At 37.1% G+C, this 117,172-nt stretch overlaps 1 protein-coding gene and 2 pseudogenes across 2 annotated transcripts; 2 read left to right on the top strand and 1 right to left on the bottom strand.

Moving 5' to 3' along the window:
* Positions 1 to 12,615: 12,615 nt before the first annotated feature.
* Positions 12,616 to 78,385, top strand: LOC118897692 (cytohesin 1 interacting protein). 2 transcript variants are annotated; one of them, XM_036856928.1, is made up of 12 exons: positions 12,616 to 12,657; positions 13,149 to 13,259; positions 14,765 to 14,866; positions 41,130 to 41,242; positions 49,106 to 49,265; positions 56,186 to 56,235; positions 56,450 to 56,504; positions 61,322 to 61,424; positions 61,638 to 61,731; positions 64,504 to 64,573; positions 72,581 to 72,647; positions 75,089 to 78,385. In XM_036856928.1, exons 4-12 carry the CDS (start codon positions 41,238 to 41,240, stop codon positions 75,547 to 75,549), a joined length of 1,065 nt encoding a protein of 354 aa, XP_036712823.1. In that variant the 5' UTR covers positions 12,616 to 12,657; positions 13,149 to 13,259; positions 14,765 to 14,866; positions 41,130 to 41,237; the 3' UTR covers positions 75,550 to 78,385. The 2 variants fall into 2 exon arrangements, with proteins under 2 accessions (XP_036712823.1, XP_036712822.1); XM_036856927.1 differs by lacking the exons at positions 12,616 to 12,657; positions 13,149 to 13,259; positions 14,765 to 14,866; positions 41,130 to 41,242 and having other exon boundaries at positions 49,044 to 49,265.
* Positions 78,386 to 81,823: 3,438 nt separating this feature from the next.
* LOC118897837 lies at positions 81,824 to 83,569 on the top strand (annotated as a pseudogene).
* Positions 83,570 to 89,847: 6,278 nt separating this feature from the next.
* LOC118898585 lies at positions 89,848 to 90,057 on the bottom strand (annotated as a pseudogene).
* Positions 90,058 to 117,172: the final 27,115 nt, after the last annotated feature.

Here is a 117,172-nt window from a genome sequence, read left to right as displayed (position 1 = left end):
AATCTGCCACTTCCCCTAATCCTCAGAAAGTTTCTTCATGTCTCCTTCCCCTACCACAAACTTTTCTGCCTTGAATTTTAGCTAAAATAGGTTATTTATTTAATGACATTCAGGTGCAAGTGAGGCTTAACCCTGTAAGACCTTTGCACTTTAAAAGAACAGCTCATTAACTACTATGAGTCTCTACTTGGTAGAATTAGTGGGAGAGACAATTTTTGTTCCCAGAGTTCTTGGCCTACTCTCTCTTTCCTCCCACAATAAGCAAAAATATTCCTGAAAGTTACTTTGTAACCTCTCTGCACTCCTTTTGTAAAACACTCTATATCCCAACAGGGCCCAATAGAAATGAATTTGTTGCCAACAGGGCCCAATAGAAATAAATTTGTTGCCTGAGGAGAGAATCGAGGTTGGCAGTAAGAACACAAATGAACTTTATTTTAAAGTTACAATTTCTTTACTACCTTTCACTCTCCTCACATAGTGGATGGAGTTGGTTGGGGGAGGAGGCTACCATTTATTGACCACCTTGAAGTACTTGATGTAGCTCTCATTGTATTCCATTGTTTGCTTGTGTATTTACTGTCTGGATTAGCCAAACCTTATTTTCTTAAAAATATGTTCATTATTAGTGATTATTTGAATCCTATGGGGGGGGCAGGAGAAAGGGATATTTATGTTGTTCCTATGACTCTGGAAAGGTGACTTCACTCCATTTTGTTTGACACTGAGCACAAAGCACTACTCTATGCGATGCTGTAGAGGCTCATGAGGTAGACATTACAGAGAACAAAGTGTATAACTAGAAGGTCTTTGGAGCAGGCATTTGGTTCATTCTTTAGGAAATATGCGAGAGGTTTTTACAGTTCAGGCCAATGAGCGAGATGAAGAAAGAGAATAAAATAGATAGAGCTTGTGTTGTATCATACATATTTTTATCAATTCATACCCTCCCCAATATACATAAAATAAAACTTATAATTCATTATAATTTAATAAAGATATAAAAAAATTTGTCCTAAACAGTATTGAAAAGCCCCCATCCAAATCTCTAGCTTCATTTCTAGTCAATGTAAAGTTGTCCACTTCATTACATTCCCTTTGGATTTATTACTTTGAGGTTTCATTTTGTTCAAGTGCTCTGTCTTATAATAATTAAACCCACAATTTTATTATGGTAACCTTCCACTTTCTTTAGCATCAATCTTGTTCCCTTTGATCATGGATTCCTCTGTCCAGGGCTCTTTTGCTCCATTAATGCCACTATATGGTGCTGGTACCTCTTCTAGTCTCAAAGGCTGGCTGTGTATCAGACTTTCCTGAGGAGTTTTGAAAATTATAGATTTCTAAGGCCCATCCAGAGCTACTGCATCATAATGCTTTTCATATCTGTTCCTTCTTTTTCATTCTCATTACCACCCAAGTCCAAATCTTCATTTGCTGGGTTGTTGCAATTATTTATTAATTGTTGCCTCCAACTAGTCTCTTGTCTCCCCAAGAATGCCTTTGCCAGATTAATCTTCCTAAAATAGTGCATCACACATATTGTCTCAATGTTCAATAATTGTTAATGTATCCCTCAGGAATATAATCAATTATCTTTAGGGTGGCATTGAAAACTTCTACAATTTAGCTTCTACGTACCTTTTCAATGTACTCCAGTCCTTATCTGACTTGACTTCCCACCAGTACATGTCTGATGAATCTTTCTGTCTTAGTTTAGACTCCTATAACAAAATACCATAGGTGAATAGCTTCTTAAAAAACAAATATGTATTTTTCACAGTTCTGGATGCTGGGGAATCTAATATCAAGGTGCTGGCAGATTCAGTGTCTGGCGAGATCACTCTTCCTGGTTTGTAGATGGCTGCCTTCTTGCTGTATCCTCACATGGCAGAGAAGGGTTTACCCTCCTCTTCTTATAATGGTGCTGATCCCATCATTGGAGCTCTACCCTCATGACCTTATCTAAACCTTCCCAAAGGCCCCACCTCCTAAGACCATCACATTGGGTGTTAGGGCTTCAACATATGAATTTTGGGAACATAAAAAGATTCAGTCCAGGAATTCCCTGGTGGTCCAGTGGTTAGGACTCTGTGCTTTCACTGTCATGGCCCTAGGTTTGATTCTTGGTCAGGGAACTAAGACCTTGCAAGTCACGTGGCATGGCCAAAAAACATTCAGTCCATAGCACCTTCTTTCTTACTAAAAGACTTTCTTCCTATGATTTCTTTCATATCATAAATTCTTTCTTAAATTTTATGTTGAAATAATTTCAGACTTTCAGAAAAGTTGCTAGTATAAACACTTCCTTATTACCCTTCACTCAGATTCTCCGTGTTAACATTTTACTATATTTGCTATAACATTTTCTCTCTCTTTCATCCATATATATATAGCAGACATGATGCTTCTTTACCTCTACCTGCTTCAGTATGTATCTCCTAAACACAAGGACATTCTCTTAGATAACCACAGTAGTATAATGATCAAAATAGGAAATTAACATTGATACAATATTATTATCTGATCTACAGAAAATGTGGATTAAGCAAGGCACAAATGAAAGAACATATTTTCAAAATATATGTATATGAAAAAGCCTTACATTGAGAATATAAAAAGAACTCTTATAATTCAATTATAAAAAGATAAATGCTCCCTTCCCCACTGGGACAAAGACTGGGACACCTCCCAAAATACTGACAAAGACTGACAAATGGTCAAAAAGCACATGAGCCGGTGCTCAGTATTAGAAATGCAAGTTAAAACCACAACACGATACTACCACACACTGAGTAAAATGCCTAAAAACATAAAGACAATAGAAAACCCCAAATGTTGTGAAAACATGGAGCAACTGGAGCCATCATGCATTACTTATGGATATAAAATTATTCAATCACTTTGAAAAACTGTTTGGCAATTTCTTATAAAGGTAAATATAGGTTTTCCTTATGACTCAGCACTTCCACTCCTCTTTAATTATCTAAGAAAAATGAAAACATACGCCCACAAAAATATTGTAGAGGAATACTCATAATATCTTTATGTATAAAAACCAATAACTAGAAACCACTTAAATGTCTATGTCTAGAAGAAGAGATCATTAATAGTATATTTATACAATGGAATAACATTCACAGGAAAAGGAGACATACCACAGATAAAACTATGTGATGAATCTCATAGATGTGATATTGAGAGCAAAAAGCAAGAATAAAAACTATATAATTTAATTTACAGAAGTTCAAAATATATGGTGACAGAAATCAGAACAGTGCTTGCTGTGGCAGAGAGTGTACCGACTGGAAAGGGTCATGAGAAAACGTTCTGATGTGATGGAAATGTTCTATGTTTTAATTCGAATGTGGGATTTTTAGGTGTATACATTTGTCAAAGTTGATTGGCTCATGTACATTTCACTGTGTCATTTATATTTTAATAATAAATGTAAAACAAAAGTTGTGAGTGGGGTGCAGTCGAACTACAGGGATATGTTGGAACACAGGTCTACTAGCAGTGGAGCTACTAACATCTCTAGATGGAAGGCCTGGGTGAAAGCAGAGATTTCCAAAATTCAGAAGAAGCGTGAATTCCCTACAACAGGCCGGTGAACTGACTTCAGTTAGGGACATGGACAAACTTTGGTGAATTGCAGGGATGGAACCAGTGAAATAAATAATCAGAACTCTATTATCCTCTATCCCTTCTATTTCCTGCTAGGACTTTCCATTGGTTGTACATTTGAAAGCAGAGGGCATGAGAACACTGTAGATACAGTACTTGCAGGTCAGCTTCCCAAGAGATCAAGTGGGGAGGAGAAGGAAAGAGATTAGATCTTAAGGGAAAAACAGAAGATACCTGGCATATGCCTTATTTTTACACAACTTCAAAGGGCATCATTTAATTATCATAATGGTGGCTTGGCCAAGAGATTCTACAGATTGAGAGAGATCTGAGTGAGTTGAGAGTATATGAAAGAGAGTAATTGCAATAATTGATTCTGGAATTTAATCTTTTTTGTAATGAAAGTGAGCATATGATGGGATGAGGGACAGTGCAACCATGATAGAATCAATGGAATACAGGACCACATAGGGTAAAACAATTATTGGAGTTGTAGTACTAGGAGGAGTTTTTGCTAATGAGACTATGGAGGGATTTCAGTTAATAGTAGTGAAAGGTCAGGTATATGTCTATGGGAATCTGTGGCTAAGGTAACCGAACACAAAATGATTGAAGGAGAGGAAATCAAGGAACTAAGCAACCAGGAAAATGGAAGGATTTTCTGCACATATATTGAAATAATCAAGAATTATCACAGGATGGAGAAAACAACAGAGAAGTAAGAGCTAAAAGTTTAAAAAGAATGATGAGGAGGGCCATAGATGATTGCAGTAAGGAGGAGAAGTGGGTGGTATAGTCTGTTAGCTTGAGTCATCCTCAATGCTTTTCTCTCAGCCCCCATAGTCAACCAGTCATTAAATCCTGTCAGTCTATTGCTTTTCTCAATATTAGCACCACTCCAGTCACCCACTGGGTTTTAAAAAAAAATCATTTCTCCCTGTTTCAAAGCATTAGTTTTCTAAATGGGTTTCCACTAGCTACTTTTGCCAGTCTGTTTTCTTTGCTGCAATCAGTGAACTTTTCTTAGTAAATATTGTCATGTCATGCAATTCCCCCCTATCTTCCTCTAATCCAGCACTTATATTTTTTTCAGTGGGACTCCACTGCTTTTAAGATTAGGAGCAAATTCTTTCAGGCTTCTAATGAGCCCAGATGATCTGGCTTCAGGTCTATTTGTCTAGTCTTATCTAGCAACATATTCCCCCATCATCTCTCTGTGCACCAGTCACACTAGCCTTCCTGTTCTATCCTCCTGCAGGGTCTTTGCATATATATGCATCTTGTTTTGCCTGGGGTGTGTCCTCCTTCACCTCCCTGTGTTTCACCAGGTTAATTAGCAGTCTTCAGTTAAAGCTCTGTTCAAATATCACCTACCTAAGGAAACCATTTCAACATCTCCCAGACTGAGTCTGTAGCTACACCCTTTATATAAGGAACAGTATGAGTGCTTCTTAAGGGAGACATTCAAAGGAGTATCTCATATGGGAGACATATAAAATTTATGTTGGCTCCTCCTTTGTTAGGGTTGTACTCAGCTAGTTGCCGAGATAGAAGGAACCGATTGATATGAAAAAGAGAATATCCTTAAAGGAGTCACAAATGAAGTCTGGTTTAATGACATGGTTTCGGCATACGAGTCTAGTGGAGAACTGGTTTGGGCAAGTGTGTAACTTTTGCTGGACGCTCCCTCAAATGCAGCCTTTGTAGCTTAGGGATTTTGATTCCACTTTGAAGAATGAAAACGGATTTTGAGCTGCAGTTTGTTCAATGTGAAACGGATTCCACTGGATCTAAACCAGCAGGGGCACTGCAGTGTAGGAAAAGCCTGGTGCCTCCAAGTAACAGATGGGCCTTTAATAGCGACACTCTGTGGTAGCAAAAAGCACCAACAGTAGCGGGCCTGTTTAGTGGTCTTCAATTCTTGATTGTCATTAGAATCATTAGGAAGCTTTGAAAAGGTACCAACAGTGGTGATGTTCGAACAAATCTATAAATTTACTTTAAAAATTATTTAATTGTTCACTTAGAGTATGTGGATTTATAGTGTAAATTATGCCTTGATAAAGTGGTAGAAAGTATTAAAAAAATGATACTGTTGCTTGGCTGCACTCTTCAATTATACAAGAACCTCTGGGGGTAGGGCTTGGACATTAACAGGTATTAAAACTCCCCAGGAAAATTTAGCACTATTTATCAAAGGTACATATGCTTTTACTTTTTGACTCAGTTCTGTTTCTAGGAATTTATTTTGGAGACCTATCTCTAGCAATACAATGCACGATATTATTCATTTGAGCATTGTGTGTAAAGGCAAAATATGGGAAACCATCTAAATGTACTATGATACATCCACACAATAGAGAGCATTATGCAGCTATAAAAAAAGAATGAGGAACACCACTTCAAACCCCCATGTAGTGATATCCAGGATATGCTTTCATATGAAAAAAAGCAAAGTGCCAAAATATATCTATAGTATGATACCTTCAAGTAAAAATGAAGGAGACAGAAGAAATTATACATATATCTGCTCATTTGTGCAAAAAGGAATATGGCAAGGATAAATTAAAAACTTTAATGTGATTGGTTACCTACAGAGGTGACTGGGATTGGAGCAGGAAGAATGAGGGAGGGAATGGGTAGAAGGGATGAGTGGGGACACTTCTGTAAACACACCTTCTTGTACAGTTCTGACTTTGAGGACCAAGTAGTGGTTAACATATTAACAAACAGATAATTAATATTAACCAGGATGTGTGGGAATCCAAACAGAATACAAATGATTACTAGTAAATGTACTAGAAATGAATACCACAACCATAACAAATGGGATAAAAAAGAAAATAACAAACCTAAGTAATATTGAAAAACAGTATTTTGAATATAATCTACAAGGCCAAAGTCAAAAGTGCTACACGCAAATATTGTACTCTTTTTAGTAAATTTGTTTTTCACAGAGGTATATATATATTAGTAATTCTGAAATTATGTGTATTCTGAAAGTGAGTAAATAAGTAAATAAATTTTGTAGAATGAGAGCCGAATTATCACTGTCAGAGAAAGGGGTTACAACTGAGGAAAGGGAGAAGACTAGAGTGAACCTCAGGTATTAGCATTGTAGGTATCAGTTTCACTACTAGTTATATATATATACATAATATATTATGTAATATAGATATATTTATTTATAATAATTTTCTATAATAATTATGTATATATAATATATATGGGGGAGAGAGAGAGAGAGAAAAAGGGAGATATAAAAATAGATACAGATGTACATGTAATTGTATGTGTATACATGTATATATTTCCTTGCTCTGTTCACTTAGAAAACCTAGAAGCAATGACACCCCAGCAGTAATGAGTATACCTAGTACCCAGAACTTGGTTTTTAAGTGCCATTTTTCAATAAAATGACTGAATCCAGGGCTGAGTGCAGAAAGCATAAGGTAATCCTTGATCATCTTGTGGTACCAGAAAGTAAGTGTTCAATAAATGATGGGAGCATATTGAAAAGCTTGGACACCAACCTGAAGTAGCTCAGTTGCCAAAGCTGGGATAATTTGGGTAACAAAATAAATAATGATAATATTGGACTATAACACACTGAATAAAATAAATATCTGTGCATCTGTACTGATTAATACAAATGATTGACTACATAAATAAATACAGCAGAAAAGACTGCTCTTCATTGCAGTAAAATCCCCATCAGTAAATGTAGAAGGAATGGTGGAAATATAAAATCACCATTTTGCAAATGCCCAGTAATAGTTGTCATAGGGAAGACTCAATGGATGCTAAAATCAGTAGGCAGAAACATAATTAGAAACAAGATATTTGCATAATCTCAGAATATCTCTCTACAAGATACTAATTACAAAGATAAAGTAGTATCTCTACAATGGAGAAACTTGGCAGACACCAATGTAAGTGACCAAAGTTAACATCACCAGTAATGTGATACGTTGACATCATGGATTTCCTGATAGGAGGTACTGAAAAGTGCACAACATCTTTTCTTGGTGTTCTTCCAAAAACACATAACTTTCATGTAACTATGAGGAACCATCAGACAAACCCAAATTGAAGAACATTTTATGAACTGTTCTGTACTGACCAGTATTCTTCAAAAGTGTCAAGGTCATGAAAGACAAAGAAAATAAAAGGCTGAGGAACAGTCCCAGATTGGAGGAGACTGGGTGGGATCGTGGATTAGAGCCTGTCTTGGGGGTGGGGAAGCTCTCTGGAGAGCCAGGAAGGATTTTATGCTATTAGAATATAGGTGATTCCTTGCATAATTAAAGAGATGGGGTCAAATGAATAATCCAGGAAGTGGTGCTGGTCATAGAGTTTAAGAATGCTCTTGTAGCACCCTGTACTTCTCCAGTGCAGCATTTATCAAGTTGCAATCCTGTCTGTCTCCCCTATTAGAATGTAAGCTCCATGCACACAGAGAGGTGGCACGTCTATCTCATTCACCGCTCTGTCCCACACATTGCCTTACACATAGTCAGTGTTCAATAAATGTGCTGAAAAATATAACCTTAATCTTCTTTTGCTGGTCAAGCCCATGCAAACACATTTTGTCTTTCACTTTGCTCCGAGTAGCTGCACTGGTTGGAAGGCTCTATCCACTGGTGGCTGAGGGCTTCATTCCTTTATTTAATGCTTCCTCTTCCTTCAGGCTCAATGCAAGCCCCATCTTTTAGTGGAAAGCATCTTGGGCTTTATAATTTATTTATTTATTTAAAATGTGATATCTTAGTTCCCTGACCAGGGATCAAACATACACCCCCTGTACTGGAAGCGTGGAGTTTTAACCACTGGACCACCAGGGAAGTCCCCATCTTGGGCTTTAGAGACTTAAATATAAGGATTCAGGTCTTACCTCTCTCATCCTCCAGCCAGAAACCCACCTCTGTCTTTCTCCCTCTCCAGGTTTGTTTACTTCAAGAGTAAAGAAAGGTGTTTGGATTTTTAAGCAATGATTTTTCAAACTTTTTAAAATTTGTTTTGCTGTTGTGATTATTGATGAAGGGATTGTTTGTTTGCTTATTTTCAAAGGCCCCTTTTCTTTAAAGGAAATCTGTATGTAGTGTCCAGAGGTGTACATAAATAATAACGAGGAAAGATGGAATTGCTCCACTGGGGGACATGTGGAGAGAGGAGTGTGTGGGAGAGTGATGGAAAGCCTGCCGAAACAGCATCCCTTCCCCAGCCACCACCTGACTCTGGAAACCTTTGAGGTACCAACGACAAACTTCCAGTCCATAGTTTGAAAACTCTAGCAGATTGTTGCAATTTTTCTACCACCTTCAGAAGCCCTGGTTTATCCCTCCTGTGAGCTGTGGTTTTTATCCTTGCTCCCTTCCACTTTGCATTGACCATGCTACTGCCTGGGGTAGGAGGAACAGGCAATACATTTTTAGATCCAAGACCTGGTATAAAACCTTCACCTAGTATTTCATTTGGTGAAAATTTCTTGATGATGATCATTGGGGCTGGGATCTCCAGACACTTCTTAGAGGACGTGGCCCCTGAGTTGGGCCTGGGGAGAGAAAGAAAGGATTTGAATTAGCAAGCAGGGGGTCATTAGCCCCTATCAGTGGGGACTGTGAAGTAATGACGGTCAGAGGAGGGCAAACAGTGGGAAGTCATGAGAAGTTCTGAAAGACAGAGAGAGATGGTAGGTGCAGGGTGGGCTGAGGTGGGCGAACTGAGACAGGACATGTGAGGGTAATAGCCCAGCTGTGACCTCAGACAGCCTAAAACCAGAAACAGAAATTATCATGCCACATTTTAAATTAATTCCCTAGTGTAGCCTCTTCAGAAAGATATTTCAGGAAGATAATTGGAATTGGCTGGTTTCCAGGTATCTTAATTTCAAGTCCCAAACAAAACATGGGCAACCTCCAAGGCAAAACTTTTCCTGACATTTCCGAGGCCACATCCCACAGCCACTATTCGCAGCTCAAGCCTACACCCTTTATCAGATCCAGGTGAGAAAATGACGATTGCTCTAAAGGTAGAACACTCTCTACCAAGCAGTTGCTCTGGTTTGGCTGTTGGCACCAGCTAGCTGGCTGTTGGTGGAAGCATCCTGCCCTCTGCTGGATTTGGCAGGAAAAATGATTTTGCATTGCCTGCTAAAGAATTAATGAAGGTTGAAAGTTTGGGGTTTTATCTGAAAATAAATATTTGCTTGCATGTCGATGAGGTCTAATTAATCAAGGAGTGCATCCCCTGGATGACATGTGGCTTTCTTAGAAGACTTCCAGGTATCCAGGAAAAAAAATAAATCTTTGTGTATCATATGTATACATCTTGCTCAGTAAACAAGGGTGCAATGTTGGCATTTTTAAAGAAATGTAAAGAATCAAAGCTGCATCTCTAATAATTTTTAAAGTATTCACATGGTATATGACAGGAAGAACTTTGGGAGAACCGTCAGACTGCCCGTATTTATATATTAATTCTGCAAGTTACTAAATCTATCTGAGACTCAATTTCTTCATCTGTAAGGTACGTATCCACCTTAAAATGTTGCTGTGAGGATCAGATGAGCTAATAAGGAATGAGAAAGCACTTCACTGTACCCACTGAAAGTATGAGGTCTTAAATATACGTGCTATGCACAGGTTCACACAAGAGTACACACACACACACACACACACAAAGTAGAGGCACACCTCAGTGATATTGCAGGGTTGGTTCCAGACCACTGCAACAAAGCAAATATCACAATAAGTTGAGTCACACAGACTTTTTGGTTTCCCAGTGCATATAAAAGTTATGTTTATACTGTAGTCTATTAACTATGCAATAGCATTATGTCCCAAAAAAATGTGCATACCTAAATTATAAACTACTTTATTGCTAAAAAGTGCTAACCATTGTCTGAGCCTTCAGCGAGTCGTAATCTTTTTGCTGGTGGAGGGTCTTGCCTCGATGTTTATGGCTGCTGACTGATCAGGGGGTGGTGGCTGAAGGTTCTGGTGACTGTGTCAATCTCTTAAAATAGGACAACAATGAAGTTTGCTTCCTCGGTTGATTCTTCCTTCCATGAACGATTTCTCTGTAGCCTGCAACGCTGTTTAATAACATTTTACCCACAGTAGAACATTTCAAAATTAGAGTCAAGCCTCTCAAACCCTGCCACCGCTTTATGAACTAAGTTTATGTAAAACAGAACACACAAGAGTTCACACAAACGTATAAACCAACATTGTTCAATTATTGACTTCCTGAAATGTATTTGGGTAAAACTAGAAAACAGATCATCGATATTTCAAATCCAGAGAATGAAAAGAAAGCAGGATGCCCTGCAAATAATTTTTATAAAAAACTCTAGAGACAGAACTTTTTTACTAAGTAGTATTTATCTTCAACTGCCTATCACTATGTTCTGTACAACCTATAAGAACATCTGTTTTTCTCACTTTCATAAAGAGAAAAATGGCAAAAATGAATTTGAAGAATAATCTTTTACAGAAATATAATCCCTCCCTTTTCTCCTTTCCTCTTTTTTCTTGGGCCCTTCCCTATCCTTCTCTTCCATTCTTCTGTTTGATTTGAAACCAGAAATAAGTAGCTTCAGCTAGTATTGTCACTGCTGTCAATGGTTAGCTATTTCTCGTCCCCTGTAGCAATTCCATAAGTATGTCGTTTTCTCTTCAGTGTTATTATTATAATTGGAGTAGAGTATGGTCCTGGCTCATTTAAAGGGTAAAAAGCTGAATGACAATGGTGTTGATATTACTGTAGTAGCTTTTTAATAGAAAAATAATAGATTTTTTATTTCATTGATGTTATTCTCTTTATTAGCAGCTCTGCATAATAAAGGGTTTTTAAACATCCCATTCGTGCTTTCACTTGAAGAGTAAACCCAAATTTAATTGATCACCTTGCCAGCCTCAGTAAGTGGTATATTGATGTTTTGTAGGAAATTCTACTTCAACAACGATTTAGTGCTAGTTGCTGAACATATGAAGAAATATCTCTACATATGAGATATCCATGAGATATGCAGGCTTTAGTTACATACTTATATAAATAAATACGTGATAAGCTAGTGGTGTGGAAAATGGGTAAGAAATAACTAGAAGATATCATTGGATCTTAAAATTGAACAATTTTCCAGGTGGGCAGAGTGAATATATGCATGTGTTAGAGTGGGTGAAGAGCTGCCTTCAATAGAGAGGGTTCCAGGTAAGATATAGTGAAAATTATGAATATCTGTGCAAATAATGCGGAGATGAGGCTGAGGTTGGACTGGTACTTTGGGGCCCAATGCAGAGGCTATTAAACTAATAAGATATAGAGTTTGAATTCCACTGGGTATGTGTGTAAACTAATACACTTGAGTGACGAATTAATATTATACCTCTGTGATATTCTGTTTAGTCAGAGAAGTGTTTATGAGGGAGGGAAGTTGGGTTTTAAGTAGTGTTATAATTCCCTCTGCCTTTCAAAATATGTGTAAGTTGCTGCATGAGGACTGCAACAACCTCTAAGTTGGGTTAGTGAGTGAGTCTCAGAACAGACTAGAATCCTTATCTTGTTTAAAACACAACAGCTTAAATCCCTTTTGAATCACCAGAAAGTCACACATTTTTAAAAAGCAGCCTCTTTGGTCCAGTTAGTCTTAGATAACCATATACCTTAAAATATCTAGAGTCCACTGCCTAAGGAGAAGTATTTACAAATGTCATAAGTCACTTTCTACGTCTGACCGGCTGTTTTGTCACATAAAATAAAAAAGAGATCAGAAAAAGACCCGTGGATAAAGGCTCTCCACTGCACCAAATATGCTTGCTCATCTGCTTAATCATTTTTAAAAGTCAAATTATTTATATAAGCTGCTGGAATGATATTACTGATATTAACCTTTCTTGTCTGACTATAGTAATTCCACAAACTTGCAAGAGACATGTTGCTCACGGTAAAGCTTTGTTTATGGCATCTTAAAAGAAAGCACTTTGAACTGATATTCCCTAATCCCTATCATCATAATGAGATTTACATGTAAGTTACAAAAGTTTTCTTTTGTGTGTTTGCTCAGCACTTAGCACATTATAGGCATTCTGAAGGATGGAGCACATTCCATTAAACAATTTGGGCAAAAATAAAGTGTAAATAAGTGTGATAAGAAAAGTGTAGCCAGGTTCTTAGTGCCCTGATTGTGCAAACAAGAGGCCATAGACTAGCATAAGAGCCTGGAGGAGCACAGATCTTGGCTGCCTTGTTTCTCTACCGCCAGTGCCCTGCACATAGTAGGTACTCATTAAATATCTGTGGTCTAATGAAACAATGAATAGACTCCCTTTCCTCAAGACCTTGCTTGCAGTGGTTACCTTAAGGGCATAATAAAGTAGTAATTGCTCCATGACTACTTGGTCTTATGAGTTAATGTTTGCAAAGCACTTTGAACTTCTTGGGAAAAAGAATGGTGTTTTTTTTGGCACCATTTCATGTTTGCAGTGGCACCCAAATTGTTCCTCCTCCTCTTCCTCCAGCTGCCCACGCTGTGCCCTCCCCCAGCTCTGTGCTGCACCAGGATCTCCCAGAAGGCAGCCACACCGCTCTCACTGCCTTCTCCCAGCTGTACCTCCAGCCCTGCAGGACAGGTAGGGACAGAGCAAATGCCAGAAAGATTTCTTTAAGACCTTGCAAGAGACTGTGGACATATGGAATTTGGGTTGATTTTAATAACACTTAGAGCAATTGATGCGTAGAGGGATGCAGATTCTTGGTCAGCCATGGAAGAAGCTATTGGGACAGGCAGGTTGATCTGTGAGGATACATCAAACTAGATCCTGAAGGGGAGATAGAGGGTGTCAGAGAGGCAACTGGGAGCATGTGCCAAAGCAGCTGGTTTCTAAAGTGTATATGATTTTAGACACACAATACAGAACCTTGACTAGTAGCTGGCAGAAAATACTAGAGTTGTTTTTAGAAGGGACTCAATGAGACAAGATGTGTTTCTTTTACATGGGTAAAAATTTCAACTGTTACGATTACTTTCCCTATAATTTTAAAAAATATTTGATGATGAAAAACAGAGATTCTATCTCACAATAGATAATCATAGGCTGCAATGTTTTCCAATGTGTTTATTGCTATAAAAATTACCTTGATTTTTAGAAACTCAATAATTAAACAGTTCAAATGTGATCTGGGAAACAAAAGCTGTTTTCTATTAAGAATGGTTGTCCTTTATGAACAAATTCTAGAAGAAGAGTTTTTTTTTCTTTTTCAGTTTACAATATATGAGCTTTCAACTGATCACACACAATGCATATCTCAAGGTAATTCAGGGAAAGCCGGTTACAGGTGCAGAATAATTAGAATGACTATCAGGGGCAGATCTTGCCTTAAAGGCAGGAACAGATCCTATTTTCCACAACTTTAAAATGACTTGTTTTCCAAACCAAATCATGATGTTTTCTCTGTGTGTGGAAAATTTTCCATGATGCATATTTATATGTTAGTTGCTGTATGCGTGCAAATTTGCTCTCTCTAGAAATTGTTTCTAGGGACTGGAAATGAATGTTATGTGGATAAAAGCTAACATGGTTTTCTATTGAAAAGATAGACCGCGTAAATGATGCCTGCTTTGCTTTAAAGGGAAAACTCAGGTAAGCCTGGTTTAGTTGAACAGCATGAAGTCAACCAAAAGTCTCAAATTTTGTTCAGAATAAATTATGGAAGTTCCTTCCAATTAAATTGCAATCATTATTAATCTGAAAACAAAAGCAAGGGGAATAAAATTTGTAGTTAGTTTACAGTAAGTAGCATTTGAAACTCTGAAAGCTTAGCGTCCCCATAAAAGCCACATGTGAAACATTTAGATGGGAGTGACTCCAGATAAGAAATGGTTTCTTTCTCCACTTAATTCATTATAGAATGAACAACCCTGATTTTCCATTTGTACAGGGCTCAAGGATCACATAGGCATTACTGAATTTTTGTTGTTTCTCTTTGTCTTTGTAACATATTGGATACTAAACAGTTTGTCCATGTCCTGGAATAAATAGATGGGAACCCCCTTCAGGAAAGATGAGGAGGTTAGCATGAGTTAGGGTGAGATCGAATTTCGTTTTCAGAATGTCAGTGTCTTGTTGCATTGCAGGGGCTGTAAATTCATCTACAGCAGACTAGAGGACCCCTCATATGCTCTGGTGTGGAGACCAGGAGGGATATCTGACTGAGATTTGCCAACTAAGCTTCTATGGTAAGTTTGACTTTGAAATATGCGGTTGATTCTCATTATGTTCTTGTCTTTGATATGGGGGAGGGGAGGAAGCAAACGAGTTTTAATGAAGTGTTTTATAATAAGATAAATAAAATATTGACGGAATTATTATTGGGAATTCCTTATTCAAGTGTTTAATGAGTAAGCTGGTTGGCTCTTTCTGGTTTATTTCCTAAATATTTTGGACTTCTTGTTTTTACTAGGTCTCTCTTTTTTGTTGATATTCTCGTTACTGTGTCTCTGCTACTTTTTCTTATAGCATATGGTCAGCAGATTTGATGACAGGGATGTCTTCTATCAAGGCAAAGGTTGAATTTGTAATATCCAGACAACTTTTGGTAGTAGTTAGAAAGGTCCAATAAAAACTGGAGTGTGACGTTACTGCAAGAAGGGAAAAATAGAAGAGGCTGATTTAGAAAGTTGAAGGTTCTTATTAAGAGAATAGAAAAGAGGGAATTGGTAAGAAGCCAAGTTTAAATTGGCTGAGTGCTAGAGCTCAAACACAATATTCTAATGATGAAGACAGGGTAAGGCAGCTAATGGAAATTTACCCTGTGTGTGTGTGTGTGTGTGTGTGTGTGTGTTGTGTGTGTAAGAGACAGGGAGAGAAGACTTGCTTATTTTCTTATCTATATCCACACTAGCCTTTCTGAGGACAGGGACTCTCTTCTTAGCTCTGTACAATCTGCAAAGAATGACAATTAAAAAACATATATTGATCACGAAAGGTATTTCTTTTTGTAGCTGCTACAAAAAAAGGTCCACAAACTAGTTGCTTTTATGTGCTTTCTGTGAGACAGGCCTGAATAAGGTAATCAGAGATCAGACAGAGGCAGCTGGAACTTAATCAAATAAGTTGCAGCCAAAAGGCGAGCTGTGAGCAGGAGATCACAGAGTATTCCCTCAAAGCCCCGTCAGGGTAGTCACGCTTCTGGGTTAGACCACCAGGGGTCAGGACATTGTCTCCAAGAAAGCTTTGTTAAAGGACACTTTTGGTGTCAAAGAAGAAAGACACAGGGCAGTGGATCTCAAACTTTTAAGAATGAAAAGTGTTCAAGGACTAGTTCCAGGTTGTCACGTCTAGTGATTCGGATTCAGGAAGTCATCAGTTGGGGTGGGACGGATATCCCTGGGAATCTTTACTTTGTAAAAGATGTAGGTGTTGGAGGACGTCACTTTTGAGAAAAAAGTGTCAGGTTTCTCTAGCTTGTTGATCTCATCACAGGACTGTTGGTTCAGAACCCACCAGCCACCTGGCTCTGAGAGGGACTGAGCAACTTGGATGAAGAGGTAATCAATGCCTGTGCCACGCAGACCAGGGTTTGAATCCCCTGTGGCTTTGCGCAAAGTGTTTTCCTTCTCTGAAATTCAGGTTCCTCCTTTTAGAAAGAGGAGAACCCTATTGTCTACCTCGTGGATTTAAAGAAATAATGCCAAAAAGCACTTAGCAGAGTGACTGGCACATAACAAAGCAATTAGTAAACGTTACTTCTTGTGGTGGGGAGAGAAGGAAATGTCAATAAGTCCTCTGAGGCCAGGAAAATGGTGTGCAGCAGACAGAGCAAGGCAGGACCTACCAGGAGGCTAGTTCTAAAGATATTAGATCCTAGATCGGAAGATGAATAAACATGAGCTTGGGAGACAGAATTTCTCACCATTACAAATGTTTCCCAAGAATGGTAATGAACAACCCAGATGGCACAGTTAATTGGAATTATAATTGATCCCCAAAAAGTATTTAAGTCAATAGTTTAATTGATTGTCCTCGGGAAAACCATTATAAGAACATCTAAAAGGGAACAGAGTGAAATGCATCAAATTCAGTGATTTGTTCATCTCTGCCGCCCACCCTACATAGAAGGATTAATGAATGAAGAGAAAAATGGTCAAAGGGAGGAAGGAAACAGGGACCGCAAATCAAATAGACTGTCATTAAATGAAATCCTTTTCTGGTAATTCAGTGGGATGTCAGGTGGTACTGAACCGGCTGGCTTGCTTACATGTGGCTGCTTCCAGGTACTCTCCCAAGATGACGCATGAAGAGTAGAGGAAATGGGACTGATTACCTTTCTTAAAAGACAAAGATGAAATTTATCAGCACTGGAATGTATGCTACGGCTGAACCAGCCAACAAGTTAATAGATGAGGGATATGGACCGGTGGGGGTGAGGTAGGATCAGACTGTCTGCAGGCAAATCATTTAGCTCTTTGGGCCTTACTTTCCTCTCTAAATGCCCTTCTAGGCCTGATACACTGTGATAAGGCAGAGATGGTGGGTCAAATCCCAACACTTTAAACATTTTATTTTGCATTTTTCACACCTGGAAAGTAGTCCCTAACTAGGGTACCTAAGTTATCACCAAATGCTAGCTATTTTGAGGAATTTTGTTTATCCTGAACTATGAACTTTTTAGTGTTTTTTCCCCCATAAATCCAAATTTCAACTTAAATATGTTTTTACCAATGCTGTTAGTTCTCTGGATAAATAACTATGATAATAGAGAGTAATGATAAATAGTGAAGAAAAAAATAACAGAAGCCACTAGGTTTTGAACACCTATCATCTGACAGTTATTATGCTCATCACATTTCATCTCTCATCCTTATACTAACCTTGTTAAGTTGGCATTATTGTGGCCATCTTCCATGAGAATTCTGCGAGGTCACAGACACAGCAAATAGCAGAGTCAGGATTTGAATCTAGGTCTTTCTGATTCCAAAACCCATCATGTTTCTACTCCTTTAATATACCATAAATCTGCTGCACTGAGTGCATTCATAATAATCCTGTATAATTTCTCCTTGATTCAGAGTCTTCTAATTTTTATTCAGAAAGACACAGACATAGAGAATGGACTTGAGGACACGGGGAAGGTTAAGCTGGGACAAAGTGAGAGAGTGGCATGGACATATATACACTACCAAGTGTAAAATAGATAGCTAGTGGGAAGCAGCCGCATAGCACAGGGAGATCAGCTCAGTGCTTTGTTACCACCTAGAGGGGTGGGATAGGGAGGGTGGGAGGGAGGGAGATGCAAGAGGGAAGAGATATGGAGATTTATGTGTATGTATAGCTGATTCACTTTGTTATAAAGCAGAAACTAACAAAAAAAATCTGGAGACTTGGAAAAATTATATATGTATTTGAAATTAAAAAAAAAAAAAGAAATACAATGCAAAGTGTGTTAGTGTCCTACTCCTTCACTTCACTTATGATCACTTTAGTGGAGAGTTTCTGTTCTTAACGGCAATATTATATTATTTTGTTTACTTTGAGTAAAGAGTTTACTGATGAGTCTGAACTTGCCTGAGGAGTCTGCACTTGAAGGAGATAGTGGCTCCAGTCATTAGTTATCCAACTTCTTTATCCCAATATTGGGGCCTTACAGGCCATATCTAAGGTAAGAGAAAGACTTGCCCTCAATAGCCTGTTACATTTGTGCACTCTTGGGGGCAAAAATTAATTGGTATAAAATATAAGACTTCTTATCTGTGAAGGACATTATCAAGAGAATGAAGAGACAAGACACAGACTGGGAGAAAATACTTATAAAAGACATATCTGGTAAAAGACTGTTATCCAAAGTATACAAGGAACACTTAAAACTCAACAGTAAGAAAATGAACAATCTGATTAGTAAATGTGCAAAAGATCCGAAACAGACACCTCATCAAAGAAGGTATACAGATGGCAAATAAACATTTGTAAAGATGCCCAACATCATCTCATTAGGGAATTGCAAATTGAAACAACAGTGAGATACCACTACACACCTATTTGAATGGTGAAAATACAAAACACTGACAACACTAAATGCTGGCCAGGATGTGGAGCAACAGGAACTCTTATTCATTGCTAATGGGAATACAAAATGATACAGTCACTCTGGAAGACAGTTTGACAGTTTCTTACAAAATTGAATATATTCTTACCATAGGATCCAATTGCACTCCTTGGTATTTACCCAAATGAGTTGAAAAATTGTATCCGCATTATAACCTACACATGAATGTTTAAGCAGCTTTATTCATAATCACCAAAACTTGAAAGCAACCAAGATGTCCTTCAGTAAGTAAATAAAGTGTGATATGTCCAGACAATGGAATATTATTCAGTACTAAAAAAATGAGCTAGCTATCAAGCTATGAAAAGACACGGAAGAATCTTAACTATATATTACTACTAAGTGAAAGAAAGCAATCTGAAAAGGCTACAAAATGTATGATTCCAAATTTCAACTATATGATATCCTGGAAAAGGCAAAACTATGGAGACATTAAAAAGATCAGTGGTTGCCAAGGACTAGGGGGACAGAGATGAACCAGTGGAGAACAAAGGATTTTAGAGCAGTGAAATTTGTCTGTGTGATATTACAATGGTGAGTACATGTCATTGTATACTTACCAAAACCCATAGAATGTACAATACCCAAAGTGAACCCTAATGTGAACTCTGGACTTTGGGTGATAATGAGGTGTTAGTGTAGGTTCATCAGTGGTAACAAATACGCTGGTGTGGAATGTTGATGGGGGGGAGGCTGTGTGTGTATGAGGACAAGGGGTACATGAGAACTCTCTGCACTTTCTGTTCCATTTTGCTGTGAACCTAACACTACTGTAAAAGATAGTCTACTTAAACATTAATTTATATTAAAATATTATTATAAACAGTCATAGGTAGCCAAAGTAGAGAAGTCTGCTTTCTAAATGGATTACAGATTTTCCACTTTTGTGTGGGACTGAGGGATGCTTTGTTTTATGACTCCTTCCCTTGGACAGTGAATGTCTAGCAACTGATAGATGCATTCACTCTTCTGCCTCCTCTGTATTTTATGGTCATCGATACTGATCCTGAAATGACTAGGCAGCAGCACAGGTGGGTGAGTAGAGACCCTTCTTCCTGGAAGCCTTCTCTTTGATAGCGCAGCTACTTTCAAGGCCACAGAAAACTGCACCACACTTACTGTTCTGAATGATGTAACTCTACAGTGACTCATTATTACCTAAAAAAACCAGCAGTCCCCCAAATTTGGGATTCTGTTTTCCTAGAACATTCATTTCTGTGTTCACAATTTTAGTTGGTCTTTGAACCAGGTTAAAAGAAGCAGAGAAAGACAGAATTGAAGCTGGCAAATTTGACATGGTATAGCAGCTCTGAGAAATGTAGCCCCTTGGGCAAACTTCACATTTGCCTATTATGTTACTTTTTCACATTTAGCTATAGACACCGATTCTGTGCCTCAGTCTCTCAGACTACCTTCTATCAAAATAAGAGGTCGTGCCCAACTAATAAAGAGTTAATATTTGGAAATCTTCTAGCTAGGTGTTAAGAACATGTATTTCTTGGTGGTGGTATGATAGGTGATTTAAAATTATAGTTATGCATTTTCTGAAAAATGTTCTTATAATAGACATGCATTTTTTATTATCAGAAAAAATTAATCTATTTTCATTTGAAAATAAAGGTTATCTAAAAGAAAAACAGATAAAGGAGGTATGACAATTTTGAAAGATGAGGGTTACAAGAAGGACTTGCACTGCTGACATAGAACAATGACAACAGTAATAGCCAATACTTCTGTGGCACTTTCTACGTGCCAAGCACTGTTCTAAGTTCTTTATTCTATTAATCAATTTACTCTTCATGACAGTCTCATGATGGAAGTAATATTGGTATGCCTATTTTACAGATAAGGAAACTGAGTCACAGAGAAGCCATAACTAGTCTATTGTTAGATAGCTAGTAAGGGGTAGAGTTGAAATCTGAGAACAAGCACCAGTACCAGCTAAAGATCAGAGCTATTAATGTAATAAAGATAAATAAGAGAGAATAACGAAAAGCTTAATAGGATAAATGAAGCACCATATATCAGTGAGAGAGGGGATGGGTAATTTAAAATGCTATTTTGGGGAAACTGATTATTTAGATTAAATAAATTCAGTTTAGCGAATCCCCCTAAAATAATTACCCATTTTATTCTAAATAGATTAAAAAGTTAAGTCTAAATAGCTAAACCAAAATAACTTGGAAAAAATATACTTTAATATTTATCTGATCTTTAGATGGAAAAGGATTTTCTAAACTTAAAAGCAATTAAGGAAATCACAGAGGAAAAGATTGATGGATAAAATAAAAAAGTTTCTGAATGTTATAAACCAAATGAAAAGATAAACAACAACTAACACATTAAAGAAATTGCGGTTTTTCATACATATCTATAAGAAAATCACAAAAGAGGAAACAAATTGTTAACAAAATATGAAAAATACCTTCTTTTGTAATATAAGAAAGGCAAATTTTTCAGAAATTCAAATTAAAACAAAAATTAGGTAGCAGTTTTCACAGAGCACATTTTAGCAAATATTTTTAACTGATAATAATCAAGGTTATCAGGAGTTCTACAGGATGAATGGACGATTTCATGTTGAAGTTTTCTGACAATAATTTAGCAACATCCATCGAGAGCCTTAAAGACAGCCATATTTTTCAAACCAATATTTTTTCATATAAGAATTTGTCCTAAGAAAATGGTTATGTGGACAAAGATTTATGTTCACATTTTTATAACATCATTAATTTCTAATAGTGCAATATTAGAAACAATGTTTAATAAAATTGAATTTGTGGGTAATAAGTGGAAACTATGGTACAGCTATAGGATGGACCATCACACCACAATTAAAATCATGTTGTGAGTAGTTCTTAGTGAGAAAAGAAAACAGTTACTAGATAATGCTTTGTGTAATAAAAGAGGATATATAATTATTTATACATAATTGTCTCATCTAGTTAAAATTAATAACAATAAGAAAAGGACTAGAAAGGTCATGATAAATGTCCATGATGATAATTGGTGACAGAAAGGATTTTTTTTTTAAATTTATTTTATTTTTATTTTTGGCTGTGTTGGGTCTTTGTTGCTCTGCGCGGGCTTTCTTTAGTTGCGGAGAGCAGGGGCTACTCTTCATTGCGGTGCGCAGGCTTCTCATTGCGGTGGCTTCTCTTGTTGCGGAGCACAGGCTCTAGGTGCACGGGCTTCAGTAGTTGTGGCTCGCGGGCTCTAGAGCACAGGCCCACTAGTTGTGGCACAAGGGCTTAGTTGCTCTGCGGCATGTGGGATCTTCCCGGACCAGGGCTCGAACCCGTGTCCCCTGCATTGGCAGGCGGATTCTTAACCACTGAGCCACCAGGGAAGCCCCGGAAAGGATTTTTATATTTTACAAACTGCCTAAAACAAACAGACATAATAATGAGGAAAATAATTTTAAGTAAGAAAAAAGAAATACAGGGTGCAATACAGAGACAAAGGATAAAAGGGCAGATCATTGAAAATGGTGAAAGGCACATGGATATTATCTCAAATCTGATATCCTGGCAGAGCTGGAATGGAGCATAGAGCAAATAAATATATTGGAAAAATTAATGTTTTTGGCCAGCTCCTTCAGAGTACCGGAGTCAATAGAACAACCGCAAGGACAGACCTCTGCTTCTCGCTCAACCACTGGGAAGCCAATCCATCCCCTGGGATATGTTGATGAAAGTGTTTTCTTAAAACAAACTAGTTTTCTGCCCAAACTCATGTTTTTACAGATGTCATGTAGATTTTCAAATTTACCTCTAAAATGTCTGGTTAAGATGTTTTCAAAGAAATGAGTCTTGGAATTCAGTCTCTAGCATTTTCTCTATATTTTGTTTAAGTCCAGGAACATGCTTTCCAATTCATGCTATATTATAAATTTTGAGGAAGCAGCAGCAAACGTAGATGTAATTTGTCTATTAACTGTTGCTTTTATTTCTCTATAGTCTAAAAATACAGAAGTTTCCAACTTTTCCTACGCTCACATGAATTGGCCTCCTCTGTCTTGGAGGCATTTGAAGGTCTAAGTATATTCTTAAATGTTTTTCTCCCCTGAAGTTGGATGTGTTTATCTCTTGGCTGTAGGCTCTGCACCATGGCCAAGAGAATTTACTTCCCTGCATTTTCAGTTCTCAACTGAACCTCTTGGTTCTAATCAAACCCTTCCAGAGTCAGGCTCTTATGTGCTTGCTCTCAGCATATTGGATCCCTGATCCACACACTCAAGTTTATAAGTTCAGCTTCTGTCTCCTCAGATTACTCTGGGATCTCATCCTGTCCTCTCTTGCACTAACTAGCCTGCCCACCACCACCTAACCCCATATTCCAACAGTGAGTGACCATTTAGGTAGGCATGATAGAAAAGAATGTGTTTTTTTTTTTAATTCCTTTTTAAGAGGCATCAATGTTTCTTTGTTTAAAACATGAACATAATTATTTATGTCTAAAGAACTTGACTAGAAACAAAGTGTATTTAGAGTTGTGTTTTCCATTGAGTCATCGTTGAACTATATTATGTAGAGAGGAGAATTTTCTTTCCCCTCAGACTCAGTAAGATTCCACGGGGTTCTCCATCAACCCAGGATGTGACATTCTGGTTGTTGGATCTCCAAAGAGTGATGTCACCGAGTCCCAGGGCATTAATCATCAGAGCATATGTAATGTTTTGCTGCTTTGCTCTGCTGAGCCAAGGAGATGATGCCTGTGAATTCATACTCCTCCACCCTCACTTTGTTTCATCTCCTATCTCCTCCTTCTCTCTGAAGGCAGTTTTGCCTGCCACCAAATACTGTACCCCAACTGCCAAATTTTTAAACGCAAGTGGTGGTGTGCCTATTTACAGGAATATCTCATCACTTGAGCCAGTTCATCTTTCAGTGGGTACACACCTACTGGTAGTTCAGCTATGATTTTGGCTGCTGCTTTGTAAATATAAAAGTCGCAAACAATTGTAAAATGCTAATCTAAAGTTGGAATGTCTATAGGTAGGCTCAGATGCCTCTAGAGTCACTAAGTCTCTTTAGAAGTGTGGAGCTGTATTAGCCTGCGGTTTTACTCCATATCACATAAGTCCCTCTCTTCCCTCTTGGAATTCTTGTTGTTATTAACCTCTGATGTAAACCCTTCCACCATTGCTTCCACCTCTAGCATTCAATCATTCTTTTAGCAAATATAGAGAGAGCACCTACCATTGCCTAATTACCTCATCTTCAAATAACATCACATTGGGTATTAGGGTTTCAATATATGAATTTGGAGGGGACACAAACATGCAGTCCATAACACAAGGCAAGCAAAGGGTCTTCTTGAGGCCAAGTGGGCCCCATTGGTGGAGAAACAATGTCAGACTCCAGAGTCAGCAATCAGTGGGGAGGCCTGAATACTCCATCCTGGGGCAGAGGTGTCATTAGGCATTAATTTTCTGTTTTGTTTTGTTTTATTTTTTGTTTTCGTTTGTACTGTTTACTGAGTGTTGGTTGTTATGGGCTTAGAGTTGTTAATTCTTGGCCAGAAAAAATGATCTGAAGTATTGTAGTTGAAACCACCCTGGTTGGGGACAGGGAGACAGGTGCTTTGATTATCAGATCAACGCAATTTACATCAGCAGTTCCTATGTAACCCTGCAAATATACTGATGCTTTGGTGCTGCTATAAAAGTTTTATTAGTAAAAAAAGCATTTTTATGAAAATAATTTTTTACTTATTGTAAGAATACATAAAATAAGAAAGAACACAAAAACAAATTTAAATTTTTACTCTCTGTGCTATGTGGATAGATAAGAAAGATTATAGAGATTCCTTACTTCAAGGGGATAAAGTTAGAGCAAGTGTCAAATTGGTTCTAACCAGGTCACTGAAGAGGCACTTTCAGTGATGGAGGAAGAGGTATGGCCTGGGAAGCTACGAATAGAAGGTGTATTTAGCTATAGGCCATGGATTAATGGGGCTCTATTTCTTGTTTTGAAGTACTGTCAACCTCAATAGACTTCTCTTTTTTCCTTCAGCTTTACTGAGGTATAATTGACAAAGCTGTAAGATATTGAAATTGTAAAATGTGATGATTTGTTATATGTATAAATCATGAAAGGATTCTCCACATTGAGTTAATTCACATATCCATCACCTCACAAGTTTACCTTTTTTTTTTTTTGTGAGAACATTTAAGTTCTACACTCTTGCAAATTTCAATTGTACAATACAGTGTTATCAGCTATAGTCTCAATGTTATACATTAGATCCTCAGACCTTATTCATCTTATACTGAGTAGCCTTCTTGTTGAAGCACCACTGGTGCTAAAGGCGTGAGATAAAAGGGTACTTAGAAGATATCAAAGGGAATCACTTCTACTTCTTTTTTCAGAATGTTGCCATAGACGGAGACATGAAATAGAAGGGGAAATTGCCTGGAACAGGGCTGTGGCTGACTGTTGTATCCCATAAATCTTGTTTACATTTTTTTTTGTTCTTGGCTTGGACCAGCTTTCAGAAGTCCCAGCTAAGTGTTGTCACAAAATCTTTATAGGTAAATTTTTCCCCTTCAAGAACTTCACATAGAGCTAATTCGGGATGCTTCATGCCCCTATACAATTCTACCCAATGTATCAGCAAGAGTTTTGAGTATTCAATTTGTCCGGTCCACACTCCATATTCATTACAATTCACATACACACATTTGTTCATATGCACTACACAGTGATGGAATCAGCCAGATTTTGTTTGTTATTTAGCCAATCTCATGGTTTATTTAATCTCATCCCTGTTTATATCAAAAGGGATTTAAATGGCTAAATTTTAGTAAAATGCAACCATTTGGCTCTTGACATTTAGCATGGTTTCTCTTTTCTTTGGAAAGTTTTACTTTTTTGGGGAGAGGGTTAATTCATTGTGAGTATAGAGAATTTTCTTGCAGTTGAGAAGCTGGAATCATCTTTAAGTTAAAGAAAGGAAAATGGAGATAAAAAAATTTTTCTGAAATGCCAGTAATTTGAATGAGGTAAAACACCTAGTTCATAAGAAAAAACATTAAGTCCAGCCATCTTTAAGGAGCTGTAATAATATTTTATCGGTTTCTAAGATACTTAGATAAGTTAAACCAAACAGGAAACAACAGAAGTCCTTGAGTCAGAGAGGAACTGCTCATTAGTCATGTGACTTAGCAAGCAGAGCGATGATTCCACTACCCTGAAATCTACAAAACTTAAGACAACTCATTGCCGATTATGAAATACCATGGTTATGCTCTCACACCATGTAATCTCATGGACAACTTCACCTCCTCCATTTCCTTTAGACAACTCCAGCCCTTCAGAACTAGATCACATTTTCACAAACTTTTTAGAACATGGGACACTCTGGGGAGGAAGAAGATGACTTACAACACTCCATCTTTTGGGTGACCTACTCCATACTATGTATTGATAATTTGAATGGGAAAACTATATATGAGAACAAATGGAAAGATTGGTGTTCCTTTGCCATAGTTGAGATAATAACTGGTTTCTCAAAATACAGGGAGAAGCTAAACGTTAGATGCAAAATTACTGTAAACACCTAGTCTCCTTGGCCTCCTATGGAAGGCAGTCATCTGTAATATACAGACAGCTTGTCACACTCAATGAAAACCATGAAGGGGAAGAAGAATGGGGAAGTGGGGTGGAAAGTTTTAATTTAGTGGTCTTTTAACATGTTGGAAAATGTAAGTCAATGTGGCATTTGCAGAAGTTCTAACATTGTTATCAAAGTCATCTTATATTCTCTCTTGTAATGGCACCTAAGAATGCCGGTTCCTTTTTATCCTTTAATCTAAGGAGGAGAGAGAATGTCTTTCTTCCTAAAGCCACTGTCTGATTCTGCCACTTGTGACCCTGTGTCCACATGCCGAGCCAGTGCTCAGCCACTCAGGATATCTTATTTTCATTAATATTTATTGAGTGCTTGCTACTGTGTCAGGTACTTCTACAGCACTTTAATTTTCACAAAAACCATATGAGGTTGGTACTGTTTTTATATAGATGTGAAAACTGGGACACAGAGAGAAAATGCAGTGATTCCCAGCAGCTTGGTTGCCTCCTGTCCTCATGGGGTCCCTAGTACAGTCCTCATGGGGTACCAGCAGCACTTGTTTAGCTCTTTTCCTCTTTATTTCATCTTTATTTTACAAATTAAACTGTTTTTGAAGCTACAAAAGTTAAGTGCATGTATAAGGTAAGGACTAAAACATACAAAGAGATAGGGAAACAAAAAGAAGACTTCCATCCCTTACACCCAAGGGCTACTCCATAGAGGTAACTATTATTAATTTTTTATGTATTTCAAAATTGTCTATGCATAAATCAAGATATACACACATATGCATACATATTCATTTTAGTTTTTGGATCCCTTAAGGTACTTGTGTCATACCTTGACATATTATAGTTATTTGTGAACATATTTATTTCCCTGAATTGACTGTAAGCTCTTTGAGGTCATGCTAGGTGTGCTGTCCTGGTTATGTATTGTTAAGTAACAAATAATCCCAAGATTTAGTGGCTTAAACTAAAGAAAACATTTATTTTGCTCACAGATCTGCCATTTGGGCAGGGCTCACTGGGAAAATCTCACCTTTGCTGCACTCAGCATCAGCTGGGGTGGCTCAGAGTCTGGGGGCTACAATTACCTGAAGTCTCAATTGTTCACGTGTGTGGTGTTTGATGCTGGCTGTCAGTGAGACCTCAGATGAGGTGGCGGCTGGGACACCTACACATGGTTTTTCCATGTAGCTGCTTGGCTTCCTCGAGTGTGGTGGTTGGGTTCCAAGCATCCCAAGAGAACTATGCAGAAGCTGTATTTTCTTTTATAACTTACCCTTGGATGCCACATAACATCATTGTTGCAGTAGCCATGGGCTTACCCAGATTCAAGGGGAAAGAATGTATACCCAGCCTCTCAAAACTCACATTGTTAAGTAGATTGTGTGGGATAAGCTATATGGGTGAGGCCATCTTTGGAAAATACAACTTGTTACAAGTATCTTTTTATTTTAGATCCATCGCTCTATTGTCCAGACGTTTATTTCCTATATTTGTATACCGTAGGTGCTCAATTAATGTCTAGGAGATAGAATTGTTGAATCCAGATTGGGAGGAGGCAGCTCTTTGCACTGCTCTGGGCTAACAAGGGAGGGGAGGTGGTGGCTCATGCTTGCGAATATGCTGTCCATTATCTCAAAAGGGTATAAGATCTCACAAGGGACAATTGCTAGGGGTTACTAGGAAAGGTGCTTATGAAATGATTCCCTTGGGGTAGCTAGTAGATGCCTTTGAGCTGTCTTCTTTGTCCAGGAGGTTTCTGAGAAGTGCCATTTTGATTGTGAAGGGGAAAGAGGGGCCAGTGCTAGGCTCAGTTTCATGTGAACAGATGCACTGAAACTGTGCATCCTCTAGGAACCACGGTCAGCGCGTAAAGCCCTGCCCCTTTCTAGTGAAGCTCACCTGCACTGCTCAAAAGTTTTGCATGTTTGGCAGTGGTTAAATTAGTATGAAGGTGAAACTCTGGGTAGGAAAGATGAGAGCCAAGTGTGAAGGCTGTGTCTTATTTAGTCTTAGCCTTGGGGGGGATAAATATTATAGGTGACTATCAGAGCACTGACAGTATCTATGTTGGCCTTCTGGTACTGAAACTAGTCTGTAACACCAGCTGAGGTCTGGTTTTGAAAAACACGTTTCTTGACCAAGCCAAGCAAAGTAAGCTGTGCAAAAGAGAGAGGTGGAGATAGGATGGATGCCCTTGTTCACAGAATTTGTTTCAGAACCCATTCTTGTTACATGTTATTTTGTCTTTGTTTCTCCGTCATCTCCTCTGAACTACCCTTCATCTTCTCACACTTGGTTTCCTCACTCAGCTCTCAACCTCTCCTGCTCACTGGAAATTGACATATTAGTTCTCTCTTGGTGTCATTTGAACTGACACCTAGCTCAGACCAACTTGGCCCCTAGGAATAATCTCTGACCCCCACCACATGCACACGTACAACTGTAATGCACATACTTGTGGTCTTCCCTGAAAGGAGTCTTAACTGGGGCATGCAAGCTCCAAGGGCTCTGCTCTTCTTCCCATTTTGGCTTCGATAGAGTTGGAACAAGCAGTCATTAAGGTTCAGTGATGATGCAAGGGCTTAGAACCAGAGATACAATGGAAAAAAAGCTTGTTGTACTCACAATTAAGTGTATTTGGAAAACTATCAGACAGACAAGGTCAACGTCTTTGGCTAAATACGTCTGGCTACCTGTAGAAGCTTTCTGTCATGTTACCTACTGACATCTCCACCCAAGTGGATATCCTGAGTATTGCTTGACTCCATCCTCCCTTTAATTTAGTGTTAAGAGGGGAGGTCAGGTGGTGGCTTATGCTTTATTATTATTTTTAACATTTAAACTACTTTAAACCATTGCTTTTGAATAGGTCATTAAAGGCCAACCTCCAGCTGCCTACCTATCACTGACCAAGTTCTTCCCCTATTGATAAAATTCTTTGGTAGAGCATAACCTCTTGGTAACCACTGGGGGGTTGCCTGATATAGGAAGAGAAAGCAACTGAAACATGAATTTCACGACAGCCTCTTGATACTCAAGTCAGATTCTCTGATTGGACATTGGTCTAAAGGGATGGTCAGACAAAATTATCTAGTCGAGTTCAAGGTGTACATTTAGTGTGGCTTTCAGAATTACTGTTTTTGGAAAGCTACAGAATCTTGACACTTGTTGAGTTGCCATTGCAAATGGCTTCTGTAGTGTGGGCTAAAGAGAGAATTAGATTTCCCAGTGTGATTTTAATTTTTGGATGTCAGAGGTTGAGCACAGTTTGCTGGATCTTGACTGGAGTGGTGGCAGTGAAATTCAGATCAAAAGATGGAGCAAAATCATTAGGCTCCTCGTCATCACTGCCCATCATCCTTCCTGTTCCCCAGGATGGTTCAGTCATCATCTCCCTCTATTGCTCCTCATATCCAGGAGGCACAAAGTCCTATTGCTTATTCCTCTCCAGTGCTTCTGGCTTCTACTCTTTCGCGTTTTCCCCCACTGGCACTGATCTAGTTCAAGCCTTTATTGCCTGTTTCTAAGATTATGGCATTAACTGAACTAGTCTTTAGCTTTCTCCCTTCAATTCTCTTATAACCTAATGCCAAGTCAATTTTCCTAAAATTCCTATTTAGTTAACTTATGCCTCTCCTCAAAAAATGAGTGATTCCCTTCGGCGTTCCCTGGTGGTCCAGTGGTTAGGACTCGGCGCTTTCATTGCTGTGGCCCCGGGTTCAATCCCTGGTTGGAGAACTAAGATCCCACAAGCCACGTGGAGAGGCCAAAAAAAAAAGTGATTCCCCTTTGATTTTTTTTTAAAATTTTTATTTGAGTATAGTTGATTTATAATGTTGTGTTAGTTTCCGGTGCACAACAAAGCGAATCAGTCATACATATACATATATCTACTCTTTTTTAGGTTCTTTTCCCATATAGGCCATTACAGAGTATTGAGTAGAGTTCCCTGTGCTCTACAGTAGGTCCTTATTAGTTATCTATTTTATATATAGTAGTGTGTATATGTCAATCCCAATTTCCCAATTTATCCCTCCCCCTGCCCCCTTATCCCCTGGTAACCGTAAGTTTGTTTTCTACATCTGTAACTCTATTTCTTCCCCTTTGATTGTTGAATCAAGTTCAAATTATTTGGTATAATAGACAAGGGGCCTTACCCATCCAGCCCTAATAAAGTGCATGGTAGTTATCCCTTACTAAGCATCCCACAGTCCTGAAACACCAGTCTCATTACCAATCTCTGATCAGTTCTCTCTCTGTGTTTTCTCTTAATGGCTCTCCTTAATAAGCTCATTCACATGGGAAATGTTGATTCTTTCCTGGCCACCACATCTAACTATTGGAATTATACTGATTCTTTAAATTTCTCTTTGTCCTTCAATGGCAACTCCTATGCCACCTCAAGAAGAAATTACTCTTTCTCTTCTGTCTTCTTGAAGTGCTTTGTATCATTTTCTGTCTTGTAAGCTATGAAAGTGGGCATGTTGATTTCTTACCAGACTGTAGGCTCATGCAGGGCTGAGATGAGGTTTTAATAACTTCAGCATTGCTTTCCCTTAGCTTAGAGCCAGGTAGGTAGTAGACCTTTGCTAAAATTTGTTGTTTTGAATCGAATTTTCACAGATTCTCTCTGGGTAAAAGTTACATCTAATTCAGACCATTAACTCCAGTTTTTCTGTATGTAAAGAGTGTAAAGCAAGGGGTATGTAAAGAAATTGTATGATTGGTTTTGGTGTCTAATTACCATGATTATATTTTCTAAACCAAAAATTTTAAATGTGATTTATTAAAGGATATCAAAGAGATATACTTGCCCAAGGACAATAGGGTTGTTTCCTCAAAACTTGGATGTACAGTGGTTATTCTTATGTGTTAAAGCTTATCAACTCTAACAACTCTCGTAGACAGTAACTCCAATTATAAGTAATGCCAGTGGTTGTTTACCCAATATGCTGACATGGGGAGTCTTTAAATACTTTGCTATATATGCCTTATGCCTTTGTTTTCTTCATCTGTTTTTAGAGGTGAGCTCTGTCATGTGGTAGGTTTATGAGAAGAGAGAACCTCTAACGTGTCTTTCCATCTTCAACTATACTAACAAGAGCCAACTGATGTGTAGGCTAGTATGAGAATTAGGGTCACAGAAAATTGCATGTTAAAGTCTTAAAACTGCTATTTTTAAAGCAAAGCTCTTTCTTGTGATTTTTTGTTTCAAATCTTTTTTCTGTTATATTAAATGTTATAATGTTCAGAATTGATTCTCTTTGCACCTCAACAATATTTAGTTATCCTGTTTTCAGTTTTGAAGTGTGTCATTTTTCCACCATACCTTCAGGTAATACATACATATATATTTTGGTAATGTTATTCATAATGGATCTGATTTTCAGTCCCCACTACATATTCAACTATTTCTTTTTGGCACAGAGCTTCCTTTGAGGCCAGTCAGAGCTTTGTTCATAGATGAAATGTGTGGCAGGATGGGGGACGTTTCCCAACTTCCTTTCTCTCCGACTCTTTCATCATGTGTAACAATGTTTTCCATTCTTCTGTAGATAAGAATCTTTTTGTGAATTTTCTATATTTAACACCAACACCAAGTGCTGTTAAGCAACATCAGCAGTTCTCACCACACCCACTCAGATTAAAAGTGAGTTAAAGACAATTAGGTTAGTCTGGCAGGAAATGTGACCCCATAAACTGATAAATTTTGATAGTATCTTTCAGTCCTTGTAGATGCAAACAGCGTGTTCTCTTCTGCAAATGCTAGGAGACAGACTAAGGCAATTTCCTTTTTACCTCCTGATTTTGTTTATTTTTTTGTTGTTGTTTTATGGTGTTTTGTTTTTGTTTTTAGAGAATAGGATATATTTTCTTTTTTCCACATTCTTGGTCATTTGCTTGATTTCTTAGGGTTAGATGGGTGCTTGATGATACTCACTTCTTCCATGCTCAGTTCTTTTTTGTTTTGGCCATGCCACACAGCATGCAGAATCTTAATTTCCCCACCAGGGACTGAACCTGGGCCACGGCAGTGAAAGCACCGAATCCTAACCACTGGACCACGAGGGAAGTCCCACATGCTCAGTTCTTATATGTAGTCACAGGGTTTCATCCAACCCTCTTCCCCAGATGTCTTGCCTAACTTTGTAGTACTTAGGAAAAAGACACTTCACAAATTCCCTTGACAATACATGCTAATGTCAAATGGTCTTCTTTTCTGGAAAGTACCACCTCAAGTAATCATCTGAAGAGTAATGACCAGGTTGTTCTTACTGGGATATCTGAGGACGTCAGTCAAGTCCTCTTTTAGATAATCAAAAGACTGATATCAAGTCATTTATCTATCATGCTTTATCCAAACCCTGTCATTAAGGTCTTAGCTTCTTCCTGATTTCTTCTCTGAATCACCTCCCAGATATCCACAACCTATGAAAGACTAAAATTGGGGTTTTCTTTATTCTAAAGTTATTTTCCATATTGAAGTTTCTTCTACATGAAATAAACTCAGTGAAGGAAGTTTGCTTTTTCACCAACTAGTTCAGCTCCAACTCTTCTGGTTAAGAACCTCAAGGACCAGGAAGATATATTCCTGTGACAACTTTTAATAAAAGGTCATTCTGAGTCCTTCAACTTAAGTGTCTTCATATACATGGGATGGAACACTTGAGGACAGACAATATATCTTTTCTAAATATTCAGTTATAAATTTTTTGGTAAACTGATCTAAAGGACCATCCCACCACCTCCTGCCCAGAGTAATTCTGTTTTGGAATTAACTTATTTCTTCTAACTTATTTAGAATAAGTTTCTATGTGTTCTTGGGCAAACTGAATACCCTGTTTCTACCTAAGTTTCTTTGTCTATAAATGAAGCAGAGGAACGGGATTATGCCAAGGATGTTTCATACTCCAATCATACTTGTTGATTTTGAGATTGTAGGTGAACTTCATTGTGGATAGAAAGGTGATGTGAAGGGACAGTTGGACAAAAAGACATGAATTTTGAAGTTAAAAAAGAGTTTGGGAGTCAAATAGGATCATCTTTGTCCTGCTGAGAAAGTCTTCACCATAACTCAGGAAGAGTCTTCAACCTTCTCTTCCCCCTGCTGATTTTCTTTCTTCTTCTCCTTTTTTTCTCTCCTCCTTCCCCTATGCTTTTCTTTCTTCTTCTTTCTTCCCATTTTATTCTTCCAGAGGAAAAAAGGCATAGTTTTTCTAGGCAGCACACTTAGGATGTTTTCGCAATGACTACCCCAAATTCTTATTCTTACGTACACTGACATTCAACAAAAAGTCTGTGACAATGTCCACATGTATTTTAAAAACTTTATTATGTGTATATTAAATTAACTTTGCATCTCCTTAGCTTTCCACCTGAGACAGAAAGGGCTCAGTGGATAGAATATTTATTAGAGAGTGAGATTCCTTATATCCATGATATTCTTCCTTCCCATGAAAAAAGGTCATGCTAATTCAGGGTGCATATTTTAGTACAATGGATTTTTTTGCTTTAACATATTAATTTTATTTTCTAATGAAATTCCAGTTACCATGATTGAATCTGTATTCTATCTCCTTTTCTTTCTACCTTAAATAATCAAGGACAAAAAAAAGTCTTAGATGTATTTAATTTAGAAGAATAAGTAAAAAGAAAAGCAGTTTCATTTAGAGTTGTTTTATCTTGGACTTTTTTCCAGGTTTTTTTTTTTTTTTTTGCTTTCCTATAATTATGTTTTAGTATTGAGAGTTATTTTTTGTCAGAGTATATTTCTAGCAATTTAGTATAATGTTGTAAATCAGTAAGAGTCTTTAAAAAATTTGTCCTGCCAAGACTGTGAAATACATTCCTACATATTCATTTTTGAATTGATGGATGGATGACAGGCTGTAGGCAGCAGGATTGAGTACTAAACGATTCCTGTGTCAGGCTTCAGAAATCTTAGCAATCTGATCTGTAGCACATGAAAAAGAGTAGGAAAAGAGCAAAAACAGAAATATGTATGAGAATTTGGTCTAAAGTCAGAAAATAGCAGCAAAGAATTATTTTTACTAGGAGGAATAGAAAGATAGTAAGTTTAGAGAGCTGGAACTTTTGATACCATTACAACAAAATGAACTGATTATTTTGTATTTTATCGAAAAATTACTTGTGCCATGTTGAAATTTTACAGATTAGTTGAAAGACCATAAAAATGATTGAGAATTTGGATTTATGAAGAAAGGTGAGAAAACGGCAAAGTGGGTTCTAATGATGATCTTCCAGTAAAAGGTAGTGTGGTTTGGCAGGAAGAGCATTGCTCTTTGAGGTAGGAGACCTTTGCCTTGTTCGACAGCTGCTCCCAATGACCCAAGTCGGTTTACCTCTTTGCATCGAATTGTCCATATTAGTCAATGAGGGCATTGGTTAATTTTTAAGGTCTCTCCAGCTCAAACTTTATAATGGCTTCTCATCTACCAGATATGTGGAACAAGAAGAAATGTACAGAGTGTATGGTGTTAACCTTGGTAAGAAAAAAATACTGCACTTTTAAAGCTAGGGATGAAACGTTCATAGAATTGGGGGAAATTTTATTTAATCTATGATGTTGGCATTTGGGTTCAATGTTTATCTTCTTTCCTTCCCTTTGTAAAGCCCATTGTGTCTTGCTTATTCTTAGCAGTTCAAATACCAGCTGTAAAAAGAAAAAAAAGAATGTAAATAGAAAAATTAATGCCAAGTACAATTTCTTCTGGGGAGTCTACTTGTTTCCTCCCAGCCTGCCCTACTTTTTTTCAAACCTGGTTTGCATGCCAGTTTTGTGTGTGTCTTTGCAAACTGTGTTAGAGTTTCAGCAAAAAAAAAAAAAAAAGTGGGGCTAAAAAAGGAAATAAAAAGAAAGGCAATCACAAAATTAAATAAAACTAACAGACTTTCAGTACTTAAAAGCAAAATAGCAGAACTGCATTCCTCTCCACACCTAAAACCTTCACAAGCCCATGGAATCGAGTAAATAACTAACTACTTCTTCCTTGGAGAATGACAAAGAGGGGTTCAGGGTTTGTTGAGCAAGGACTAGACAATCTTCAAAGTCCCATGCAGTCTAAAGTTTCCATGACATGATTCCTGCCTCTAGGGAAATCGCATTCCAAAAGTGGAGGAAAGGGGAAGTCACACTAGGGCAAGGCGGTTCACTTGAAAATGACAAAGGCTGTTTTACTTCCTAGTGTGTCCCTACCCAACCCCCCTACCCAGCATTGCGGATAAGTATACTCTTTTTCCTGGAGAGTTCACTAATTTAGGGGGTTTTTGTTCCAGTTGCTTGAAAGAGTGAGCCATGTTTCAAAAGCCAAACCATTAAGCAAAGGATAGCAAACAGCAAGCAACGGGTTCAGTGGAGAGTGACAAATCAATATTGCTATGCACTTGTGAACTCTTTACTATTTAAGGGAATTTCTACCCTTTGAAAAATAAAGTCATCGGTTAGCAGTAATTGGAAAACGAATCAGTTAATCGTAGTGAACACCATTGCTCATGTTACCCCTGCATTTTATTTTATCTTTTTAAAGGTTCCTGGCTAATTCTTTTTAATTTAAAAAAAAAATTTATTTATTTTATTTTTATTTTTGGCTGCATTGGGTCTTCATTGCTGCTCGCGGGCTTTCTCTAGTTGCGGCGAGCGGGGGCTACTCTTCGTTGCGGTGCTTGGGCTTCTCATTGTCGTGGCTTCTCTTGTTGCAGAGCATGGGCTCTAGGCGCGTGGGCTTCAGTAGTTGTGGCACGTGGGCTCAGTAGTTGTGGCTTGCCAGCTCTAGAGCGCAGGCTCAGTAGTTGTGGCACACGGGCTTAGTTGCTCCACGGCATGTGGGATCATCCTGGACCAGGGCTCGAACCCGCGTCCCCTGCATTAGCAGGCAGATTCCTAACCACTGCACCACGAAGGAAGTCCCTATCCCTGCATTTTAGAAAGAATATTTCAAAAACATCTATTTTGAAAAATCTACTTTAAAAGCTAGTTAGTAAATTGACTCTCAAAGCCAGGGAAAGATGGGAGTCAGTAGCCTGGCAAAAAAACACCTTACAACCCTTGGTTCTGGGAGTGAAATCTTGGGTCTGTTTTCTGGAGTCAAGAGGGAAGGAAACATTCCCTACTTGGTTCTGTATCGGTATGTAATATGTACAGAATTTTTGCCAGGTGTGTAAGACAAAATATGTGACATAAACACACTTGGCCCTTATGATAGGTATTATTTAGGGAGACGAAATGCAGCAGCGTGAGAAAGACTAGGAAATGTTAACAATCTTCTTACCAGGGAGGGGAAGTAGATCTTATACACGTATGGTGGAGTTGAATATCACATCATGGATAGGAGTGACAGATCGATACAATCTGGCTTTTCCTTCATTCAGTTTTTTAGCTTGTAGCTGGAAGCCAGGGTTATATTTTCCTCTCTTTGTTCCTCCCTCCAAGCAGTTGCTATGCTTTCCTTCCGTTGCTCAGCCATGTTCACTGTGTTTCTTTGAGGTCCTACCGAGAATTTTAAACAGTCCTGGCCAGTAATTACTGTCTCTCTCCAGATGCATCTCTTACACAGACTTCATTTTTATTCCTCTCCAGTCTTATGGAGAAGGGCGGTGCTGAAATTCTCTGTGTTACAGAGCTTATCTGCTGAAGTCATACCACTAGCGAGAAAGACATAAAGTGCTTCCTTTTCTCTTCCTGCAAAATGGCATTATTTTTCCTTGCTTCTCTCTTTCCTGTAAAATGGTGATGATACATTTTTCCTGACACCGCTAATGCAAAATACAGGTATTTTGTAGATTACTTACACCCTGCTTTCCCCCCTCTCTGACTCTGAAACTAACGTTTTATAATTTCCACTTTGCACTTGTTCTACTTGGTCTAAAAAACACAAATTGGTCGGGACAGTGGCTATTTCACCTTTTAGTGCATTCTAAACATGTCTGGTGTGTACCTCTACCACGCTTCTGAGTGTCCCACCGAGTGAGCGTGCGAAATAGCTTGAAATAAAATTCTTAATTTCAGTAATTTTTATTCGGTCTGACTCCCTCCGTGTCATCTCAGAAACCGCCATGTGACATCTAATCAACGAAATTACCTGTTCCAAAAATCTTACTTATTTGACATACGTTAATCCAATTTTTACTGAACCAAGATGTTCAAGTCTGTGAGGGTCACAAATAGATATAAATTGGGGTTCCTGTCCTAATAGGAGAATGGCCATGCAAGTAAATAACTGGGTTATATGGTGATGTACCAAGGGTTATGTGAATGGGGCAGATACTAAATTTTATGGGAGTTCAGTAGTGGTAATGAGATATTTTGGCTGCTGTCAAAAGGGAATACTTCACAGGGGAGGTGGAATTTGAACTCAGCTCTTAATAGCAGAGGGGATTTCAATGAATAGAAGGGAGTTTTAGGAAGAGGGAATAGTTTAAAAAAAGATGCAGAGGTATGACAATGCTAGGTATGTTCTCAGGAGGAAGGCTATTATATCTTGGCACCTCTAAGTCAATTTATTTAGATTAAAATTTAAGACTGGAACATTAGGTAAGAATTAGACTGTGGGTAACTTTTAATACAAGGCTAAGAAGTCTAAACTTAATTCAGTAGGCATGGGGTAGGACATGATTAGATAGTAATAGGTTTGGGAGACTCTATATTGGGAGACCCGTTGCCTGCTATTGTATGTGTTGAGGACTGAACCCAGGGCCTCAGCTTGGAAGCAGCAGGTGGTCATGGAAAGGAGGAGACAGATGTTAGACATTCTAGAGGCGGAAGGACAAAACGTGAGATCCAATCAATAGAAAAAGAAAAGTCTGAGATAAATGAGATGCTAGGCTGTGTTCTGCTCTACAGGGCTGACTGGGTGAGTCTAGTTTAATGTGTGTACATCTTGGGGTACGGAGGGGAATATGTATTCGGAGAAAAGAGCCCTGACTGCACTTCTTCATGATGTTGCACCTCTACTTTACCCTTTACATTTCTGAAATTAAGATGCTTCTTACCATCTATGGGCACATTTAATGTGAAAGTTTTCCTTGAAAGGTAGTTAGTAAATCAATGGTGAATACTGCAATTGATGGCAACTTATCATAATAGAAATAAAGTTTAAAAATATATATTATTACTGTATTGGATTTTTCCTTTCAAACTGCCAAATTACTTCATTCTCATTATAATTAAGCCAAACTACCCAGTAAATATAATTTACATTAAGTATTAAGCACACAGTAAATATTATTCATCAAATACCTACATTGCCCAAAGAAAAGAATCACTAGGAGAATAAATCAACTGCCAGAGCTTTGGGGAGATTATGGATGTATTCATCAAATGCGTACCGAGCGGCTCTTATGAGAAAGTCACTCTTCTAAGGGCAGGAGGGATACAAAGAGGAATGAGAAAGAAACTCTGTCTTGGGGTAGGACTGGGGGCTTACAAGTTATTACAAAAGAAAGGCAGGTGCACATAATTTTCACAGGGCAAAGTGTGATTTATCATAAGAGAGGTCCTTTAGATGTACTTCGGTTGTTCTGGGGAGGTGATGCTCATATCTGCTTGGGGATATCAGGCAAGGCTTCATGAAGGATGTAGCATTTAAACTTGGCCTGGGAGAATGGGTAGGATTTCTACAGATAGAGGTGAAATAAGTGAATCCAGGTGAACCATGTGTTATGAACAAAGGTTAAGTTGGAAAGAACCATACATATTCAGGGAGCACAGCAGCCCAGGGTAGTTGCAGGGAAAAGTGTGAATAATAATAATAACAATGATTACAGGAAACATTTATTGAGCAGTTACTATGTGCTAGGTCCTGTTATACTTTATTTGGTGATATGTAGAATGATTGATCCCATTTTATAGCTAAGGACAGTGAGACCAGGTCAGTTTATTAACTTGCCCAGGGGTCTAAGAGCTCAAGCTGAACCAGATGGCCTTATTCCTTTCATAAGCAGTGTGCTTGTAAGGGCACACACAGGAATATACAGCTGTGAAAGAATGCTGGACACGGGTTAGGGAAGGTACTGTAAACTATGTGATGGAGTCTGAAGTTTACTCTGTAGCTAATGTTATGGCATTCTCTGGATTTGGAACACTCTGCCACCTCCCTTTTGATGTGTGTAATAGAATCAGTGTGTGTAATAGAATCAATGTGTGTAATGGTCTTTAGAAATACGGTACCAGAGGAGGGTAGGTTGTGTGTCAAATTCGAGCAGCCTCCAGGGGACATTTAAAACCCTTAAATTGTTATAGGACTTTACATTCTCAAAGATCTTTTTCATTCCCTATGTCATTTATTTTGATCCTCAGATTGATGTGGCATTTCTCCCTGCATTGGGTATATGGGGAAATGTACCCCACATTGGTACTAACTTTGCCTAAGCAAGCCCCAGGGCTGATAGATGGTGGAGCTAGAGAAGGAAGCAAGATCTTCTGGAGCTTAGATCATTGCTACTGCCTTTTCCTCAGACCTCTTTTCCTTTTACTGGTTTTACATCAACAATCCCCTCTTTACATTCAGAGGTGTAAATGGGTCTACATACTGTAATTGATGGGTTTGCTCAACACTGGAAATAAGTACTCCTTATTAAGTAGAAGATAGTATCCTTGCCCATCAAGAAAAACGGACCAGTTTCTGGCTGACACAGGCAGGACAACATAGTCAGGTGCTTGGTCAGGAGACAGTAACTTCTGTACTTTTCCACTGATGAGGAGGGAGCTGTCCTAGCTGCTGCCTCTTGAAACAGTGTCAGGATTTCATGGAAAATTTCCCAGACTTCTCTTTTGGGAACTAGGCCAGCTGTCCAACTATCTTAGGTTAAATCATTCATTTCACAACCTTTCTGACCCCCCACTCTGCAGCTTATTAGTGAGATAGAATGTCCACAGTGCTTGGCTAAAGAGAAGGTGTCACTATTTCTGAATTCAGCACAATTCTTTGTCATATATTTGTATATTAAATTTCAATACTGGTTATTTCAAAGACCTTCCACTGTGTTTTGAGTTAATATCCTGGCCAATGAGGTGCTGAACAATCACCTATCTGTTCTTGAGATTGACAGCACATTGCACTTTTAATATTGTCATAATATCTCTAAATGTAAGGAAGAATAGAGAGTGTATGTGTTTCCTAGCGTATGAATTTCCTAGTTACCGTGACAAATTATCACAAGTTTAGTGCCTTAAAACAACAGAATTTTTTCCCTCACAGTTGCAGAGGCTAGAAGTCTGAAATCAAGCTGTCATGGGGCCATGTTCCATCTAAGACTCTGGGTAGAATACTTCCTTGCCTCTTGCCGGTTTCTGGTGGTGGCCGTTGATAGTTGGTGTTCCTTAGTTTACACCTGTAAAGCCTACAATCCAAACTCTGCCTCTGACATCACGTTGTGTTCTTCCTGTGTGTCTGTTTTTAACATGGCATTTTTCTCTTCTTATAAGGACACCAGTCATACCAGATTAGGGCCACCCTAAGACCCCATCTTAACCTGATGACATCTGCAGAGACCCTAGTTCTAAAATGAGTGACACTCACAGATACCAAGGGTTAGGACTTCAACATATCATTTGGGGAGATACAATTTAACCTATAAGATAGTAAGCAATAATTGGCACTTTTCCTTTCTATTATGGTTAATTCTATACAGACAATAACATTTTATCTAGATTGTAAAATTCTTAGGGGTATGAGTTGAACTATAGTAGAGGGAGTACTGTTTTGTTCTTTGGTAAATTCAGAGTGGTTGGTAGAATCACTGTTTTAATTGCTATCACACTGAGACATTTTTTTTCTCTATCTTTCCTACCAGATTCTGATCTCCATGAGGGCAGGGGTCGTACCTGGCTCATCCGTACAGTGTTAGCACAATCTGGGGAAGGCAGTTTTGCATAGTGGTTAACCCTGTCGTTGGAAATGGATGAGGTGGGTTCTAATCCCAGCTCTCCTATGTACCAGCTGTGTAATGTTAGGCAGGTGTTTTAGCCTCAGTATCCTCATCTGGAAAAGAATGAGAAATATAATACTATTCTCATTGTTTTATGGGATTAAACTCTTTAGCACATTGCCTACCTGTTACTATGACTATATTCTCAATAAATATTTGTAGAATTGAGTTGAAGGAGACCAAGTAGTCCAGCCATAGTTCTGCCATTAAATTACTGTGTCTCTTTGGCAAGACTTACATTTTCTAGGCATTATTTTTTTAATCTGAGAATTAAGGGAGTTCGATGAGATGGCTCTGAGGTTCCCTCCAGTCTAACATTCTGTAAGTTCAGCTGGTATCTTCTGATGACTTCCAGAATACATATATAGTTTCAGTTCTATATATAGTTGATTCTATTCTAACAAACACTGTGATTACCAAAGAAAGATGTATTGTTAGTGGTTTATCTCCTGTACTTACTACCTTGTGCTATATTTGTTTGGCTTTATTATTTTAACTCAGTAAAGTTAAGAAATACTTACTGATGCCCACTGTTAGTCTCTGTGCTACGTTATACATAGAAGTGACTACTATACTCTTCTTCCCTGTGTTACATTTGAATATCACAGAAATTGAGATTGCATATCGTTTTCTGAAATTGTAATTAGACAGGGATAGAAAGAAAGTAGGGGATTCTGATGTTCTAAGAAGTTACCTTATTGCTCTTCTGTACTTCCTTCTGGTGCACACACATTTCCCGCTACCCGCCCCTGCCACCTTTCTAGACTCTGAAAACAAAAATGGGGAAGGTGAGGAGCATTCCATTAAGCTGCTTCCTGCTGGCCCTTCTCTGCTGATTCTCTTGCTATTGTCAAAGGCAAGTCTCCAACAGGTGGCAGGGCCGATCCAGGCAGCTCTGGGGGGTGAGCAGATTGGAGGGGTGTCTACTTAGAGAACTCCAGGGTGAAAGCTCTCTTTGGAGCTGTTCCGTTTGGATGCAGCCTGTTTAACACCTTTATCCATTCAGTTAGGAATATTTGGGGCCTCTCTAGTAGATAGCATTTGAGCTGAGATTTGACGAGAGAGGCTGAGAAAGAGAGAGAGAAAACAAGACAAATGAAGACTGGTGGGGAGAGCAGTGATTCAGGCAGAAGGAAGAGTGAGTACAAAAGCCCTGAGGAGAAACTGCTTCTGTTGGAGGGTTAGAAGGAAGGCCAGTGTGACCAGGATGTGGTCTGATATGACGCCATAGGATCTACAAGAGCATACATGACCTTAAATGACAGGCTAAAAAGTTTGGATTTTATTCAAAGGCCAGGGGGAATTTACATACATCTCAAGTAAGTATTTTGTTGTTCCAAGTATTACACAAAATTCCAGTCCCAAACAGGTTTCTTGCCTTCTAAGAAGCTACTTTCTAAAGCACTAAAGCCCTTCTCAGTTCTGTGGGGTGGCTCTGCCCACTCCCATTGAGCAAGTTATGTAAAAGCTGAACCCTGAGTGTGACGCAGGGTGCTAGTTAAAGGAAGAGGAAGGAACACTGTCACCTCTTTACCCTGAATTTTGATAAAAGATTTAGATTTTGAAATGGAACTGTGTGTATGCAGTGGGGGAGGGTGGAGGTAATAATGACTAATGAGAACTCTTAGGCAGTTGATAACTGCCATTTGAGAACCACGGATTTCAATAGGACAAACCAATGCCCTTTGCTTCCATAAGAATTAGCGGCGTGATTGCATTACTCTCCTTTACTGTACTATTTCGTGGAGACTTCAGCAGTCCTTTCTGAGGAGGAATTTTGCTTGGCTGGAAGAAAATGATAAAGAAATATGAAAGAATTACCTAAAAAATCCCATTAAGCAAAATAAAATTTTAGCCTATAAACAAATGGCAAACATTCAGTAGATAGACCAATAATTCTTATCAGTAAGCATAAACGGTATGAAGACCTAGAAAATCATAAGGTATTATCGGCAAAATGTGATTGGCTTTTAAAATTTCTCTGTGAGTTATTAATATTTTAAAAGTTGACCAACTAGTATAAGAATGCATACTTATTTAAAAAGGTTCAAACCATATATATAATAGAACAAAATTTGAAAGTCTTCCTTCACAACCCTTCCCACTTTCTCCTTCAACTCGTTCTCCAGAGGTAACCACTGTTAACAGATTAGTATATACAGATCTTCCTCGACTTACAATGCGGTTACGTCCAGATAGACTGAAAATATTGTAAGTTGAAAATGCATTTGATACATCTAGCCTACCGGACATCATAGCTGAGCCCAGCCTACCTTAAATGTGCTCAGAACAGTTACATTAGCCTATAGTTGGACAAAATCATTTAACACAAAGTCTATTTTACAATAAAGTGCTGAATATCTCATGTAACTTATTGAATACTGTACTGAAAAACAGAATGGTTGTAAAGTGTATCGTTTGTTTACCCTCGTGATCAGGTGGTTGACTGGGAGGGGTTGCTCGCTGCCCAGCCCAGCATCATGAGTATCTTCCCCCATGTTGCTAGCCTGAAAAAAGATCAAAATTCATAATTCAAAGTATGGTTTCTACTGAATGCCACTTTCACACCAAGGTAAATTTGAAAAATCCTAAGTCAGACCATCTTATGTGGGGAACCATCCATATTATGTAGTCTTTTTTATGTCTGTATGTGTCACTGTACATATAGATACATGCTCTTTCTTTAAGAAAAAAGAATAAATGGGAACATATCGTGCACATTGTTCTATCTTTTCCCCTACTTTATCTGTCTTAAAAATCTTCATGCACGTAATTGTTGATTTTATACTTTCCAGTGGGTGCCGAGCATTCCATTGAATTAAAATATCATAAGTTATGTAGCAACTTCTCAACTGATATACATTTAAAACTTCAATTTTTCACAATTTCAAACAATGTCACAAGAAACACACTTGTTTTCTGCACATGTAAGAGTACCTCTGTCGGATAAATTCTTAAAAGTAGAATTCCTGGAATGCATTTTTAAATTTCAATACTGTCAAATTACCCCACTAATAAAGTTTTATTGATTTATATTCCTACAAAGTGCTAAAAGCCCATTTACTTGTAACTTCACCAGTACTGGATATCACCAGTTTTTATTTTTTGTTCATTTTTTGGTGGGCAACAGTTAGTTGCCAATCTAACTGTTGTTTCAAGTTTTACTTTCCTGATTACTAGTAAGTTTGAACATCCTGTAATAAGTACATTGATGATTTGAGCTTTCTCTGTAAATTATCTGTTCAGAGCCTTTAATCATCCAAAAATACTTTTCTTCAAAGAATAAAGTATTCCTTATGTATTATGGCCTTTAATCAATTATGTATCATAAATAATTTCTTGTTGTCATTTAGCTTTAACCTATGTATATTATAGCTTCCACTGAATGGAATTTTTTTTTTTTTTGAATGGAAGTTTTTAATATTTATGTTGCTAATGCTCTCTGGACTTTTCTGTGTTGTTAGGAAAACCATTCCCAATCTAATCTTACTAAAATACTCTATATTTTTGCTATTATTTTGAATATTTAAAATTATTTTTATACTTAACTCCTTAAGCCATCTGGAATTTATTATTATAATGTAATAAAAGACTATAACTTAATTGTTTCCACACGGATACCAACCCATTTATTGAAGGGGTTATTCTTTTCCTAATGAATTAAAATAAGTTAATGATATGGTAAATTTCTGAATATGCATGGATATGTTTTGGGATTCTCTATTCATTGACAATATTTGATTTGTCAGTATTCTTTTCATTGACCTATTCTATTTGACCGTACAGTCCTAACTCTTGTAATATTTTCTGATACCCAAGTAGGGTAATTTTCTCAATGCTCATCCTTACCTCTATCCCCTACCATTATTATTTTCAAATTTTTCTTAGCTCGTCTTGTGCACTTTCTCTTTCAGATGAGTGTAAGAATGTATGTCAAATTTTATAAACAAGCAAGCAAACAAACAAAACCTGTGTGGATTTTGAATTCAGTACATTGAATATTTTAGAAAGTTTGGGGACAATAGACATCTTTACAAGAAGGACTCTTCTCATACGGGAACATGGTATTTTTTCCCTTACTCTGGACTTTATAATATTCTTCATAAAATCTTAAAAATGCTTGCTAAGTTCATTCCTGTTTTATGAATTTTTGGCTATTTTGATAGTGTTTCTTTCCTCCGATATTACCAGTTCATATCATCCACTGCTGCTGTATGAGAAATTTATTTCTTTTTATATGTTACCCTTTGAATCTTACATCTAGGAAAACTATCTTATTAAGTCTGTTCTTCAGTGGATTGTCTTGGATATTCTAGTTATGCAACCATATCACCAACAAACCTTATAGTTTTGTCTCTTTCTTTACAAATTCTATACCTCCTATCTGTGATACGAACAACAGTGATCAGTGGTGAGGGCTATTGTCATCTCTGCTTTCCTTCTCACTGTAATGGAAACACATTTCAACATTGAAGATGATATTTTGTGGGTGTTTCTGGTAGATACCTTTCATTATGTTAAGAAAGTTTTCCTTCTATTCCTCATTTATTTAGGATTTTTCAAAGCAAAGATGAATCACGCTAGTGTCGGTGTCTATTGCATTGAATTTCTTCTTTCATCCAGAGATTTAGTGACTTCTGTTAGTATTTTATATCCTAAAGTTGAAGTATCCTTGTATTCCTGGGGTACATCCTACTTCGTTGAGAGGTATTATTTTTAATACACTATTGGACTCAATTTGATATTTTAATTGTATCAGAATTAATAAGTGAGATTAGCTTAATTAGCTTAATTTCTTCCCTCCCTTCTTTCCTTCCTTCCTTCCTTCCTTTCTTCACTCCTTCCTTCCTTCCTTTTTTCCCTCTATATATAGTTTAGGATCAGATTAATTAGCTTTAGAGAATGCATCTTGTTTTATGCTCTGGGACAATTAATATAAAATTTGTATTTATCTTGAAATTTTTGTATAGCACTGATAAAATAACCTGGATCTAATCTCATGATTTTTTGACTACTTTGACTGCTGTAAAAGATTCTGTCCACATCTTTCAGATCACTCTTATAGAAGACTATAGCACTTTGGAATATGGGTTAATAGCACAAAAATTTTCTGCCAGTTTAGTTTTTCTTCTTTGATGTTTTAGAACAATATTGTTGAATTCATTTTGTTAAATATCTACTGCTCTACCCTTTTCTTTTTCTTAACAAACATTTACTGAACACCTATAGATATAGGACATGAGTGTAAATTTAAAGATAAGAGATGGGCCTTGTGCTCAAGGTAATTAGAGGAAATTAGTGTAGAAACAGACTTGTGTACAATTAACTATAATCTAACAATAAAATATTAAGTCTTAAAAGAATGATCGAAAAAAGTGATATGAGAGCGAAGGCAGATACCACATCCTGCCCTCCGTCTGCAGCACACAGTGGGGTATTGCTCCAGGACCTTGCTTCAGACGTGTAAGATCCTCCATCCATTAAACCATTGATGTCTCTAAAAAAAGGGATATGACATTTCAGAGATGAATTTAGGTAAGAACTTGAAATTCTTTAATTTAATTTTACTTTTAATTTTATTTTATGGACAATGAGGGACTCCTGAAATCTTTTGAGCAGGTAGATAGCTTGATCTGGCTTCATTTTATTATAAAATAAAGGGGATGATGAAGGGGAAGACAGCTTCAGGCTATTATATTTGTCTTAAGGTAAATTCTATAGAAAAGAGAAGTTGTATATAGTAGAACACCTTTGTAAATCAAGGTTTGAGGGTTGAAGTCACATTTGTATGGAAAGATTAGTTTTTCCCCACATTTTGTCACAAAGGATACTTTTGATCAGGGATGTTATTAAAAATATTTAATAACTAGTATGACACAGGTCCTGACAATCAGAACAGGGATCTGACCAATCAAAATAGACCAAGTCATAAATATGTAATTAACAAGTGTGACCATACCAGTATGTACTGGCTGAATGTCAAACTTGCCTTTGACCCCAGTTTTACAGCCATGGATCTCATGATTTGAAATATTCTACTTGTTAAACACATTTCATAAATTAAGTAAAAAATAATTTATTTTCCAATTTCTTAATTTAATAATAGATTTCTATAATTTATATTAGCTTAAGATTAGTATCACACAACTAAATTGATACAATTTTAGCATCCATCTGTAAAACTTGGTTGTTGGTTGGCCTAGTGGCCTTATATCAGGCAAATACGTAATTTCCATTTGGTATTTTGAAATATTAAAATATTTCCCTAATTTTATAAAATTCCCAGAGGACAGGTAGACTGCTGTCCTCAAGTAACAGTGTTGATTTAAGTCATGTACCTTATAGCAGCCTGGAGATGTTTTTAAAATCAATCTCTCTCTCTCTCTCTCTCTCTCTCTCACACACACACACACACGCACACATTACATAAATGTCTTTATAACTGACCATATTTTTAGTTGCCAAAGTCTCTAGCACTCCCTTTTGTTTTACACATATATGTTATATTATTTTACCTACCTGAACCCAGACGGCATATGTGTTTGTAATCCCTGATTTAGATCTTTTTATGTCTTTGGAGACATCATTTTGTTCATGTCATTATCCAATTCCAATGGTAATGAGTCATGCTGTGATAGGGTTTTAAAAATTTCTGAGGTGGCTCCATCTCTTGAAGCACTGTTAACTCGGAAGATTTTACAATTTACATTTGGCAGGTTCTGCTTGAGCTGAATTCACATTGACTTCCATTTTAGTTCAAAGACTTTCTGTCTCTAAAATTCTACTATTGACTTTCCAAATGATTTTGAAAATGACAATTGAATTTTTATACTATGCAAAACTTCTCATTTTGATTTTTGTTTTGAATCTTCCTTCTACTTATATACACTGCTCCTTCTCTAAAATCAAGTCTCTTAAAACTGCATGTCCCCAATCCCCCCACCCCCCAGCCCATAAAAGCATCTGTGATCTTGAGTAATTCATGATGGTACCCTTGGCCCATATGCATAGGCAGGGACCAACTGGCAACATTCTTGTGCCACCTTGGTCTGCCTATTACTTTCATGCCCTCCTCATGCCTCCCCTGGGACCACTTGCTGATGCTGTGACAAAGTCCAGTCTAAGATATGGCCAACTTTGTGCTCTAAATGGGCTGGTCTTCCCCTCCCATTGTTCTTTGTAAAGGTGATGGATAATTTTAGTGAGGACAAAGTAGTGGAAGGGCAACCAGAAGAATGCTGAATGGTCACAGACCACGTGGCAGATATAATGTCTTTTTGATTACCATTAATGAGCTAAGATGTACATTGGGGAAAGTACATTCCAAGGACTTCGTGAGAGGACCTTATGACTGGATCCTGTAAGTCTTGCTTAAATTCACAAGAACTCAATGTCCGCACGTCCTGACTTTTACATTGTACTGACCATATTAAGTAGGCTAGTGGATGGCAAACAAATGACAGAATTTGGGGAAGTTTTTCTTTTTCCTTTGAAAAAAAAAGGCAGATGGTGTTTTGAACACAACTTGCCATAGAACATGAAAGCATAAGAGTTCTGGCTGTTTGAAGGAGAAAAAAAAATAAGTCGACTTATTTTAATGGTATAAGCTAGCTTTAGGTTTTCTCAGGGGCTTAAAGAAAAGAGCACTGAGAAACGGGAGTGAACTGCAAGATAGGGTTTGTGTAGCAAGTACCTCAAACCACAGAAGTCACATGGGCTCTTTCTGCTTTGCTACTTTTGATTACTTGTCAGAGGGTTATACTTTTAGCTTCCCCCAGCCTGCAAGGCCACTCAACCATGTGCTAGCTGGAGTAATCTTTATTCACAATGTCTTTACAAAGGCTCATGCAACAGAGCAGCAATGGCAATTTCGTGGAGTACTGCACTGGTCCAGCGTATAGCTCTTACCCCACACTCACAGGCAGCTTTCCCATGGATGATAATAGAAGGCTTCAAATGCTGGCAGATACTGTGGCTACTTTGCCTCGGGGAAGAAAGCAGGTATGATTGCTATTTTGTACCTTTTAGAGTGTTCATGTTCTCTTGAGAGCAGAGTGATATGTTTGTCTGACTGCATATTAAAAATGTTATTTTAGCTGCTTTGGAATTAGTGGCTCAGAGTATGGGTGAGGAAGGAGGTGAGGAGCCCAGACAGCTCCTGCACTAATCCTTAAATCTTAACTTAAGATTTAAGACTATAAGACAACATTTTTAAGGCAAAAGTTAAAAGAAGATTGTTTTTCTCACTGGAAGAGGTGTTCAGGTAAAATAAAAATCACTGAGCACATCAACTTGAAGAAGGTGTATGTAGACACAACCAGTTTGAGAGTTATTGTTCCTTTTTCCTTTTTCCAATGTCTCCCATTGATTCCTTCCCTCCCAGCCTCTCTCCCAGTCCTTGATAGTCATTTCAGTTCATAATCCAATGAGAATACTTTTTTTAGGGCAAATTTTATTGACTAAATTATCTTCAGTTCTGGGGCACTGGCACATACCTCACACTATTGGGAATTAAGACTCTTAACGGGATAAATGAGTGCAAGATCCACCACTTACTAGCTGTGGAATCTTGAGTAGAGTCGCTTTCTTCTCTAAGATTCAGTTTTGTTTTTTCTAAAATGAAGATAATAATAGAACCATCCAGTGGAGCTCTTCTGCGGCTTAAGTGAGGAAATGTGCAGGGCTTAACAGAGTGACTGACATGTAGTATGTGCTCAATAAATATGCTATTATTTTAATTTTTATTGAAAAGTATTTCCCTAGAGAGGAAAACTCATTTGGAAAAAATCCATGTACAACTGGATTTATTGTGAGTTTTTATTTCATTTTTCAATTTCCAGCTAGTAAAAAAAATTTAAACCAGAACACCTCTTCAGATTTTGGTTAAATAACTTGCTATAATGCACCACATACATATCTGAATACAGAAAATATTAAGAATTGCTTTAAAACATGAATTTTTGTCCTTAAATCTTGTATGCACATCATATGTTCCTCTTAAGCCTTCTAATTTCAGGATTAGAGATTTACAGCATAGTGGGAGAGTCGTGATCTTTTTTCAGTGATGTACATAGCTGATTCCTTGGTATTTTTCACAATGAAGATAAGGGAATAATTTGTCATGGTTTGGATGATTGATCCTTTTCAATCCAAAAGTGCGTTTATGACATTGTTTAACATAATAATGAATATTCCTATCAATTTACTGTCTGAAACTAAAGCAACTGTGGGAAGTACCAAAATCTCTATTCACTTTTCATATGTACAGCAGTGTAGGGTGTACAAAGATGAGAAGGACACTTTTTCCTGGCCTTATAGGGTTTACAATTGAGTAGGCAGAACCAATAGGCATTATACAACATAAAATAACATACCTGCTCTAATCCAAGTACATGTCTTTGAATACAACCTTGAGGGATAGCTATTCCAGATACTGAAGGGTATTCTAGAGCAAAGGAATAATTAAAATGCCACAGCACAGATCTTGGGGCTCTTAGGGCAGTTTAAGTAACAACACATTATTGTGTTAGGTGGACCTGATGAGAGTCTGTGTGGGAGGGGAGGGGAGACCTCAGAGCTGGGCTGCTTTACACAACACTTGGACACTTCCCCTGAGGAAGTAGTAATTCGACCAGCACAGGGAAACAACTGAGCATGATTGAGTAGAAGGTTTTAGGAACCTTAGTTGGGAAACGTGCTTGTCGGTAAGTGGGTAGAGACTGGCAGTGAGGGAGCAACTTGTGTAGTTGGAGAAAGAAGATTCAAAGGAATGGAGAAGAGACTCAAAGGCTTGGGTGTGAAGGCAGTGAAGAAGGAGGAGACACATCTGGTTTTAAGCCTGAGTGAAGGTAGCATGAACTAAAAAGAGGAATCAGTAGAAGGCTATTGGCAGAAGATAATGAGAGGGATGTAGGCATATGAGATGTACATGAGTGTGTGTGTGTGTGTGTGTGTGTGTGTGTGTATAATCTGTATAATATCTACACGTACACACACATTTCCACACCAGTTATTTTATTCATATGTTCTCATCTTTTTTAGTTCTTCTCTTTTCCCTTTTTTCATATTCTTTCCCATGGTAAGACTTTTCCTATTCAAACAGCTTTTCCTTACTGTTGTGAGTTTTACTTAAGAAAAAAAAAAGACAAAACAAAACATCTTGTATACGATACTTCTGATTCTGTACAATTATCATCAGTGAGGCTTGATGCAAGTTTATCCCAACAGTTCAGAATTTTCCGAATGGATGTTCATTTCCCTTAACTGGTTTTTTAGAGAATAATCACCTATTTGGCACTGACTGAACTGCAGGCAACAAGATCCCTGTGAGGCAATCCCACAAGCCGGTGTTTCTCTGCCCACTGTTATTTTCAACCCTTTCAGGGCTGACGTCAACAATTCATACTTCTTGTTATCATTGGCTTTGCTTTCCGCAAAGCCCTATCTGGTTAGCCAGGGTGTTTATACTCAACATTATTTAAAAACAGATTTCTGTGTGTTTATATGATCTCAATACCTTTATTTTTAGGAGGTGACACACTCTCAGTATGGCTCTTACTTCTGAACATGGTTTTAGAAAAAAAAATCTCTACAATGGAAAACGCTGTAGGAAGGAGACAGGACGAAGTAACGTCATCTTGATGAATGTGACAATGCTAAAGGAGTAGCCATTGGACCTTACACCCACTCTCCCAAGGGTAGTAGGTTGTCGTTGGAAAGTAGTTTTCACTGAATGCTATAGTGAAAACCTGACAAACAGAGGCAGAAGCCTGAATGTGCCTTAGTGGGACCATAGACAGACTCTCTGCCTGGTTTTCTTTTGGTTATCGAATTATTACTAAATAGACAACTTCTGGAAGGGTTATTTCACTTATAAGTTCAGGTACAGAATATTGTGCTAAACCTGGTAATGCATGTATTTCTGGGATGGGTTCTGCCCTTCAGGAGCTTTTATATTATTTCTGGCTACACACCCATCCGTTACCAAAACTCCCAAGTGTTCCTGACGGCAAGATATTTTGATCATTTAATGCATACTTTTAGTAGAAAACTGTTAATTTCACTACAAAAGAATTGGAGAAGTATTCTCTAATCCATACTGTGGTATGCTTAGAGACAATATCCAAAAATATTTTCTTGAAAAGGAGGTTCATGGGCCCACAATGAGACTTTCCCGAGAAGCCGCAACATTCTATTTGGGTTCCTTAAGGGCACTTAAAGTTAAAAACTTGAGTTCAGCTCTATTATTTTGCTAATCTTAGAATATTTCTGTGGAGCCCTGCTATCCTAAGGCTCCTGACTTAAAAAGGAAAAGAAAAAAAACGTTGTGTTCGTGGAAGAATTGGGGAGAATGAGGCAGGGGACTGGAAAGGGAGCAGAGCACATAATTTAGGGGCTTTTGAAACAAACAACAAAGACAAAAATACCTCGTCTGTGAATAGGTATCCTCCCCTCCCCGACCAGCAACAGTTTCAGGAAATGAGTACACAGTGGGGGCAGGAAGTAACAGGCTGTTACTTAGCAGCAGAAGTGGCTACAGTATGGAACTACAAGCTCCTCTGCAGGGCTGTCTGTCTGGCTCTGCGGCAGATTATTCCTAGTTTTTGCAAACTGACAGCTGAAGTATTTGGTCTTGGTTTTCCACTAAAGAGGGGCATTGTGAATCATTGCATAGCAGCAAAAATTACATTTTTAACCTTGATGTCTAATCTTTTAAGTCATCTGACTAAAACCAAAAGAGACAGATCCTCAGCCCTACCGCAGGCATCTTTATTTTAGAGGCTAGCAAGGGGTTAAGGAGCTTTGTCTACTCAGCAGATGTAATTGAATGTGTAGTTTGCAGCCCTGCCAAAAACTGCTAAACCTAGATTTCTCATATTAGATAATGTGTAATAAAAGACAGCTGTTGCCAGCATATGCTGTTCATTGCACACCAGTTCCTCATTCATGAGTTTTGGTGTCATCCCCACAGCCCTATGAAAAAGCTCAGGCTGGGAGGGCAGTCAAGGGAGCAGAGACTCCACTGGTCAGATTCTAGAAGAGGGCTGCTCAGTCCAGAGAAAGGGCTGCAGGGAAAACTTTTTCTAAAGTGTAAGACCTTTGGTAAGACCTCAGACGTACTTCTTGTCACTTAGGCAGATAGTTGGTTGAACCCTGAGAACATTCATTTCCACATCGCCTGAGTCTGACAGCCCAGATCAAAACCAAGTAAGCATTGTGTCAAGACGTGGAACGTGTCAAGAGAATTTGATGGTGCTTAATTTATTTAAATTGTTTTTTATTTAAACGTTAGGTGCCTATGACAGGCTCATTGCTGATCCAGAGTGGAAACTAATTCATAATTTGATTTAGTCCGAGTTTTTCCTTTGTGTCACTGATGACCCGGATCAGTCAGTCCACAAGAATTGAGTATCTGCTCTGCATCTCACCTTGTGCTAGGCAGATATTTCCATATTAATCTAGTCGATTAGCTAGACAGAAAGGTTAGACCGAGAGAGGTGGGGAAATTTCCTTCTCTATAGAAGTCTGGGATTTGTCATGTGGACTTTAACAATTTTATATTTGAATCTACCTAGAATAATTTTTGATTTAGAAGGCAGGTTAATGGTGGAAGAGATGAAATCTTGAAGTTCCCAGCAATGCTATGATTATTTGCTTAGCAAAAGGGTGTTTAAAATTGGTGAAGGAAGGCTCAAAATTGTAAGGATTCATTAATTTTTGCCACCATTCATTCATTTAGCAGTTGTGTATTACGGCATTACTGACTTACTTTGTTTTCTATTAGTCCTTTTTCTATGGTTCTTGTTGTTTTGCGATTCAGGTGTTTGGTTTTTATCATTGTTTGTTTTCTTTCATTTTAAATTTTACTTCATATTTTTAAATGTCTACCCTTGAGCTTTTCCTATGGATATTTAATTTAATTAAGGACAGAGTTGAAGACTCTTTTACTTTAGATCTCCCACCACCTCTTACTTGCTCGTATTGTAGTCTAGTAGTTTACTTCTGTTTGTCTGTTTAGCTGTTTTTACGGTTCCACTCGACTCCAGGCCCTGTGATGGGTGCTGGGGTAGAAAGTAAAACAAATACATTCCCCAAGAGACCCAAAGGATATGGGGAATTATGAACAGAAGTGAGGTATTTAATCCAATCTGCCCTTCACATAAATACACATCTATGCCTCCACATGAATGAATATGTGCATTATCTGATGAATATTGACAGCAAGAGTAATAATTTTAAATATAAACCCTAGTTATGATTTACAGATAGCATAATTAGGTATGACCTACCTAAGTGCTTTACAATCTGAAATAAGGATCAAAGCCAAGCAAATGGAAATAATGAAAGTAGATTAAGAAAATGTGAGTACAGTATAACAGAGAGATTGAGAATGCTTGGGCATATCAAATTTACTGCTCTCTTCCACAAGAAGGCAACCTACTGCATAGCTGAATGGTCCCCACCCTTGTTAATGGTACTTATCAGGACAAAATCAGGCTGAAACAAACCATACAAACTGTTATAGGTCTTCCACAGTTAGTCCTTATAAATTGAAAATAGATACTTTTTAGCAAATATAGAGAAGTTTGTTTTTTGTTTTTTTTTTGGTTCTGAGCCTTCCTATTGCAGTCTTCAAGATGATATAAATGATTTGAAGTCCAAAACTGACAAGAGAGGAAAATATAATTAATTTACATCAAATTGTTAAGAAGAGATCAGATCTTCATTACGTTAACATTACTGACCAGTGGCCAAATTCTGAACACTGAGCCATTCCAGAAAATTTGTGAGAATGCTGGCATTTTGTACTTGGTAATTCAAATTCCTTATAGTGATGTAAGCTTCTCCACTAACAAATGCCTTAATGAAGATTTAATTTGTGCATTAATTTCTTCTACTTGTTTTTCTCCTGGCTTTCATCCTCTATTTTACTTTTATTTGTTTGGACTCCTGCATTGATCTCCTGATATTTTCTGTAGTCATTGACATATGAGAAGCATAATAGGTTGCCAGTTAAATAAACACCATGGGTTAACTAGTAGCATGAGCTTATGTTTTGGAGCCCTGGACAAACACTTGAGAAAGAGCTAATTAACATTTGTTAATTCCTAAGCAAATAAACAAAACAAAAAACACAAAAACTCACTATAATTACCTTAAAAATAAGATGCCACTTTTTGTTAACTTTTACTTTGTTTATAATGGTAGACTGTATCCTGGAAGCTTATGTTTATATGATCTTTTCCCAAAGCATGCAGAGGAGTAAAGGTGATGTCATTTATACCATTTACACCATTCTGAGGTTCCTTTCCTTTCTTGGCTGGAAATCTCACTGTACTCTTTTAAAACTATTGCAAAAATAAATCATAAAAACAATTGAGGTTTTGAGTCTCTGATTTCACCCGAATTGTGTTTCTGGGTATTAGTTAGTTCTTTAGAGATGATTTTATCCTGCTAAAAACAGTAACATATTGAACTATTACAATAAACAGTAATTTCATCAGCATCTCCCCAAACTGTCAACTATTTGGGTTTTATATGCCATTCCATGGGTGTTACTTTTCTTTGGATTTCAGTGTGATTATAAATTGCTGTGGTTAACCTTTCAGAGGCTATTTTAAATACAGATTAGATATGAAGTTCTTTTTGGAAGCTTTGGAGCTTTGCCACATTACATTAACTCTTTTGCCATGGGGTATTATTATGGAAGCCTCATTTAATCTTTCAGGTGGACTGCCTGAATGGTCCCTTTCCCAGCTCTCCTTTGCTATCGCTAGAGAATGGAAATTACGGCCTTTCCATAACAATTTCCCAGGAGCTGGGCCAAAGAAGGTGATAAAGAACAAAGTCCTTTGTGATATAGAACATTTTGCAGATGTGTCTTAAGGACCTTTCAATAACTGTGTGCTTGTGTTTTTCAGCTTGCTCTGACGAGATCAAGTTCTTTAGGTGACTTTTCCTGGTCTCAAAGGTAAAGAAATTAATTTATTTTTTGGTTTCTCAGCAAGATATTTAGGAACACAGCTTTCCAGGCTGTTGATATCACACACACACACAGAGTCATATATACTTCAGTTTACATAAACATCAGCTATTTTTTATTGACAGTTATTTTTAGCGATAGGTATGTGCCAAATGTTATACTTTGATCTTCATGCCTAATTTTTTTGTTTTTTGTTTTACAGAAAGCTTGTTACTGTGGAAAAACAAGATAATGGAAAATTTGGGTTTGAAATTCAGGTGGGCAGTTTTCAGATTTTCCAGACTTTTAATGAAGAAAGTGGCACCGGTTATGTCATGATATTTGCAGACAAAGAATGAAGTTGGGCTTAGAGAACGATGGAGGCTGTGACTTGTTTTCAATGTTTTTGGTAGTTTTCCAGTGTGTTGGGTACCATCAAGGGAAGAAAACATTCAAGCGGATAAAAAACCCACCCTGAGACATAGTCTGCTTCTTGTTTGTAGTTGCTTTAGTCTTCTGGTAGGTTTGAGACTGATCAGAAATTCTTGATATCAGCCAGCTCATAAATAAGAGAGCGATATACTCTTTATAATGTGCTTTTTATATATTTGCATTAGTGATGTGTTTTTTTTAACATCTTTATTGGAGTATAATTGCTTTACAATGTTGCGTTAGTTTCTGCTGTATAACAAAGTGAATCAGCTATACGTATACATATATCCCCATATCCCCTCCCTCTTGCGTCTCCCTCCCACCCCTCTAGGTGGTCACAGAGCACCAAGCTGATCTCTCTGTGCTATGCGGCTGCTTCCCACTAGCTATCTGTTTTACATTTGGTAGTGTATATATGTCCACGCCACTCTCTTACTTCGTCACCCTTCCCCCTCCCCGTGTCCTCAAGTCCATTCTCTATGTCTGCGTCTTTATTCCTGTCCTGCCCCTAGTTTCATCCGAACCATTATTTTTAGATTCCATATATATGCGTTAGCATACGGTATTTGTTTTTCTCTTTCTGACTTACTTCACTCTGCAGGACAGACTCTAGGTCCATCCACCTCACTACAAGTAACTCAGTTTAGTTTCTTTTTATGGCTGAGTAATATTCCATTGTATATATGTGCCACATCTTCTTTATCCATTCATCTGTCGATGGACACTTAGGTTGCTTCCATGTCCTGGCTATTGTAAATAGTGCTGCAATGAACATTGTGGTACATGACTCTTCTGGAATTATGGTTTTCTCAGGGTATATGCCCAGTAGTGGGATTGCTGGGTCATATGGTAGTTCTATTTTTAGTTTTCTAAGGAACCTCCATACTGTTCTCCATAGTGGCTGTATCAATTTACATTCCCACCAACAGTGCAAGAGTGTTCCCTTTTCTCCACACCCTCTCCAGCATTTATTGTTTGTAGATTTTTTGACGATGGCCATTCTGACCAGTGTGAGGTGGTACCTCATTGTAGTTTTGATTTGCATTTCTCTAATGATTAGTGATGTTGAGCATCCTTTCATGTGTTTGTTGGCAATCTGTATATCTTCCTTGGAGAAGTGTCTATTTAGGGCTTCTGCCCATTTTTGGATTGGGTTGTTTGTTTTTTTGATATTGAGCTGCATGAGCTGCTTGTATATTTTGGAGATTAATCCTTTGTCAGTTGCTTCATTTGCAAGTATTTTCTCCCATTCTGAGGGTTGTCTTTTGGTCTTGTTTATGGTTTCCTTTGCTGTGCAAAAGCTAAGTTTCATTAGGTCCCATTTGTTTAGTTTTGTTTTTATTTCCATTTCTCTAGGAGGTGGGTCAAAAAGGATCTTGCTGTGATTTATGTCATGGAGTGTTCTGCCTATGTTTTCCTCTAAGAGTTTTATAGTGTCTGGCCTTACATTTAGGTCTTTAATCCATTTTGAGTTTATTTTTGTGTATGGTGTTAGGAAGTGTTCTAATTTCATTCTTTGACATGTAGCTGTCCAGTTTTCCTAGCACCACTTATTGAAGGGGCTGTCTTTTCTCCATTATATATTCTTGCCTCCTTTATCAAAGATAAGGTGACCATATGTGTGTGGGTTTATCCTGTTCTGGGCTTTCTATCCTATTCCATTGATCTATATTTCTGTTTTTGTGCCAGTACCATATTGTCTTGATTACAGTAGCTTTGTAGTATAGTCTGAAGTCAGGTAGCCTGATTCCTCCAGCTCCATTTTTCTTTCTCAAGATTGCTTTGGCTATGGCAACATTTTTAAACTATTATTTGAAACACTTAAGAACATTTGGCTCTACGTGCATATTGTCTCATGCTCTAGGAGAATTTTAACTTCTTTATGGATTTCTATTTAATAGCCTAAGAATTTCATTTCTTATTTGCTGTCTGCTTTTCATGGCCATATTTGCTAAGGTGGTGAGTTAGGTCAAATGAAGTCTAGTCTAATTAAGTGCAAGAGAAGTAGTTTAAGTATTACTGTGTTCTTTTTCCATTACACTTTTGCATTTCTTTTAGAGGCATTTTGCATAACCATATCCTTATACTGAACATCGGTTTTTATATCTTAACTTTGGTGCTGCCTTCAGAAAACTTTGGTGACTAAATATCAGCCCCACAGTTGTAAAGTCAGTGTGTTTTAAGATTAGGAACAGGAAGCTGCTATGTAAGATGTGTTTTATGAATAAAGAAACAAAATGGAACTCTAGCTGCAATGAATAAGGAGAAGCCTCTAGGAGAAAAGAAGGAAACTTCTCCTTTCTGAACTCTTCTACTTTTGAATTTGGTGAAATCTCTAATTCTTCCATCAGGTTTTAGAAGCATAGTACTCTCTCTTGTTCCTCATTCACATGAAACACTCCCTATTCTATTGTAGAGACACTATGCTTTTTGTGGCCACTTCTTTTCAAATGAGATTATCCCCAAGGATGTGCAGTGATTGCTACTGAAAACAGGAGCAAAGTCTATTCACTTACTCTTACTTAATGTAACCAGTGAGGATCTCTTCTCATTTTTCTATAGACATGTCACTGCTTCCCCCATGTTTCTCCCTTATACCATAAACACTTACTCTACATGAAGCAAGAATCCAAACTATCATTAGTAGACAGCAGGCTATAGTGCCTTGAAACTTTGTGGATTCACGTGAGCTAATGGCTTCACTTCTGGACTGCAGCGTGTCTGTGTTATCTTAGTGATGCAAGGATCCACTCCTCTGCAAATTCCCTTATGGTGTATGCTTTCCATTACCAGCTCTACGCCATAACCTATTCTCTAGTAGTCATAGGATTTGTAGTAGTCATCAAATAGGGTACATGCTCTGGGAACATTTTGAAGACCAGATAGAACCTCATGTACCCTTACTATGCCCCCATCATTAACACGTATTTGGGTCCTGGTCTACCAGGTGCAGGGCATGCTGGGAGAGAACAAGTCCACCTCCTCTGGTTTCCATGGGTGCTAGTTTTTTGCTGCTACAGAGAGTAATGTAGTAATTTGGCAGGAACACAGACCTTAGATTCATGTACACCTGAGTTCATGTTCTTTCATTACTTAGTAATGTGCCTGGTTCCAGTAGGAGAGCAGCAAACGACAAGTGTTAGAATGAAGGCTATCAGGCATGAGAAAGGCAATGTACTTTTGTGTCTCTAGGAAATGATTGAGCTAGAAGACTGGATAAAAGAGAGAAATATCCAACTAATAATTTCTTTCCAAAACTTGGGGACCTCTGCCTTTCTTTCTCTAAGCCACAAATTTTACACCTGTTGCAAACATATACACAGGTGCAGGCTACATCAATTAATATGTTTCCCCTTCACTGTACCCACCTTACTCCCTGGACATGGAGGGTAGGTTCTCACTGCTAATGAGAATCATTACAACAGTGGTTTCCCAAAGGAGGGTCTGTTATAGCTTTAGTTCATGTCCTCCATGAAGCAGACCACCCTTCCATCTCTGGAAGGGCCCGGGCTGTGGCAAGAAGACTCCCTGGCAGATAAGCTGTTAAAGGGATCTCTGGCATAGATGGAAAGTAGATTACACGATCTCTAAAAGTCCCCTCTATCTTTAAGATACGGGGATTCTAAATGCCTTGCAGGGTACATAGAAATCTCTTAGGTTAACAAAGGCAAGTTTCTAGAAGTTTGACTGACTTCTGGTTCTGCTGGTTCTGGAGCCTGTAGGTCTGTAAAATCAAAAGGAATGAACATCGGACATTCATTTCTCCACAGGGAAGCAGTACTGGAATGTGGTTTAATTTTAGGAAACAGATGTTTAGAAGACTTACTCAACTCAGAATGCTGATTTTGATTCTAAATGCAACGAGACCTCATAACTTAAATATGTGAAAAAGAAAAATATAGGTCCTTGGGCCACTCTATTCGCCGAACATTTGTGCTGTGTTCTTGGTACAAATCGAAAACAAAAACAAAAACAAAACCAAGCTGCTTTTGCCAAATTGAGGCCAGAGGCGAAGCATAACTTTTTCTAATTTAGTCGAGTGGCTAATGAATGAGTATTCAGGGCGGATGTACCACCGAGCGCTCAGGAATGAAGGTAATTGAGTCAATCATAGTGCTTTTGAATGAATGCAGGGCAGATTGTCATTATTTGCAGAACTCTGATTTAAAATAATTATTGTTGGCGTATCTCCCTTGCTGGATGTGTACTGTTTCATACGCTCCTGTAGTAAGTACTTTAGCTCGGGAGAACCACATAGAGATTTTTCTCTCTGCTCTTGGCCATTATTGTTTTAGCCTATTGGGAAAAGAGAAACCAAATTTTTCTTGTTAAATATGCAATAATGATAGCATCAGGTGGTCTCTTAGGCTTGAAAGTCTTAAAGTCTTAAGCCAGTCTTATCCTACTTTCTTTCTTAAGCCAGATGTATTTTTTTATGAATGGAGTCAGCTACAGCTTGTGTGGGAGAAGTGTAAGATTGGTACTTAGATTTAGTTTATATTCACAAAAGCTTCCCAAATTGTTCTTTGCACTTATCTGTTATGCTGCTTAAGGTAACTGATACCACTTAATATTTTTGTAACAAATAGATTTTGAGTTTTTTGGTAATGGTAATCCTTTTTATATTTGGTAATGGTAATTATGTATCCCTTTAATTTTACAGACTTACAGGCTCCAAAACCAGAACACCTGCTCCCCAGAGATGTGTACCCTGATCTGCAAAATCCAGGAAGATAGCCCAGCACACTGCGCTGGCCTGCAAGCTGGTAAGTTAGAACTATGCTCATGGTAGGAATTATTTAAATAGCAAGAAAAATAACTTTTTTGATAGTGAAGGTCAGGACATGATTGTTGCTTTGAATTTCCTTAACTCCTTTATGTTGCCAAGGTTTGGGTCTTGCTTGTTTTGTTTCATTCACGGGTCAGGAAAGATTATTTAACCAACCGTTTTAACACTCATTTATCTTGGCATCTCCCAGGTGATGTCCTTGCAAATATCAATGGTGTGAGCACAGAAGGTTTTACCCACAAACAAGTTGTTGACCTGATCAGATCATCAGGAAACCTGCTAACGTAAGTATCCGGCTGCTTCCCGTGGGGCTTCAAAAATGTTACGGTCTCTCATCATGCCTGTTGAGTGAATGAATAGGCTTTTTGTTCAGGATCACAAGAAGGGAGGCAGTGCACCATAGCTTGGGGATTGGGTACAGACATTTTTATCAGTTCCTTTTGTTTCTCAAGGTTTCCACAAACTTGAACATGTTGTCAACATCTGAAGTCAGAGGACATCAATAGCCCAAACATCTGAGTGGGCGGGATAGCATTTTTAAAATTTTATTTTTAATTCAAATTCAATTAAACTGGCACGCATTCTCTTTGGACAGAGAGGAATGGGTCCAATTTCCATGGCTGATATAATCCTGTGGTTAGAACAAATGAAAGGTCAGAAGGGCTGAGTTTTTTCCTCTTCTACCACCAGCCAATTGTTTTTCTCTCCTAGTGTTCTGTTTGAAAGAACAGTCTGCCTGGCCCTCCTGCCCTGCAACACACACACTCACATCTGCTACTATTCCCAACTTACTAATGGGACATTTGTTTCCCCAGTTAGAGATTCAACTGACATTTCCACCCTTAGTACCTAATAAGACCTTAGTAATTAGTTAAAAGATGGGATTCACACATTCACTAAAACGATATTTACTGAGCAAATACTATGTTTCCAGCTCTGTGATAGGCTCAGGAGAGACAAAGGCTCTTCTATGGCTTTATTGTGGAAGGAGATAGGTAAGAAGAGCCTGCAAAAATAAGTAATTTTGATATTTCAGTTATTGATAAGTGCTATAAAGAAAGTAAAACAAGAAATGGGATAGAACACTGAGTGAGAGGGCTGCTATTTTAGCTTAAGTGTTTAAAGTGGTCCTTTCTGAGAAGGTGAGCTTTGAGCTGAGAGCGAAATGAAGAGAAGGGATGGTTAGATGAACTCCTGGTGAGAACATTTCAGGTAAAGGGAGAGGTCTCTGAGTTCTCAAAGTGGTCTTGGCATATTCAAGGGATAGAGAGGAAGCCAGTGTAATTGGTGGTTGGTGAATTAGGAAGGGCATAGTAAGAAATGAAGACAGAGAGTTCTCCAGGGAGCAGAGTATGGGCCTCGCCAGCCAGGCTTAATAGTTTTAGAATTTATTCTGATCATCTCATTTATTCTTCACAGAAGTTAGTTATATTCCTATTTATAAACGAAGTGACTCGGGCTGAAATGAGGTTTAGTTAAGAGCAACCATCTAGTAAGTGCCAGGGCTGGGATTTGACCATCTGCTCTGGATGCCAGGCTCTATTCTCCAGCCACACCACAGCTGCTCCTCGTAAGCTGCCAATAAAAAATCTGCTGGACACTCTTTAGTGATTCTAGTCTAAAACTTCAAAGGATGTTTTTTGGGGGTTTGTGTGAGAGTAGTTTTGAAAGATGACTGGTGGTGGTAGAGGACTGAGTCCAACTCTATGCATCCTATGAGCTCAGGGTAAAGGATGGGGCCACTTGAGCTCCAGAGGAACTTGAGTCTATAAGGTAGGGATCATACCAAGTCCAGGAGAATATGCTGGTGATTAGAAACAGAAACTTATATTCCAGATGGGTAAAGTGGGCAGACCTCAGGTGGATAATTAAGGAGTATTGGGTGGAGACAATCGGAAATCCAGAGATAAGGAAAATGAGGGACCGTTTGTACAAATACTGAAGAGAGCGGCCAATCTACGGCTGCAGTTCTGCCCACAGTCATCTATTGCTTGGGCAGGTCAGGTCAACATTAAAGTGCCAGATAGATTCATAGGGATTGTCACTATCGCCCAGAGTCAAGACCCGCTAATGAGAAAGCAGACAACGTGTTCTCTTGCTATCATCTCATTATCTTGGGTATAATGCTGTTGGAAATAGAGGGAAACTGGTCTCTGCATTTAATACTATTATTTTACCATGCCTTGAAAATTTTCTTGCATCTTTATAGAGTTACAGCTTATTTATCAGAATGAATTTGAACCAATATTTTTAAAATGCTTAGTTGTATAACTCACATATCATATTTATCTTATGCAGATTGATGGCATCTAACTTGAGCCCACAAATCAAATCAAATCACTCAGGATAGAGCAAGTCTTTTTATTTTTATAAGGACATTTGGTATAGGGAGAAAGAACACCATTAGATGGATAATTCTCAGATTAAAGTTTGTACACTTAAAAGGTTTTGAGATGAGAGAGTCATATGAAAGTTATTATCTCATAGTAGTTCTGATTCTATTTGTTCTAGTTCCAAAATTAAGGCAATTTACAGAGGTAAAATTTCCTAGAATCTTAGGGAAGAAAGGATTTTCCCTTGTTTCAACAAATAGCTTCTTGATTCCATTGTTTGAAAGTCCGTAGTGCCTGTTTTCATTGCTGTATCCCTCACTTTTAGCACAATGTCTAGAGTCTGGTACATAGTAGATGCCCAACAAATTTTCACCAAATGAAGGAGGTGATTCACCCAGACCACACAAGAATAGGTTCTAGCAGAGAACAACCGTCATTGCCATATAGGGGCTTCTATAAAATGAGCTACAGTTTACAAATAAACCAGAGTCTTTTCTTTCAGTCACCCTCTCAAAGAGAGTATTTATTTTCCATATTCTTTCTTTGAATGTTGTCAGAAGGTTTGGCTTACATCCAGATACTTGAAGTGCCATGAGAATGGTAACATTTACGTTGCTTTTTAAGGATAGTCTGTGCTCAAAGTGTAGTACTCCATAAGGATGGTACTTGTTTGAAAGAATCACTCATGCTATTCCCCTCCCCCTCCTTTTTTTCTTAAAACAGGATAGAGACTCTTAATGGAACAATGATTCTCAAAAGAACAGAGCTTGAGGCAAAGCTGCAAGTTTTAAAGGTAATTTAATTTAATACAGTGAGACACATTTTTCATCCTTGAATGTGAGTGGTAGAATAAAGATCTATTTGAAGAATTGAGATAGCCCTTGAAGATGAAATGTCGTGATGAGACTAAACTGCTGAATTATCAAGAGCCATACAATTACCTTTGCAGGAATATTAAATTCCACAAACCAGGGCAAATCACTTTCTTCCTTCCTCCTTCTGCATGTCTATGAGGCTCAGAAAGGCAACAGGAAGCCACATCACCTGAAGAACTTTTCATTAATGCACCTGTGATCTCTTTCAATTTACATTTTGCTTGGAAAAAAACAAAGAAGTAGAAGCTGTCTTTTTGTCATTTTCCCAAGTGCTATATATGTGTGCAGGAGGGCCTGGGATTTTTGTTTTTCTGTCGTCCTCCTCTGCGTCCTTTCGATTTGCCTCGTTCTTACTACAAAAATCACCTCCCTCTACTCCTGTGGCTGTCCTTGAATCTACTTTCACTGGCAAATACACTGTCAACTTTGAAGAGGAAATTAAAGTTTACAGGAGATAGTGTACAGTGCAGGATGTTCCGTGAAAATTCTCTAGACTATTTGAGGGTCTTAAAAATCTCAGTTTCCTAGACTGGTGAGGTTCTGGCAGACCATGAAGTCTAGGCCCTCGCTCATGTGCATCTCAGGATGCGCTCAGTTATTGAGCTCAAGAGGGTAGAGTTAGTATATTCCTACTTTATCTTTTATTCCTCCCTTCCACCACATTTAATTCATCAACAAGACCTGTTTTCTTGTTTGTCAACATTGGTTTTATATTCTTGTCATTTTGCTTACCCCTGTGATCTTTTGAATCAATTTATAAAATTCATTGGAAAAAAATCCTCTTTAGACTGTGATAGTAATTGAATTGTATTTATAGAATAAATGATATCAATCGACGTTTTTATGGTTTTCGCTTTCCTTACTTCAAACACAGCCTCTCTCTTTCCATTCAGGTCTTTTATGTACTTCAAAAACATTTTGTAATTTCTTCATACATTTTTATATATCTTTGATTATATTTATTCCTATATACCTTCTAATTTTTTTGCTATAATAAATGTGGTCTTTTACATTTTCAACTGCTTATTGCTATTGATTTTTGTGTAAAGTTTTAAATCCGGGAGTCTTGCTGAACTCCCTTTATTCTAGTAATATGTTTGTAGATTCCCTTGGATTTTTTTATATAAACATAATATCATCTGAAAATAATGAAAGTTTTGCCCCTTTACTCCCAATTATTCAACTAGTTTATTTTTTCTTCTCTTACAATATTGGCCAGGACCCTCAGGATGTTGTAAATAGTGAGTCTTATTCTTCATGTTAAAAGGGGTGCCTCTAACATTCTATCATTAAATTTTTGTAAGGAGTAAATAGTTCTTCATATTATATTTAAGTTTTTTAAATTGTCGAAAGTTAATTTGTTTCTGCAAAAGAGAGAGAGTCTTAGTGAACATCATTTTCAAAAAAGTAAAACTGGCTTTTTCAGGCTTTTGTAAAAAAAAAAAGGAAAGAAATGTAGAATATAAACTAGTGATGTTATTTAAAACATAAGTGAAAAATAGGTTTATGTTTCATGGAATAAAGAACTCTCTTGCACAACACATATTTGCATGCTTCTAAGCATTTTCTGTTCTTTGAACATTTTCTCTTGAACTTTTAATATACATACTTTATTATTTTTTCTAACCTAGAAAATTTTCAACATCTCCATCCTCTCCCAGAACGTCATGAGGACCTTAACATGTTTAAATGCCCATTTAAGGCTCCATCTTCCTTATTATTGCTTACTTTAGAAAATTCTATCCATTTTTAAAATGAAAAAGACAGGCTTTTTTTTCTTAACAGCTGGTAAACAAGTATACCAACCAGTGAACTGTTGGCCTTGCCCTTGTTTCTTGTATTCTGTTCTTTACCTCCGGGTTTACTTTCCTTCTTGCTGTAGTATTATACTCCTTTTAGTGAGGGTAGGTGGGTCTTTATTGAAAAATATCTCTTTCACTGCTACTATAGAGTTTTATAGATAATTGAATTATTCTAAGTTGGTGTTTTGTCTCCTTAGCACTTTGGATGTATTGTTCCTTTGATATTTTGTTTATGAGGGAGCTCCTAATTGTTTATCCTTTGTAAGATACTCTGCATTTTCTATATTTTCTTCTAAAAGTTTTAAAGCTTTTTAATATCCAAGTCTTTAATTCATTCAGAATTAATTTTTGTGTGTAGTATGAGATAGGATTCCAATTTTGTTTTATTTTTTTCTATTTGAGTACTCAGTTCTCCCAGTACCATTTATTTTATACAGTCCTTCTTTTTCCCCAGCGGACCTGCAGTAAAACCTCTATTTTTAAGCTAGTTCCAGATACGAATGGATCTTACAGGTTTCCAATTCTGATCCATTGATCAATTTGTTTATATCAAACTCAGCTATTGTACCTTTGTAATACATATTGATGTCTGAATGGGCAAGCTTTCCAGGTTATTCTTGGCCCTTTGATTGTCTGTATACATTTTAGAATCAGATTGTTAAGTTCTATGAATGTATGTTGGAGTTCTGATAGATAATACGGTTTTATATAGATAGATCAATTTGAGGAGACTTGACATCCATATGGTATTGAGTTTTCTTACTGACAGACTATCTCAGTAAATAATTTTTAATTATTTTCTTTGTCTTTCCATAAATTCCTATAATTTTATGCAGATAGATCCTATGCAGCTTTTATTAGATTTATTCCTTTGTAAAATGATTTTTGTTTTTATTATAGTTTCTTTATTAAAAATAATATTTTGATTGAGATTAATGTGTAGATGTGTGAAATCAATTTTTCTGTGCTGTTATATTCAAACACCCTGCTAAACTATATAATTTCTAATAAATTACAGATTATTTTGAGTTTCTCATGAAGATAATAACTATCTGTTGAGAATGATATGTAGCTCTTTTTCTTATTTTGCTACACTGGTTAAGGCCTATAATACAATGATGGATAGAAACTAAAATAGTAGGCATCCTTGCTTTGCTTTTGACCTTAAAGGGAATTCTTTTGATTCTTTCCTGTCTCTAGGGTTATACTTTTCAGGATAAGGAGGCTCCCTTCTACACCAAGTTTTCTGGTAGTTTTTACAGTGCTCGTGTATTAAATTGTATCAAATACTTTTTTTCTGTAAGTGTTGAGGTGGTCTTCTCATTTATTGATTTTTAAAAATCTGTCAGTTTGGTGAATAACATTTAAAGGTTTTCTAATGTAAAACCACCCTTGCATTTTTATAATAAATCCAACCTGGTTATAATTTATCATCTTTTTTATATACTTGTAGATTTGATTTGATAACATTTTCTTTAGCATTGTTGAGGGTAACTTCATCTTACAGGTAGAATGGCCTGTAATTTTCTTTTCTCAGACTATCTTTTTTAGTTTTGGTATCAAATTTACTGGACTCTTAGCATGAGGTGAGGAGTCTCTTCCCCTTTTTGTCCTCTGGTAGAATTCTTGTAACGCTATCTGAATCATCTGGGCTTGTGTTTCTTTTTGATGTGAATACTTCTAAACTCTGTTTCAGTTTCTTTATTAGCTATAAGACTGCTCAGGCTTTCTGTTTGTGTTTGTTTGTTTGAGCCAGCTTTATTGAATGATGTTTTTGTTAATAAAGTTTTAAAATTTTCAAATTTATTTCATGAAGTTGATAATAAACATTCTGTTCTCATCTTTTTATTTTCTATCACAGCTGTGTTTGTGTCCCCATTTTCATTAGTACTACTTTTTATGCCTTCTTTCTATTTTTTTTTCCTTGGTAATTCTCTCTAGAGGATTTCCCATTTTTAAGCCCTTTTCAAAACCCAGTATTTCAATTTGGGGCAATTTTTCATCTTTTGCTGGTTGCTTTTAAGGTGTTCTTTTGTCTTTCCTGATTTACGGTTTCACCACAATGTGATTAGGTGTGGATTCATTTCTAAATTTATACTGCTTGGAACTTGCAGTGTCCTTCCAGCCTAAAGACTTCTGACTTTCTTCAGTTTTGGATAATTATCAGCTTGACTTTTTTGAATACACCTTCCTCATCATTCCCTGGATTATCTTCTGAAATTTCTGTTAGACATATTTCAGAGTCTTTTGATTTACTTTCCATGCTTCCTGACCACTTCAGATTTTGTATCACTTTATCTTTTTTTGTTATGTTATTTTTTATTGAAGTATAGTCGATTTACAATATTGTGTTCATTTCAGGTGTACAGCAAAGTGATTGAGTTACACATATATGTGTGTATACATCTACTATATCTATATTCTTTTTTTCAATTCTTTTCACTGTTATGTTATTTTTGAATTCCTTAGTAATATCTTCAGTAATGTTGTCTGTGTTCTGTATAGAATGTGTTCTTTCTCTTGAGTTTTAAAAGTTAATTTTTTATTTTCAAATAGTTCTTTTTCGTGTCTATCTGTTCTTTTCTTCCTTTGTTTCAAATTTCTTGTTCTTAGGAACATCACATCTCTCTCTCAGAGGACTGTAAATATTCTTATTTTAAAGTCTTTGAACACCTTTCTATTTTTATTTTGTTTGTAGAGAGTCCATGTACTGATTATCAGTTTTGTTGTCTTTCTTATCATTAAACTTCTGTGGAGCTCCGGAGTCTGGATTGCCCGTTTCCCTGGGCCTCTCCCTTCCACTCAGTGTGAGAGTTGGGCAGTGACCTCTGCTCTGCACTTCAAGGCTTCCGGTCTAAAGCCACGTCTGGCAGCTTGGATGCCTTCCCTGGGGGGCCAGTGTGCTGCTCAGTTCAGGTCATGAGGCTACGTTTATGTGCTCCTGCCTCTCTGGGTACATGCTCTCCATGAGCTTTAGTCGCCCTCAACAGCTTTGCTCAGCTCCTTTTCACAATGGTGGAGCTTCAGCCAAGGTTCTTCTCTCAAGCAGGAAACTTGTCTTTGTCTCTGCCTCACATAATTGCATTTAAACTATCGCCATAGGGTCCAATTTCCTTGTGACCTCTTTCTTTTTCTCCAGGTCCAGAAGACTTTTGGGTTCATTTCTGCTCACTTTCTTTCATTTCTGTTCCTTTTCTAATCTTGAAATTATGAGATTTCCAGCTCATCTATTGAGCCAGAAATGTCTGGGTCTGACCTATTAACCAGAGTCAGGTTGGCTTCCCCTTCACACAATGACATTTAGTTTGTGCATCCTACGTGTGCATTGTGTCCCTCAAAGACTCTTTGTGGGGCCATAACCTCTTCTTTAGAAACAGTGGTGCCTTCTGAGCTGTGTTTTCAGGGATTCCCTTTCTCATGGCCTATGATTCAAATGTTTAACATGAAAACAGCACATCTAGTGGGCTGAGGGACCTACTTTTTAATCCAGCTCTGATATTTACTGGGTTTGTAGCCCTTGGGAAATATTTTGCTACATTGAACCTTTATTTTCTAATCTGGAACTTTTTAGGACAGTTAGAAAAATTAAATAGCATATTATCCATGAAAGCACTATAAAAGTAGTAAAGTGTTATGGAAATGTTTAGCTATATGTCTCATGTAGAATGAAAACGTTGAAGATATGTTCAACCAAAATATCCAGTCTGTGATAGCTGAGTGTTGTTTCAGGAAGCCATCCTTTCATTTATTCGTTTAGTCAATATTTACTGAGCATCTGCTATGTACCAGGCACTGAGCTAGGCACAGTGAGGTGACGTGATCCAGTAGGATTAAATCTCACATGTACTTTAATTTTCTTCTAACAGTGAGAGGTTAGATTTGTCCAAATACACTACTGTGATATTAATAATAGGCCGACTCTGAGGAAAATAAGGAAGCTTCAATATAGACTAAAAACTCTTAGTCACTTTGACACATCTGCTCTTTGCATTGGTATTTTCTTGGTTTAAGTGACGACATACTTAGATGACTGGGACAAATCAACAGATTTGACATTTAAAAACCTTGACTTTCACAGAAACTGTTTGGCAAGCTCTAACTTCGTATTTCTGCATAGTAAGTGCAGAAATACAACTTCCTCTTCTCCCTATAATTAGTTTTGAGCATCAGTCTATCCTTATGCTCCCCAACTAGACTCTATTCTCTTGCAAGAGATAAACCTCTTTAAGAAAGAAAAAAGGGCTTGGTATATATGCCAGATCCCTGCTAGTTCTGTACTTCCTGGTTTCCTAACTCTGACCTTCACGTGACCACAGGTTTACAAGAGCTGTAATTCAGGTAGCCCAGCAGTCTCATAGCCAGGTAGACTATATTATAGTACAGAAAGAGCAAGAAATTAACTGAGCCAGGTATTTTATGGCTTTGACTCATTGGTTGCATATTATATTGACAACCATAATGATTGCTGCTAAATGTTACTCTTACCAAGGCTTGGAAAATCCTGCCCAGTGATTGTTCAATCCCTGAACTGAGGAACCAGCCGCTTTCCCCCTTAAACACTTAATGACATTCTTGTAATATTTCCTTTTCCTTCAGTCTTCCCGTTCCAAATGTGCGTTTTTTCCCCCTCTTCCTTTTTAGCCTTCATCTGCCCCTTCCAGATTGATTTGTACAAAGGACCACTTGTTTCCAACTAGGCTGGCTGTCCTTCAGGATAAGTGTCCCCAGGCAAATCTGAGCTGTGCTTACCTGCTGGACTTGCTGTGGGGACCCGAAATGGCAAAGGAAGGGGTGGAGTAAAGAACAAAGAGGGGGAGGGAGAAGGAGCCTTTTTGCCTTGTCAGATGCTTTCTGCTTGGTTGACTTTTGATTCCAGTCTGTGGGCTAGGCCAGGCCTCACATGCAGTCGTGACCATTACAGCAGCCGTTTCATCCTTCCCTGGGCCACTGCTCTCATGTGCGGGGTAGCCAAGGAAGGAAGCAGTTAAGAAGTCAGGGCGCTTACAGGGTTCTAAGTTTAGCCCTCCAAGGAAGCCTTTTAGAACTAGTCAGCTTCTCCTTTTGGGTATAGAAAATAAGTAGATATCCAGCAGAAAAGACTATTTTAGTGCCCCAGGCTTATAGAATGATGGTGGTATTTTTTTTTTAATTGAAGTATAGTTGATTTACAATATTGTGTTTCAGGTGTACAGCAAAGTGATTCAGTTATACATATATATTTTTTCAGATTTTTTTCCATTACATGTTATTACAAGACACTGAATGTAGTTCCCTATGCTGTACAATAAATCCTTGTTGTTTACTATTTTATGTATAGTGGTGTGTATCTCTTAATCCCATACTCATAATTTATCCCTCCTCCCGTTCCCACTTTGATAACCATAAATTTGTTTTCTATGTCTGTGAGTCTGTTTCTGTTTTGTAAATAAGTTTATTTGTATCATTTTTCAGATTCCACATATAAGTAACATCATATGGTATTTATCTTTCCTGTCTGACGTACTTCACTTAGTATGATAATCTCTAGGTCCATCCATGTTGCTGCAAATGACATTATTTCATTCTTTTTTTATGGCTGAGTAATATTTTGTTGTATACGTATACCACATCTTCTGTATCCATTCAAAATGATCATGGTATTTTTTGAACATTTACTAAGCTGTACCCACTGTTCCAACCATTTTACATTTACTAATGCATTTAATCCTCATGACAATTCCCAGGTTTAGGTTCTGTTGGTGTTCTCATATTGCTGATGGAAGAAGCCTAGAGTGTAAAGGCTTGCCGAAACAGCTAGTAAATGGACACAAACCTAAGCAATCTGTTTCTCTAATATTTTTAAATAAAAAATATATAAATATCATGGTTTCTATTATCTGTTGTTTCTATTGAAATGACATCATTGTTTCAACTTGTTGGTGATACTAGATTATTTCTTGAGAAATTAGTGTTCCCAATATTCTGCTTTTATACAGAAAAAGAATCTTTCAAATGAATGGGAGGGATTGTTAGTGATAGAAAGAAATGAAAAAAAAAATTAATGACAAATCTCAACACCTGGAAGTAAATTGCTATCTTCACTGGGGTTTCCAAATAATTAGCACTTTTCTTCTTCTTTCTCAGCAAACCTTGAAGAGAAAATGGGTGGAGTTCAGATCTCTGCAGTTACAGGAACAACGCCTGCTTCATGGTAAATGTGATTTCCTGTTCAGAAACCACACTTACATTTCATTCTTTCAGTATTTCTGCCTCTAAATTGTTTTAAGATTATCATCATTACAAGAAAAAAATTGCCTAGCATGGATTGAGAATAGTAGTCTGTGTTTCTTTGGCATGGCTTTTGGAGTGACCACTGTATTTGGAGGAGGGGTAAGTCATCATCACACCCCCTCCTCCATGCACATAACACATGCACATGAAAACATGGACACACGTGCATGTGTGCACTCACTCTCAAGAGGAACCTGGGGATTTTAGAAGAGTAATATGAATGATTGCCTGATTTTCCTACTACTTCAGCAGATGAATTAAATTCCTGAGAATATCTACGGTTCAGGGGCTGGGTAGTTCTCAGAAACTCTTGAAGCTGGGAATGGTAACATGCTTCTTGGGTGGAGCTCCTATTATTTGCTCAAATTGTGTAAGTTACAGTAATGCAGAGAAGTCCTTCTTCATGGCCCTCAAATCCAAAACAGAAATATGAAGGATCATTATAACAGTAAATGCATGGCTCTTGCTGTTGTGTACATTCTGAAAAGAAGGGTTGAGTTTAAAATTTGTTGACTTGGCATTTGCCATGTGACTGGTATAACCTGAGGAATGAACTTGTAGATACAAATAATTCACTGAAACCACTAACTGTGTGGGTGTGAAATATAGGTTGTATCTTCTTCAGATAACACAGAGCTAACATCTCTATTTATAACCTTAGAATATCTGTTTGTTAAAAGTGATAATCTGTTTACAGAAGAAGGATACATTTAATTCTTAATTAGGCACTAATTTATGGCTTAGAGGCTTGTGTTGAAGTTCTATTTTTTTCAAAAAATGAAACATGTATGAGTTACTTCTCTTTTCTGTGTTTCTAAATTAATACTCTTAAAAACATATAGCAGGCTTTGTTGGGGGGTCTGAAGTTTGCTAACCAGACAGAGGCACACATTTCTGGCCACTTCCTGGATTTCTGTAGACTTGAGGGTGTTTGGAATATCTTTGCCTCTACTTCTGGAGCATCCTGGAGTGGAGATGGGGTTTGGTCTGGTAAGTGTAGGCAGTTCTATGGCTTTATGGAAGTGGCCTTGTATAGACACGATCCTTAGTTCAGAATCAAGGAGTTTGACTTTTCATAGGTCATTGTTGTACATATTTTTTGAGAGATTGAAGGAGTTCTTTAGCTTACTTTTTCTAGACCTACAATAAATATCCAGGGCATGAGTTTCTACAAGCCAATTGCTCGCCAATCAAAAGAAATTCATCAACTTGTTGGGAGATGAAATAAAATAGGTTTTGTTAACAAAAAGGAAAGCATTATAACGAGTCACCACAGGGCTGGCCCTACTCAACCTTGCAGATCAAATGGAAAAATAAACAGTCTCTTTTTATAGTGTCAACCAAGGACAAAGGAGAGCAGAAGTAGAGATTATCAGCACAAAATAAAACAATTTCTGAGTGTGTAATGTTCTATTACTTTTCCTGAAGCAAAGTCATCTTCTAATGATGTTTTTCTCATGCTAGTATTACAAATAATCTCCTTTCTTTTAACAGCATACTAACCAACTCAAATAGTACAGAAACAAGTGGGATATGAACAGGCTGTTGGTGTGAGATTAAAATTTGAGTTTGGAGAGCCCAGATGTAGGTTATAAAAGGTTGATGAAGAAATTCAGCTAAGCAGATAACATTCAATTTCTTCAAATGAATTATTACTTATTTTAGGACAGGGATGTTTTCTGGGTACACTACCATTTCAAAGCATTTAAGTATTAAAGGATTTTCTAAGAATCAACTGGGCATATCAAGGCTGGAAGATATCCTTTCTGTTTTAAACATCTTTGAATTCTCTAATAATCAGCCTACAGGGGCAGGTTTTATAACTGTGTTTCCCATACACTTCAAGTGATGTTATAATAATTTTACAATTATTAAAAAAAGATAGTAACTAAAAATCAGAGGAACTAAAATAGAGAAAATCCATAAGAGGCATTTCCCCAAGTATATTCTTTGGAGCCCATTTCTATGATAATTTTAATAAAAGGTGGCATGGTCACTTCAATATAAGAAATGATTCTTTTGGAAATTCATAAGTCACACTGGCATACTGTTAGATGAGTTGAACTGTTCTCATATGAAGAATCTTGTTTCAATTTATTTAATCTAGCATTACCATTTTTGTCACCATGGAACCCTTTTACCTGGAAACTAGTCCATGAGCAGATAGTTTGAAAAACCGTACTATAAGGTTTATTGAATGGTCTCATGAACAGTTACTTACTCATGCAAGTGAAAGTTTAGTGAAAAGTATTATTTACCCTTACTCTTTCTTGTGCCCTTCAAAGAGAAATTTGGTGTATTTACTTGTAAGGAGTGATGCTCAGATCCATTTCATAGTAGGCTTTGTTTTCTGCTTTCTAGGTGATGCAGCTAACTGCCCAAGTTTGGAAAATATGGACATAGATGAATCAGCTTTGTTTGGACCGCTGCCTGGTTCAGCTCTCCTGGACCGGAGTCGATTATCCAGTGAGAGCAGCTGTAAGAGCTGCCTGAGCTCCATGACAATAGACAGTGAGGATGGGTACCAGACATGTGTGTCTGAAGACTCGAGCAGGGAAGCCTTCAGCCGGCAGACAAGCACAGATGATGAGTGTTTTGTCCTCAAGGATGGGGATGATTTTCTGAAGAGGTGTTCTTCGAGGAGGAACCAGAGCATTAGTTCTGCTAGTAGTGGGTCCATGTCTCCCTTGTGGGAAGGCAACTTCTCAAGCATGTTTGGGACCCTGCCCAGGAAAAGCAGAAGGGGAAGTGTCCGGAAACAGCTCTTAAAATTCATCCCTGGCCTTCACCGCGCTGTGGAAGAGGAAGAGAGTCGCTTTTAATGGGTTATAGTGTCCTTTCATATTAGCTTATTTCATAAATATCTTCAGATTCATTTAGACCAACTCCACCCAGCTTAGTGGGAAAGTGAAGATGGCTTGCAAAACTGACATCCCATTTCATGGCAATAGTGAACTTTATTTAAATTTTTGTATCATTATGTTTGCTCCTTCAATCATTTTTTTAACCAGAACAACTCAAGTTCTAAGCAGGCAGTAGGAAAATTAAGTAATAAATTAGAAAATATAACAAATTAACACAAGTGCCTGCTCATTTTAATGCTGCCTGTGAAGGCAAGAGTAAAATTTATTTTCTAGATTATTCATGTGAAAAGTTGAGCACTTTTTGGAGTCAAGTGTGAATAAGAAAGTGACAGAATATAATTATTTGGAATACCTTCTGTAGGTTAATTGGTAGGTTACAAAACTTTATATTTGCTTAAGCTCAGTAGCCTTTGGGGGGGCTTATTAATAGGCAATTTTGAATGTTTCTGTTCAAATCTATAAAAGATTATAAACAAAGATGATCATCAGCCCTTTTTTACATCCACAATGACAATAAATCAGGACGTATAAGATTTAATATGGGGGTTTAAACTTTATGAGATCTATGGAAAGATGTTATCTAAGATGGGTGCTAAGGAAGACTATAATAAGTCCTTTTTTATTGGTAGCCTAAACAAAATAGATGAGGATGTCATTCTTACCTAATTCAACTTTTGTTCTGCCTAAACATTGATGACAAGTCTAGCACTCTCAAGATCCTACAGCCTTGTGATTTTTTTGAACAAATGTCTAAAATTTGAAAAATTAGTCAGGAAAAGTATTTTCCTCCTATAGATTTTTTTCCACATTACTCCTCACTTTATATTATATATTCCAAATAGTTATTGCCTCAGCACTCTTTTGTCTATTAGTTATGTTAGTATCACATTACTTCTAGCCTTTCAATCATATTTTTATTCAATACCCATTAAAGTCCATGATTTCTCTGTTGTGGTGATAAAGCTGCTCATTACCTATATTCTAGGGTAGATAATCTGGACAATGCAATAAATAGTCCTTACTGATTTTAAATTGTGTGTGTGTGTGTGTGTGTGTGTGTGTGTGTGTGTGATAGTTGAGTTTGAGCACAACTGATACACTTAAACACTTAAATAAACTGAATAAAGAGTGAGTCATTTTGAGAGAAAAAAAAGAAGTGAAGGGAAGGAAGCTTGTAGGGTAAGAAATAAATAATAAAATAAAATAGAAAAAGATTTCTAATTGAGATCTGCTTCCTATTAAGTCTCTGAATTCAGAAGTATCCAGTGGGCTCTGCTTGAGAATCATTCATGTGAAAAGCAGAGCTTTCACAGGAACAATAACAATCTTGTCCATCATTTACTGAATGCATAATAGGTTATAGATGCTTTCCATGTGATCCTGGAAATAACCCTGTAGAGAGATGTTAGGCATACAGATAAGGAAGCAGGTATTGGGAGAAGTTCCCATGGTAAGTGGCAGTGCTGATATTGGAAGCCAGTTCTTCCCAGCTCTAGCTTACCCGCTTAGTCTCTCTAGATATTGCTTACCCTTTTGCTGGTTCTGTGTAGTTATCACCACAGGACTACCTCCTGCCCCAATCCCAGGAAAATTTAAAATGCGCAATTGTAGATATCGCATGAATAAGGATGTTGTAAATAGGAAAAAAAATTCCTATTTGGTAAATAGGAAAACAAACATATATTTAGGGTGACTCTTCCTTCTCGCTTCCACAAGCAAGTTTTCAGATATAAGCACATTAATAACTGCATGGTTAACAATACATTTATTTTCAACAAGAGCTTGCAAATCAATTGTGATTTGATTGATACTGCTTATTTCTCATCGTAGGCTAGAATTATCATGTTAAAGATCTGCTTACATGAATGCAGCATTATCTGTTAATCCTATTTCGCCAAGTCAAGGGGAAAGAAATGTCACATTTATTTGAGGAAAGATGACTTTAAAGTCTTCTACAATGTGAACAATGTTTCAAGAACTACCACAGTTCATCTGGAAAAGCAGACAATATGTCATTTGCTCTTCTGTGGTTTTAAGTGTTAAATATAGTGTAATACTTTCTTACAGTAAACATCAAACCCAAAATGGTACAGGGAAGAAGCACACAGCATGTTTTGCTGTAGTCTGTGATGAGCAGAATTAGAGTCAAGAATTAGACATGTTCAGGAAAAAAAGTTAAGCACTTTTTAACCAAAGTACAGGAAGTAAGGGTATGTCATGTTTTGTGTGTTCACAAGTTGTATGAAAACTCTTGTTTAGTGGAAATGTGGGTAAATTTCTCATAGCACAGCTTTTAAGACTGAATCTGACCTCAGTGGGGCTTTAGAAGATTTCATTTCTCTAATTTTCTGGTGCACGATGACCACAGTGACTCACTTTGCTGTAATTTACTGGGAAAAGAAAAATGAAGAGTTTTTTTTAACCCCAAAGTTGTCAAATATGTAATGTTGGTGAACTTATTAATTGATAATTTGTTATGAAAATGCATTTTTCTAGTATGGCATTGATGGATAAGCCAAATTTGAATCAAGCCTATTGGGAATTACTCTGTCATGTGACTAAAAGGAACACCATCATGTCAAACAGGTTGGAACCATATTTTTTGAAATGAACTTTTATTTATTACTTTCTACTTTCCAATTCTTTTATATCTTAGTTGCATGATACAAACAGTATTAAAAATCCCAGTTTGAACTGAAAGTCAAACTTGGACACAGTTTGTGTGACTAATCATAAACTATAAATATTTATGGATGTATACAATCTAAGCACAGTAAATAATACATAACAACTATACTATCCTTCAGATTACAAAATTATTGGTGCTTTATATCCATTTCCTTACAGAACTATGGGCAATAAAATAAAAATTTGACACCTTTTTGAAATAAAGAATGCTATTCTTCAGTGTCAGAACTTTCTGCTCTCTCTCTCTCTCTCTCCCTTTACTTACTTACTTTAAATGAAATGGTTGTTTTAAAAGAAGATTAAAAAAAATTTGTGTGCCCTCTTAACACCTACCTCTTTGCGGTTCTTAAGAGGCACTACCTACTTAATTGAAGCTTTGCACTTGTATTAGCTTTCTGTTGTTGTTTGACAAATTACTGCAAACATAGAGGCTTAAAACATATTTATTATCTCAAAGTGTGGGTCAGGAGTATGGGCAAAGCTTACCTGGGTCTCCTCAGTGCCTCACAAAGCAGCAATCACGGTGTCACCCAGGACTGAGTTCTCATCTGCAGGCTTTACTGGGGAAGGATTTCCTACCACAGTCCCTCAGGTTGTTGTCAGAAGCATTCCTTGTGGCCATAGGTTTCATTGCAACTTGCTTATTAAAACCCAGCAACAGAGAGAAAGAGATACTGCAAGCAAGACAGAGTCCTAAATAATGCAACGTAACCAGACTGACATCTCGGCACCTTTGCCATATAATAGAACATAATCACAGGAGTGACATCCTATCAATTGTGGTATATTGTTTGATAGACACAATTCACAGGAACCACCCACACTCACAAAGCAGGGCTTACACAAATGCATGAACATCAGGAGGTGGGGATCAGGGGCTACCTTAGAATCTATTCACAACACTATTCAAGGAGTTCACAGATTGATAACTTAAGATACTGAGTCTTTTCTAAACTTCTTTGAGCAAAAAGAAATTGTGAATGTCACCTTTTAAATTTTTATAGAGAGAAATGTTAAGATTAACGACCTTTGAAATTAAAGAAACTGGCCAAGATTGTATAACTAGCCAAAAATCTGAATAGGAAACTGTATCCAGGTCTGTTATTGACCGCCCAACTTTGTCCCCCAAGTGCATGAAATGATAGAAGATTTTAAAAGAATATTAAAGAGTGAACCAGTTACTTGCTTCCAAATTCTGCTCAGGGAATCTGAATGTATTTAAGTGAATTCAGTTATTGACATGCTGGACTTTATCACTTCTATGTGGGTGCATCTTTGTGAGCAGACGACAGGAATTCCACAGAAAAACAAAACAAAACTTTCATAATCAAAACTACAAAGCACAAAAGGAAATGATCAACCATGAGCAAATGTCAGGTGATTCCACAAATAGCAGAATTATTAGAACTTGAGAAAATAAAACAGTTTGAAAGAATATAAAAAATGTATATCTTAGGAATAAAGGATAAGTCTCACAACTTGATAAAGAATATCTACAAAAAACCTACAGCTAATATCATAATGTGAGAAACTGGATGCCTTTTCTCTAAGATCAGTTACAAACTAAGGATGTCCTCTCACCACTTCTATTTACCACTGTACTGAAAGTCCTACTTAGTTCACTAAGACAAGGAAAGGAAATAAAAAGTATGCAGATTAGGAAGGAAGACATGAAACTGACTTTGTTTTCAGATGGTATGGTTGTCAATGTGGAAAATCCCCTCAAATCAACAACAACAAACATTCTGGAACTAATAAGTGAGTATAGCAAGGTCACAGGACACAAATAACTATACAAAGTCAACTGATTTCCTATATACCAGAAATGAACAACTGGGATTTGAAATTCAACAATCAATACCATTTACAATTGTACCAAAAAAAAAAAAAAAGAAACACTTAGGTATAAACCTGACAAAATATGTACAGAATTTATATGTGGAAAACTCTAAAACTCTGATGAAAGAAATCCAAGAAAATCTAAATAGATATTCTGTACTCATGGATTGGAAGACTCAGTAGTGTTAAGATACTAATTCTTCCTAACTTAATCTATAGATTCATTGAAATTCCAATCAACATTTTGCAATCATTGAGAAACTAATTCTAAAATTTATATGGAAAAGTAAAAGACCTAGAATAGCCAATGTAATACTGAAAAAGAAGAAGTATAAGAAGGAGGAGGAGAAGAAGAAAGTTGGAGGAATCACAATACCCAATTTCTAGATTTCCTATAAATCTACAATAATTAAGACAGCATGGTTTTGGCAAAAGAATAGACATATAGATCAATGAAACAGATTTGAGCGCCCAGAAATAGACCTGCACAAATATAGTCACTGATCTTTGACAAAGAAGTAAATGCAGTTAAATGGAGAAAGGACAGTATTTTCAAAAATGGTTCTTGAACAATTGGACATCCATATGCAAGACTTTACACATTTCATGAAATTAACTCAAAATGAATCATAGACCTAGATGTAGAACATAAAAGTATAAAAGTTCTGGACAATAACAAAGGAAAACATCTAGATGTCCTTGGGTTTCATGATAAATTTTTTAGATACACCAAAAGGATTATTTGTGAAAGAAAAAGTTGATACATTGAACTTTATTAAAATTAAAAACTTCTGCTTTGGGAAAGATACTGTTAAGAGAATCAAAAGAAAAACCATAGACTGGGAGAAAATATTTGCAAAACACATATTTGAAAAAGAACTTGCATGCACAATATCAAAAGAACTTTTAAAATTCAAAAATAAGAATACAAACAACCCAATTAAAGCATGTTCAAAAGATGTGAACACATCTCCGAAGATAATATGTAGGTGGCAAATAAGTGCATTAAAAGAGTTCAATATCATTTGTCACTTGGGGTTTACAAATTAAATCCCAAGTAGTAACAAGATACTACTACATGGCTATTAGGATGACTACGATCCAGGTAACTAACAATACAAATTGCTGGCAAGGATGTGGAGTAACAGGAATGCTCCTTCATTGGTGATGGGAATGCAAACTGGTACAGCCCTTTGGAAGACAGTTTGGCAGTTTTTTACAAAGCTAAACATAGTCTCACCATATGATCTAGCAATTGCACCTCTAGGTACAGGCATACCTTGTTTAATCGTGCTTTATTTTATTATGCTTCACAGATAATGTATTTTTTTTGTTTTACAAATTGAATCTCTTTTTTTTTTTTTTTTTTTTTACAAATTGAAGGCAACCCCACATTAAGCAAGCAGCACCATTTTTCCAACTGCATTTGCTCACTTCGGGTCTCTGTGTCACATTTTGATAATTCTTGCAATATTTCAAACTTTTTCATTATTATTATATTTGTTATGGTGATCCGTGATCAGTGATCTTTGATGTTCCTATTGTAGTTGTTTTGAGGCACCACAAACTGTGCCCATATAAGACAGCAAACTTAATTGATAAATGTTATGTGTGTTCTGACTGCTCCGCCAACCAAGTGTTCCCCCATCTCTCCCCCTCTCTGAGACACAACAATATTGAAATTAGGCCAGTTAATAACTCTACAATGGCCTCTAAGTGTTCAAGCAAAAAGAACAGTCACACATCTTTCACTTTAAATCAAAAGCTGGAAATGATAAAGCTTAGTGAGTAGGGCATGCTGAAAGTTGAGATAGGTCAAAAGTTAGGTCTCTTGTGCCAAATAGTTAGCCAAGTTGTGAATGCAAACGAAAAAATCTTGAAGGAAATTAAAAGTGCTACTGCAGGGAACACACGGATAAGAAAGTGAAACGGCCTTATTGCTGATATGGAGAAAGTTTGAGGGGTCTGGATAGAAGATCAAACAGCCACAGCATTCCCTTAAGCCAAAGCCTAATCCAGAGAAAAGCCCTAACTCTCTTCAATTCTATAGAGGCTGACTGAGGTGAGAAAGTTATAGAAGAAAAGTTTGAAGCTAACAGAGGTTGGTTCATGAGGTTTAAGGAAAGAAGTCATCACTGTAACATCAAAGTGCAAGGTGAAGTAGCAAGTGCTGATGTAGAAGCTGCAGCGAGGTATTCAGAAAATCTTGCTAAGATGATTAATGAAGGTGATTGCACTCACCAACAGATTTTCCATGTAGACGAACAGTCTTTTACTGGAAGAAGATGCCATCTAGGACTTTCATAGCTAGAAAGGAGAAGTCAATGCCTGGCTTCAAGTCTTCAAAGGACAGGCCGACTCTCTTGTTAGGGGTTAATGCAGCTACTGACTTTAAGTTGAAGTCAAAGCTCATTCATCATTCTGAAAATCCTAGAGCCCTTCAGAATTATGTTAAACTACTCTGCCTGTTCTCCGTCAATGGAACAACAAAGCTTGCATGACAGCACATCTGTTTACAACATGGTTTACTTAATATTTTAAACTCACTGTTAAGACCTACCGCCCAGAAAAAAAAGATTCATTTCAAAATATTACTGCTTATTGACAATGTGCCGCGTCACCTAAGAGCCCTGATGGAGATGTACAATGAGATTCATGCTGTTTTCATGCCTGCTAACACAACATCATGGATCAAGGAGTAATTTTGACTTCTAAGTCTTATCATTTAAGAAATTCATTTTGTAAGGCTGTACTGCCATAGATAGTGATTCCTCTAATGGACCTGGGCAAAGTAAACTCAGGAAAAGAGCCATCATTCTAGATGCCATTAAGAACATTTGTGATTCATGGGAAGAGGCCGAAATATGAACGTTAACAGGAGTTTGGCAGAAGTTAATTCCAACCCCTGTGGGTGACTTTGAGGGGCTCAAAACTTCTGTGGAGGAGACAACTGCAGATGTGGTGGAAATAGCAAGAAAACCAGAAGTAGAAGTGGAGCCTGAAGATGTGTCTGAATTGCTGCAGTCTCATGATAAAATTTTAATTGATGAGGAGTTGCTTCTTATGGGTGAGCAAAGAAAATAGTTTCTTGAGATGGAATCAACTCCTGGTCATGATGCTGGGAAGACTGTTGAAATGATCACAAAGGATTTAGAATATTTCATAAACTTATTTGTTAAAGCAGCAACAGGGTTTGAGAGGATTGACCTCAATTTTAAAAGAAGTTCTACTGTGGGTAAAATGTTATCAAACAGCATTGCATGCTATAGAGAAATCATTCGTGAAAGGAAGAGTCAATCGATGTGGCAAACTTTTTTTTTGGTCTTATTTTTAAAAATTTCCACAGCCACCCCTACCTTCAGCAATCACCACCCTGACCAGTCAGCAGCCATCAACATCAAGGCAAGATGCTCCACCAACAAAAACAGTACAACTCACTGAAGGCACAGATGATGGTTAGCATTATTTAGCAATAAAGTATTTTTAAATTCATGTGTGTACATTGGTGGGGGTTTTTTTAGACGATGTTATTGCACACAATAGACTACAGTATACAGTAAATATAACTTTTATATGCACTGGGAAACCAAAAAATCATGTAACTCTATTTATTGAGATACTCACTTTATTGTGGTAGTCTGGAACTGAACCTTCAATATCTCCCAGGTATGCCTGTATTTACCTGATTGATTTGAAAACTTATGTCTACACAAAAAAACCACACACAAATATTTGTAGCAACTTTATTCTCAATCACAAAAAAATTGGAAGGAACTAAAATGTCCTTTAATAGGTTAATGGATAAACAAACAGTGGAATGTTATTCAACTATTATAAATATGAGCTCTTAAGCCAAGAAAAGGCTTGATGAACCTTAAATGCATGTTGATAAGTGAAAGAAGCTAGTCTGAAAATGCTACATACTGTATGGTTCTACTTATATGACATTCTGGAAGAGACAATACTATAGCAATAGTAAAGAGATCAGTGGTTCGCAGGGGTTTGTGGGTGGTGTGTGGGGGGGTGTGTACATGGAGAAGGTTGAATCGATGGAGCACTCATGAGTTTGTGTGTGTGTGTGTGTGTGTGTGTGTGTGTGTGTGTGTGAAGAGGTAGAGGTTTATTGAAATACAAACATTCGAGAACATGTAAGATAGAAAATGACCACAACATGTACAGACACTTGCTGCAAGAGGACTTCTGAGGTATTTACCCACTGCCTAGGCTACCCATGTGCTATCACGTTTTTTCCTGGTTAAATACAAGTAAGATGGGGAGGGGGAGGGGACAGAGCGGCCCTGGCCAATGGCTGCCATGCGACCTCAGGGCTGCACCGTCAGGTGAGCTCCTCTTGGCCCAGAGCCCCATTCTGGGGGCACCTGCTGGCGCTCCCACCCTCGGGCTTTCAGGCTGACACCCTGCTGTTGCTCTTGAGGGCAGCGAGGGCTTGCTGGCACTCATGAGTTTTATAATGTTCTCTTAGTCTACACGGGCTACTGAAATAAAATACCACAGACTGTGTGGCTGAAACAACAGATATTTATTTCCTCTTAGCTCTGGAGGCTGACTGCCCAGCAGAACCTTGGGGGTAGGGAAGCTATCTGAGGACAAAGAAACCATCTGCAACCCAGGGAGACAGCTCTAACCAAAAACTGAACCCTCCCAGAACTTGATCTTGGACTGGATCTGGAACCAGCATCCAGAATAATGAGAAAACAGATTTTTGTCGTATAAGCTATCCAGTCTGTGGAATTTTGTTATGGCAGCCTAAGCTGACTAAGACAAGAGTGGCAAACTACTCTGTATGATATTGTACCAGTAATTGTGGATACATGACACTATGTGTTTGTCAATATCCACAGAACTTTCAGCACAAAGAATGACTCAATGTATGCAAATTAATAAAAACCAACTTAGGAGTCTGGGGGATCCCAGAATTGAATGCAGAATGTGACAAGACAATCTAACTGTATTAATAATGTATGCAACAACCTACTTAAGAAAGTGGAAGGAAAAGAAGCTGACCTAAGTAACTTTGAAAACGACTTAAGTCTGTAAAATTAAAGGCAAAAAAAATGATACATGGACATTTGTACTCTAATTGAAACAGTTGTTTCCCATGGGGGTACCAGTTAAATATTCTGATACTGGTATACATGTATATTGGAATTGAACTATTAATAATTAACTGGCTGATTATGGGAACCAGGTTTTTCACTGTTACAGTGAGAGTTTACAGATAAGCAATGGAAGAGGTTAGAATGATTCATATGGAAAAGGATTAAAGCTGGAGACATCAGAATTTAGTCACTATAATATTAATATAGATACGGATGATTACATAGAGAAATACTTATAGATATGTTATATACATGGGTTAATATACACACATGTATTAACTTGCTCTGTCAGCTGAGAGAGCCTAGAAGCAATATCCTGATAGCAGTGAGCACACCTAGCGCTAAGATCTTGGTTTCTAATACCATTCTCCAATAAAAGAAACCAGCATTCTTCGTAAAAAAGACTGATTCTAGGACAGGGACAGAAAATGTACAAGAAGAGCCTGGAGTGTTTTATAGTGCTAGAAAGAGAAATCACAAGGAACAATAATGATGTTGACAGAATCAAGTTTCTACATCTGTAACAGAGAGGAGACCTACTAAATTCCTCATGTAAAGAATGCCACTTTGTGATATCTTTTGTGTGATTTCCTACTAGCCTTTCCTAGGGGCAGAATTTAACTTACCATTGGTGGCGTGCATGCTTTTCCTTCTTTCTTATATTTCTGCTGTTACTAGGTAAGGAAAATATTTATTAAAGGGACAAGGATTTGAATATATGTATGTAAAAGAATACGTATATTCAATCTTTACTTGTTTCTTCAATCATCCAAGTCAACAAATAATTTTTGAGCTAATTCTAATTAATGGGAACTCTTAGAAAGTCAAAACAACTAAAAATCCCTTATCTCAAAAGGTAGAGTTCTGTCAGAAGACACATATTGATATTATAGCATGATAAATTCATTTTTTTTTTTTTTGACTGCACCATGCAGCATGTGGAATCTTAGTTCCCCAACCAGGGATCGAACCCTTGGCCCCTGCAGTGGAACTATGAAGTCCTAACCACTGGACCGCCAGGGAATTCCCCATGATCAATTCTAAGGTAAAGATATGTAACGTAATTTAAGAACTTATACAAGGGCCACTTAACTCGGACTGGAGTTAGAAATGTGATCATTATTTTTCATAAACCCTTCGGGGGAGTAGTGCAAAGAACTTCACCTGGTTATAACATTAAAGCAGACATATGACAAAGGAAATTACAAAGTTTTTAATCTAAGCAAATCACTTGGATTTGAAGTAAGCTTTCCTTTTCTTCACAACTGTGCCAGTTTGGTGATTATGACTTGAGAGGCTTCTGGTCAGGTCACAAATTCATTATTGATGAAAGTGTGTGCTCAGGCTGAAGAGCAGAGCAGGTGGAATGGTACCCACTTTCCTTCCCAAAGACCAATGAAGAGAGTGTCTTCCTTTCTTGCCACACTCGTTTCCTACCTGAATCTCCAAATACCAATGAACCAGTTAAACCAGAGAGGAAATGAGAAGAGGAATAGTGTTTGCACTGTTTGGTGAGTGAAATTCTGTAATTGTCTTGTCCTCAAATGCTCAGAATTAAGTAACTAGGTCGATATATCTTCAAATCTAATTGACTAAACAATGCAGTTTACTATTATAATATTGCTTCAATATAGTAATTCTACCATTCTTGACCATCAATAACTAAGTGGATTTTTAAACTATTTTTAAATATAAAAAAATAACGAAACCATAGAAGAAGATCATGGGTATGAGTCTGATCCTAGCTAGCTGCACTTGAAGGCACGGCTGTCATTTCCTCACCACAGTGTGTGACACTTTTATTTAGTTTTAAAACTGTAGACAGAGCCACTGATTCAAAACAGGATGTGGGTAAACAGTTATGCATAGGAGTTGCTGGACTAGACATGAGCTAAGATAGTGGTTCTGAAACAGCATCTTCAGACCAGTGCTGGCTTGCTGTGTAAGAATCACCTGAGAAACTTGTTAGGATGCAGATTCCCAGGCACCAGATCCCAGAGAGTCTGTCAAATAGGTCTGGGCGGGGTCCAGGAATCTTCCTTTTAAACGAGCTCCCAAAGAGTTTCTCACACAGATAGCCAAGGAAGCACACTTCGAGAAACACAAGAAGCTTACAATTTCTCTGCCAGCTCTGGTCGTGTTAAAGGGCTAGATTGAGTGATAAAGAGAGAAGTATAAGAAAAAATTATGAGAAATCTAAAAAACATTAAAAGTGTCTTTAGAAAAAAGCTACCTCCTAGGAATTTCCTGTTTGATTTCCCATCAGGGCTGTGTGAAATCTTTACCCTTTCCAGCCTCTATTACCCCTCATTTTCAGTGAGTGACACTAACCCTTACTCCACTGCAGTGGAAGTCTTCTGAAAGGAGTTTCCTTAATTCCCTTCCCCCATTGACTTCTGTCTCTCTTTCCCTTTGCCCCTGTTTCAGAGATAAGGTACCGACTGAAGTGAATTCATGTTTTTCCCATCCCTCACATCTTTTTTACTTACCCACGGATTTCTTCCATTAGGCCCATAAAGGTTTTCTATTTTTCCTTATTCTGAATTTAACCAGTTAGACCTGCTTTTCCAGCATGAAGTAAAAAGAAGATCACGTCTCTTCAATACTTAATTTCATGAGTCCACGATCTGCTCAGCTTCGCAGGAGGAGATTTTCATTCATGGATCCTGTTCTTCCTTCTTTCCTAAATTCCCTGAGAATCGAGGGTCCTTACTGGGTGGTGCTTCCAAACTTCCTGAAAAGAGAAATGGAGAATTTGAAACGCCACTAGTGGGCCCAGGTTCAGTTACTGTTCTGCTACCGTCACAAAATGTTGTTACCGAAATCCTGCCCTGTAGAGTTCAAGGCACTGACACCATTCCTACTCCTGAGCCTTCAAGATCTTGGTATTTCTTGGAAAGAAGCCAGTCTAGGTCGTCTGGTATTTAATGCAGCCAAAAGAATGTGAGCTCCCAAGATGGCAGTTCTTTTAGCTTTTATTCACGTGCTCCATCTTTTGTCTTCAAGACCCCTTTCGTAATGGGATGGCTGAATTGGAAGGAGCTGTGGTCTAATTTTCAAAATGGAGCAACCCCTCTTTGCATGCCTAGCAAGGTTCAGATGTTAAGCAAAACCCACCAGTTGAGACTGATCCTTCCCTTGTGGTGAAATCTCTTTGTGAGCTTTTCCTGTTAGTGGACCTCATTAAAGACAATCTCAATTTATCAGAGGTCTTAAGTAGCTAATTTTAGAGTCTAGAGAGAGGAACCAGTATTTCTTTTCTGGCTTCTTGATTCTGCTCCAATGCTGTCCAACTTCTCATACCAAGGACAGCCATTGTTTGCTGATGAAAGGTCCTGTTTTATCTTTACACCTGGGAGGGTAGGTTGCTACTTGTGTTACAACTAGCTAATTAAAGAGCCCTTCTAGTGATTCTTCCCTTATTAACAAAATCATACTTCAAGATAACTTGCTGTCTCCACTTCTAGGCTTAGAGAAATTTGTCGTAATTTTATATGCCTTAAATATATGTGTATATATATGTGATATATGTGTATATGTATATATATGTGTGTATATATATATATACACACACATGCATATGTATACATCTGTATATATGCATCTTGACTGATTTCTTCTTGCATCTGTTGCTGTATCTTTTTCCTTCTGTTAACAACTAATCTTGGAAAAGTGTCATTGACAGCCTTCTAAAGAACAGTGTTATGGTTGTTTTAAAATTAAACTTTATTTTCCTCAACCTCTTTGTAACATTTGATATCTGTAATCAGACTCTTTCCTTTATGAAATACTCTGCTCCTGCCTTCTTGATTATTCCTTTTCTGATTCCTCTTTCAGCCACTTAAATGGAGCCATTCCTTAGGTTCTCTCCTCTCTATACTTTTTTCCTTGGGGTTCTCATCTTCTGTTACAACTTCAAATATCACTGCTGTATACCTCAGCCATTTTCCCAGACCAGAATTCCTTGCTCTTAATCTAACCCTCTGACCTTATCTTTCCCTGTCTCTCCTACATACACTGTATTGTAATTGTATTGAATGAACAAACTTTTCTGTCTCTATGACTACAGAGATTAGAGAGAATGCATAAATGAGTGGTGTGGGTCAGGTAAAGACAAATCATTTTGTAACAGACACTCAGCCTCAGTGTCAGGACAACAGGGAAAAGTGGGCACTCAGGAGGTTATGGCCAGGAAGCCAGCTGCTACTCAGCTCCAGTGAATTGTTTTTCAGGTTTTTTTTCCTTCCGTCCCTCCTTCTTTCCTTCCTTCGCTCCTTCCTTCCTTCCTCCCTCTCTCCCTCCCTTCCTTTTCTTTCTTTTGAAAGATTGTATTTAAATACTCAAGAGACTTAAAATCTGTCACAGAATTTGCAGGCCAGTAATAATGAGTTCCTTCCCTTTTTCTGTCATCGGAGTTGGCACATGAGCCAACTCTGGGTAGAAAGATACATTGAACTTAGAAGTGGTATATTGCCAGGCCAATATTGAGTTGACGTTCACTGCTTTTAGCAAAATCTTTGGATTTTAATACATGATCATGTTTGCAGTATCTATGCTAATGTTACAATTCGAGATTGTGATTCCACATGCTTTACTTTTGTGCAATGGGAGGTTTTTGATTGTTGCTATTTTAAGGGGAAGAATTTCACATTCAAAATGGTCCAGAAGACATTTATTGATGTTTTTGCCTTAAAAACAAAAAACTTAAAAATGTTGTGTATGCATCACTACGCATGGAACAGACAAAAATTTGGCAGTCATTTTAAACTGATAAGAACAGATACTACACTTGATTTTAGCCTAAAGGCCAAGAAGCGATGGCAGTCATTTTAGAAAGGCAACAGAAGTATGTGTGCCCTTTGGGTTTATTTTGGAAACAAAAAAGAATCTGAAAATGTCAGGTTTACAAGAGCAGAATCCCCTTGCGTGGTGCCAGAACAGGGAACATGCTTAGCAGGAATCAAGCACGGATTATGGACAGTCCTCAAAAGAGAATGTTCATGAGCATAGTTGCCTGGCAGTGACAAAACAATTTTTGTGCTGTTATCAAATTAAAAATGTTCACAGTTAACTCCTCTTCACTTCCTCAGAGGTATTTTTGTCAAAACTTTGGTGAGTTTTCTTATAGACCTTTGTCTGGCCATTGATATATTAAATTGTGGTTTTAAAATATATATATATATATAATTTATATATTAAACTGTACTTTTTAATATCTAAAAAAATAAAAATGTTTAATATACTTATATAAACTGAATTATACCATATATAATGCTCAGCAACTTGATGTTTTAAATTTCATTAGTCCACTTATTTCTGTAAAATTTACAATCAAGTTTTTAATATCTAAAGCCCTTTAAAATTTATGTTACCTTGAAATGTTTTCTTCTAATTAGCGTTTTAACTATCTTAATGAGTCCCTTGCTTATGCTAATGATTTCCTGATTTTCTTCTTCCTTGTCTATGTTAGTTCCAGATATCCAGTCACTCCACTCCCACCCCATCCTCCTTATCCTATTTGAGGTTTAAGATTACCCAAAACTTTCTAGTACTCGTTATGGTCCTGACTTTTAACTGAACCATTTTCCTCATTGTAGCCTTTTGGTCTATCAAGGTAATACTAGCCTTAGGGTTGAAGTGAGGAATGTCTGCTCTTTTTCTATCCTCCCAGAGAGTTTCTGAAAGGTTGGCATGGTCTGGTCCTTGAAGGCTTGGTAGAACTCAACTGTAAAATCACCTAGGTCTACTATTTGCTTTGCAGAAAAACTTTAAAATTTTTGATTTGATTTTCTGTACTAATTTTAGGATAATTCTGTTTCTTCTTGAGACACTTTTAACAGTTTATGTATTTCTAGAACTCTGTTCATTTTGTGTAACTTTTCAGAGCCTTTAGTATAATATTTTTCATAGTATCATTTTATTTTCTTTTTAATCTCCACTAACTTTCTGGTTATGTTACCTTTTAAAAATCCTAATATTTTTTTGTCTCTTTTCATTGTCCTTCTTCAATCTTGGCAGAGCCTCATCTATTTTATCAGTCTTTAGAGAATAAACTTTCACCTTTGTTGAATTTATTGTATTTCTGGTTTTGATTTTATTAACTTTTGCTCTTTTAAAATTTTCTCCTTCCTACTACTTTCTTCAAATTTAGCCTACTGTTATATTTCTGATTTCTCATGACGGATTTGTATTTTCTAAAGTAATAATTGAAGGTCATAGATTTCTTTCTGATGACTAGTTTGGATGCATCCCACAGGTTTTGGCAAATATTTGATATATGTATTTTTTTATTGTTGTTTAGTACTAAATATTTTAAGTTTGCATTATTACTTATTTTATAAATGAGCTATATAGAATTGTGTTTTATATTTCCAAATGTATGGGATGCTTTATTTAACTTTTTGTTATTTATTTCTTAATTAATTATAATGCAAATAATATGGTTTGCATCATGCATTGTGTTTAACATGAGCTGAGATTTTCTTTAGCTTTTTACATGGTCAAGTTTTTCTTGCTCCACGTTTATTGGAGCAGACGTGTACTCTAATTTCTGGCTGTAGAATTATATATAATTCATCTTTCTGTGCATGGGCAATGAGAAAGGTGTTTGAAAGTCTTCCACTTCAGGTTAGATTAGTCAGTTTCTCATGTTTAAATAATATTTTGCTTTATGTATTCTGAAGCTATTTTATTAGATGTATAAAAGTTTAGAATTATTATATCTTTCTGATGACTGGCTACTTTCAGCACTTTGTAGAGGTGACTTTGTCCCTATAATACTTTTGTATTAAAGTCCATATTTCTAATATTAATATATATATTTCAGGATTTTTAATTGTTGTTCTTATTTGCCAGATGTATCATTTTCCATGCTTTCCATGTTTTTGGATCTTTATTTATATATATATTTAAACATCTTTATTGGAGTATAATTGCTTTACAATGGTATGTTAGTTTCTGCTTTATAACAAAGTGAATCAGCTATACATACACATATATTCCCATATCTCCTCCCTCTTGCGTCTCCCTCCCACCCTCCCTATCCCACCCCTCTAGGTGGTCACAAAGCACCGAGTTGATCTCCCTGTGCTTTGTGGCTTCTTCCCACTAGCTATCTATTTTACATTTGGTAGTGTATATATGTCCATGCCACTCTCTCACTTCGTCCCAGTTTACCCGTCCCCCTCGCCATGTCCTCAAGTCCATTCTCTACGTCTGTGTCTTTATTCCTGTCTTACCCTCTAGGTTCTTCAGAACCAATTTTTTTTTTTTTAGATTCCATATATATATGTGTTAGCATACGGTATTTGTTTTTCTCTTTCTGACTTATTTCACGCTGCATGACAGACTCTAGGTCCGTCCACCTCATAACAAATAACTCAATTCCGTTTCCTTTTACGGCTGAGTAATATTCCCTTGTATATATGTGCCACATCTTCTTTATCCATTCATCTGTCAATGGACACTTAGGTTGCTTCCATGTCCTGGCTATTGTAAATAGTGTTGCAGTGAACAGTGTGGTACATGACTGTTTTTGAATTATGGTTTTCTCAGGGTATACGCCCAGTAGTGGGATTGCTGGGTCATATGGTAGTTCTATTTTTAGTTTTCTAAGGAACCTCCATACTGTTCTCCATAGTGGCTGTATCAATTTACATTCCCACCAACAGTGAAAGAGGGTTCCCTTTTCTTCACACCCTCTCCAGCATTTATTGTTTGTAGATATTTTAATGATGGCCATTCTGACTGGTGTGAGGTGATACCTCATTGTAGTTTTGATTTGCATTTCTCTAATGATAAGTGATGTTGAGCATCCTTTCATGTGTTTGTTGGCAATCTGTATTTCTTCTTTGAAGAAATGACTGTTTAGGTTTTCTGCCCATTTTTGGATTGGGTTGTTTGTTTTTTTGATATTGAGCTGCATGAGCTGCTTGTAAATTTTGGAGATTAATCCTTTGTCAGTTGCTTCATTTGCAAATATTTTCTACCATTCTGAGGGTTGTATTTCATCTTGTTTATGGTTTCCTTTGCTGTGCAGAAGCTTTTAAGTTTCATTAGGTCCCATTTGTTTCTTTTTGTTTTTATTTCCATTCCTCTAGGAGGTGGGTCAAAAAGGACCTTGCTGTGATTTATGTCATAGAATGTTCTGCCTAAGTTTTCCTCTAAGAGTTTTATAGTGTCTGGTCTTACATTTAGGTCTTTAATCCATTTTGAGTTTATTTTTGTGTATGGTGTTAGGGAGTGTTCTAATTTCATTCTTTGACATGTAGCTGTCCAGTTTTCCCAGCACCACTTATCGAAGAGGCTGTCTTTTCTCCATTGTATATTTTTGCTTCCTTTATCAAAGATAAGGTGACCATATGTGCGTGGGTTTATCTCTGGGCTTTCTGTCCTGTTCCATTGATCTATATTTCTGTTTTTGAGCCAGTACCATACTGTCTTGATTACTGTAGCTATGTAGTATAGTCTGAAGTCCGGGAGTCTGATTCCTCCAACTCCGTTTTTCTTTCTCAAGATGGCTTTGGCTATTCGGGGTCTTTTGTGTTTCCATACAAATTGTGAAATTTTTTATTCTAGTTCTGTTTAAAATGCCAGTGGTAGTTTGATAGGGATTGCATTGAATCTGTAGATTGCTTTGGGTAGTATAGTCGTTTTCACAATGTTGATTCTTTCAATCCAAAAACATGGTATATCTTTCCATCTGTTTGTATCATGTTTAATTTCTTTAATCAGTGTCTTATAGTTTTCTGCATACAGGTTTTTTGTCTCCATAGGTAGGTTTATTCCTAGGTATTTTATTCTTTTTGTTGCAGTGGTAAATGGGAGTGTTTCCTTAATTTCTCTTTCAGATTTTTCATCATTAGTGTATAGGAATGCAAGAGATTTCTGTGCATTAATTTTGTATCCTGCTACTTTACCACATTCATTGATTAACTCTAGTAGTTTTCTGGTAGAATCTTTAGGATTCTCTATGTATAGTATCATGTCATCTGCAAACAGTGACAGCTTTACTTCTTCTTTTCTGATTTGGATTCCTTTTATTTCTTTTTCTTCTCTGATTGCTGTGGCTAGGACTTCCAAACTATGTTGAATAATAGCAGTGAGAGTGGGCAACCTTGTTTTTTTCCAGATCTTAGTGGAAATGGTTTCAGTTTTTCACCATTGAGAACGATGTTGGCTGTGGGTTTGTCATATATGGCCTTTATTATGTTGAAGTAAGTTCCCTCTATGCCTGCTTTCTGGAGAGTTTTTTATCATAAATGGGTGTTGAATTTTGTCAAAAGCTTTTTCTGCATCTATTGAGATTATCATATGGTTTTTATCCTTCAATTTGTTAATATGGTTTATCCAATTGATTGATTTGCATATATTTGCATATATTCTTGGGATAAACCCCACTTGATCATGGTGTATGATCCTTTTAATGTGATGCTGGATTCTGTTTGCTAGTATTTTGTTGAGGATTTTTGCATTTATGTTCATCAGTGATATTGGCCTACAGTTTTCTTTTTTAGTGACATCTTTGTCTGGTTTTGGCATCACGGTGATGGTGGCCTCATAGAATGAGTTTGGGAGTATTCATCCCTCTGCTATATTTTGGAAGAGTTCGAGAAGGTTAGGTGTTAGCTCTTCTCTAAATGTTTGATAGAATTTGCCTGTGAGCCCATCTGGTCCTGGGCTTTTGTTTGTTGGAAGATTTTAAATCACAGTCAATTTCAGTGCTTGTGATTGGTCTGTTTATATTTTCTATTTCTTCCTGGTTCGCTCTCGGAAGGTTGTGCTTTTCTAAGAATTTGTCCATTTCTTCCAGGTTGTCCATTTTATTGTCATAGAGTTGCTGGTAGTAATCTCTCATGATCCTTTTTATCTCTGCAGGGTTAGTGGTTACTTCTCCTTTTTCATTTCTAATTCTATTGATTTGAGTCTACTCCTTTTTTTTCTTGTTGAGTCTGGCTAATGGTTTATCAATTTTGTTTATCTTCTCAAAGAACCAGCTTTTAGTTTTTTTGATCTTTGCTATTGTTTCCTTCATTTCTTTTTCATTTATCTGATCTGATCTTTATGATTTCTTTCCTTCTGCTAACTTTGGGGTTCTTTTGTTCTTCTTTCTATAATTGCTTTAGGTGTAAGGTTAGGTCGTTTATTTGAGATTTTCTTGTTTCTTGAGGTAGGATTATATTGTTATAAACTTCCCTTTTAGAACTGATTTTGCTGCATCCCATAGGTTTTGGGTTGTCGTGTTTTCAATGTCATTTTTTTCTAGGTATTTTTTGATTTCCTCTTTGATTTCTTCAGTGCTCTCTTGTTTATTTAATAGTTCATTGCTTAGCCTCCATGTGTTTGTATTTTTTACAGATGTTTTCCTGTAATTGGTATCTAGTCTCATAGAGTTGTGGTTGGAAAAGATACTTGATATGTTTTCAATTTTCTTAAATTTACCAAGGCTTGATTTGTGACCCAAGATATGATCTATCCTGGAGAATGTTCCATGAGCACTTGAGTAGAAAGTGTATTCTGTTGTTTTTGGATGGAATGTCTTATAAATATTAATTAAGTCCATCTTGTTTAATGTATCATTTAAAGCTTGTGTTTCCTTATTTATTTTCATTTTGGATGATCTGTCCATTGCTGAAAGTGGGGTGTTAAAGGCCCCTACTATGATTGTGCTACCCCTTTTATGCCTGTTAGCATTTGTCTTGTGTATTGTGGTGCTCCTATGTTGGGTGCATAAATATTTACAGTTGTTATATCTTCTTCTTGGATTGATCCTTTGATCATTATGTAGTGTCCTTCTTTGTCTCTTGTAATAGTCTTTATTTTAAAGTCTATTTTGTCTGACATGAGAATTGCTATTCCAGCTTTCTTTTGATTTCCATCTGCATGGAATATCTTTTCCATCCCCTCACTTTCAGTCTGTATGTGTCCCTAGGTGTGAAGTGGGCCTGTTGTAGACAGCATATATGGGTCTTGTTTTTGTATCCATTCAGCCAGTCTGTGTCTTTTGGTTGGAGCATTTAATCCATTTACATTTAAGGTAGTTATCGATATGTATGTTCCTATTACTATTTTCTTAATTGTTTTGGGTTTGTTATTGTAGGTCTTTTCCTTCTCTTGTGTTTCCTGCCTAGAGAAGTTCCTTTAGCATTTCTGGTGAAGCTGGTTTTGTGGTGCTGAATTCTCTTAGCTTTTGCTTGTCTGTAAAGTTTTAATTTCTCCCTCTAATCTGAATGAGATCTTTGCTGGGTAGAGTAATCTTGGTTGTAGGATTTTCCCTTTCATCACTTTAAATATGTCCTGCCACTCCCTTCTGGCTTGCAGAGTTTCTGCTGAAAAATCAGCTGTTAACCTTTTGAGGATTCCCTTGTATGTTATTTGTTGTTTTTCCCTTGCTGCTTTTAATATTTTTTTTGTATTTAATTTTTGATAGTTTGATTAATATGTGTCTTGGCGCATTTCTCCTTGGATTTATCCTGTATGGGACTCTCTGTGCTTCCAGGACTTGATAGACTATTTCCTTTCCCATATTAGGGAAGTTTTCAACTGTAATCTTCTCAAATATTTTCTCAGTCCCTTTCTTTTTCTCTTCTTCTTCTGGGACCCCTATAATTTGAATGATGGTGTGTTTAATGTTATCTCAGAGGTCTCTGAGACTGTCCTCAATTGTTTTCATTCTTTTTTCTTTATTCTGCTCCGTGGTAGTTATTTCCAGTATTTTATCTTCCAGGTCACTTACCCGTTCTTCTGCCTCAGTTATTCTGCTATTGATTCCTTCTAGAGAATTTTTAATTTCTTTTTTTGTGTTGTTCATCGTTGTTTGTTTGCTCTTTAATTCTTCTAGGTCCTTGTAAAACGTTTCTTGTATTTTCTCCATTGTATTTCCAAGATTTTAGATCATCTTTACTATCATTACTCTGAATTCTTTTTCAGGTAGACTGCCTATTTCCTCTTCATTTGTTTGGTCTGGTGGGTTTTTACCTTGCTCCTTCATCTGCTGTGTATTTCTCTGTCTTCTCGTTTTGCTTAACTTACTGTGTGTGGGGTCTCTTTTCGCAGGCTGCAGGTTCGTACTTGCCGTTGTTTTTGGTGTTTGCCCACAGTTGCTAAGGTTGGTTCAGTGGGTTGTGTAGGCTTCCTGGTGGAGGGGACTGGTGCCTGTATACTGGTGGATGAGGCTGGATCTTGTCTTTCTGGTGGGCAGGACCGCGTTCTGTGGTGTGTTTTGAGGTGTCTGTGACCTTATTATGATTTTAGGCAGGCTCTCTGCTAATGGGTGGGGTTGTGTTCCTGTCTTGCTAGTTGTTTGGTATATGGTGTCCAGTACTGTAGCCTGCTGGTTGTTGCGTGGAGCTGGGTCTTAGTGTTGAGATGGAGATCTCTGGGAGAGCTTTCACTGTTTGATATTACATGGAGCTGGAAGGTTTCTGGTGGACCAAGTCCTGAACTAGGCTCTCCCACCTGAGAAGCATAGGCCTGAAACCCAGCTGGAGCACCAAGACTCTGTCAGCCACACAGTATGAACCACGAACTAATCCAGGTCTGTGGATTTCAGTAGTAAAAGCAGTCAAAAATGTCTGGCTTCATGGATTTTATACATTTCCTCACAAACCAGAAGGGAATATCCTTGAGGACAGGGACTATCCTTGTTTCTCTAGTGCCTATTATAATGCCTGGTCCATCACAGAAACTCAGTGTGTAATCGGGAAGAACAAATCTGACTCCATACTGGATCAGTTTCTTTTACTTTAAACTTTGTATTCGTTTGCTTTTGCTTAGTCATATTAGCTCAAGCAGGCATGAAACCTAGCAGGACCCTGTGGGGCCCTCTCAAGTACAAATCCTTCCTGTGTCCCTCATTTCTTGTTTGTAGGAAATAAGCTTCATTCAGCCTCCTAGATCTTCCTTGAGTTCCAAAGGGCCTGGATCTTTATTTTTTAAATGTCTCTTTTGAACAGAATGTAGCTCAATTTTAAAAAGCTTATCCTTAAAAAGTCTATTTCTTAGTTGGAATATTTAGTTTCATTTTATTTATTTTAATAAATTGAATTTTTTGTCCTAGTATTTTATATTGTGCTATTGATTTGCTTTTTCTATGCCTCCTAAAATGCTCTTTTTTAAATGAGTGGATTTTGTTTTTGTTTTTCCCTCTATTGGGTTGGGTTTGAGATTATACTTCCTATTTCTATACTCTTAATGGGCACCCTTGAACTTGTACCTTGTGCACTTAATAACCTAGCAAGGCCTGAAGTTAATAAAAAGTTAACCTCCTCTTTTGAAGAAAGCAAGAATATTATCCATTAACTCTGATCATCCTTCTCTTCACTTGCATGCTGTTATTTTCCAGTATTTGAATTCTAACTATACAAATTAAATATAATAACTATTATTTTATAAAGACAATATTTATGACCCTTATCGTGATTAATTCTTACTATTCCTTCTTGTTTCTCAGACAGTCCTGAGATCATTTTCTTTCTTCCAAATATTGATCCATTAGAAAATCCTTTAGTGAAAATCTAGTGGTGAATACTCTTTTTTGAATACATAAAAAATCTTTATTTCGTATTTTATGAAACAAAGATTTTATGGATTCATAATTATAGGCATGTAGCAATTCCTCTCAACACCTTGAAGATTTTATTTTATGACTTTATTAATTTTTTGCCCTTGCGAAGTCTGCTATCAGTTTATTGTCCTTCCTAGGTTTTTTTTTAAGTGAATAATTTTTATGTCTTCATTTTATCTATAAAAATCTACCTTTTTCACTGCAATATGTATAGGTGTTGATTTCTTTTGTTTATATTGATTGGCATATATTTTGCTTTCCGTATCTAGGACTTCTTATTTTTTATCGGTTCTGGGAGTTTTTCAGCTATATCTCTTGAATATCACCTTGCCTTCATTCTCGCTATTTTTTCTCCTTCTGCATATTTAATTAGATGTATGTTGAATAATTCCATTCTATGCTTCTGTGTTTTAACCTCTATTTTGCATTTTGCCTTTCTTAGTTTCACTGTGTTTCCCTCTTGATTTCTTTACATTTAACTAATTCTGGATAATTTCTTCAGATTGTTCTTTTATCTGTATCAAATCTCCTATTTAATTCATTCACTGAAAGTTTAATTTCAATGCTTATATTCCCTAAATGTTCTACTTGGGTTTTCTTTTTTTCAAATTTTCATCATTACTTAGTACTCTTTTTTCCCTTGCTTATTTAAAAAAATCAATTTTTTATTTTTAAAAATACCTAGTACATAGCTATTTTATATTCTGTATCTGATAGTTCCAATATCTGAAGACCTTGATGATACAATCTATTGTTTCCAGTGACTCTTACCCAGGGTGACTTGTTTCCTTGGTGTGTTCTTGATCATTATAGCTCTTCATTGAATACCTTTTCAGAGTTCATAATCCTTTTAACTTTCAAGAGTGTAGGGTGGTAGTGCTTAATTTTCTTCTATTTCTTAGGGTACTATTAGATTTTTTTGCTTGTTCTTATCCTTTTATTCATTTTTAAAAATTTTGTAGCTTTCAGTTGAGGTTCCCATGTTGGAATCTCTATTTTTATTATTCCTGTTCCTGAATGAGGAAGTTAACGTGTACCTGCACCTTGATTAAGAGCAGTATGGACCAGCACCCCTGGTCTGAGCTGGAGCCATGGACAGCTTCAGATCAGGAATGTTGCCTCACAAGTCCTCATCAATTCAACAGAGTTTTCTGACCTTGTAGTACGTTTCCCTTCAGGGTGAGCAGGTGAACTAGTCAGAGGTCATATTGGGTTTCAATAGAGCGTCTTGGCTTACCATGGTCTTGAAAGTGATCATTCTGGATTTATTTCTGCTCAGTTGCATTCATACTTAATTGTAAGTCTGGTTTTTGTTTCCCTTTTATTCTCCTCCTCCTCAGGTTACCTCCAGATGGTGGTTTGAGGTCAAATATCCCAGTCTTGGTGGTAGTTTCTCCTGTGCTATTTGCATGATGTTGGCTTTGACATTCTTAGGGCTCTACCATGAGTCTTCTGCAGAAGCAGTGCCCTTAATCCTCCTTATGTTATATAAAATGCCATCAGAAGAGTCTTTGAGTGATCCTCTGGCTTACTTTAAGATGCTTAAGTTTATAGCTTCCTCCCTCATTTTGGGCCATATTTTACTGAACTCAGTAGATTTTGCATGATCGTTCCCCTTGATTTTTTTTTTTAATTATGTTTGTTTGTTTGGTTGTATGGTAGCACTTTTCTGAACTTATGAATGTAATGTTCCTCCTCATTTAAAACTTTTTTGGTACTTTTGGTAGATTTCAAGGAAAGCTATAGAATAGATATACCTTTAATTTGACATATTTTCCTGAAATTCCAAACCAAACAATTTTAGAAGAATGGGGTTAAATGCAAGGCCTGCTTCGTTTTCAATATAAGCCTGCAGGATGGTCCTCTGATGTGGTTTGATATGAGATACCATCTAAGGAGGCCAACCCGAACAGCAAAGCAAGAGAAAGGTTTAAACACTATGAACTTCTTCCCAGAAAAACATTTTTAGGAGACTCTCTTTCCCCCACGTTACTTCGATTATAAACAGTGACACCTTGCATTTCTGTTTCTATCCACCAGAGTCTTACAGATATTTTGGGTCACAAAAATACTGTGGGAGCTTTTACTTATAGCCTCTCCTCTCCTTAGAACTTGGACAGTAGCTCACATGGAGACTGGGGTTTGAGCCAAAGGACAAATCCAAGCAAAATTAACCATCACCAACTGTAGCATTTTAACAGCACATAATCAGGTAGAAGTCTTTCCAGGAAGCTTCTCTGTCCTGCTATTATTGCAACTTGGTGTTCATAGGACCTGAGATACACCCAAGCATATTTGCATAGAGTTTATCATTTCTATTCAAAAACATTTGGGTAGAATTAAAATTTTAGTTAGTATTTATTTAATGTTAACTATGTATGCTATAGCACTCTTTAAGCTCTACACATACATTATCTCATATTTACTGATCATAATCTGAGAGCCAGTTATATTATTATTCTCATTTTTCATATGAGGGGATTGTGGGTCATTAAGGTTTTATGTCTTGCCCAAGGTACACATAGCTAATAAAAAGTGACATTAATCCAGTTTTATAATGCCTAAGAGTTTGAGTTTGTAGTTGCATAGCTCTGGAATCAAATCCTGTCCCTGCTTTTTGCAAGGTTTGTAATGTTGGACAAGACACAACTTTTCTGAGCCTCGGTTTCCTCAGACATAACATGGAGATAATAGGAACATCTACCTATAGAGATTTGTGAGGACCAAATAGAATAAGTTATGCATAGAGCTTAGGACCATGTCTGGCACATACTAAGACTCAATAAATGCTAGCTATAAAAAATAAATAATTCATATCTTCATTGAAAGCAAGAGGTTACAGACGAGGAGGGAATTCCTGCAAATAATCTGATAATCAGAGTTTTTGGAAATTCATACCTAGTGATACTTGCAAGAGGAAAAGAAAATGGAATAGTTCTTTTAATAAGTTTACTTGGAAAAAAAAAGAAACCCAATATGGAGATTTTCATAGGCTCCTTAAGAAAATGACTACAAATTGTCAGACTGTGTCTGATATCAGGCTGCTTGTTTTGAAGAATTTGATCCCATAAGTTATGGTTAAACACCAGGAGGCTGTTATTGGTAAGTGGAAATGTTTGAGCAGAAACTTATGAGATCTACCGGTGCTGTTAAAGAGTACAGTGAAAGGGTTGAGAGCTTCGACTTGGAATTAGATGCTGGTGTTTCTGTCTACTAATTGTATGATCTTGCCCTATTTTTTAATCTTTAAAATGGAGATCAAAATATTATATACCTCATAAAGTTGTTGGGTGATTAAATGAGATTGTTAATGTAAGCTCTCAGTCCAGTGCCTGGTCCATAATAAAGATTCGACAAATGTGAATTATGTTTAAAAACTGCCACACTTTGGCATTTATCTCCGCAACTCTTTTAAAAGGGTGAAAATTGGGAAATTCTTCCATTGGTTCTAGAATTCCTCTTTACTTATAGATAATCCTACTTGAGTTCTTATAACTTAGACCATTCCGTTCCAACTAAGTTCACCTTAAATAAATCCACACTTGGTGTTCTTCTCCAGATACTCTGATCCTTTCTCTTAAAACGCCTTTGAGAGAGAAGAAATTGCCTGTCTTGTTAGCCTCTTACTTTCACTTATTCCCTTTATCCCTAAGCCTGTAAAAAAGGTGTTTCTCATTATCCTTTGTCCTGAGCTTCTAAGTTAACAAAAGTGTATTTGTGTAAAGAGATGCTTAACTCATTGCCAATAATAAAATGTCTCAGTGTAATTACAGAGGAGGATGCAGTATTTTAAGGGAAAATGGAATTGTAGAACTCATTTAATTTTCTTATTTCTTGAATAGATGCTGTTTTCCTTTAAATACTAATTGATATAGTTTTGCCACCTATGCTAGTGATAACGCTGTGAATTAGATGTGAAGGTGTTTTAAGTATTACATACCATGGGTCAAATATTTCCAAGGTAATCTCTCATTTATGTCTTTGAGCAACTCCATGAGATTAATTTTTGAATCTAAATTTTATAGTTGAGGACACTGAGGCTCAGAAAGGTAAAATAATTAGCCTGAGATGACCTGGCTGGTGAGTGATGGAGCATGAATGCAAACATGTCTTTCTTACTAGATACTTTGTGCTCTTTTTGCAGTACCACATGGCTTTCCAATAAAGTAGCTTAAACACGTGAATTAAGCTGTAATGCATAATCTTGCTTTTGACATTTTTTCCCAGGTTTACCTTAACCATCTATACATAGTAGTTATTTTTCTTCCATTGATGGAAAATATTGTTTCTAGAGGAGCACACTGGTACTTGCTGATTACCAATAAAAAGGAAAACTTGTTCTCTACTCTTGTATCACTACTTTTATATTTTATAAAAAAAAAAGTGTCCCTCCCTCCAGCCCCATTATCCAATTTACCTTGGCCATTTTACCATGAAAAGTTCTATATAAATACTCCAATTTTAACTCAAGTACCGCTTTGTTTTATTTACTCATGCTGACAAAATGTCTTCCGTAACTGTTATAAAAGTGAGTTAAAACAGTTTAGAGCTTTGAATCTTTAAATTTCTTCTACTCTTTATCCATGGCTAAAAGGAGTTGACCATTATGTAATGAGCTGGTAAAATTGGATGCTCGCAATTACCTCGAGATTTACAGAAGTAAAGCTTTATAATGTTTTCTACAACCCAAGTCTACTTTCATGAGATTCTTATTGAAATTTCCTTGCATCATTTTTAAGGCTATGAAACTAGGTTTACCAAAATACCAAGGGCCATGCAGTCCAAGGCAGATCTTTCCTTGCATAATAATATTTGTGCTTCAAGGACATAGCCTGAGATCCTATGCTATTCTTCCTCTAAGTATAAAGGGTTCTGGGCATTATCTTTGTAATAGAAATATAGATTTCAGACTTGTTCTCTTGGTTTTTACTGTTCACCTCCACAAATACAAAGTTTTGATAGATATAATGTGATTTTTTCAAATGCCTGTCACAAAGCATTCAGACTTTTGCCTTGCCTGGAAGCCTGATACATGGTTTCTAGAGTAGCCAACAAAGAGGATGGAAAAAAAAAATAGAGAAGAAAGGCCTGAAATGCAGTAGCTTGGAGCCCCAATTCTCTGCAGAGTTTTTCTTTCCGCATTTCATAAAATTTGTTTCACTAGACTTCTCTTTCACTAAGAGAACTAACTTACCAAACCAAAGATTAGGTTCAGATTTTTTTTTTTCCACTGAGAAATTCATTAGAGGACTTCTAAGTATGCCTCCCTCAAGTAGACTTGTTTTAAATTTTTCTATTAACAAAGACACGTTATCAGTCTTGGCCACCTTTTGAACTCACTCAGTCCAAAACTTCCTCAGTTCAAAAGCACACAGGAGCTGGTGTTTAGAAATGAATTTGCTTTGTATTTTCCAGGCATGTTTCAGGCTTTTCCCCTCTGTTTCTTTCATCCTCCTTGTCTTTACATATTTTTTTTTCACTTTCATTTTGTTTTCTCTTTTCTTTGTCCATATCTATGCTGACCAAATTTTACTGAAATTATGTAATAGGGTTGTGGCGCTTCATTAAACATTGTGAAAAATTTATAGTCTAGTGTAAAACATAAAGACAGAAGTAGAATAATGTGTTATAATAGAGGAAGAACATGGAAAATTCCACAAATCCAGAAGCCCTGGTCTTCCTACAATGATCACAGAATTAGAGACAGCATTTACTTACTTTTGTTTCTACAGGGGTCTCACAATGCACTGTTCTGCAATTCTCTAATATCTAGTAGACCCTTCCTCATTCTCAAACCTTCTGTTATGTAGATACTCTTTATTTTTATTATCAACTTTGAACTCCTACCATGCAACACAGAGGTTGGTATAAAATGGACTGAGGAATAAAGTACAAAAATTGCTGTCTCATTTCCTCATTTTAATTTCACATGTCACATCAATCATAAAACCCATTGGCTTTACTTCCAAAATACATCCTGAATCTGACCACCTCTCAAAGTCACCATTTCCTCTCTGCACCCACCTTCAATGGTAGTCCAAGCCATCACTTTTTTTGTCTGTATTACTGAGTGTTTCAAAATCTTAAATGACTTCCCTACTTCCATTCCTATCTACCAAATAACCAGAGTAAGCTCTTGAAAATGTAAATTAGGTCCTATCGGTCCATTGCTAAAAACTCTTCAATTGCTCCTTCCCATGGAACTTAGATTAAATATAAACTCATCATCAAGGTTCCCACATCCTTGCAGAATCTGGCTCTCATTTATCACACTGACCACATCTCCAACCACATTCTGATTTCCGTGCTTCTGCCGCAGTGGCCTCCCTTCCCTAAATATGTCATGCTTACCATTGTGGTTCCCTCTGCTTTAACCATCCTTCCTCCCAGTGTTCAAGTGATAGGGTTTCTCATCACTCAGTTCTTCTCAGAGTCTGCCATAAGAATCCAGCAGAAATAAGCTCTTCCTTGTCCTTGTCTCTGTAGCTTTTCCTAATTCTGTTACTCAGTTTCTTTTTTTATAACACTTATCTCCATGTGGAATTATCTATTTATTTATTTATTTCATTGTTCAATGTCTGCCTTCCTAAAATAGAATTGTGAATTTATGAGAGAAGTATATTCATCTGTCTTGTTGACTGCAGTATCCTTAGCCTTGGGATACTCAATAAATGTTGAATGAATGACTATCTAAAGAGATTCATGCATTGAGAAAAAAAAAGATGCATGATACCTCCTATTTAGATTATGAGTTCTTTATGAGCTAGCCACAACAGGAATATTGGTCTCAAACATGCTATAGTTATGCACATAAGGATATTTAAATAATTCATCCACTTGTCATTTTAGTAACTAAGAATTTACTGCAGCTTCCTGGCTACTCAGTGAAATGATTCTCAGACACAAAATATGCATTGCATTAAAATAAACATTAAAAAAAGTTTAGATGTGTGTATGACAAAAAAACAGAGGAAATCTATTTTTAGTGATATTTCATGTGATTCTTAATTATTATCCCTGCTTATTCCAGAGAACAAGAAATGTGTCATACCAGATTCTTGGGTTTTTCCCCTAAGATTTATTGTCTAAGTTGTAACTCCATGTGATTTGCAAAGGCTAATAAGAAATATAGAATAATTAGTGGTTGTATACATAAGAATCATTAAGGGCAATCAAATGGGAAAAATATGGAGAAGGGAATGGTGAAAATCAAGGCAGAACAATTGGCTAGCCATGAGTTTGTCATCTAGAAAGGTGCCTGAAATTCCAAATGCCCAATTTTCTTCTGAGCACCAAACAGGTACTCTACAGTTACTTGAAAGAATGTACTTTGATAACTGGAGATATGGAGGGAAACAAAATCCTGTGATTTTAATCATTTCTGGATTATTGATCAAGGGTATTATAGAAATTTTTGTAATTTATAAAGAATTATATTTATATCATTTGATTCCTACATCTTGGAAGCCAGGTGATAGTCTCCACATGTTTCAAATGAGGAAACAGAGTCTCAGAGAGATTAAGAGATTTGCTTAAATTCAGCAAGTAAAAGGCAGGATGGAACATGTAAAATATATGCTTGTGTCTGTATACTTATATCTTATTCTCATTTCTCTCTTTTGTCTCACTTGTTAACTAATGGTCTGGATTAGAGGCTTCTGTTGGAAGAAGTAATATTATGTTCAATTAATGCTTTGTAGTAAATATGGTGCCAGTAAGTCTCATATTTCCAGAAGACCTAAAATCTAGTTTATCAATATGATAAAATAAGTACATAGTTATGCTCTAATGTAATAGAATATTATTGTTGGAAAAGACTATGGAGGAGATCTTATTTAACCTTCATAAAGAGCAAAAGCTCCTTCTGAAACATTCCTAAGAGATGGCGGTATTGGATAGGTCATTGAAAGTGTCTGCCATTCATATCCCCGCTTAAGAACTTCCTTCATATAGGTTGCAAAATGTTTGCTATCATGTGACAGCAACATCCTGGTCGCCGCTGAGTGGATTATGCTGGATAGCTCTCCCCAAGGCAGTTAGCTGGAGAAAGTAGTAAGAAAGACAGCCTCATGAGAGAAATCTAATAGTGATGCACTAAACTGGATGTTGACAGGCCAATACAATAAGATGATCTCCTACGAAGTTTTAAAGTAAGTCATGGAGAAAATCATCAGATAACAGAGCTGTCAGAAGCCAAACAACAGAGAAAGAAACTAGTGAGTACAAACCATGGGGCAGGTACTCCTGCCTTGAAGCATAAGAAGTCATGAATAGGAGAAGCCATGAGATGGAAAGAAGTTAGTCAATTGTGGGACAGGTCAAAGCAGTTGGAGCAGCAAAGAGGAGAAGCTCAGTCACAAGCATAGCCAATAACTGGAGTTGCTGTGTTGGATCAACAGAACAGTTCTTTGACAACTAAAGATGTCTGAATTCTGGACATCAGTACATAATATTCTATTTTTTCTTTAAACACAGCTATGAGATTTCTGAGACTGCCATTTTCACTAATGCATTTTCGGAATGAAACTTTATTAAGTGAAGTAACCAGAAAATGCCTCTGTTCCTTGGTAACTTCTAAGAGACTATCTAACAAGTCTAATCTTGCATCAGCCTGTTTTCTTCTCAGATACCTTATTGAATCATTTTATTATGTTACATCTAAACTTAATCCCTTATAACTATAATTTGTTAGTCCTAGTTCAGCATTCTAGAAAAACACCAAGTCTACACCATTATCCTTATGACAATCTGTTAACTATGGCAAGATAACTACCTCTCCTTAGCAACCCCAAGCCTCCAACCAAATATTTATATCAGTTAAAATATTCTCAAATTAACCAGTAATGTCATGTGACATAATTCCCAGAACTTTCAACTTTAATGCCAATGTCTTCTTTAATTTGTAAACATTCTATTTCAAGGTTTCATCCAGACATAGACGCTAACCTCCCTTAATATTGGCAGTATACTTCTATTAACATAGGCTAAGATTTCATTAACTTTTAGCTTTGTCATCATCTTTTGACTCATGGTAGCTCTGCTTCTGGGCATTTTATTTATTTATTTTAATTTATTTTATTTTATTTAGTTTTGGCTGCATTGGATCTTTGTTGCTTCGTTTAGGTCTTCTCTAGTTGCCGCGAGCAGGGGCTGCTCTTCCTTACAGTGCACGGGCTTCTCATTGCAGTGGCTTCTCTTGTTGCAGAGCACAGGCTCTAGGTGCGTGGGCTTCAGTAGTTGTGGCTCGCGGGCTCTAGAGTGCAGGCTCCGTAGCTGTGGCGCACGGGCTTAGTTGCTCCGTGGCATGTGAGATCTTCCCAGACCAGGACTCGAACCCGTGTCCCATGCATTGGCAGGCAGATTCTTAACCACTGCACCACCAGGGAAGCCCTAGGCATTTTAAATGACATTTTTGGCCTGAATTTTGTTCTTGCACAATCAGACTTTAAAAATATCCAATGCCAGATTAAAATTGCTCTCTATTAAATTTAGTCTTTTTGGTTTAGCTCTATTATAGCTTTTTGCTCTCTTGCAAAATACTTCCTGCAGAATATTCATGCGCTCACAAAGGTAGTAAGAGAATACAAACGTACACACACACGTTTCCCATCATGTTATAAGTTTGAGAAGTTCTGGGTTAAAGAGAGGTTAAAAATATTTATCTCTGTACAACCTCTCAGAGCCTAATCTCTAGAAGAGAGAAATGGCATTAGCTGTTGTTTTTCAAAAATTATTTACTGTGAAATTCTTTTTTGTAGAATACCTACCAACACTTGCAGAAACAAAAGTATCTTTATGACTTCAAGCACATTATGTATCTTCCAGAATCATGGTCTCCTAATCCATAAAGTAGAAATAATATTTGTCTTATAAGGTTATTATGAATATTAAAGGAAGTGATATATTTGACCTGGAGAAAGAGCCCAATGTTTCCCTTTTTTTCGTTCTCTTTTGTTAAGATTTTTAGTTCACTGTTTATGATTTTTCCTGACATATTACTATATTTAGTCATCTAAGTCCACCAAAATGGTTATATTTGTCTTTAATTTTTCAATGGAATTACCAGACTCCTCTATATTCTTTCTCTATTCTTCTATTCTAGAATTATTTTAGTCTTCTATTCAAATATCACATTGACATTCCACTTTGTTGGCTAGTTTCAATTAAGTTCAATTCAACGCTGTTTCCTGAGCTTTCTTGCCAAGCATGTTGACCCTGGCCTTCTTAGCCATGCATCATAAGCCCTCATTCCTCCTCTCCATCCCTTTTCCCACTTCTTAGGGTGCAATCACATTGAGTTTAGGGCTTTTCAAACTTTCTTTGACTGTCTCAACCTAACCTCTAAATCAGACATTCAGCTCTTGTCTACTGAGATGAATAGCTGTTTGCAATAAAGTAATTATTTTAATTGAGAACTCAATCTCAAAGTGATCTTGGCTGATATCTGCAAAGACTTTTCAGGGGTTTTTTTGGGGTTTTTTTGGTCTTTTAAAATTTTACCTGTGGTAAAAATTGAAAGAATTAAAGAAACACACAAAAATGAGACAGGGATTAGGACCATACTTGCAACTTCTCTGTTTTGGTGGATCTTCTCTTCATGCAGAAATAGCAGTACCTCCCCCGTGTCTCCCCACCCAGGTGTCTGGGGCTGTCCCAGAGAATGCCCCGGCTGCCTCTTTCAGCTGTGATGTGCAGTGACCCAGAAAAGGGCAAGGTGGTGAAGGGAAGGAAGCCAGTGGGAAGAAAAGATGTGGCTGAGCCAGCACATTTGCTTTAAAATAACAACTCCTAATCGTTTGGGAATATTAGAATCCATTTGTTTTCTGAGTGCTTTCAGATAATAATTAGTCCACAGGGACTTCCTCGGTGGTCCAGTGGTTAAGACTCCATGCTTCCGATGCAGGGAGCCAAAAAAAATATTAGTCCACAGAAAATTCTATGAAAGGAAATTATGTGTATTGACAGAACTCTTGAAATTACTCTGAGTCCACCCTTTCCTCTCCTTTGGAAACCTGTAGTCCCCAGCCTGAATAGCACTGCTCTGGAGAATTTACGTGTGCATGTCACCTGCCAGCCCTTCACCTGCCAGGTAGTGGATGCAGGTGATCTGGCTCCTACTCAGGCACAGATGGGAAATCAGCATCCCCACCTTTCCAAGCCTCACAGTTTCCTTTACCATTTCAAAGCAGACTTGTTTCCTCAATCCTAAAGAAGGAAGCTGTGTTAGACCCATAATTTCATTCCCACAAATAGACATGGTTTTGATAAATAACTGATGTGTGAGTGTGTGTGTGTGTGTGAGTTATGTTGGCACAATTTGGAAGAGACAGCATTAATCTTTAACACCCCCTTCCACTCTTAATTTCCTTCATAAAGGGCAGAATCATTCAGACTTGTCCTCCCTTTCTTAACAAGACCGAACTTGTTCCTCTCTTGTATCTAGTCCCCAGATTCTTTCTTCCTTTGTAGTAACGTGAAAGTTAATGGGTTAATCAAAAAAATTTTTTGTGTGTGTGACTCAAACGATCTGTGTTCATGTTATCACTCTGCCACATTCTATCTGGGTGATTCTGGCAAGTCTCAATAATTCTGGACTTCAGTTTTCTCTTCTGTAAAATGAGGGCACTGGACTAGGATGGCTTCTAAGGTGCCACTCAGTACTAAGCTAAACTTTAGTTAGCCATGGGTAGTATAGGTATCCAAGGTGGTGGAAATTCCCTTACCTTCACAAGGGTGCCATTTATTTCTTTGTAGAAAAAGCATGGGACTCACAGCAAGATAGACTATGTTTTCAATCTCATTTCTTATTAAATTATGTCATTGTCTCAGTCAGAGCTCAATTGGGAAAATAGAAACCACTGTGGGGGACATAGTGGGCTGCCTATGCCTTAGAACTCACTGCTTACTCTTCAGAGAGATGTGGAAGTCTGCTCTCTATGGAACTGAAGAGTGGTGGTGATAAGCTGTTCCACTAAATGATAATAAGAGTAGGTTTTCTTCTCATTATGATTTTGTTTGTATTTCAGAAAACTGTGGTCCAAGGGCTTCTAAAACTTCATAGAAGCATTCTTAGTGTAGGAATCCTGTTGGGGTCTCTTCTAACAATTGGTTTATTGGAATAATTCAGGGAGGGGTGGCCGAAATGTAGAAGCAGGGCATATTTTGGAAAGAGTAAACAGGAAGAGTTTTAACCAAAAGATATAGTGAAGGAAGAAAACACTGTTTAGGAACATGAAGAAATATATATGGATATAAAACTCATATACCCCAGGCTGCCTCCAGATGCAATAAGCAGATGCCAACATGCTTTACTAGTCAGAAAATTTGGGAATCACAGACTTCCATATGGAAGCATTCATCAGGCAGCCAATTGTCCCGAGCTTTGTTTTTCTCTAGATGAAAGCATGTCTTCTTTGAGAAAGCTGAAAGGGTCATAGAATATTTCCCCAAGGTTTGGTTATACATACATGGGAGGAGTATTATTTGCAGATTGCTCAGCCTTATTAGATTTACAAGTGCTGTTGGTCTGCAGGAAATGCTATTAATGAGGTCCAGAAGGCATGACTTTCTTGAATTTGATAAAACAGCAACAGTAGAAGTTATTAGCGGTAAAAAAAAAAAGAAAAAAAAGCAAGAATGTAAATAAAAAACCAGAATTGAAACAGAAGCTTAGGAGTTTGAACAACGGACTAATTATAAGCATTAGCAAGATGTGGTAGTCCATTTATTTTCTGTATTTTCTGCAGAAAGGGCAAGGGCATAGTAGCCACCTATGACTATGATCACATATACATGAAGTAACTGTAACAGCATTTGAACACAGGAGCTGTTTTACCATCACACGTTGCCAGAGAGGATACTAAATATCTGTTGAGATTTGATTTTCTGATTGAACAGATGGGAAAAATAGTTGCTTCTTAAGGCAAGTGATAAGCTAATATTGGATGCAAGTCAACTGAAATACTTCTTTTTAATATTCTAAAACACTCTTAAGATTAACATGATAACACTGTTTTGGAGTTCGCTGGTGTAATAGAAAGAGAATGGCTTTTGTAGTCAGACAGACCTGGATTTTAACTTGCCCTGCTCTTCCCAAGTTCCATAACCTTGAGTAACAACTTTCTAAGCTCAGGTTTCCTTCTCCCTATAATGCAAATAGCAAGATTTTCTCATTGAGTTGTTGGGAGGAAGACAGGAAATATCACATATAAAGGGCAAAATAGAGCTTGGTCTTTCACAAAGTAGTTACACTAGATTTCTTCTTGAGGGCAGGTGGAAAACGGCGGATACTTGTTATCAGCCAGCAGTCAGCCTGCCCAGCGTTCAGAAGGTTCAGAAATCTAGGCTCTGATGAACAACCTAGCATGCCAGACAAATGTCAGAGCTTGGGATTTTAGCCAACTGTGTTAACTGGGCAGTCAGCCATGTCACTTTTTTTATTAAAGACCTTAATAGTAAGAGTCAGAAATAAAGGAAAAGCACAGTACTGGTTGAGAGGATTCCACAGGCTTAAAGCAGAACCTAATCAAATGCAATTGGTATGAGCTCTACTAACCCAGCTTCAAGGGCAGAGAATTTGAAATCTGCCTTTAGCTGGCTTTCCTCTGCAGGCTTTGGTTTTCCTTTTTAGATATTTTAATGGTAAATAATTATTCAGGCTTCTCATGAATATTGAAATATCTTCCAAGATGAGGTTCCTGGAAATGCTTTTTATTCCTTTTTGGCTTAAGACTTTGAACAACCATTTTTGTGGTTAGAATGTAGAGACGTTGTTTTGTTTTGTTTTTTTTTCCTATTGGTTATAAAGGATTTAGGTATTTCAGACATTAAAATGCCAGGAGCCCACAAGCAGAGAATATGGATATGGACGAGATCCCTGAAGAGAAAGTCAAAAGGTCTCACCTTTTGACTGTTGATAAAGGCTCTCTTTGTAAGATATGCATTGTCATGGTGATGGGGAACAGGGACTGAATTGGGAAAGGATTAGAGAAGACATATATAATTACACTTAATTATAGCATTAATTATATATATATATATAATTACATAATTATAATTATAGCATATATAAACTATGGAGAAAAGTACACTTCCTTGACCTAGACTCAGCCTGCTTACAGGGTACTGGCAGACATTATGCTAAACAGCTAAAGATTCTATGAGCCAGACTGGTCTCTACGTTATCTAGCTATAACTTCACAGTTGAGAGTGGGAGTTAGGTGAGGAAATTGTCCTGCTAATTAACATCGGGTGATACTTTGAGAAGAGTTGGGGAGGCACTGATATCTTAAACATAAACTTTCTTGATATTCCTAAATGTCAGTTCAACACATTTGAATATTTACTTAGCAACACTTGTGCACTCAGCACTCTGAGAGTTACCGTAGGATGAACAAAGGAGGTAGGATATTATCCCTAACTTAAAGGAGATAAAAGTCAGACATCAAATGCAAGTTGCATTTTTATTTTTTATGGATGAATTCTTTTAAAATTCTGTGTAAGAAGCGTTGGGAATCAGGTGTAGGAAATTGTACCAAACATCAATTTTTCAAAGAATTATTTGTTTTTAGTAACAAATAATAAGAATGTAATTTCATTGATAATACCAGTATAATACATTAAAATGAGTACATTGCATTATAGGATATTTCCTCAGTCCTTTTTATATTAACTTCATGATTTATGCCAAACCTTAAACCATCTGTACTAGTTTTTACTCATTTAAAAAGTCAATTTTCTTTTTATTTCAATTTGCTTATTTGAAAAAGAAATGGAAATTCGAAAACAAATATAGTTTAAATAGAAAGTAATTATAAAAATAAGTACAATTGGGACTTCCCTGGTGATGCAGTGGTTACGAATCTACCTGCCAATGCAGGGGACACAGGTTTGAGCCCTGGTCCGGGAAGATCCCACATGCCGCGGAGCAACTAAGCCCGTGTGCCACAACTACTGAGCCTGCGCTCTAGGGCCTGCGTGCTGCAACTGCTGAGGCCTGTGCACCTAGCGCCCGTGCTCCACAATAAGAGAAGCCACCGCAATGAGAAGCCCACACACCGCAACGAAGAGTAGCCCCTGCTCGCCACAACTAGAGGAAGGCTGCGCGCAGCAACGAAGACCCACGCAGCCAAAATAAATAAATAAAAATTAAAAAAAAATTTTAAAGTAAGTATAGTTCTAAAAAAAATAAGTACAATTAAAACAAAATAATGTAATTAAATTCTAGATAAATGCTGTTGCCTGCTGAAGGGAGGCCTGTGACCTACATTTCCTTTGTTTAAAAAGGAGATTAACTAGGGCTAGAAAGGTGTGAAACCATACCAGCACCAAAAAGAGACTTTCTTCTTTACATAATTAAAAATATTGAAATCATTTCCTTACTATGTGATTTGTTACTTAGTATTGATACAGGTCCAACAGCCATAAAATGAAACAAAACAAAACAAGACAAAACAAAACAAAACAAAACAAAACAAAACAAAACATCATGTCCCACCCTTTGAATTCACTGCCTTGAGGCTTTCAAGGTCAAGATCATATACTTTATTTCATTTACCCTTACAAGAACTTTATGAGGTTGGCATTAACAGCTTGTTCATTTATTAGACCAATTTTAGAGATGAGGAAACAAAGACTAAAGAGGTTAAAAGACCACCGCTCCCCCATGTTTAATCAGTGTTAAATACAGACAGGAGCCCAGATTTTTGAGAAGCAAAGCACTTTCCAATTATACAATCATTGTATTATATTATTATGTTTCACACTATTATTGTGTTATACATTATACAACGACTATTTCAAGCTCTTTTTATTCCTTTTTTCTCCCCAGCTTTATTGAGATATAATTGATATACAACACTGTATAAGTTTAAGGTATATAATGTGTTGATTTGATACACATATATTACAAAATGATTACCACCATAGTGTTAGCTAACACCTGTATCACATCACATCACATAAATTACCATTTTGTTTTTGTGATGAAAGCATTTAGGAGGTAGTCTCTTAGCAACTTTCAGGTATACAATACAATATTATTAACGATAATCACCATGCTGTATGGTGATTATCGTTATTATTCTGTATCCTCAGAATTTGCTCATCTTACAACTAGAATTTGTATCCTTTGACCAACATCTCCTCTATTCTTCCATACCCCAGCCCCTTGTAACCACCATTCTAGTCTCCGTTTCTGAGTTCAATTTTTAAAAACTCTGCATATAAGAGAGGTCATACAGTGTTTGTTTTCTCTGTCTGACTTATTTCACTAAGCTCTTTTATTATTAAATATCTCAAATAAGTAACAATAAAAATTATCAAAAAAAATTTATTAAGATACAGGAAACTGATTTTTCTTATTTCAATACCATGATGGTAGACATTTTATTAACTGGCATTCAGCATCTGCTTGTGATTTATTTCAAGAGGGATCTAGGTTGGTAAGGAAATTTCATTCATCTGCTCTCATATATAGTGTAATAGATGTATGGAGAAGGAAGAGATTTGGCCTGAGTGGCAGTATAGGAAATGTACTAGACTCTTCAATGACCTTAGGTTTAGAGCAGTAAAAATAAGGGCTCCTGATATTGAAAAATTTAAAGTCACAGTAGAGGGGGAAGCAAAGACCTGAAGATCAGCTTTAGAAAGGCTAAGATTCAAAGTGGTTTGTAACTTATGAGAAAGTCAAGGATGACCAAATGATATTAGTTACATTTAGGGCAAGAATAAGATCATCAAGAGAATAGGCTCAGGAACAGGGGTATATCACAATTAGGATATAAAGTTGCTTGCTGACACCAGAGAGTAGAACTCTTTTTTTTTTTTTCCAAAAACATATTAATATTTTATTCTTTTTTTAAGAAAAAAGCAAGTAGTTCATATTGTACACTGATACATTCTTTTTTTTTTTAACGTCTTTATTGCAGTATAATTGCTTTACAATGTTGTGTTAGTTTCTGCTGTATAGCAAAGTGAATCAGCTATACATATACATATATCCCCATATCCCCTCCCTCTCGTGTCTCCCTCCCAACCTCCCTATCCCACCCCTCTAGGGGGTCACAAAGCACTGAGCTGATCTCCCTGTGCTATGCAGCTGCTTCCCACTAGCTATCTGTTTTACACTTGGTAGTGTATATATGCCAGTGCTACTCTCTCACTTCGTCCCAGCTTACACTTCCCCCTCCCTGTCCTCAAGTCCATTCTCTACTTCTGCGTCTTTATTCCTGTCCTGCCCCTAGGTTCATCACAACCATTTTTTTTTAGATTCCATATATATGTGTTAGCATACTGAGATAGACTGACTTCTATATTAAATTGCACAGAATAAACATGGGTTAGGCAGAATGGAAGATAAAGATGGGATAAAATAGTCTGAGATAATCCTGCTACTAAAAATGTGTTCAAGTTTCCTGCTGTGGCAAATCAGGAGTACAGTTTCCCAGGGTGCACATGAGGACAATGATATGTAAAGAAATTAGAAGGATAAAGGAAAATTTGAAGATACGATAATGCAAATTTAGATTCACATTTTAAAAAGAGGAACAAAAAAGAGTATATTCTGACATTCCAGATTAGTGAGCTTTAAATTAATATTGGGCAAGGTTCCAGAATGAATTATTAAAGAGAGGATTCAGAAAAACCAAGAAGAAAGTCCAGCAAGAGTTCACTAAGATCACTTCATGACAGAATAACTTCATTTCATCTTTTAGCAAGAAATATTGCCTGTTGTATGAGTGTATTTGATCTTCCACAGGCATATTGGAAGTTCCTTCATAAAGTTTCTGGAGAAAGGATGAAGAATAGATTTAATGCAATTATAAATATCCTGTTGGAAAATGGTTCACATGTGTCTGAACAAGGGCTGCTTAACAGAATGATGTTATCCAAAGAGGAATTTCTAAATGCTGCTTCCCAGGATTCTTCCACATTTAACATTTCTTGCAGGATAGGTCTGTTGGTGATGAATTCCCTCAGTTTTTGTCTGAGAAAAGTATTTCTCTTTCATTTTTGAAGGATAATTTCACAGGATATAGAATTCTAGGTGAGTGGACTTTTTTCTTTTAACACTCTATTTCACTCTACTCTCTTCTTGCTTGCATGGTTTCTGATGAGAAGTCTCTGGTGATTCTTATTCTTGTTCCTCTATAGGTAGAATGATTTTTTCCTTCTGGCTTCTTTCATGATTTTTCTTTTTTGTGTTTGGTTTTCTGCAGTTGGAATATGATATGGTTAGTTTTTTGTTTTGTGTTTCTTATTTAACCTGCTTGGTATTCTCTGATCTTCCCGGATCTGTGGTTTGGTGTCTGACATTAATTTTGGAAAGTTCTTGGCCTTTATACTTCAAATATTTCTTCTGTTTCATTCT

This window comes from Balaenoptera musculus, chromosome 7 (assembly GCF_009873245.2).
Source record: "Balaenoptera musculus isolate JJ_BM4_2016_0621 chromosome 7, mBalMus1.pri.v3, whole genome shotgun sequence".
NCBI classification, from domain to species: domain Eukaryota; kingdom Metazoa; phylum Chordata; class Mammalia; order Artiodactyla; family Balaenopteridae; genus Balaenoptera; species Balaenoptera musculus.
The sequence above is the reverse complement of the archived record's forward strand: the minus strand, read 5'-3'. Positions and strand labels throughout refer to the sequence as shown.

What these genes read in the sequence shown, in the direction of transcription:
- LOC118897692 (XM_036856927.1), top strand. Translation starts at nt 49,092, where the DNA reads ATGTCTTTACAAAGGCTCATGCAACAGAGCAGCAATGGCAATTTCGTG. An exon ending in TGCCTCGGGGAAGAAAGCAG is followed by an intron (nt 49,266 to 56,185) that starts GTATGATTGCTA and finishes TGTGTTTTTCAG; the next exon opens with CTTGCTCTGACGAGATCAAG. An exon ending in TCATCAGGAAACCTGCTAAC is followed by an intron (nt 61,732 to 64,503) that starts GTAAGTATCCGG and finishes TTCTTAAAACAG; the next exon opens with GATAGAGACTCTTAATGGAA.